Below are 144,179 nucleotides of genomic sequence, written 5' to 3' on the forward strand. Positions count from 1 at the left end.
CTAGAGGCCGTAATTGTAATTGGCGTCTAGCAAGTTGATCAGACTTCGAGTACAAATAATCCATACGTGTCAACGGAAATAGACACCATAATATAGAGTCTAATATGCCGTAGAGCGAATCGATAATTGATTGAATTATAAAGAAATCGACGAACCACAAATAATGATTCCTCCCATCACTGTAAAAAACGATTTAAACAAATTTTTCTCACGTCAGCAGTGTTTTCCGCACGTCCGTCGCACTGCCGATCTCTCCCTGCTATACACACCTTCTCGCGCGTCTTATAAACACACTTCTCTCGAGATCAGGCATCGGGATACGACGCTTGGGAACAGCTCAAATCCATTAAAAAGGATTTGCGAAACGGCGAGCGTGCGATTTTTCTTATTTTCTCGAGGATCTACAGCTCGAGCAATTAGTCGGGCTGCAGCGCGCAGTTTGTCCCGTTCGATTTATTGGACGATCGATCGGTATCGCTGTGCGCTGATCGCCGGGACTTATTCGCAAGGGAGCGACTGTGTGCGAAGAGAAAGAAGAGGAGAAAAGATGCGACGACGACGCAAAGACGAAGGTGAGAGGGGAATAAAGTCGGACTGAGGGAGGACTGTGCACTGCAGTGCAGAGTCGAGAGATCGAGTCTAGCGCGGAAACGAGAGAGTCGCACGAGAACTGCTGCCGTTGTTTATGCCGCGTCTTTTCTGCTGGATCGAGGATGGAGTTAGAGAAATTTTTGTTTTTTTTTTAATTTGGGCAAATTTTGCTAGAAATGATTCCAAATTTGTCGCTCTCGTTCGGCAACCAAACTGCGTACTGGATACAAATTGAAACATCTGTCGACGTAGAAAAGCCATGCGGGTCTGGTCGTTATCGCGCACAGAACCAGCACAGAAAACAAAAATTGGCACCAGTACTCGAAGCTCGAAACGAAAAAGCCCCTTTCTCACTCTTAGCCAGCACGAAATTCTTCCTCTCATTCACTCCTTCCTCCTCTTCTTCCATTCATTCTCTATTTCGCTCCGATATACCATCGGAGCTCGTACGCGATCTCCAAGCGCGCACACTCTGCTTCTCGCTGTAACCCAGCAGTACCATCCATCTCTCTCTCTCTCTCTCTCTCTCTCTCTCTCTCTCTCTCTCTCTCGCTCGTTCGCTCGCTTCAACACACTTACACAGGCAGAGAGCAGGGAGGGAAAGAGGGCAGGTATTGGCGCCACCTCCAGCCGGCTGCGACTAGGGCAGCCTCGGCGAGCCCCACCACTTCCACAACGCTCTCTCCGTCTCTCTCGCTCCGAGGCAGCAAAGCGAATCCTCTTCTCTCCCTCTCGCGCCTCCCTTCCTACGCCACTCGCTCACTCGCGCACCCACACGCGTGCACGCATGTGCACACTCACTGCACGTCCCTCTCTTTCTCTCTCTCCCTCGCTCTAGCGATGCTGCACAACTCCGCGGCTCGTCGACGATAGGAAGCCTCGTACGCTCGTCGCTCTCTCTCTCTCTCTCTCTCTCTCTCTCTCTCTCTCTCTCTCTCTATCGCGCGTATGTGCTTCGAGAGAGCGAGCGAGATATAGCCACCTAGCCTAACCCCGCCGGCCGAACTTCATTCCACGCCGACTGACCATCACCGACGGGCCGTCTGTCTCTCTACTCTCGTCGGCGTAGTCTGCAGTACTCCGACGGCGCGAGTATATCGAGAGCTCCGACAGACGTTATCCCCGATAGTGACGGATATAGCTGTACCTTCGGAGGGGAGTGAGTGAGAGAGCCAGAGGAAAAAAGGAGGGAGAGTGCGACTGGAGGGTTGAACCGAGCCCTCGAGACAGAGAGATCGGTCGGGATAAGCGATCGGTCGACCAGCTGGACTCGCCAATTTTCCGCGGAGCTTCGATCATCCTGCCTTTGGTGAACAGTCGAGACACTTTTGCAGGCTATACTCTAATGTGCTGTGTTCATTTCGTTGTATAATCCAGTGACAAAGTGCGATCGCAGCCCTCCGATGGACACGGGAACTAGCGAGTAGATAGTGACGGAAGTGTGCGCCGATTTTTGGTACCGGATCTTGAAAACTTGATGACAGCGTCGTTTTCTCAACCCGCGAGACAGAGTGACAGTTTGTGAGAGAACTCGTCGATCGTCGCAGCGTACCGATTTCGAAAAATTAACCACACAAGTCATGGACATGTCCGAGGACTGCTGGGCCGAGCACGTGGGACTGTTGCAGGACGTACCGGGAGCCACAGATCAGCAACAACACCATCCCCAGCCGCCGCCTCCTGTACCTGATTTTCTCATGCTGCCGCACAGCCATCATCACGAGGTTGGTTCTCTCATTCATATGAACGTCTCGCGCTTGGGCTGAGATGGATTCGATGTCGTTTCAATAATAGAACGTCGAAACTTTTTTTGCCGTGAAATGAGATTGATGCGAAAGCTTGTAGTCGGCAATTTGCGTAAATAGTCGATAATGCGGGACGTGCAGTATTACCGATATCAAGTCTGACCCCATCTTTCTAATCAGCAAAAAACCGAAGTGCCGCGGACGCGCGAGAGACTTATTCAAAGCTCGGGTATAATTGAAGCTACAGCGAATCTCCATCGATACATGGAAAATCAATCCGCGCACAGTCTATTGTTTTTATCCGACTGATTATTCAAAAGTATAAAGCCGTGTCCTTCCCTCAATAATACAACACACATCGGAGCAAAGTTATTCCTCGTAGACTCGTAACCGATTCTAAAAATTAACGATTATTCAATCGTATCAACCTGCACCTTTCCTCATTAAACGATCACCTCGGTGTATATCCAACCCCGCAATCCGCCACCCGCGTGTCATTATCCGCCAAAAAAACCAGAACCGAACGTATAAGAAAAGTGCAGAGAGACACGCGATAATTCTCGGCTTTTAGAAAGGAGAGCAGCTGTCGAAATAAAGAAGCGTAATAACAAGGCGAGAGGAAGAACGAGAGAGAGAGAGAGAGAGAGAGAGAGAGAGAGAGAGAGAGAGAGAGAGAAAAAGAGATCGGGGGTATTATAGCTGCTCCGGGTCCGATTGTTTGTTTGCACTGCGCGAGGCAAACCGGCAATAAGGGCTAATCGTCGAGGGCGATCTCCGCGCGGCTGCAGGGATTTAGATGTCATTATACCGGGGTCAGCTCTCGCCTTCGAGGCTCTCCTTCTAGAGAGTCGAGAAGTGTAATTTTTACGGCTACGCTTCGCCATAAAAAGTGCGAAACTTATTCTATAAATAATAAAAGCCAAAGATCGTGAGAAAATAATCAATCCGCAGGCCATCCGGAAGTCCCCCCTAAAAAACCAGCGCAAACTCTCTCGGGAGTCATCGTCCCGAGGAGAGCGATTGTTTCCCCCGAAAAGCCAATCATAATATAACCCCCGCGCAAAACGCTCTTACCTCTTCAACTCGCTCCTTGCGCGAAATTACGCCGCCGCGAGAGTCTTCCGTAATTCCGGCTCGATTTTGCGAGCGAGACCTCGCGTAACGAGGCCTTATACGCGCTTCTCCTCTTTCTTTTTGGCGCTGCGCGCAGCGGGCACGCGAACGCGCGCAGCAGCCATCAGCCTGTAATCATCATCCGGAAATTATAGGCATTTAGGCCTCGAACGCCGAAACGATGCGAGATATACACACGCGCTCTTTTGAGATAGGGACGCGTGCGTTGCTGCTGCACCTTTTTTACGATATGTTTTGTTCTTCTCTATATTTTTGCGTTTGTTTTGGTTGGCCGGCGAATAGGAGAAATTTTAGAGCGAATGTATTGGGTATATTCGAGTTGCGAAATTGATAAAAAGCGCGGCTCCTTAAAATATACTCACTTATATACTGTATAACGACGCTTCAATTTCAATTTCCTGCCATCAGTTTTTACAAGCTGATTTAACGGGGGCTCGGGTTTAGAAGCTGGGAAAGAGCGTCTCTTCTCGGCGCATGTGATAAAATGAGAGGAGGAATATTGGTATTATAGAGAGAGAAAGAGAGAATGAAAAAAAATTGGCCGACGATGTTGCGCCGGAATTACACTGGTTCCCACATTACACTCGGCGTTTTTCACTGCGTATAGTGTGTGATACACTCTCTGGGACGTGTTTCGCTCTCGGGTGTATTCATTTTTAATTTCGCGTATATAAATTTTGCGACAAAGCCTTCGCTTTGTATACAATAGAACGACCGCAGTGCGCGCGACTCGTAATAAGGAGCCGTGTACCGGCGGCGTTAATAAGTTAAATCAGCAGGTGCGTTTCATGATTTCGCCGCGCGCGTATTTTTGGAATCATCCCATTGTGTGTACGTTTCGCTGGAAATGATTTTGATTTAAAAAAGTATGCAAACATGCTACGCGTTTTATAAGTGTAAGCGTGTATTAATATCCGTATAAAAGGAATACCGTTATAAATGGGATAATCGCAGGGCGTGGGGCAAATTTAATTTTTCCATCCGATCAAACGAAGCTCGTAATACTGCACCAGCAGTGTATGTTTTCAATGAAATTTCTCCGCCGAATCCCGACCCAAAATTGAATTCAGAAGTAATTTCGATGTGGTTTAATTATACTCATAGCAGCATTACATCTTGGAAAGTGCGTACAATTTCGTAAAGTGCAAACTTCGGCGTAATAACCCGAACCCTTACAATCCTCCTCCTTACAACACTCTCACAGAAGAATTACATCCTTACATCCCGCCAAAAACAAATTCGATACTCCAGAACACGCAAAAAAGAAAGAAGCAAAAAAAAAGTCCAACGACTGTCAGCACACATCGATTCCAACTGCTCGCATCCTTATTAATTCGCCCCCTCTCCGAAAGGGGGATGCGGGTGTTTCTTATGCGAGCGACGCACGAAGGAGCAACGTGGCCCGGCTGAGCAAGCGGGAATATGCAAAGTACCCGCGACGACGTTATTTTCGTCACCCTTTCGCGGCGGCGGCGGCGAGCGCGCCTTTTACAAATTCCGCTCTTCTCCGCATAATTGCCGGCTTCGCGGCCTGCGGGACGGACGGCTTCTTCCTTCTCACGTGCGCGCGCTCGCTGTGTTTTGGACGGACTCGTGTGAGCGCCGAGAGGAGAGAGCGTGTAATGATGACGCGGGTAGTTCTCTTTCGTCGCGTTTTTTATTTATTCTTCGGAGGAAATCGAGTGATACAAAATCGACGAAAAAAAAAAGAGAGAGAGAGAGAGAGAGACCTTTCCATCGCCGCATTAATTTAATAAACCGTATCGAAGCTCTATACACGACGTCGTCCCCCCGAAAATCCATTAAAAGCGTCTGCTCTAATATACACCCGCGCGTTCAAAAACACTTCCCGCCGCCGAACAATCGTCGCCCGGAGCCGCAATTAGCGTACACGTGTCCGCGAAATTCGCGTCGCGCCTGCAGCGGCGGCGAACCGATATAAATTTCCCTTGCGTATGTATAATACGTACACGGCTACCGACATTAATTTTTTCTCTCATTTCGTTAAATAATACGAAGAGGCGTTAATTTGAATATATAGCTGCGAGAGAGTATACGACTGGGATATAACGGAGAAGAAGGTGGTGTGTGGCAACACCTGCGCGAGCAATTTTGCGAAGATTCGGCCGCGTTTTCTTGGCTTATGCTTTGTATACTGTCACGGCGATTTATGGTTTGCATACGAGCTTGATTCAATTAAGAAATTTCGAAATCACTCGTCGCTTTTAATCCGAAGAAAATCACTCGAACTCATCAGCCAACAGCAAATCGATAGTCACACTCATTAATCACAAACATCACGCATCCGAGAAAATCGAAAAGCAGTTACAAAACTGTAAGAAAAAAAAACTTTCGCAACGTCAACGCCGAATCTCTCAGCTTCTCAATATACACAACAATACCTATATGAAGGCAAAATATAGCATATAAGCGACTATATGGGCGCGGAAAGTGCACAGCGTGCGTGCGCGAGCACACGTGGGCGTCTAAGACACACGCTGCGAGAGAGAGTTGCGCGAGTGTGTATAATACACGCCATACAGTCGAGCTTCGATGTCGACGTGTCGTTCGTCATCGTTCGTTTGAAGCGCGATTAATCAGACTTGATAGGCGCGCGCCAGCGCCACGGCGACTTTATCTGAGCTGTTCATCGGGATTATATGGCTCTTTGTTGAGCTCATGATACAGTCTCTCGATCGTCGTCGCGGTGCGCGCGCGCGCGTGTGTGTGTGTGTCTGTAGATGTACAATGGGCCGAAGGAAAGGAGAGGCGAACGAAAAAGTCTACGGAGAGAGAAAAGGCGCTTGTACTGTCGCGCGAGTAATTGTTTCGTCATTTTATTGTCGAGAGTTTAGGAGGGACAAATCGAGCCTCTTTTCACGCGGCACTGTTATGAGTAAATAGGAGATTGGAGCCTGTACGACATCAATCTTCCGCGCACCCGATCGTTCTATTATCATTTCCAAAACGTCTTCTATCCACGACTTCCTCTAAAAAAAAACTTGCCGAATTCCAAGCTCTCCCAAATCGAAGGCGCGAATCAAATCGAACCGAGCGATCGGTATTTAACGGACGCGCCAGCTCCTCTCTCCTTCGTCGCGGGCGCGTGACTCACGTATGAGTTTCCCACGGAGGACATGGTGTGGGAACGCGCGCCGATTATTAGGCGCGCATACGAATTTTCGTATTCGCCCGGCGTAGCTGCTCCTCGCGCGCGCAGATGGACTAATTCCGCACCTTCTCGCGCGCGCACTTCTTTCTCTCTTCGTTTCTAAGTCCGTTTGACACGGCGGTGAACGTTCTTTTTCCTCTTCGATTTTTACGATACAGTCTCGAGACGCACACTGTATAAACGCGCCGAATTCCTCGGGCATTACGCAAATAGCGACTAATAAAGCCTCTGCGGTAATCAAGCCGAGAATATATCCTATTTACTTTCCCGGCCCGAGAGATCCGCCCGGCTAATGACACAACAGTAATCAATTCATAAAATACCTAATTTCCCTGGCTGCAATATATATCCACGCGGTCCCTTTACAACGGGGCCGCCGCGGCGCGCTGGCAAAAACTCGAGAAAAGACGGTGTCGTAAATAGCTTCCTCTCGGCGCCTTCTCTCTTCTCCGTGTCGTAAATAATGCGAGTATACAGTCCGAGGCACCCGTTATTTTTCGAAGGTTTATGGGGGGTATCGCTTTCCGCTCTCGTCGCCGCGTTATTGTCTCGCGGACAATACCTGCGTGTGTAGAACGTCGCTGAGGTACACAGCTTTTTAGCCGATTGCGTTTGTCGTGTTAGAGAAAGAAGGAGATGCGGAATATTATCAGGTTTGATTATAATAAATTTAGTATTAGATTGCGTATAATAATAACGTGTCTGTCACGACAAAAGAGAACGAAAACCTCTGCGCCGACGACCATACAGCTCGTCAAGCAAACTCAAAGAGACATAAATTTGGTAAAAAGCTCGTTAATCGCCTTCGAGATTAATTCGACGATCAGTTTCTCGAGCGCTTCGATAAATAACGACAGCGGCCGTCGCGCAGCGAGGGATAAGAGAAAAAAGGCGCGAGAGCTGGAGGACGCGATTAAAAGAGAAAAGTTGGCCCAACGAAAATTTATTATCCGGTCTATAATTAAAGGGCGGCGTGCACCTGCCTCGACGCGAGCGACGTGTCGCGCGACTGCGAGAGCTGCCCTCTTCGGCTCTATGCTCGGTGGGACGAGACAGACAACGCACTCGACGAGCTTCCGGTTTACGAGTATTGTTGTTGATGATACTCGGCGTTTGATTTCACGAATAAATTCTTTATGGTGTTAATACATCGAGTTCATAAATTTCGGAGCAGGTGATAGCCGGATGTTTTCGGTATTCTTTCCAGGGAGTAAGAAAGATCGGAGATAAGGCGTTAGTGCGAACGCATAAAAGACGCCTCAAAATTTCGCGATCGAGCTCGTGATTTTGAAACAGTTATCCTCCGACGTCATATAACGTACACGAGGTGTATCATTAACGTTTTAATCAAGCTTCAATATTTCAGCGACGCCGCGTAAAACTGTCTTTTTTATAACTCAATTTCGCAAACCCGAGGATATACTGCAAATTAAATCGCGCGAGAAGCGCACAAGTATATTTACCAGTTTATCCGCGTAATCGCGTATGACGAACGCGGAATTCCCGCCATTTTATTTAGACTAATTTATTCCATTCTTTCGTCACTTTTGCCGCCGACGACACTATGCGTTCGTCATTAGCACATTGCCAAATACCGGTTAGACACGCAATCACTTTCCGTTTTGCCAAAAGCAATGTCCGCGCGCGGCGACGACAACATAATATTATAAAGCGAGCGAGAGAATTATCGCCTTACAAATTTCGGAGATAAATATAACAATTCCGAATATATTTTGTGTAGAACATCTAAAATTGTAACGCGATGCGATTTCACATCGCTAATTTCGACGCTATGCCAAAGTTAGAGAGACACACGCGATAAAGCATTTATAGGATACAACGTCGGACGATTACCCGACGATTATTTTATTTATGGCAGTTATTTATGCGCCTCGCTCGCTGTACATTCTTGCGGACTGCCAACTTATTTATCGCGCACTTCCACTATCTTTTGTTCTACTTTGGTTAATATACTGATGAAGTTATATATAGTAATCGTCATGTTACGTCATCAGATAACGTCACGCAATTCATCGCATTTCTGTCTTCGATCATCAGTCCGAAAATCAGGTTTACACACGCCGCATTAAAATCCATTAAATCCCGAAGAAAAGCCCTTATCTCGCTCTCAAGCGATCACTGCAATCAAGCTGTATAAGCAAGAGCGAGGGAGAGAGGGAAGGAAAAAACAAACGCCGCGGTAGCCCATTAAAAGCCACTCGTGCACTTTTCTCCGCTGTATACGGCGTGAAGTCCACTACAAGGTGTCAGCGGCGTATCTCCACCCCTGGAACATTAAGTCGCCACGATGGCCATTAAACGCTGCGCACTTATATGCTGCGGCCCCCGACGGATTTCTGCCGGATTCCCGTGGCTCTGGAAATATATATAAGTGTGTGGAGAGGATATTATAAGGGGGGTTGACGCTTGAGGGGGTGATTGATTTTGTTGGAAAACGACGTGCAGTAGTATGGAATATTCGGTGATCGATCTGTTTATTATATGCCACTGCCTACTTTATAGATAAAAAAAGGAGAAACTTAAAAGTCTCTTTAGATTCCCATAGGTATGTAGTCCTGGAAGAATATGCAAAGCCAAAAAATGACACCTTTGTTCACTTAGAGCCACTTTCCGGCACACGTCTTCGCTCTTTTTTCCCTTCCCGGGTGGACCCACTTGCCGCCACGGGTTCACACGGTCAGGATGTGTCGCTGTACACGCACTTTTCCTTCGTATAATACCTTAGCCTCTCTCTCACTCTCCCACACGTATGTGTCTTTTTTCCTTTCCGCACACGCACTTGTCGCCCCTCGTACGGGCGCGCGACGGCGCCTTTTTTTCTCAGCCTGATGTGAGTATCGGACTCGAGTGGCCCTGGAGCGACGCTATTTTTCACGGGATTTCGTTGTAAATTTCGTAGCTGTTATTTTACAAAAAATTAAAACACTCGCACACAGGTGTCCCACCGCGCGCATTTCAAACAACCGAAAAGCACACGTGCGCAGTAGAGGCTCACTCCATCAGCAAAGTCGTTCTCTCTCCCTCGCGGTTTCCTTGATCGCGCACTTCAGCCGCAGTAACGTTTCGCTCGTCCTTTTCATCCTCCACTCGCGCGCACGTGACACGTGCATTAGTACTTATACCTACTCGCGGCGCCGATCGTGAGAGCGCAAGTCTCCGCGACGTTCCATCGTCGCGTATGTATACACTCGCGCAGGCATATATGACACGTGCGAGCGTAAAGCGTCGCGTAAACCGAGGAGCAAGTGCATGCGCCTGGAATTATAAGCGTGAAGAGTGTATACAAACGGTCAACGCGTGCGACTGCACTTGTCTCGGCGATCCCAAAAGTCACGGAGGTGTGAGGTGTAGGTATACGGTATACACTAATGCTGGGGGGTGTGTGTGTTTTGAATTTTACAATTTCGACGCGTGCGGGAGTGTATACACTTTGGATATGATGCGCCGTGGGATGAGGATATCGATTTTTGTGTTTGCTGGGTAAATATTGACCTGCTTTGCATTTTTCAACGATATTCAGCTTCGGACTGGATGGGATAACGGGAGAGAGCTGGTGTATATGGACAGGATATGTAGATGATTTCGGCTGGGATGTAAGTGCACTTCGTATATTTTTGGTGGGTCGAAGCTGTCACTCGTTGGTGGCTTTTTCAAAACAGTCATGTGCGATGAACGGAATCAATTTTAAGCTTCCAGTCTCGCGCCAGTAACTTTAAAAAGAAAGCACAAAAACTCCCTACACTCGTGTCCCCGCGACATCATAACAGCCATGACTTCTGTATACAATCGTCACGCCAACTGCGTATACGTATTCTATATACACTGGGGGTACGTCTGTTCTGCGTCGCAAGGGGATGATGCACGTCTCGCGTCGCGTTGCGCATTATAAATTTGGCAGTGGTGTAGCGCACTTGATTGGCGTATAATGCGGGGTGCGATTTTAGAATCGGCGTGTACAATACTATAGTAGGGGCTTGATTTCTTCTTTATTACATTCGAAGCGCTGTCGGGGTGATCTGGATTTTTTTCAAGTTTTGACGCGAAGGGAGCACGCAAAGATTGATATTACTTTATAGTTTCTTCTTTTGGATCTGAGTTCGAGTAAAAAACATGATTTATGAGAACAGCCTGGCGAAATTGACGAACGTTTCGATCAATTAAACACTGCACACACACAAAGTATAAAAAACCAAGGAGAAAAACTCTCAACAAAGTATATATCCATCGAAACAAGTGTCAGCAGCATTAACCGAAACGAGCGCTCGGCGCTCAGCTACAAAAGTCACCATTAACTCAGCACACGCCGCGGCACATCCCCGCAGGGTGTACACGTATTCATCTCTCTCCGGCGCACTTAGCGCTCGCTCTCGCTAGCGCCCTTGCAGCAGTAGTTTAGCCCTGCGGCCCAACTCCGTCTAGCCCGCGTATATGTGTGTACAGCATATATGTATAGCTTCGTTCGTGTGCCGAGCAGCTCTAATTGAACGCGCGCGCGACCCTGTGCGCGCTCGTGTACACAGGTTTCGAGTCTGCTAGACTCGAGGCTGGAGAGAGAGAGAGAGAGAGAGCTGTGTGTAGTGAGCGCGAGGTCTGGGAGAAACTCGGGGACAAAGAAAGAAGGGCTGTGGGTATGGAGCTGCAGAAGGAGGAGGAGGATTTTATGGGATTTGCTTGGGATTTCGAGTGAATGAACGAGAGTTTAACATTCCTCTTTTCGATCTTACTTCGAAAACTCAAAATCAATTGATAAACTCTCCAACTGTAGACGCTAAAGCTCTCTCTCTCTCTCTCTCTCTCTCTCTCTCTCTCTCTCTCTCTCTCTCTCTCTCCACGGCGTAAACACACACAAAACAGCTCTGAGACGTATGAAGACGCAAAGCTCCGACGTATCCTCCCCTCGCGGTATACTATACTGCGCAGCACTGAGAGCAACTCGTCGCTTCATTAGTCGGCTGCTCCTTGAACGTAGAGCAACAGTTTGCGGCCTCGGGCTCTCTCTCTCTCTCTCTCTCTCTCTCTCTTCGCTGCGCTAATTCGACGGAGCAACTATATTCTGCCTGGGAAAACACCGGCTTGTTATATCGCGAGAGAGTTCAAAAGACCGGCTCCACGGCGCGCAGGTATACAGAGACGAAAATTTTAACGAGAGACCGCCGTGGTACAGCTGTGTGGATTTTCCGAGACGAAGCTTTTGTTTTTAGCGGAATATGTTTCTCCTTTTTTTAGTGGGATTCGTTGGGAGGATGAAGTTTGCTTCGCGTTGTTGTTCGTCGAGAGTTGGTGTAGCGATGAAAAGTACAAACTTTCTCGTATTTATGATTAAACTCCGGCGTACCAGTGTGTGTGTGTGGGCTATGTAAATTGGGAGAACGAAAGGCTGACAGCGTTATTTTTTCGGATCTTTCGCTAGTAGCATGGCGAAGCTGTGTCTCTAAAACTGTGCTCTCTAGTGTCCGGCTGGCGCAGATAGATGGCGCATACGCTCTTTCCAACTATCCTCATCACAATCGGCGAGGTACACTGTTTATCTAGCGGTGTGCCGCACCTATGCCAAAATAGCCTTGTTTGGCCTGCTGCTTGAGCCGCTCAGGCTTTAATTCACCATTAAACTCTGCGCGAAAGCACAGTCCTATACCTATATCTATCCATTTTGTCGAAAGAGAGAGAGAGAGAGAGAGTGAGAGAGAGAGAGAGAGAGAGAGAGAGAGAGAGAGAGCAAGAGAAAAAAAACCGAACCTTCTCTCTTCCCCAAGCTGTCGGCACTTTCCCGCTTATTCAGCAATGATTCAATTCGGATGTGCTCTTTTTACGCCAGCTCTCTCGCCGCCGCCGCCGCCGCCGCCGCAGGGGTGTCTGCTCCACTACCGAAAAGGGGAGGTTTACCCCCCTACACGTACACACAGACACTCACACGAAGACGCTCATCGTCGGTGATGCGAATAGCCGGGAAACAGATTGTCGGCTTCTTTCCTCCCTTTTTCTTTCGCCGCGCGCACACAAGAGAGCATTATACGGGGTGTGCGAGGAAAGTGCCGGGCCGCGCGCACGGGGGAGAGAGCGGAGTCAACTAACCAACAAGTCGTTCTTTTAATTCCGCCGCAGCCGCACACCGAGGTGCTGCGAAAACGCTGCGCGAGCGGAGATTCGATTCGGGCTCCACCTACCAATCGGCCTCGCCGCAAAGCGCGATCTACTCCTGTGATTTACTGCGAGGTCTAACCGAATGAGACTGCTACTGGCGTCCGGGAAATCACTCGAGGATTTTTGCACCTTTTCTTCGCTGATCTCAACGACTTATTCGGTTAGCCGAGATTTATTTCACTACAAAGTCTTTGTTATTGAAAAAAAAAAAAAATTCAAATCTTCGGGTTACCTTTGTCCACACACCGCCCGCTCATTATCCCAACGCCTGGCTGTCTCAGCTATACCAACCCCCGAATAAGCGTACATACACAGCAGCCGCCGAAGAAGAGGCTCACGGTAGCCCGAGGCATCTTCCTTTCCACCTAATAACCGTTTTTTCCCTTCAGAGCTGAGATCATTGTTACCGATCTCCACGTATTATACGGACGACCGGTCGTTACGTACGCGACTTTAGCGCTGCGGAGGACAGTCATTCGATTTCATTAGCTGTATGGAGGCTGATTTTCGATGCTCGTATATTTATGAGGCTTACTTTTTTGTTATCCGCCGGTGTAAGTGTCGGGTGCGAGGTGAATCTCTTTCGGAACGAATTGCCGGGTATCGGGCGCATTCGGGGGTAGGATGAGAGACGCTTCTTCGGAACGGATTGTAATTGCCTCGTTTTATCAAAATTCTTAATTAGCTTTTGATTAATCGCTTTAATTATCGCCGTATAGCAGTCTCGCGGCAGCTATTTCTCAAGCTTGCTTACATTGTGTGTAGTGATTATCGCAAAAATTGAGCTATTTTTCACCTCGCTCGTGTATACTGCGTATGCAACATTTACTTAAACGCCGCGGTGTATAGCACAGCAGATAGAAATCGCCGGTCAAAACAAACGCACCTGCGCGTTTGCGAAATTTGCTCCTCTTGCGAGAGTTAACAAAAATCGACTAGACGAAACTAATTAGATATCGAATTATACTTTTCCTCTACGAAAATACCTCGTATCCACCAATTATCAAACTCCGATGAAAAACTCGTGATAAGACTCAGCTCTCATCATGACATAACACAACGTTTCAACGAAAATCGAGTTTATAATAATGTGTATAACGCGTTGCTATAACACGGCTGCGCATATTATAGAAGAAAGAGAGAAGAGCCCAGCTGCTCGTTTGCAGCGCACGCGAGCTGCTCTCTCACCTGCGACGACGACTGCGTCGCGCGAGCGGAGCTTCGTTCTTTTTTTCTCCGTGCACGATCGCCGAGAGCCGGTGTATAAAGGGAGAGAAAGAGCCAGCGAGTGCAACGGCGAGCCTTAATTGCTTTCTGATACACCGTGCGAGCCGCGGCGGATTTTTTCTCTCGTTTCTCCTTTCGGCAGTTATATAGAGGACGTATACACGCTTGTGCTATGAGACTTTTTTGTTTTGAATAATTTATGTGGATTTGTTTTTCCTACTGCAGAGTCGGCCATTTTAATGGATGAATTATGCATTCGTCTAATTATTACACGCGTTAATTGGATTTGGCCATTATTATACCTGTTCTTTGGAAGCGGGAATTAGCTTGGAGTATTATACTTTATTTTTCGATGTTTTCTACGTTTTTGCGATGCGAGAGATATTCGATATGACAAAAACGTAAACGTCTTCATTATCGGCATTATCATAGATTTGCACGACGTACAGGTATTGAATTACCTTCTCTCCCGATGATTGAACATTCAAAAGCAGATAGAAACAACCTTACACAGAACTTTCAAAAGAAAAATCAGCTTTCGTGCTGCTAAACTACCTGTAATGAGCAACACAATATCGAAGAAAGTTGGAATTAGTCCACAGCTCTTCGCTATCGATCTCACCTTTTCCACTGAAATCTCGACTCCGATACTCATTCATCCTCTACGAAGCAAACCCGCAGATGAATCCAAGCAGCTGACGCGCATTCGTTCGTCTTTTCAACGCCAATTAATTCTCCATGGTCTCCGCGGCACGTGATCTCGCAACGCTCCGGAGCATAACGGAAGTCGCCGGGATAAAAACGTAAATCGCGCGCTAACGTTTTTCCTCTGCGATGATGGATCGCGACTCTCCGCGTATCAATCGGCCGACTCGGGAATGTCGACAAGAAGAGGCGCTAGAGTGACATCGTTTGATATGCGTGTATGCGTCGATATTTGTCAGGCTGTGCTCGAAACGTTCACTTATATTCTCGTCTTAGAAAGATTGATCGTCCGCGACAGGCCAAAAGGGTGTCTCTCCATAATATCGCGATATTTCGAGAATTACACAAGCTTGCGGAGCGATTAGCGCGGGAATTAATTCGAGTCTCGATCGACGCCGATTCGAAATTAGCTTCGGAAACACGTTCGCGCGGAAAAAGTGGCCTAGTCGCTATTGAAAAAGTCGCGCGCGCGCATCGGGAACGAGGCGATGAAAAGAGAAGAACGCGAGAGAGGCCATCATCAGCGGTGCAGGAATGTCGCGGAGTATGTCATCCATCAATGAGCCTGTCTTCGTCGGCGCACGCGATTGAAATAATGACCTCGTCAAGAGGTTCGCCCTGCCGAAGTCGTGGCCCCGCGCAAGCTGTAAAAGGGTACGCGCGTGATTGATAAGACTCGACTGTATTAATAGATTTCTTTCTTTTGACTTTTGTCCCTCGAACCAAGTTCACCGCCGCCGCGGAGCTGACAAAGAGAGGCGCGAGAAGGAAACGCTACGCACCTCCCAGTTTGGAAACTAAGCTGTACAGGAGCGAGAGACCAGTTCTGCGGCAGCCGCGTTTTATCATTCATGAGTGCCTGCATCAATTGATCGTTGCATATTCATGGCGCATAAGTACAAGGGAATACATTAACCCGCTCTCGAAGCGAGAAACAAGTATAAAGTTTTATTGATATATACGAGAGTAGGGGATTACGTACGGCTGTATACTTATACTTACGATCGAAAATTTCTCGTCGAATTAACGATTCGTGAAAATGATAATTGTGACCGCGCTGCACGCGAGTATTATATTGTTGGGACTGCTGCAGCGATATCATTAAATTTCTTTTCTGCGAATCGGGAGAGAGAAAATTAATTTCGCTTTACTGCCTCAGTAAAGGCAGCACTATCTTATCGCTATAATTTGCTACAGCTATGCTCCGATAGAGCTTTTTTTATATACTCCCGCTCACCGCGCGAACTCTCGCATTATAGACCGAGTCGAATCCGCGAGTGAACTGCGTGATATTATTGCCGTGAGAAAAACGGACTTTCGATCGCGAAAGCTCATCTCTCGGAAGAGTTTTTTAATTTTTATACGATTAATAAGTGTAGCCGTCCGCGAAACAGGCAAAAGCACTCGGCGGGGCTTAATAGAGTCGAGGTTTCATCTCTTAGCCGAAATCTAAAGAGAATAAACGACGCTTCTATACTTTCTGGCATATGCAATCGCGCGAGTAGAGAGAAGAGCCAAACCCCCACGTAGACGCATCAATCCGCACACCGAAATAGCGCCTGGTCATTTTGCTCTGTCTCGAGCTAGAGTAGCGCGCGCATCTCGTCATCGTCCTGCGCGCTGCACACCAGAGAACGACGAATGATTAATCCGAGCGAAGTTTTTTTGCCTGTCTCATACTCGGGATTAATCATTTCCTAACTTCGTTGTTTTTTCGATCGCAAGTATTTACTCCAAGTACCCGTGTACCCATTACAAAGCTCCTTCACAGTCACAAATCGGCTTCTCAAGCAGCTCTCGTACGCTTGCACATATTGACACACGTCGCGTGTAAGTATATAACGTCTCCTCTCCTCGATTTTCACGTTTGCGGCGGCGGCGGAGGCTCTTCGTGAGGCGAATTTACATGTCCATTGTTTATACACGAGAATTTTCCTGCGGTCACCCGCCGCGGCGGTAATGGCGATTTCTTGTAAAGAACTTAATGATTTCCTGCGCGACGCGCACAAAGCATTCCCAGAATATCCGGCTTCGAGAGCGGTGAACGCCGTTATTAGAGTGGCTTCTGCAGTGAGTGTATTGGTTGAATAACGAAAAAGCTTGTTGTTTCTAAACTCTAGCGTGCTTTTTGTGGAAATTCAAGCGAAAATCCAGCGACGGACAGAAGCGATGATTGCTCAAGGTGTATATAGCGCAGGAAATGTTCGCTGTATTTGCATCTGTTCTTCGGCTGCGCACTGTCGTAACAATGGGGTTGAGTGTGTGTGTGTGTGTGTGTGTGTGTGTGTAGATTGGTTGCCGATAGCGGCTTAAATGGCGATAATTAGCGCGACCTCGAGGATGAAAAATATATAAATATTGAAAAATATATAATGCGAGGGAAAGAAAAAATATGCACAGGTGAATTATAAACGTGTCGCACGGATAATTAATAGAGCTGTAAATATACACGTACATGATCCAATAATTTACGCCGATGAAGCATAAATTCAAACTTTTGAGGTGTTACGCGTATCGACGCCGTGAGCTGAGAGACAGCGTTTTACATTCCGGTGTCACGCCACACACATACAACAGTTTTTTTCACAGCAGCAGCAGGCGCAATTGAAAGATCGATGTATCGGAAAATGTGAAAAATGAGCGCGCGCGGTGTGTACGTAAACAGGGCGTCTCTGTCTCGAGCTGATTGAGATTGATTATCTTACTAATCGCGACGTTAATTAAGTCAATCAACATTTACCGCTTATAAAAAAAAATCCTCGATCGACAACTCCCTCGTGTCTCATATACACGATAAGCAGCTCGAAGATAAAGTTATAAAAATTTTTTGTCCCATCGAGGACGATGCTCGCGTATACAGCACATATATAACACACATAACGCTGTAATTACCGCAGGCGCTCACGCTCGACTTAACGACGCGGCGCGTCTCTGTATGAATGCCGGAGGCTCGACACTTCTCGCGCGTGCAGCCTCGTATATAATAGCCGGGCGGGCAAAAGTGCGCGCGATTCCTTCGATGCGTTGTATATAGTGTACGCGCTGCTGCTGTGTTCCGAGGGCGAAATCGCAGGAAATCATTAGTTTTAACGAGCGACTTTAGTACGACTAAAACGCGGCCAATTTCCAATGATGCGACAGTATGCGTTATAGGAAAGGGGGGAAATTTGAGCGAGGATGACTGTTTGGACGGTTATATGTTGTGATGAGACTAGGGAGAGTATCGGGTATAATATTGCGATACACTCGCACTATCGTATTATTCAGTCATTAACCTTGCACACAATAACCATGCATATAAAGCGCGGCGTAACTATGTAAGGCGCTTAACGCGTGTTTCGCGCAAGACATGTTAATTACAAAATATTTTAATGAGCCCCGCGCCAATAACCATAGCTATTCTTCCCAAGTTACAACGTGTAACTTTATTACATTGCAGAGCTACACTATCGCTCAATAAAGCTCCTCGAATCATGGTGCAACTTTCGTTAAAATTAACGACATCAAAAACTCGAAATTTCCCCATAAATCATCCCAACGCCATCAAAAAATCGACACCTTCCATACAGCCCTATACTCGTCCCCCACCTCTCTAGGGCTTGCATATACATAGAGGTGCCGGTGGGTAATTTAACCTGCCTCCCTCATCCCGTACTCTCTCTCTCTCTCTCTCTCTCTCTCTCTCTTCGCGGTGGATCTGCATATTTTAGCACGAACACTTCCGTCGATCATTATCCTCTCTCTCTTTGGCTCGCGCTAAGGTGCACATATAGACGACGCTGACTCTCCGCACTCGCTCGCGCGCCGGCTTTTTGCGGCCGGCGCGCGCGTTAATCGGCCAGATGGAGTATCATTATACACCGAATTCTTAATTCGCGCGCCGCCGCGCCATTCGTCTTCATTAGGGCTGCTATAAGGGAGAGAGAGAGAGAGAGAGAGAGAGAGAGAGAGACTCTCAGAGCTGCATGTGTGCGCGCAGGTATATCGAGGAGCGATATGTATACAGGGGAGAGCTTCGATCTGTTCGATTTCGATTGTTATGCAGCAGGCCCGGCTTTTTAATGGCTCGGATTTATTCTGAATTTTTTGTCGCTGTGCGCGTGCACGACTTTATTATACAGCTATAGATGTTGTAATTTCAAAACTGATTATCGCGTCGAAACGAAATTCAGATCTGGCTTCTGTATACGTGCGGCTATTTAGACGAAGAGGAAGAGGGCGAGTGAGAGAGTGCATATCGCAAGGTGTATAATTTCGGGCTGCAACGCGCGCGCGAATGTAGGCATCGCGTGCACATTGTATTATAATACTCCTTTTCAAGCGGTTAATTAAATTCGAGCGGCGTTACATCGGCTTTTATTTAAGAATCAGGGAATGTGCGCGTTATGTTTTGGGAAATTTCGGCAATTAAACTTTCGTCGCTATTATTATACTCCGCGAACCTTATCTCTCTTTGTGTAATATATTCTTACAGTCTGTAATAATAAGAGATCGGATGGATATTAATCATTAACAAAACAATATTCTTTTAACGAAAGCGTATATTTATACAGGAGCTCTCGACGTCCCAGATTACAAAATTTCATCCCGTTGAATTATTCAGCCGAGAGAGAAAAATATCAGTCTGGATTGTCACGCTAAATATTTGATTAAGTAGTACACGATTCCAGCATTCGTCAGTCAATAATAGAACTCCTGAATTAGTCCCGACGTCTCTAATAATAATTTCCCAACGTGTACGCGCGCCGTCATTCTAAATCAAGCCTCTCTCCGAACACATCGTGCATTTTCAATCCCCTACTCACGAACCTACTGTATCTCACTATAAAAATTAAAAAAAAATCTCCCACACAAAGCTATCGATTCCCAGTACGAAATCCTTCGTCGAAGCATCGATTATGCCAGCGTATTCGTCGACTCACCTCCTCCGATATCGAGCCACGCAACCGATAACCAGCGCATCTCAGATTCTCTCTTTCTCTCTCAGCCGCATCAATTCATTTTCATTTCCTTATCGCGCTTATAATACCTTCCGAGAAAGTCAGCCGCTTTATCTCTCGGCTCACCGCAGCTCTAGCCGTTCGTTTTAATGATCGTGTGTGTGTGTGTACAATATGCAACTGCAGTGCAGTGTCGTCGTATAAGTGTACAAGCACATGCGACGCCTCGAGTATGCACCGAGCGACTTTGCACCTGATTGCACGCGCGCTGGCTTCTCCGATGCATACGACTACAACGACGCTTGTGCTAAAAATCTTTGGCTGTATGTACTCACCGATGCTGCTGTATGAATATTCTTCGGTACTTAGAGTTCGGAGAACCACGCGGTGTTATAATTTTAGATTAGCTGGAGGTTCCTGGAAAATTTAAGATTTTATGCATCGGTTTTTTTATTTAATCGAGTTTCTTAGCGCAACTGATTGCGGAAACGTCGCTTGTTTTAGAAAGGCTTTGTATAAATTGTTGCGTACCAACGACAAAGAAAAAAGCAAATCGTCTCGACATCGTAAAGCTCGAGTCGCAAAACGAAGCAAGTCTAATCCTCTTGTTCGCAACCCTTATATCATAAACCCCTCGCGCAAATTTCCCTCTCCTCCAGCTACGGAATAACAGCCTCGCGAAAGTTGATACGTTGTTCAACAGTAGAGCTTTTCACGACGACAACAGAATGTAGCGCAAAAAAGCTGCTACGGAAGTTTACAACCAGAAGTGGGAGGAAAAGACCTCGGCTGCATACTCGGGGCTTCGAAACATAACTACGTATAGCGCACATAGAGATATACGAAGTAGTGCGCGGGTATGTACTCACCGAATGGTAGCTTCGGCGGCAATTTTTGTCGTCGCGGGGTTTCATCGATCACGTAGTGTAATTCGTATCGAAAGCAATGGCTGCTGTTGCTTCGTGTATCATTGCTTTTCTACGGATAAGATTATTAGATTATTCATGTCGTGGCTAGTCAATAGCCTGAACTATTCCCTAACGCATCAACTCCAGACCCAAAAATGCGAAGAAGAAATTACACAACTCTTCTCTGTTCTTTCACGCTCACCTTTTCCAACAAAGTCCACACTATTAATCGTCGATTCTATTCGATAATCTATGATTTTGACCTTTGAAAAACGTGTGAAAGAAATCCTTTTTCGCCGTCCTTATTTGCAAAGACTCTCTTTCTCTCTCTCTCTCTCTCTCTCTCTCGCACACACGCATAACACACTCTCCGTGGCGTCAGGCATTTAAATACACGTCATCTGAGCCCGGGAAACAGGTTCCACCGAAAAATTTACAAGTATCCGAGAGATAAAGCCTGGGAGGCGCGCACGCAGCATTGATAAATTTAAACGATCGACTCGCCGCGATCATGGGAACCGCCTGCTGCATAGATTTACATTAATTCCCGATCAAAAATCAATAGCTTAATAACGCGGCTGACTCCCGAAAAATCCTGAATTTCTGCCGCCGCCGACGGTAAACACGTATACACAGCGAAGCTGAGCGAAGACCAAAGAGAGGGAAGGAGATCGAAAAAAGAAAAACGAAACCCCCGAGAGAAGGCAGTTTATTTCGGTCGGGTTAATTAGTGTTGCCTCGCGAGTTTTACGGTTGACATTTCGCTGCGCTCGTTCCTCCGGACAAGAAAGCTCGCGTATGCGGCTTCTTTTTTTCTCTCCCTCTTCGTCGGGGTGTATAATGCTGCGACGCTGTACTGCACTCGAGAGGAAGATTTTTAATTCGAAAATCAGCATAAACATCGAGCGTTAAAGTGCTTACATACAGAGTTTTAATAACCGGCGGGAGAGAGGTGTAGCGCTGGACGACTTTTCGAGAGGCAACGAGATTACTTCGATAGGTTTATAATTACTCTCGTTAGCCTGCGCAAGATCGTTGACAGGTCTCTTCTGCGCGACGCCGCGGTCGAGATTTATGATATATGCAGGATATCGAACGTTCGCTCGCTGTGGTGTGACGGATTTTACAAAGTGTGTAATCATCATTATTTTGTAGAAATTTCTATTAATGAATTAGTTATACACTCGCTAATCGACTGCAGACGAATAAAAAATCCAACGACCCGATATTCGAGACCCACCAGAAGTCCCAACGAATCAGAAATGCAAAGCGCGAAGACCGAAAAACCGCGCCATTGAAACAAGAAGGCCGAAACTCCGCTTCAAAGTTAGAAAAAGGGCGCCGCTTCAAAAAAAAAAGAACCTTATACAAGCCTCGTTCTCCTCCTCGAGAGACGAGAAGGGCCTCGGTGAGACCGACACTCAATAAAATTCCGCGGCCGAAGTAGGCGCCATCGCAGGTCGCCTATTAGTTTTTTTTCCGTCGTCCATAAAAATTTTTCATGCCGCGCGCCTTTGTCTTAATGTACGTGTCCGAGAGAGCGAGTTTTGTATTGTGAGCGCGTGCGTCGCTCGGCGCGTGAATATAACACTTTTTACTGCGTGCGTGTCGTCGGTAGACTTCTTTTATCCGCGGAGGATGGCTGTGTATGATTTTTCACTCGACGGTCTTAATTGCCGAATAAACAGCTTATTAGGGAGGCGAGGGAGAGAGAGAAGAGGTGTAAAAGTTTCGTTCATTTGGCTTTTATTGTCGTAGCTGTGTGGAGAAGAATGGGACGGCTTTGTTTTTTGGATTGGGAGCCTTGAGCTTGGCTAGCTCTTGTGTGGGAGAAATTCCTGTGATTAGCTTCTTGGCATACCGACGGATCGCTACGTACGAAAAGTGAAAACGAAGCTACGAAAAAATGATAGCTATCGGCAAAGCTGTCGAGTACGTACTTCGTTTTCTGTTCTACATGTTTTTCTCCTTCCAGCTCTTGCTTATAGGTATCTGGGGCGCACGAGGGAATCAATACCGAGCAAACGCGAATGCGTGCACGATTTTCATGTTAACCCGCAGTGTCATTCGATATACGCGCGTCGTCGAAATAAAATATCGCTTCAGAATGAAGACGTTTCACTCGATTAGCAGTGATTTTTTCACTCGACAGTTTCACCAAAGCTATACCTCGAACGCTGTATCCCCTGTAAAATATACAACTCACCTCTCAAACTTTCTCAAACCTTCAACCCGAAGCGCTACCGTCATGCCCTGTGTTTTTTCCTCGGGCCGCTCTTTTTTTCCTTCGCTCCGCTATTCGTGCCTGACCTCCTTATCTTCATTCCGTCAAAGTCCGGGGGACCGCGCGGCGTTCTCTGACGCAGGGCCCGGAATATGGGATGATTTACAAGGGGGGCGCGCAAACCTGGTGACCGAGAGCCACTGCTATCTGTTTTTGAGGGAAACTCCGACCCCAGTGCGCGCCTCTCTTCGGGACTACGATCTTGTCTGCCGATTATTATTATGGGCCCGTAAAAGGCTGGATAGCGAGCTGTTATGTTTTTTCACTGTGCTCTTGGATTGGATTCGGTCGAGGTATCCATAGCAGGCTGAAATTGACACTTTTATTGGCTATTTGTTGAGGATCGGTCAGAAGAGAGAGAGAGAGAGAGAGAGAGAGAGAGAGAGAGAGAGAGAGAGAGAGAGAGAGAGAGAGAGAGACTGCTCGCTGGGACCGTTGTCACGCTTTTCCGAGTGGTGCGAGAAAAAATTGCGTCTCGGAGCGTAGAAAGTTTGTGGTGCGAGTTGTTCTTTCATGGTTTACGTATTTGGAATAAACGAAATGCGGCGTTCGGTACTACTCGACTCTTGTTACGAGAAAACACTCGAGATTATAGAATCTCGATTATTTCTACAGTCGACTGTCGTTCACACAAACAAAAGCCTTGTATTATTAACGTAAAGATTAGCATTTGACATTATACGTATACGAAAAAAGTGCGACAGCGAACGTGCGAGCATATCAGAGTCATAAGATTGACGGGTATAAGGGATTGTCGTATGTAAACTCGGATACTAAATCTCGTTTGCTTTAGGATTTACGAGCTTCGTTATCTTAATATGTGTAAATATGACTGCGAGTGCTCGGAAAATGTGATTTTCTGTAAAGAGAGATTTGATAATACTAATAAAGATAAGCCGGAATGATTTTGCACCGCAATGCACACTTTAAAATCGTTCGAGATATCAGCGCAAGATAAGCTCGAAATTAAAATAATTCAGCGTGAAAGTATCGCAAACTTTCACGAAAATCTAAGCCCCGTCGGCAAATCCTCACAGTAGTCTCCAGTCCACACACGGCCGGCCGACTTCCGCCGCAGCGGAAGAGAGAAGAAGACGCTCCGGGGCCTCTTTTTTCCCAGATAAGCGACCTTGACCGCCGAGTCTCTCCCCCGAGTTTTTCCTGGGCCTAATAGGCTGTGAAATTATATTTGGCCGACTGTTGGACGAGCGCAGCTATATGGTGGCGCTTGTAGAGGACCGACTGCAGAGGGAGAGCCTCTAATGAGCCGCGAGGACACAAATCCGAGCGCCGCCGGCCGTCGGACGCGTAGGTATGCGTCGCCGTCGTCGTGCGAGTATTATATAGTGTACGTGACGGTAGCTGTGGAGGGAATTTTTTTTCGAAGGTTTTTCTGGGATGGGAAAATTTTGAGATTTTGGAGACAGACGAAGCTCTAAGTATCTACAATTGGTGCAATTTTACTTGAAACGTTCGCTTGTTTTTTTTTCTGAGCGAATTTAGTCGCTGCTCGTCACTGAACATCCTCAAACGCAATTAGCTGAAAACAGAGCGGATCGAGATGAGCTGTTAAAACTTCGGGATAACCTCTGCCCGTAATACTTTGTTTCATTGTTCGAAAGTAAGGTATAAGAGGAGACAAATTTAACGAGCTTACGAGGGTTTTCGCATATTTTGCATACAGCCCGCTGTCAAACGGCCGCACGAGGTATGCGGAGCACTCGGGATTATCTAAGTATCCATGACGCTCAAGATATTAGTCGAGTTTATCCCCGAGAACAGAAGAGTTAATCAGGCATTAGATAAGTCCATTAGACCTGTATACAGATGAGCATTAACTTCAATTTGCCTCATTGTACGGCTTGAATGTCGAGTAACGCCCTCGAAAAATAGGGAAAGTAGTATGAGTTTGCAATGTTAGTAATTTGCAATACTATATTTTATTAATAGTAGAACAGTCGAGTTATGCAACTCTAATTTTGATATATCCTCTTTCTGTTCCAGGTGAGTTACAGAGACGACTGGTTTGCCGAGTTCTTAGAATGCGTAAGTTCTATCCAAAGTTAATTGTCTAATTTTACAAACTTATTCGAGGAAAAAAAATTTCTCGCGCATGATCCTTATACCTAAAACAGCCAAGGTCGACTTCTCTCGAGCCGAAGGCAATCTCGTCGAACAGCAATACCCCATCGCAAAGCAGAAACAAAAAAGAATCCGAATCATACTTTCCAAACAGTACGAAGAAGCGCCTCGAAGTCTCCCAAAAGAGCGCGCACAACTTGCAGTGCAAGGGAGAGCTCCCGCGTCGCAGAGAAATCCAGCCGGGGCGGGTGGCATACATGCATAAAAACTCGCGCAGCAGATTTATTTAAGTCCCTCGGCCTCTCTCTCTCTCTCTCTCTCTCTCTCTCTCTCTCTCTCTCTCTCGCTACGACTACGACGCGCGCAAGAGCTAGTTGACAAGAGTTCTACTCGCGTAAACACACTCGTTTCTCCGTTGTTCCGTCGCAGGGCTGTTTGTAGCGACACTCGCTCTTCTCTTGGCCGACTCCGTCTCTCTTTCTCCCTTTCTCCTGTACGTACACTCGATGCAACAGACGAAGACAGCGAGATTTACAACGCACTTACACAAGCAGCCCAGCTACCCCTTCGCGAAGGGGTTGCTCGGCGAAAGGGTTGCCATATCTCCGTCTCCCTCGCGCTTTCCTCTCTATCTAGCCGAAAGAGAGAGAATGACGAGAGAAGGGAGCTCGCAAGCCGCTACCTCCCAGTAGGCGTGCGAAGGAGGCTCCGCCCCTACCACCTCCCGAACCGACCAATCGGAGCGCTCGGAGCCGCCCACGTGGCGAGCTCCCGCTTTACCATTGGTCGGCGCGTCGTCTGCTGGGCGATGGTAGGGGCAGCCAAAACTTCGCGATTTCGCCGCCAGAGGGTTCGCCTGCTCGCGGCGCTCTCGCGCTAGAGCGAGACGGAGCTAGGGAGAGCGGAGCTCGCTGAAGTGGTGTGAGTGGAGAGAAGTCAGTCGCAGACTGGAGCGCAGGGGACGGACACCGCCGCCGCGCGCTCCGTGTGTTGTTTGTTGCACAGCTGTGGCCTCCTCGCACGGACGGATTCGGCGCCGCCACCGCTGTTGTTGTTATTGTTGTTGTTTTACTTCGCGCGTTCGATTTCGAGACTCGATCGCGCGTTGTGCGGTGCAGCCTGCTGCCGAGAGTGCTAAGTGGACGGACCATGAGGCAGAGGAAGAGAAACTCGTAGCTGCTCCGCAGGGCTGGCGAGATAGGAGTTTTCGAATCCCTGCGCGCCGCGAATTGTCTGCGAGATCGACTGCACGCGCGGGGCTGTACATCTACGAGCAGAGTGTGTTGCAGTGTTTTTTCAGTGCGGCTTATTTTTTCCTTTCCTTTATTTTTGGTTGTTGCTCGTTTGCTGCTCCCACTGGACAGACCGCTGCTGCTGCTGCCGCTGGACTGAGAGTAGGCAGCAGCTAGTGCGCGTAGGGATTAAGGACGCGAAAGGACAGAGAGATAAGTGCGAGCGAAACGGTGGAAGCGGAGGAGAAGAAGAATATGTCGGCGTACGCGCAATTCGGATACTATCCGACGGCTTCGCAGGTAAGCTTGCCGATGGGGTTTCCCTGCGATCGATTGCCCCTTTTACGTATGTGTAACGCCGCCCTTGCATGTCACGTTAGCTCGTTGTTCTAGAGACAGTGGAGTATAGAGTAGTTGGTTTTATACGAGGAAGTTTATCTTGATAATTGCTGAATTAAAGAACGTATTTTGTTGTGTAGCATAACTGTCGTTCGGTGTGTACAGTATTAAAAGTAGTCGACGATAAGTGTTAGATGTATTTATCAATCTTATGTAACGATCAAACTCGTTCCAAGTGCGACAGCATTGAGAGTAGCGGAATAATGTTATTTTGACAGGTTCTTCTTCTGCGCTCGATACGCCAGTTATCATCAGGAATGCAGATGATCGAAACTAGTTTCAGTCCTCGTGATTTCTTTCCGGATTATAAAAAGCCCGTGTGCGCGTATCAAGCTCGCCGACGTTAATTGGTATAAATATTTATAGAGGATTCCGTTTTTGAAGTGCCTTCGGCACGTTATGTAGGGTAATGCTGATGGCTGTTAATTTATGTGCTGCTTGTTGAAAAAAATTTGTTTGTCCGAGCATTACGCTTCTCTTTCAGGAAATATACACTGTCGTTGATAATGTTGATATGCATTTTCAAATCCAGGCTGTACAGCCTTCAAGTGGTTGATAATACAACGTGAAAAGTAGCTTATAGGTTAGGGTATCTATGGAGTAATTTAGCGTAGAACCGTTTTATCAAAGTATTCAAATACATCTCTCTCACCTCGACACCAATTCGTCCAATTACCTAAATTGATATCATCCATACAAAAGTTCAATCTCGGAACAGCTGACTCACACGTCCCCATCCTCCACACCTCTATCTCCCTCCCCCACACACCACCATCCCACCCAACCGACCGAATCTCGTCGATCTCGCAAAAATGCACTCATAAAGAACAACTCGCGAAAAGCCTTCTGACCGAAAGAGAAAGAGGAATCGAGTCGGACACGCGATACATCCCAACGCGCAGGTGCGCGCACTCCGTCGGCCGTCGCGCCTAATGCGGCCCGACAACAGGCTGTTCTGCAGTGTACACGCTCCGGTCGCGAGACTGTCCCTTCGCGGGGCCCGGCGAAGCGCGAAAATATACGGGCCCGTCTCTGTTTTGTAAGCCGATACGCCGCCGGTCTATTATTTATTTTCATACCGCGCGGCCTTATTAATATTTCGCACCTCGGAATAGAAGAGTCGCCGAGGCGCGAAATCGCCGGGGCGTGAGGAGTCAATCGCGGCAGAGAGATGAGGGTCTTGAATGAGCGCTTTCGGAGAAATTCACTCGGGGGAGTTGAGAGCCAGAGAGATGCTGAGAGATATGCCGGATTCTGAATGAATAGGCGGATGCTGTTCGTTATTTTCGACGATCGAGTGTGTCGTACCTGTAGATTTTACATACCGATCCCTAATCGGCTGTTCTAAAGCTAATCGCTCATCGAACGACTCAGCGATAATCATCCGCACACGCGAGATGAGCAAATGCAGAATAAAATTGCGCAATAATGTGTGCGCGTTTGAAAAAGCGAGAGAACGCTAAAATAAACTGGATACACGTCGAATTAAAGTCCAGCCGCTATAGTTACAAGCGAGATAGAAAACGGCCGATTCAACATTAAAAACGAATGTATTGCAATAAAGATAAAACTTACACGTGTCAGTGCGACTAATATTTATTCATGTGTAGGTCACACACTGCTACATTCCATTTGAATATATGTAAAATCATTTCAGCTATACAAACGCGCGAATTCGCGATTGTAAGGCAATCCGCAAACGTGCACGCATTTCCTCGTCTGCGCGCATGTATATCCGCGGAAAAAAAGAAAGGAAGAAACAGCCGATAGGGAAAAAGCCAATAATTATCCGCGAGATAGCGTAAACACGTAAATACCGTATGTTGCTAATTGTCCCTGTATGTGTGCGTGTGTATGTAGATGTAGCCGTTGAGAGGAACATTTCAAATCGGTTAATATGGGGGAAAATAAAATCGTTGTAAAGATAAGAAAATAACACACAAAAATGACAGCTCAGAGCGACAAATGGCTCCGAAAAAAAGCAAACAATGCTTTTTAAGGAGGTTTACCTGGTATATCGCTAGACCTAACCTCAAACCGCAAGTCACTTGAGAAGTCCGGCGGATATCGTAACGATTTCTCTAAGATCGAAAAATCGTTATGCCATAACACACGGCATCTCGCATATCGGTCTTTTAGATCTCGCATAAACACTCGCTAAAGGCATTACATGTAATTGACCCGAGGAAATCGAATAAATTAATATCCCTCTTTCCGAGCACTTAGCAAACAAATCGCACTCGGCCGAAAACAAACCATGACCACCACACACACTGACACACGGTATGTACACGCGGACAAAAGCTTGCGACAAAAATTTGCCGCACTCCAACGATGCATGAATAATGTAGTAACATGCGACGATTGTCTTGATGCGAGACAATACATTGTATGCCTCGGGTTCATACGCCAGCACCAGTGCGGAATTGCAAATCCGATTGTTTCCCATCGGAGTCGTGCGAAATTTTCGAATTTCCATTCCGAACTCGCGATATAGCTTCGCTTTTTTTTTCCTCCTCTTCGATCCCGAGCAAAACAGCACAAATTGTCGTCGTAGCAATTATATTCGCCGCGATAAACCTCGTGCATTACGCAACGCGTAGTTTTGATTCACTACTACAATACACGCGTGCGGCAATTCGACGCGCAAGGACTATCGCGAATTAGGTAAATGGTCCCTCCCGATTTATAATGCGATACGCGCATCGCATACATTTGCGTGTATTTATTTAAACACATCAGAATGGAATTGAACGAGACATGAGGATGCGATGGCGTCGCGGGGGAGGTTAATTGGATTCGATAATGATCATATCTGCGCGAAGTGACAAAATATTTGAATATGCTTGAATTGCCAGCCGGCGGCCGTTCTCGTATAATTGGCCTGTCATTTATTCGAGCCAAGCGCGATTTCGCCTCAGCGGGATTATAAGAGCTCGCGCGCGTGCTCGACTTTTGTTCGGAGCAAGAGGGAGACTATTTCTGACGCGCGTGTATTCGTATATCAAGGAACGTCATTTATCCTATAAAAATTTCATACACAGTTTCGGTTATCTCCTTACCGGTCCATAAACCATATTCCCATTCCCCAGAGCGCGAAAATTCTCGATAAAAAATTATATTCTCCGGCGCGGAGGAGAAGCATCGATCAGCTGTTTCTTTCTCTCAGCTCGCTTGCAAGGGCTTACGTGTATACACACCGGCTACACACTATAGAGTGACGAGCTGAGAAAGGAAGGGGAATACAAGTCGCTCTCGGTGCTAAAGTGCAGTGCGAAATGTGGCGCATGCGCCGCTAACGCCTCGTGTTCGCTTATAGAGAGACCAATACCTGCACGCGAGGAAGTCTTACATCGGTGTGCGAGATGCGGTACACTGCTCTTTTACGTAAATAGTGTATACATTTTTTCCCTCTTAGCTAGGATTTCTACGATGGTGCACAAGTACTTGCCCCTCGTGATGAAATTCCTCGTTGAGAGGACAAGAATCGTATGACGCCGGCGCGACGATAAAAACCGAGAGGCCGTGCAGGTGCAGCGCGTTTTCGCTGACGTATCCATGCAAACGTGTCACGGCATTTTTTTTCTCTCTATTCAACCGGACAGACACTTATCCGCACTCGAATGTTCGAATTTTTATCCCCGATGTAGATGTTTTTTTTTTTTGTTTGACACACAGGGACGTTATTTATATCCGCGGGCGCGCACGTCCATTTGCATTTTCGACGCCGGGATTTCGGGAAATTTATACGCGGACGGTGTACGGCGTCGTTGATTTTTTCCGATTAATGCCCAGAGTCGGCCGAGGATTTATGCGTATAGTCGATCGCGCAAAATTGCAAATTTACCGGCTGACGCGTGCGAAAGCGTTTCGATGCAAAGTATAGTGTAGTTTTTCGTTGTTTTAGAAAATTTTAGACGCAAGGCGTGAAGCTAGCGTCACTCGAGAATACAGCGCACACGTGTGAGGAGGAAGAGGAAGGGCTGTATGCAACGCGTATGTATGCATGTGTGCACAAATCGAATCCGAGACCCCGTGCTTGGCGTCGGGTTTCAATTTGTTATTAACCTTCATGCCGCTCGTTACGTTTCATTGTCGTAGTAGAGGTTTCTTGGCGTTTTATTCTCCACGTTATTATATTAAACGATATTTTGCTATTTATCTTTGTAATCGTTATCTTATCGGAGCAGGTGCGGCGAGGCACTTTTAAGAAACATCGAGCGATTTTTAATCCGGCTAATGTACGAATTTCCAAACAACGAAAGGTAATTTTTCGATATCTCTCTCGAACCATTAACCGAGCGGCTCGAATAACACTGCGCGCGAGAGATAAGCATGAATCCAGATCAGGAAGTTCCAATCGCTCGCGACGTCTATCCGAAGATGAATGAACGGAGCTCTGCGAGAGATCGACTCGTCAACGAGACTCCGTACTCGCGCATTCGATCTTTGTGGGTAACAAATTGAATATCTACCGCTCACGCACAGATCAGACAAACATCTGTAGCGCAATCTTTACGTGCGATCGAAAGGAGAGAGAGAGACTATGATACATACGATCAGTCCGGAGAGGAAAAATGCAGACTCTAAGCTACTTCCTTTTGATTAATCGTCGAGTCGCGTTTTGCGCATGCGCTTGTCTCCCGGTGAAAATTTTTCTTGGACGTTGTTTAAATACGCAAATTAGTGACGATGGTAGTTCTGCGTAATTACTGTACTATATTTTCTACAGTACAAATGTATGCTAATGTTCACGAGTTTTACACTTTAGCGAGAGGGATTTCGCGAAACGCTATGGAAGCTATTTGCTCCGATAGCGTTATGTGTTTATAAAATGCGAAGCATGTGTGTAAGGTAGTAAAAGCTCGAGTATACGCTTATTCCAGTGGAAAACGGGCCTCGAGCACGCGAAATCATCGAGCGCCGATATTCCCTCCGTTGTACACATTCGCAGTGAAATTTATACATTGTCGCGCGCGGGCGCGATGTAAAAGCACTTATTATTAAAAAGGTTTTATGTACTTAAAAAATGTCTGTATACGCCGTAGTCGAATTTGAATAAAACGCTCTTGCAGCTTGAACTGCAGCTGGACACGCGAAACATCGATGATGCCTGAACTTGCTGCTCACAATATTCTCTCCATAAAATTTAATTTTCTCCCTAAAATCAGCCTTATCGCCTCGCAAGCAAAATCTCCTGAGATGATCATCCGCTTATCGACAAACGAATGTCTGTGTACAGCTATAGCTGCACAGCTGAGAAAGTGTCATCGTCGCGCAACAACCGGTTTTTCGTTCACCCGCGCGCGCGCGTAAGTAAACCAGTTTGCTCGTCTCTTTTTCTCAGCTCGCAGCGAGACAGCACTTCACCCGCTCTTTTTCGTCCAGGCAAAAGTGAAGTCAAGGAGGCGCTTGATTAATTGCTGAAGTTGAGCGGCTAATGGAGCTTTTATGAGCGCTTGTTTTGGACGAGAGAGAGGAAAAGCGGTTCAGATGAGGCGCGCGAGAGAGACTCGGAATTAAAGTGTCGCTGTAATTGAGCGACGCGCGTTCATCTTGCTAACGTTTCCAATATCTTCTATTTGGATACGACTGTGTGTATATAAGGGTAATTTGTTCGATTATCCTTTTTCGTTGATCGAAGCGTGATTAAACGAAATCGAAATAACTCAAAAGACGATCGTGACCAATCTCAATACTCGCGTGCAGTCGTGTCCCGTGACAAAAAGCTCTCGGAACGAAAATTGATTCTCCCTCTCTTCCCTCAACGTCTCGTTATCGTCGTGGCGCGCTTTAACGCGGCGTCTCTGCCCCCTTTTTTCTCGATTTCTCGCGCGTTCTCGCCTTAATCGCCCTCTTTCTCCGTCTTTTTCCGCCGCTCGCGAGTTACTGCCACTTTAACGGGCTCTTTAACGCCTCAAATAGATCTTTCTCTCTCTCTCTCTCTCTCTCTCTCTCACTCCGTCTGCCGACACACAAAAAGCTCGCGAGCTATGCTCGTTTCACGCCGCTATAAGTGCGTATAAGCGGAGGGCTGCGCTCTCCGGGAGGAAGCTCGGGAAATTTTCAGCGATTTTCAACTTTTATGAAGGGAAGGATACGCGCGCTCGTGTGTATATCTTTAACGAGGATCGGAAGGAAGTAGGAGTTTAGTGCTATAAGGGACGAGAGATGGGCTTTTAATTAAAGACAGATGTCGCAGTGCTGCAGTGTCGCGTCTTGTACGTATCGACGATAAAAGGCGAAATTTAAACGTACCGGTTGTTCCCCTGAAATTGTCGAAAATAATCTGCTTCGATATCTAAAGTTGCGTTGGTAAAACACGCGCCGAGTTCACACGGCGGGAGAGAGAGAGAGAGAGAGAGAGAGAGAGAGAGAGAGAGAGAGAAAAACGTCTTTCCGACCGGCCGAATATCTATATATCCTTAACAAGGCCTCGCCTCTAGACGCGCAGATAAGCTTTTCGACGAAAAGGTGCTGTACACACACATACACACGGACTGAGGAGAGAAAGACACGAGTCACGACACACTGCCTAGTTCTCGGGGACGATAGCTTATCGGCCATTTCAAAAGTCTTACCGACATGACACACGCTCGCCGCGCGCGTTCGAGAATAACGTCGTCGACGGCTCAATTAGCGGAGTCGCGTCGACTTTTTTTCATTAATATTTCTCTGTCAGCGCAGTGTACGTTATGACTCTTCGCGCTTTGATTAACGGAGCGCCGTAATTCGATTATATCTTCGCCTCGAAGCCAGCGCAGTAAATCCTATAAAAGTAGTGTACGTTTATACAATCGATTAGTATCGCAATCGTCGCTGAAGCATAAGCGCAAAATCCAATCCTCGAACTCCTGAGAGAATTTCGTCAGTCCCTCCCATATTTCACTCACTCGGGCGTCTGTGGTAATCCTCTCCGGGACGTCTCTCTCCGCCGCTGCCGTCGGATGTGCACTTTACCGCTCCTCTATACACGTTACTGGAGACAGATTAGCCGTGCGATCGTAGATACATACACAATCTGTTTTGTAACCGTAATTTTATCGCGTGCCCATATAACTATTTCAAAATCAGCCGTATAATTGCGGAGCTCATTGCGCAAGACAATTTTTAATAATCGGCCTCTTAACTCTCCTGTATACGAGTGTATGCCTCGAGAGCGTTTGTAAACAAAGAGCGCTGCAGCTGCGTGTGTACAGCCCTTGAGCGTTGCAGTGTAAGCGAGTATACGATGTTTTATATGGAATAAAAGGCGCAAGCGCGCGGTTCGAAGGAAAGGAGTCGATAGATCATTTCTCCACTTTGCGTCGCTGCGCGTGGCTCCGGCTCAGTGTGTATCCTTGGCAATTCGCCGACTGCACGCTCTTCTCTTTTATTTTTGTGTACGACGTGTGCACTTCGTCGTCGTTTTATGCGGTCTTTTGTCTGTGGGAGACTAAAAGTCGTTATTTTGCTATTTGCTCGTCGCCTATATTTTCATAATTACTAGTAGATTTATTTGTACTTGTTTCAACGCTATTGTTGCGTGAAATATTCGACTCGTCAACGGGTCCCTATAGCGCAAGTAAAAAAGGTCCGATTGAAATGCACGTCACCGCAATCGGGAAGAGCTTTCAAGGCGTTACCCTCGTTTCGGCACCGCGAAATCCCGTATGATCGCGTGAAAGGTCCTCTCTCTCCCCTCCGCCGACGGATAAATCTTCCGAGAGTGCTGAGAGACAGTTTTTTTACGCCTCGACGTGACCATTTTTTCTCTCATAAACTCTTGCAAGTGCAATATACTTACGTATAAAAATTTGATCGCAATAATTTCTCAAAAATCAACCGTGACCTACAGCGCTTAGAAAGCATCAAGTTACCAGCTCCATTGTGTCTCCCTGATTCCGAATTTATCAATCAGCCAGCAGTCGCACGTCCCAACACCCTTTACTCCGCACACCTGAAAGCCGAAGCTCAAAGCGCCGGAGCTGCCGTTTTGAGAAACGTCGCGCGTGAAATCAATATTTTCGAGCGAAGGAAAAATAAAGGAATAGCAGCTATATATCGAGGACAAAAGACTAGAAAAGGAGAGCCAAGGACACGAGGAGCGAGGCGGCGACGAGGTGTCTGGAGCGACGATGAAGGGTTCGCGTCGCCGCGTGAAATCCTAGCCTCGATCAAAGGCCATCGTGGTCGCGCACAAAAGCCCGGTGACGACAAGCCCAAAAGCTACGGTCGCAAGATCTTCGCGAGGTTTAGCCCGGGATTTGCCGAGTATACGCGCTGAACGATGAGACGGATGTTTCGTAACTTTTATACCATTTTTATTTCAACGAAAAGTTGCAAGCTTATTATTTTAAATTCATCGCGGGCAATGAATTCCCAATCGACTCGTTCAAGCACAGAAGCCATCAACGGGTTGAGAAAGTATAGGAGCCGACAAAACCGCGCATGAATAAGAGCCTTGGCCCTTCGACGAGGATTAAGCTCCTCTCTCTTCCTCGAAGCTCTCTAGCGCGCGAGTATTTTCTTCTTCGCCTCTGATGTTTCAGTCGGTCGGGCAAAAAACTCAATTAAGAGCGAGAGAGTAGAGCCCAAGGGCTGAAGTGCGATTCCGCTAATGCCTCTGTTGGCCTTTCATGAGTCGGTAGGTGGGCTTTGATTGTTTGGGGAGAGCTGCGGCGCTCTTAATTCTAATCGTTCCTCAAGTGCCCTGATTTATGCGCGGCACTGTTTGCGTTTTCGAGCTTGTTTGATGTGCTCCATTTCAGCGTCTTCTTCTTTAATTAATAAGAAGCGAATTTTAAAAGACAAAGCCAGCCACATATTTTCGCTTCTCCTCGAGGAAGGAGAAGCTTACATGTGCTTGCTGTTTGAACTGCATATTATAGAACGTCCTCCAGTCTAGCCATTAATACGGCTGCGCAGGCTGTATCAATGCGCAAAAGTTAATTAAAAGCGATTTAACGAATAAGAGGGTCGGCTTTTCGCTTTCTCCCGAAGAGAGCAGGCCAATGGAGACTCGAGACTCCGACACTCGACGAGGCGGAATGTGACCGCCCTGTGAAACTCGAGAGCGCCTGCTCTCGTTCTTTCCTTCCCGCTCTTGTTCACCTCCGTCGTCGTCTGTCGGGGTCTTCTTCTTCTTCTTTCGGCTGTTCAAATAGGCTCGACCATGATATTAATTAGGCGGGAATCGTTCGACTTCGAGTGTCTCTCTCTTCCGTCGATCCTCGATGATGTATGCAGTCGTTGCTTTGATGTGTGTTTGCTCGAGATGATGTGATTTTAGGTTATGTTCGAAGGATTCCGATTTCGTAGACACTCGTGCTAACTTTGATAGTCTAGTTCACTCGGAAAAGAAGCTCAAAATAGAATCCGAATTGCTTAACAAACCAAACATAACCTTAAAACCGTATCGCGTCGTGACAACTTTCGTATCACATCTCAAACAACGTGTTATACCAGTATATTTATACGCAGAAACAGCAGAAATACACGAATTCCAGAAGACTCTCATTTCAGCACCAGAGTGACGTGACTCTACACGTCCATAAGGGCGAAACCGCGTTCGCGCGTCTTCTCGACTCTTTCACGTATATACAACACGGAGAGTCGAGAGCTCTGTCGTCCCCGAGCGCATAAATTTCCGCGACCGCGGGGGTGGAAAGGAAAACAATGGCGGCTGAAAAATAGAGCCACAGAGCGCGCGCGCGCGATGCTATTATTGTAGTCGTCGTCGTCGAGCATCTTTTTTTCCGCGTCGACGCTCTTCTCTCTCTCTCTCTCTCTCTCTCTCTCTCTCTCTCTCTCTCTCTCTTTCTGTTCTTGTCGTTCGCTTTTACGGATTTTCATTGCTAGGCTGTCTTTCACATTTTTTTTTTTCATAGCGTGGCTCGCGTTTTATGAGCGACATCGACGCCATGCATTGGGTTGAGGGATTTCGTAATGCGCACAGGGATGTATATAGGCGGGACGTGACCGTAGCGCGCGTTCGGTTGTTAACATTGCGTTTTACATTGTATTTTCACGCGAACGCGCGAGACGAGCGTTATTTGTGTGTCTTGAAGGAGATTAACGAGCGCGCGGGGGTTCGTTGTTTTATTAGCGCGGGACATCGGTTGTAAAACAATGGAACTCGCGTATGCGTGCGCTCTGTCTCTATATATCGTGCGGTTTTAAATTTAGTCAAGCGCGAGAGCGGAAAATTTGGGAGAACTGCGTCGCCTCGTTGACTCATTTTTACGTGTTAAATACGTTCAAAGTTTGGTGGCTTATTCCACTTGAACAGACCCTTACCACTAATTAGTAAAAAATCATTATTAACTAAGTAAATGATCACACTTTTTAAAAACACAACAATTTTCTGTTCCAGCTCCTGGTGAGCGGCGGCCAGCCGACAACAGCGACCTCACCGTCGATGTCGTCAGCGGGCGCGTTGAGTCCCGGGGCGTTATCGCCCTCGTCGACAGCGACGACGGCCACGACGACCGGAGGTGGCAGCAGCACGACGACCGGCGGTGCGAGTACCCCGGTGGGCGCCGCGGGTGGCGGCACAACGACGGCCGCGGCGTCGGCGACGAGCAGTGGGCCAGGCTGCTGCGAAAACGGCCGACCCATGATGACCGACCCCGTGACAGGGCAAACCGTCTGCTCCTGTCAGTACGACAGCGCCGCGAGGCTGGCCCTCGGCGCGTACCCCAGACTAGGACCCGGAGCAACGTCCTACTCGTCGTACCCCACGCCGACGCCGTCGGGCAGCGACCAGGGACCTTACCCCAGTATCGGCATGGATAGTTCGGCCTTCTATTCGCCACTGGTGAGTTTGCGCTTGGTTCGCTAATTTTAAACACGTCCGACCGTAAACCGACACCTCCACTCAGAGAAAGCTCTTGCGTAACCCTTCCCCACCCCGCGAACCCTCTCTAGCCCTCCGGAGAATCAGCCCAAGCCGCATTCCGAATCGGCCGTAACTTTTCGTCAACTCGGCCCACCGTCAGCAGTCGAAGTGAAAAAAAAAAACAACAGAGAAGAACCGCCCAACAGAGTCATCATTCACGCGTGTGGCGTCGCTCGTGGCCTAATAATTTTTCTCTCCGCCGCGTCCCTCGCGTCTGCCGCGCGCATTATACATTTGCAGGGCGTGTCACGCGCCGTAAATTCCTTTTGTATTTTTAGAGACTCTCTGCTGCTGAGACACTATACGCTGCGCGGGTCTAATCGGGCGCCTGAGTCGCGCCGAATAAATCTCGAGAGCGACGAGGTTTCGCTGAAGCATTAATTAGACTTAGCGAACAATTGGCTGCTTCGCTTGCGAGAAGAGACTTCGAGCAATAACGAGAGGATAATGGCTCTATATATACTTAATAATTCTCCAAAAGCGAAATAAGAGTAAAACGATCTATCAAGTCAGCACAGCAAAGCGGGAAAAGTAAATAAAGTATACACAGCGCTATACGCCGACGCTAAACAATCAAGCATAGAGCGCACTCAGCAGCGCTACTGGAATCCGAGTCGCCGCAGGTTTCGTCACGATATTTTCGTCAGCCTCGAGAGAGACAGAGGAGAGTCAAGCTCGCGGGAGATTGATCGGTTCGTCGCTCGCGGCGCGCGAAATAATTATTTCTCCGTCTCTAGCTCCTTTCGCCCTCTCTCCCTCTCTCTGCGAATTAGCTCGGAATCCCGACGAAACGATCCACATAGGTCTCGGGCAAAACCCGCGGGATTATTCGGGGTATGCGCCAGAAAGGGAGCAGATAGAAGTTTTTCGGAGGCTTCACGGCGCGGTATGATAACGAAGTGCGAACTTTCCAACACGTGATCAGAGGTCGATGCTTCGGAGTGTGTATTTTTTAAAGAAAAAAATAAGCTTTCTATTAATAGAAGCGCTGATTAATTTTCGCTAATGGAGCGGAATCACGATATTGTGTATACATACGGGAGAGAAAAATCGGACGCGGTGTAGGAGATTGACGTAGCGAAAGGAGATAAAAAAATTGCCGCGATAATCCCGAAGAAGAAGCTTCGTGGAACGAAGACGCGAGTGTATAGGAGAGGCGTCGGCATAGACTGCGAGGAGGAGGCATTAACGAGGAAGGCCGTGATGGATTCCCTCGGCATTTTTCAACGCTTGTCAAGCGCAGCCGGAGATTCTTCGGGGAGGAGATGGGAAAAAATCGTCGTCGACGATTTTGGCTGCCGAGAGGTTCAGCGTGTAAAGTGTGCTTTGCGTGTGTAATATTAGGAAAACCTGTTATAATTGAAAAATTAATCGATAAAGGTAGCTTTGACCGCCAACTATAAACAAAGAAGACTACCAATCCAAATATAAAACGAAGAGCGCGCAAGCTCTCTCGCGAATAACTCAGCGCGCCGCGGCAGAGCTGAACAAATGTCGAACGCTCTGTGCGATTTTCGCGTGACACATGTAACACCCGCGGCTATTTCGGGCAGTCTATAATATAGTCCCCGGGACGACGCTTTTGCGTAAGCAGCCGCGTCATTAGCGAACAATGAAACCCAATTTGACGAGAGATTTGTTTGACAAGAACGAATTCTGCTTCGCTCTCGTATTTATCGTCTCGTTTACCCGCGCACGCGCGAGGAATTTTCGGTTATTTTTGTGGAATAAACGCGTGTATAAAGTTCGCTTGTTTATAGCGCTGATCGCTGCTGAGAAAACATTCGTTCGCGTGTACGGTTATTTTATACTCTCAGTGTTTGCTTTAACGTATTTCCGTTCGGGAATATATCGATCTTTCCTCGACTCGCTAAAATTGAACGAGGAAAAAGCTCGGCTTGTGAATTATTTTGCATAGGATACAATAACCGATTCGAATTCGTCACTCGCGCGACTCACTGCATCAATCGTGTGAAATAAAATTTCCTGTATGTGTACGGGCCGATATATACTTTATTCATCGCTCGATTCGACCACCTACTATACACCGTATACAGAGCGTCGATCGACGCTTTTATTGACTGGGCGTCGCTTATACGCCGGCAATATCGTTCGGCCATGGCGCAAAAGTGCCGCCCGTAACGCATCTCTCTCTCTCTCTCTCTCTCTCTCTCTCTCTCTCTCTCTCTCTTTCTCACGAGCGAGCAGCTATTTTCCCCGCCCCGAATATTTATACGCTCCGAATGCGTATAAACATTTTCGCGATCAGCTCTCGATTTATGGAAAACGGCCAATTAGAGTCGCGCGTATGATTTCTGCTAATTGCGCTCGACTTTGGTTTACGTGTGTATATATGTTTTTTTAGATTAGTTAATGACGAAGAAGGCGTGCATTTTTTAGTTTTCCAAGTCTTAATTGCGCGTGTACGCGTGTGTAATTACGGCTGCTTATGAGAACGTTAAGGTTTCGGAAAAAGTGGATTAGCTCGCGAACAAAAAGAAGAACGCGGAGACTCGATTAACCCATTTCGAGAGAGTATTGTATTATCGCGTGACCTTCGTATGTGGCGATTGGACGATTGGGCGGCGGCGGCGGCGCGGGCCGATAACTCGATAAACGAATAAGCGCTGATGAAAAACCGATATTCCGCGTGATTTGCGTACATTGAGCTGTCCGATATACGTATGTGCAGCACACAGGGCGCTAGAGTTATCGGCAATTTATTTTTCGTCCCGATTTAATCGATTACCTTCGTTAATATGTATACGAGACGAAAAAATCGCGCGCTTTTGGATTTATTTTTATCGTTAGGGTCCAAGCTGACGAATTTGCATATTGGCGACACGAGAGCTGCGAGAAAAAAAACTTGTTCCGGCGTTTTGTCAAATTAAGTTTCGATACTTTTCGTAATCACCTTGATGTACATATAGATGTACGTATAGATGTCAGACATGTGTCACATTTTTTTATCGAAATGGTATTCTTTATTAGCTAGTACACATAATTGTTATTTATTCTCCTGTTATGCCGCACTTACAGTGCAATAAAATATCTAATTTGTTGACGGAAGGCCGCTCCTATCGGTATATTATAATTGCAAACGGGAAAGTTTTAAACGCAGTCTCTATGCACACATTATGCTATCCATTACTAATGACACGTGCGCGTCGGAACAATTGATCGGTCGCGGCGCCGCGCGAGTGTTTGCGCACAAGTGGCCAATAATGCACTCGATACCCCGTAGAGTATAATAATGGCTATGCGTATACACAACTGCGTCGTTTGTGTCACGACAATCGCAATTATCGTACACGGCTCTCACGAGCGGCGCCGTGTGTAATCGTCGCGACGAGATTATGTACGAGTATACTCCCGCAGTTTGAAAAGCGCGCGTATTTTGAACCCACGATTTTTTCAAGATTTTTAATAATTATAAAAGAAAATATTTGTATAACATAGATCAAAGATAAGAGTCGTTTCATAAGTCGAGCCGCAATAGTGGAAACGACGTAATCGCCGTCCAGTCCCTCATTTGCCACGTGTAACAGCGGATAATCACTGAAAAATTAGCTCCGTAATAGCCAAGTGTGTTCGAGGCAGTGTATACAAAAAATAACTAGCTACCGGCGTTACTCAAAGAAAAACAATTCGTCCATCTATACGCTCGAAAGTTCAAACAACGACAACGAAAGCCCGACTCGACACGATCCCTCGCTTAACTTGCAATAGACAAATAAAGCGCATTATTGTCGTGTCGAGAGCGACCACGTACACCAACTCCGCGATGGCTATCTGCGGACACCCAACACACGAGAACGCACCCACGCCGGCATTTTTTCTTCCTGAGCGAGATAGTTCCAGCTCTCGGAATTATATTTCGGAATCGCGCACAATTTTCAGCACGCGACGATTATCGCCGACGACAACGACGAGCGCCGGGAACATTTTCGCGAAAATACACTTTTTTCTACTTCTTTGTCTCCGCGTAATATATAGAATATAACGATACGAATCAAGATGCATTACATAAATGCAGGTATTATTTCAACGCGGCCGGGATTATACACTATTCATAATCTAATAAAGCATCGCGGTCGTGTCCACTTTTGATCAATTAAGGCGACAAAATCGCGAGATACACATCATTCGTCATGATATATACCGCGCAGTTTGTGCCGGATAGCTGTAATATGCGAGAGCTACTGGTATAATTAAATACACATTAATTATCGTACTCGCTTAGCGTCGCGCGCTGCAGAAGCTTTATATCCTCTGATATGCTGCTGGTTAATGAAACAATCGATCAAAATCTGCATTCTCTCTCTCTCTCTCTCTCTCTCTCTCTCTCTCTCTCTCGGGTATATTATACGATCTCGTCGCGATTTATAAACTTTGATATAATTGAATTAACCGGCTGTGAATGAGTGACGGGGGTAATAATACGAGCGACGCTTCTTTTGCGCGTGAATAAATAACGCGATACTATATACACTAACATGAAAAAAATAAAACACGCAGAGCAGTAGCGACGAAAGATCCGTTATCTCTCGGTAATATTCTATTATTATGACAATGCGCCTCTCCTCCCTCGTGTGCGCACTCGCGTATACGTATTATACAGCTTTTTCCCTCTCGGACAGATAAAGAGTAATGTCTAGCTCGGCTATAGGCTCGCTTATCTGATGGAAACTCGCGCGCTACGCTCGCGCATACACGGTACATATCTCGCGAAAATCATAATAATGCTCGCTCGCTCGGATGACCTTTTTTCGCGCACGAGCGAGTTGTGTGCTCACGATCTTGATATTTAATCGGTTTCTAATAAATACCCCTTTGCGCAAGCTTATGATACATTCATTTGAATAAGCGCCGACGAAATTGTATACTGGTGTACAGGTATGTGTGTTTATTCGATTTAACGCTACTTTTTGTTGGTGTGCGCACGGCGTTTTCGAAACGCGCTCGGGGAATTGCTTCATCGCGTGGGTTAACGCTCGTGTTCGCCGGCTTGTAAACGCCGCCACCGTGTGATTTTCGAACTTCCAGATTGGTTTTGAATTATACGCTCTCGATTTTCCCGCCAGTTTTTCAAACAAACTCTCTCGTGTGTGCATTACGCTCGTATAAGATACGAGCCGACCGTCTCGATCCCCGCGCGGACAATCGCCGGTAGCAATTAATAAAAATTGAAATTCCGGGCATAAATCCAGCGCAACACCCCTTACATACACAGTAGTCTCTCGTATCGAACAACAACAGCAGCAGCAGCAGACACAGTAGTGCTGCAGAAGAAGCCTTACAGTGGAGGCGAGGCGTCGATCGCCGAGAAAGCGCCGCCGCTGCCACAGCGTCGTCGTAACGACTCTTCGCGACTGCGCATTATAATATAATAAGAATCGGATTAGCATTGAATGAAAATGGGCGGCGCGCCGCGGGAGGCTACCGCATGTGCTCGCCTGCTCTCTCCGCCTTTTACTACTTGCCCGGTGGTCTCGGGCATCGCCAGCCGGAGTATTATATGAAGGTACGTACAGCGAGAGAGCTAAGGCAAAAGGAGGAGTATCGCGTGCGGGTACTTGAATCGCGTACAGTATACGCGCACGACTTCTCGGACGCTGGCGCCGAGACGGGCGACATCTGCTGGCGAAGGATGGATCGTGTCGCTCGCCAAAGGGATATTCCGAACAATGGGGCTACGTAACGAAGAGCAATTTGTTCTGCCGAATTAAATCGACGCCGAGGAATAAAGAGTGTATAACGCATAAATTACAACGCCATTACACTCAGCGGTGTATCACGCACACTTGAACTTTTTTATCTCACGCGGCTCCAAGAAAAATTAAGCCGAAAAAGAGAGCCGCTAACAACAACAACAACACGCTACTCGCGCGCGCTTTATATTAAGGCATCAGGTGCAGCAGCAGCAGCAGCGCGTGCGGAAGCTCCGCAAAAAAGCCGCCGGCGCGGCTATCAAAGCCTCCTATCACCGCGCGCATACGCACAAACGCACCGCCATAACTCTTACAGAGGGCTGACATTAATCAAACTGATACTCTTTCGCTTCCCTCGCACGCTTATACGAGCTGCTTTTTTCGCCTCTTTTAATTAGAGCGCACAGCCTTCTCTAAGCGCGGGACGCTTGAGAGGAAGAAAAAAAGTAACGCCGGTTATAATCGTTTACCGGCATCGTCCGCTTAATCGCGAGACACGCCGCAGCTGAGCGTTTATGCGCGGAGGGAAATGTCGCGCGAGCGCGAAGGAAAGGGAGCGGGAGAGATATGTGTGTATAGGCAAAAAATACGAGAGACGACCGCCGGACTTATACTCTGAGGAAGATGTACGGGGAGATACGTGTGTGTCGAGAGGGGACGCGTGTATAGTGTATTCTATTTTCGAAGAGTCGGGAGAGACTTTTTTTCGAAAGAGCTACTTGGGATACGATGATCCGGCCAATTAGTGCGCTTTGCTTTCTTGCGTATGCACTGTAATGTAGCAGGGTAATTAAGTTTGTCGAGGAAGAAAAAAAGCAGCGCAGCGAGGTATTGAAATACACATGAGGAAACGCGGCATTAGATTATTAATCTAACGCTTGTAACTCGCTTTATAATCCATGTATATGAGAGCTAGGAGGAGATGTACGGCTGCGAAAAACACGCGGCGAGCGTACAGATATTTAATTCGATTTCCAACACGCCTCCAGTTAGTATTTTGACGTTCGCTTTTTTCACCAGCGGCTTATATTAACGACCGCGGCACTCGACAATCTCGTCTGACCTTAAAGCCTGCGTATATACGACACGCGTTAGAAATACATGCACACTGCGCAGAATGCAAATTCGATTTTGACTCTCTCTCTCTCTCTCTCTCTCTCTCTCTCTCTCTCTCTCTCTTTCGACGATAAAAGACAGGTGCATTAAGCGCTGCAAAAACGCATTTGCATAAGCGCCGAGTTCGAATACACACACGTGCGCTTGTCGCCGCCGACGGATCGAATTCGTGATCCAGAGCGTGAATTAGACTCTCTGTCGCGGTGGTGGCCAACGCGAATAATTCCCCCGAAACTTTTATCTCCGAACAGTTTGCATGGAAATGACGGCTCTCTCGGATCGCGTAATGGCTTTTCTTTCCCACGACACGCGCGGTCGTCCCTTCTTTTACGCCTACACGTATGTGGCGGAACGAAAACAATTCGCGCGCGAAAAAAGAGGCTCGACATCCGATTTGAAAATACAATGAGCTGTGCGCGCGGGCGCAAAAGAAGAAAATTGTTACAAGTCTCAATTACGAGAGTCGCAGAGCCCCAATGGCGCAAGTCTCGACGAAAAAACGAAGATAAGAGCGGCCACTTACAAATTGATTTATGCGAGGGAGAGAGACAATCGGAGCCGCTCTCTTGACTCCGCAAAAATGAAGACGGCCAAGAGCGAATCATAAGGATTTTAATCGAGCGAGAGCCGCATATACTGCACACGTGACTAGCATAATGCACACGAGCATTTTTCCCTCGCTCGCGAGCGACACATTCGCGTGCAGCATTTCCAGTCGCGTATAACAATAGTTGAGCTCTGAACCACCCGCGGCTCGCCATTAAAGGAGACGATGCCCTCTTATTCGCATACGCGTATACCCGCGCTCGAGATGCAAAGCAGTCGCATGAATAATTTCGCCGAGTCGCGCAAGTTTGTTTAATTGGAAAATGAAGCTCGCTCGCTCTATATTTATGATTATCATCGTCGCTGAAAATATCAGAGCGATATCCCCATTAAAAGCGCCGGCGGGCTATCGGATGCACATACCTTTAATACGTAACAAGGACACGGCGGCTCAATTTTTTGTCGTCCTCTCTCTCCCCGAAAGCGGTAGTCGTAAAAAGAGAACGGCAAAAAAGCGCCACGGGAGTGGGTTTATAAGTCCGGGAGCTGGGCGCGCGGAGAGAGCGAATGGAATTAAGAAGTAAGGCGACGTCGGAGAGAGCCGAAATACGAAACTCCCTGGCGCCAGTGCAGCAGCGGCTTTCTATAAGCCCTCCGAGGACTAATAATATCCTATTGTGCTACCATTAGCCGTGTGTCGGCTTGCCGTTTCTACTGTACGCGTATAAGAGTTTGTAGGTTTTAATTTTATGCCGAGCGATCCTCGAGACGAGAGTCGCGTGTATTTGAATAATCATGCACGAGGAGGTTCGAAGTTGGCGATACAGTGAAGGGCAGCCTACGGTTTGAAAAGTTAAAAAAAAAAGTATATCGAGAGCTTCTCTCGGAGGAGCACAATAGCAGTGCAGAGCTACGAGTGAATGGCCCTAACGCAGCTCTTTCCTCTGTGTTCCAGGGAAATCCGTACGGACTGAAGGACGCGACGGGGATGGGAATGACGGCGGACATGGGCGCTGCCTGGGGAACGGCGGCGCTTCAGCCTGCGGCAACCGGCTACTACCCTTACGATCCGACGCTCGCCGCCTATGGGTACGTATTTCCTTGCTTTCTATTTTCTTCTTTCTCTCCTACATTTTTGTTACACACTATATTCCACGAGACTACAATAGGCGAAAACTTGGAGCTCGATTAAATTTCGAGTATAACCAACTGCTTTATTTCGAGATCGATCTTAAATAGTCACGCAAACCCGCTATAAGCAGCTTTATAATTTGTCTCGTAATTCACCGGGCGTCGGCGACGAGATCGGAGGAAAAAAATTTTGGAAATTTATCGAGGCCTCTATCCACGCGCTCGCGCTTATAATATACGAGCGCGTCTAATCCCGCAGAAGTATACGTGACGAAACGAAGAGGAGAGGATCTGTCAAGAGGCAGAAGTAGTCGTTCCTCTTCCGGAAAGTGGGATTAACGCGGTCGACTGCATATGGGGTGAGACGACACACACACACACGCACACATCGGAGAGGGAACGAGAGGAAGGAGTCGGAGTAGGCGATGGGATTGATTAACGGATTGTTTTATTTTGGGTTTTGTGTGCCGGGCTATTTACAAATGTCGCTTCTTCTTTTTTCTCTCACTGGGACGCGTTCTGGGAATAATGCTGAGGGAGATTCGTCGGTGATTTCGATCTTTTTTTTATTGCACGATAAAAGTTAATTTTTGACCGAGCAAAGCTTAAAATTATCTGTAGTAAAATGAAGGAAGTCTCACAATAAAACAGTTTTGGACTGGCCTTTCTCCCACTACTTAAACTCATCGGTACAGTTACTGGTCGGTGAATATAGGTGGCGCAAAAGCACTTTACGATATCCCTCAACAAAACCTGGTTTAAACAGCGCAGTAGTACCAGACGTAATAGCCAGACCATCGCCGTCACCATAAACGCTCCGATTACAAATCACCGGCGATCCATCAGTCCCCGCATTCAAGCCCGTTAATTCCCATCAAACACTCAGCCCGTCGCTAAATCATTCAGACTACTAGTCTTTGATCCAAAGCCGACGGATATAACCTTGTAGCTCATGAAAAATCCAAAATAATCCGTCTAAGCGCTCCGGCGCCTCCGCTTCTAATGCAGATCCCGCCTTAAAACCCCTTCTGCTCACAACAGTCGAAGCTACGGGTATGGCACACCATCAATCCGTGTGTGCGAATTCCGCCGCGTTCATATCGCCGCGAAAAGCTCGTCCATTAAATCGTCACAAGCACACCGCGCGAGCAATCGAATGAAATCTCGGCGGAAAAAAGAAAGGAAATACGTAATAGACAAAAAGCACAGCCGCGTATTCGTCCCCCTTTCGACGAGCAAAACGAAAAAGCCAGCGGTATATGCATACTCGACACGCGGCCGTCTCTATACACGCGCGAGAGTGGGCGTGCATAATATGGAGGCTCTAGTCTAGGCAGGCGAAATTTAGTAGTTGTAGCGTAGGCAACGACGGCCGATAGTGCCACACCGCCACCGGTATTAGATGTCTTCCTCTGTGTATATGTATATACGTATACGTATATATATGTATAGAGTGAGAGAGAGAGAGAGAGAGAGAGAGAGAGAGAGAGAGAGAGAGAGAGAGAGACACGAAGCGGGTTTATTGATTGGCTTCCTCCTCGCACGCCTACTCTCGCTCCCACAGGTGCCGCGCGCGTCTGCGCGCGAATTTTCGTACTGCGCCTGTACACTCGCTTTTTCGGAGGGGGATCCAGAGATTTATGAAAGCGGAGGGATGTGCGCGCGCGCGCGCGCCTGAGTATAAGGGGGTTTATTAGGTGGGGTCGAGAGGGAAAGTTTCGGGTTTGTTTTTAGCCTCATTGGTTTATTTATTCGCTCTTTCTCTCCGCGCTGCCGTGGAGTGGGATGTATATGCGGACTATATAATACAGTCCGAGAGAATAGGCTCCGGATTTGAATGGAGTGAAGGAGGAATGCTCCTGAGCGCGCCCTCGCTGAAGTTTATTTTCGGGGGGAATTAATGGTCAGTCGCTCGCGGTTTTCAATGGATGAGCTTTTTTACAGCAGAGTGTCGTGCGTTGAAAATTCGTTAAATATACCGTTTTCGTTAAATTACCGCGTCGAAGAAGTCAAACGATAAAAAATAGCCGAATGTATAGACTTGACTCAGCCACCCTCTACGCGTTTGGACCCCCCGCAGCCTCTGGTGCAAGTGCATCGGGTTCCGCGCTCTCCCCATCAGTCCGCGTAGGCATTGTTTATCACTGGATATATACCTACTCAGAGCCGACGTCCCCCTGCAGCGGAGCGTCTCCGTGAGAGCCGCTATTAATTTACTCGTTTAATACTACGAGAAGCCGCCGGAGCTCTCGGAGTATGCGCGGGATATACTTCGACCCCGCTATGCATGAGCTTCTCCCCCACATACAGTCAGTCGTCTACTGCCCACGAGGTGGCGACCTCTCTCTATTCGCGTGTCTTTTTCACGCAATATTCCATGAAGGTATACATCGATTCGATACAGACACCAACTCCGTATCTCTGGCTCACATCCATAAGGGGATCGGGTAGCAAATTCTAGCATAAAGTTAATAACAGAAGATACGACGCGCATAGAGAGTATCGTCGCAAGAATAAATGTATGCAGCGACGGAAGAAGCTTACAAGCGCGCGTGCATATAATAGTTTAGTGTATTATAGAAAGTTATCCGTGCCCGGCATGATGTAAGCGCGCGAAGTACAAAATGCGAAAGCGATGTTCCGAGTTGCATATAACCGGGAACACTTTCGACGTCGAAATAACTCATCTAATTCCACTGCGACAAACTGCTCGCCCGATATATAACGCTCGCGCTCGACTAGCTTTAGAGTCTGTATACAGCGGAGCAGTAGCGTAACTCGCTCTACTTCAGCAACTACGCTTAAGCCCCTGTAGTTAAAAGAAGACTTCGAAATTCGCTCTTTCTCGTAAAAGTGTGTCGAGCTTTAATTAGCCCCTGTTTTGATACCGACTTATCACTGATAAATTATACGGGGGCATCTCTCTCCGGATAATTTACGTACTATTTGATCGGCCACAGAGCTGAGTGCGTCGACACCCCAAAAACCGCGTTATGAATCTCGGCGCAACTATTCTTCTTCGTTCTCGTTCCCCTCTGACTCAACTGCCAACCAGCCAATAAACTCGCCATCGCTCAGAGCGGCCGAAAAAAGGGAAACTCTCTCGCTCTCTCCGTGCTTTTGCACTCGCGTCTCTATCCCGAGCGGCGACCCCCTCGCTTTTCCGAATAGCCCACATCTCTCCCTCTCTCTTTTATTCCTATCGCTATATTTCTTTCCGTAGTTATATTTTCGCTTTCTTTTTAATACGACGCGTGCGGCCGAGTGTGACGCGGTGCTTTGGTTTGTCCAACCTCTTGCAATGTGTCATACAGCAATCTTTCATTTCTTTTATCATATAAAAAATCGAATAAAATCCGAAATAATTTTTTAAAATATCTCACCGCCTCTTTCCCTCCCTCCATATTTTACCGCAGCACTCAAGCTCTCACTCGGCCGTGACGTTCTCTCCCCTACGTTTTTCCAGCCCAAGAAAGTCGTGCGTGCGACCCTCCGTCACGCGTTTTCTCTTTCTCTCTCTCTCACCTAGGTATATATGGAAACATACGAGCTGCCGCGCGTTGAATTCCCAAAAAGTCTCGGCGCTACTTCTGCCTCGCCGCATATACTGCGGGCGGGTGTGCAAAAAAAATAATGCAACTTTTCTTTTTTTCCCGCACGTTATATGCACGGGAGCCTGAAAAACTGTTTGCGCTGCGCCGAGACTTTTCGCGAGCTTTGTTTTTTCGCGCGCGGAGGTATACCTACATATACGCGCTCTCGTGTGTTTCTTCCCTTTGTCGCGCGACTCTTGGCTCGTTTATTTATTTTCCCTGCTTCTTTTTTGCCAGAGCTGGCTCTGCGAGTTTCTGCGCTGCGCCCACGCATAGTATGTATAATACGCGCGCGGACGCGTTGTAAAAGGTCGGTGAAATTACGGCGTATTACGAGCCGCGACGAGAGGAGAATGCAAAGTTTTTGGTTTTATTTCAGAGCCGAGTTCACTGTCGAGCCCGTGAGTTTTGGGCTTGGACGGGTGTATACTCTTGGAATTAGCTGACGGTCGGGGTTGTGATAATGTGGTTTGTTATATGATGTGGTAGTTTTTTCACAATACGATTATAATCATTTTATCATTGATCGAATAACCAGACATAAATCCCAAATTGAAATTGATTAAATCTACTTCCGCAGCACTGCGAAAAATTTCTCACAACGGGATTCCTCACTCGCGACAACCGACGACGTCTCTCTACCGACTCAATATTTCGGGCCCGCACAGGGCGCTTACAAAGGACGCCGGCCTCCGCTTTCGTCGCATCCTTTTGTATTTTTTCCCTCCGCGCTGCCTTATACCATACCTCCCGGTCAGTCAGTCCGCGGTAATAGAGTCAGACGGTCCCGCCCGGCAACCGGTTTCCACGCCGTTTTTCTTTCCGCGCGTATGACGAATAAATACACCGCGCCGCTCACTCGTATGTATATATGTATATCGAGAGGAGGACCTCCGCGGCGGCGGCGGCCGTTTAGTCGCTATTACACAAAGGGCCCGTGGATATACACCCGTGCGACGACTCTGTACTACGTATGTAATTGGTCGGGAAGATCGAGCGAGACGAAGAGAGAAAAATCGCTTATTGCCAATGCTTTATGCGCCGCTCATTATACGCCACGTGGAAAAAGCTGGATGATTTCGTTTTATGGGATATATTATACGGGTGGATGTGTACACAGTAGTTTGTAAGTCGTTCGTTCCAGTAACGAGAGAAAAAAAGGAGACGTCTGTTACTACTGATCGATACGCAGAAAATGAAATTCCAGATATCCGCAATAATACCCCGCCCAATAAGCACTTTACCGTACAGCATCTCATTTTGCCGGTGAAACTTTCATCCCTGCAGTGTACGAAACGTTCAATTCCGCGCTGCAAGCTCTCGCCGAGCTCTATTTTTCAATAAAAGCTCGCCCCCGAAACAGTAGCCGCGAGGAGGCAAAAAATGTATCCGAGGGACGACGCGCAGAAAAAAGTCATTACACGCGAGAGACCTCACGGAGTGGTCTAGGAGAGAGTATACGCGGCGACGCGCCGGTGAAAATTATATGACGCACTGCCGCAGCCTCGATGGGACTTGTCTCGCGGAAAATGAGCGTTCGGTCATATGAACGTCGAGACTGGAATATATAGCAGGCGAATATCAAAGGGACGCTTATATATACCGTATACGAGCGGAAAGTTATTAGTCGCGCGCATTTCGGTGGTGTACAGAGTCAAAGCCTGATGCGCTTCCTCGTGTCTACACGCATTATCAGTCTGAGCACTCAGGTACAGCGCGCAATTACGCGTCTTCTGCTAATATTGGCTAACCTTTCAAGGTTGCACAGCCGCGCGCGTCACGTATGCATACGAGCTGAGCCTTTGTCGCGTCGTCGACATTCCGTTACGAGATTGCACGCGGCTATATTCACGATTGAATTACTTCTAACGACTCGCTTAATCATCGCCGGCAATTAGCCGCGCGATCGTCGAGCCTCATGCCCTGGACTCTTCAAACAATAATATAATTCCCGGGAGAGAGAGAGAGAGAGAGAGAGAGAGAGAGAGGGACAATGACAGAGCAGCATCGCCGAGAGAAATAGTATCGATTCCGCGGGGCGCATTACAGCGCTCGGGGCACTTTTCGAGGAAAGAAATCCGCGAAGTATACCGCCTTTCCCTTGTCTGAAGGGAGTTTAATAGAGGGTGAAAACCACCGGCGCGACGTAACCGCACTCCACCTTTTTTCCGTTACTTTTCCGCGAGTAGCACTTCCGCGAGAGCTTTTTTCTCTCTCTCTCTCTCTCTCTTTCACTCGATTTTCCGGTATATACTTCTTCTTCTTCTTCTTCGGAGCTACTTTCGTTCCCGGTCATCTCGCCCCGGCGGAAAGCGAGCGAGATCGATCGACTCACGTTCGAGCTGTGCTCTTGATTAATTTCCGTAATAGTTTCAACCCTATACGACGCAGCGCCTTTTGCACCGAATATCCGCAATCAGCGTCGCGCAGGACTAAACGTCGGAAAGAAAAGAGAGGTCTCGTTCGATTTGCAGTATTTGTAGCCGGCGGCGGCTCGCCCTTCGAATCTCTCGAGAGGCCTATTGACTCGCTCTCTTTCTCCTTTTTTCCCTCTTTCTCTGTTTCCCCTTTCGCTGTCCAAATATGCCGCTCGCGCGCTGTTGTCTTTTTTTCTTATTGCCGCCGTCGCTGAATGATGCGCTGCGCGCAAGACACAAAGGACCTCCGCGAGTTTGTGTTTGCCCGCGCTAATTGAGAAAACGAGATGAACGCGGGGCGCGAGTATACAGTCGTCACTTTTAGCCAGTGTAAATATGGACGCGCGCGGATGTGTGTGTCTGTACGTGGTTCTGAGAGTTGCTTTCAATATCAATATGTGACGACGTGTTTTGCTCTGCTTCTTCCTTTTTTTCCCCTGAGGGAGAGAGGAGAGCTTTAATTGACTTCGACTCCGCTGCGCTCGCGAGTTTGTCGATATCGCGCTGGTGATTCGTCCGTCGAAATAGCGAGAGAGCGAGGAGTTTATTGGGTAATTAAATGTAGTTCGATCTCAATTACGAGCGGTTCTTCTCTCGTTGATCAAAGTGATGGATGAAAAGACTTATCCATCTTCGAAAGCTGCGCCTCTCGGAAAAAAAGTAAACTGCAGCTGTACGCGAAAAATGGCTCACGCAGGACTCGAGATAGGCAAAAAAGTACGGCTATATATACTCTCGCGGAGAGAGGGGGTGAGAATCGATCGGATCGCCATTACGGTGAGTGAGCGAGAGAGAGAGCCGGCGATGCGAATCACGCCGCTCTCGGGGCTTTATTCGCCGCGCTGTGTGTATACGTGCGCGCGCGCGCGCGTGTGTATACGTTTGCCGGGGCAACCCTCTTTCGCTTCTGCGTCGTCGAGTGCGTCGGCCAGGGGATATAAACAAAGGGAGAGGAGAGAGAGAGAGTCTCGCTGCGACAGAGAGATGGTGCGAGGGAGCCGAGTGATAGATGCTGCTTTGAATATTCGATTCGAACGCGGAGGATTTTAGCTGTATTGTGGCTGCTATTCCGGTCGGAACCGAGATTTCCTATATAAATTCGAAATCTCCGCGATTAATTTATGGACTACAATGACCGAAATTTCGACTCTCCGTAGGATTCAATTACGCCGCACTAAAAGTTCCATCAGTCACGCCGCATTGACTCGATCCGACCGCGTCTCTCTGTCTCCCGCGTGTAATAATCATAAAGAAGGACGAGCGGCGAATCAAAGCGCACGTGAAACGAGCGAAAAATCCAGAGAGAGAGAGAGAGAGAGAGAGAGAGGCAAAAAGACTCGTGCATACGCGAGGGGAACGGGCCCGTATAATCGAAGCCCATCCCGTCGAAAAAAAAGGAAAACAGACGCCGAGTTTAAGAGCCAAGGATACAGCCAGTGTACAGAGTCGAAATCTCGAGGGGGGTTATTCGACTTTTTTTCCTCTCTGTCTTTCTCTCGTAATATTTGGGGGACGCGAGGACGGGAGAAATATGGGAGGGAAATGACCGAGGGTGAGAGAAAGAGAGTATCTCTATTTATACGCGCGAGGCGATAAAGCATTGATTGATCTCGACGAAGATTGATCGATCCTTTCTCTTAGCGGAGCTTCGCGGTCAACATCGATATTTTCATCTCCCCCGCGACTACGCAGTGACTATACTTCTCTATATTATCGTCGGTATACTAGAGAGACCCACCACTAACCAAATTTTTCATTCCCTTGCAGATACGGCGCGGGCTACGACCTGGCGGCGAGGCGGAAAAACGCGACGAGGGAGTCGACGGCGACCCTCAAGGCCTGGCTGAACGAGCACAAGAAGAATCCCTACCCCACCAAGGGCGAGAAGATCATGCTGGCGATCATCACGAAGATGACGCTGACGCAGGTATCCACGTGGTTCGCCAACGCCAGGAGACGACTGAAGAAGGAGAACAAGATGACCTGGGAGCCCAAGAACAAGACGGACGACGACGACGACGCGGTGCTCACGGACTCTGAGGACAACAAGGACAAGGACGACATGGGCAGTGATAACAGGCAGGACAGGGTCGGCGACGACGCCAGGCGGGGACTCGACGATAACGGTGAGGAGGATTTCTCTTCCGTTGTATATTCGATCATAACGAAAAGTGACGCGATACACTGAGTTGAACTCGATTTATTTATAAATCGGCGGTGGAAGCGTTTTCTTGCGCGCTCGCACGTCAATCTCGCCGGTGTTTCCCTCATTACCCCACAAATCCTTGATTAAAAAGTCGTTAGCTCGAAAATAAACACACGCGCGCCATTTACAAGAATATAATCGCCGCTAATTGGCTTCGCTCATATACATCAGACGTTGAGGATTCATAATTAAAAGCCATTCGTTTCTCATCCGCTCGAATTCATCAGAGATGCCACTTGTTTATTCCGCGAAAGCTTTTATCAATTCGAGTATTAACTTATACATAACCCAATAATCATAGAGCAAACACGGACGAGATTCTTCCCGTCGTATAACCAAGTCGAGTATAAGCCGACGATACGTCGAAAGCCATCTGCCACGCGGCCAATCGCGCAGAGTCGTCGTCCCCTCTCCCTAATGAAATAATCGATCCGTCAGCCGTAACCATCCTACCCAGCCGCATACGTATCACACTCGATGCCTCTCTCTCTCTCTCTCTCTCTCTCTCTCTCTCTCTCTCTCTCTCTCTCTCACTTTCTCTCTATACACATTCGGGGTGATGCTCCACGAAGAGTGTAATTGAATCGATTCAATCTGCCCGTGATAATTATTACGCCGGGTGTGTAATCGAGCGAGTGCGGTGATTCCAAATATTTTCCTGGGGCTGAACGGCTCGTTTATTCAGCGCTAGCTAGCCTATCCCAAAAACCTCTCTGAAAACTGATGTGGCAGGATAAAAGCGATCGAGCGAAAAAATTAGCATTTCCAATTTTCCCTCACTCGCCGGCCGATGAATATCCAGTAGGTCCTCTATATCGCGGGGGCGGACATAATGCTTCACATGTGGGTAAACACAGTGACGGGCTGCGGCTTGCCGGTCCTCTCGCACGCTGCCTCCTATACAGAGCGCAAGAGATTAATGGCCTTGGGCTGTATACGCTCGTCCCCCGGTGGCGCAATAGGACGCGTGCGTGAATTCGTGCCGTACTTTTTCTTCCACCGAGGATTGAATATTTCGCGCGATCTAGCTCGAGTGGAGGGAGGATTTTCGGAAAATTTCCAAGAGAATCGGCCGTGATATTAACGATATCGTGTACGTTGCTGCAGCCTCTCGTATACGAGGCAGCCTCCCGTGGATATACCCACACACGTGAAAAGTGAGAGAGAGAGAGGGTGCGATCGACTCCGGCCAATACGGTACCAAGCTCTCCCCTCTTGCACTTTGCACTCCTCTCTCTTCCGTCGGCTATCCACGTGTAAGTGCACTCTAGCTCTGTGTGCAACGCGGATACAGAGTGTATGTATGGAATAGACGTGATGTATCGGCGCCTACGGTGAGACCTACTATACTCACTCTCTCCTATGGCCACCATTAGTCCCGGCGGCGCATTGGCCGCAATATCGCGAGCGGCTGTCTTTCTCTCCGCCGCCGCGGAGATAGCTCGTCGTACAGCAGTTTCCAGCCGGCTGCGCGGATCGCAGGGAAAGAGGAGGCGGCCGCAGTGAAACGAGCTGCGAACACGAGTGTCGTCGGCTGATACGAGCTTCGATCGACGGTCTGCATGCGGTGCTTGTATACTCCGCCGGCTTTGATTGCGAATGTGGCTACGGGAAAGAAGAAGTTGATACAGAAATTAACCGGTCGTTTCGTTCGGATCCGCGCAGGGCTGCATAAACGGTCGCGTTATCGGGACGCCTGACGCGCGAGTGTATAGAGCGAAGAACGTCTGTCGGTCCGGGGATGATTCGATTAACGGCCGATAGCGGAGGGTCAAAAGTTAAAGAGCCACTTGTGGACTCGGCGCAGCTCGCTGCGGCAGTATCTATTTAGGTGGCCCATAAGCTTCTCTTTATAAGGGTTGCTGGCTACCCTAAACCAAAATTCGCCGTCTCTCTCTCTCACTCTTCTCTGCTGTCTTTATCCGCAGGCGGTAGCTCTCTCGCCATTCCGTCGCGTCTTCGACCCTCTGCTGCTGCTGCCGCCGCCGTTGCTGCTCATCTCCAGCCTGGGAATTATCGCTTGACGAGCCATCAAGTAAACCCCTCGGCCTCGGCTCATTCGAACCTCTTAATGAAATTCTCACCCCTGGCAGAGGCGCGCCGGGGCTATCCTCGAGTGCCCCAGGAGAGTCTATAACCCCGCGTTAAGAAAAGACCGAGAGAGAGAGAGAGAGAGAGAGAGAGAGAGAGAGAGAGAGAGAGAGAGAGAGAGAGAGAGCAGAATAGAGACCACTCAAGGGAAGCTAAAATCTCTTGCACCCCAAAGTGCCGCTCACTCCCCCTTTTTTCGCAGCATCCCTCGCACGAGCGCGCTGTGGATTAGATCCGAGAGAGCGTCCCGGGAATTCCGTCGAAGCGCATAGCTGCGTAACTATTTCAATGGTGGTGAGGCTCCCCCTCGATGCGGAGAGCCCAAACAATGACACGCATCTCGCTTTCGCACCACCGGGGACCGGGCGAGCCATTAACGCCGATACACCCACTGCCCCCTATGTCTGTCTCTATGTGCCACACCGACGCTCTTGCCAATTAAGATGGACCGGCAGACCCAGAGGCCCTAATGTTCTTTCGCTGTTAACTAAGTGGACGTTTCCGCGGATTCCCGAGCGCGAGTTTTCTCCCTGTTTTTTGTTTGCCGTCATAACATGGCCATTTTTCCAACTTTTCCAATGCAATCGATCATAACACATCTTCTGGTTCTAATCGCGCTCGTTACCTCTGACGATGTTCACAGAACCGATGCGTCACGTCAAAGCCGAGCACATGCAGCACGACAAGGACCTCGACGACGAGGACGACCTGGACCTCGAGGACGACCCTCGCCGAGTCGGTGAGCATCCCTACCACCATTCGATGCACCACCACCATCATCACCACCACCACCAGGGCTACGGGCCCGACGACCACCTCAAGGACGAGAGCCTCAAGTCGGACTGCAACGCTGCCGGCGTCCCGATCCCCGCTACGAAGCCCAAGATCTGGTCCCTAGCCGACACGGCCGCCTGCAAGACCCCACCACCACCTTCTCATCCTCACCACCATCAGTACCAGCTGCACCACCAGCATCAGCAACAGCAGCAGCACTACGCGCAGCAGCAACACCATCAGCAGCACCAGCAGCAGCAACAACAGCAGCAGCACCATCACCTCGCGGCCAGCCAGCCCCACCACCACTCGCAGCAGCCCTGGCTGGGAGGTGGTGGGGGTAGTGGAGCCGACGTGGGCGCCACCAGCGGTGGGGGCCTCAGCGGCTTCGCGCTGCCCTCGTCCGCCTCGATGAGTCCCTCATCGGCGGCGACGGCGCCCTACAGCAGCACCGGCGCCCGCTACGGCGGCTTCCTCTCCTCGTCCTCCGGTGGTCAGCTCCACTACAACCCAAACTCGTCGTCGAGCAGCAGCGCCTCCTCTTCGGCGGCGGCGGGGTTTCCCGAGGTTGGCACGGATACCCCGCCACAGACGCCGCCCAACATGAAGGTCACCACGGCTACGCCGAACGGCGTGATCCAGGGCCCGCCGGCAGGGTACTGCCCTGGTGGCAACAGCAATACCCCCAGTAATGGGCCCGTGGGCTCCGCGAACACCGGACATTACGTGGCGGCAGCCACGGCGCCGAGTCACGCGGCGGCGACCGTCGGCGGCTACATGCAGCAGAGCCAGGCCAACGGGGGAGTCGGGGCTGGCGCGGGAGGCTTCAGCACCAGGTTGCAGAACTCGCCCCACAAGGACTTTGCCCCGGCGTCGGCGCAGAATTCGATACTCCACCAGCACCAGACCACTGCCAGCCTGCCGCCCACGGAGGCCACTACCGCCTTCAAACCGTTCTACAAGGGGTGAGTCTCATTCGATGACCTTTCGAATTAATAAATGTTCGTACACGACGGCTTTTTCCTAATCGAAGAAAACTCACGTCTCGTTGCAGCACTCAAAGCATGGGCAGTGGATTCGTGTCGCCGGTGTAAGTCGAGCATTGGCTACAGAGTCAGCTCATCGTTTGAAGGTACGTACTCCCATCACTTAGTTCATTCACACACAGCCTCACCGTTCCTTTTCGCCTCGTTATACGCTTCCCCCTCGTCGAGCACACAGCCCCGTCGCGACGCAAAGGAATAAAGAAAGCAAAGCAATGAAGAGAGTCATAACAGTCGAGCGAAGGTAGGTCGTTCGAAGCAACGGTATTGTACACATGCGCGCGCGCACAGGAAGCTCTTATCCCCGATCGTGATCGGTCACGCGGTCGAAACTCACTTCTCTCTAGTCGTCTCCAAGTTAAATTTCTCTCTCTCTCTCTCTCTCTCTCTCTCTCTCTCTCTCTCTCTCTCGAGACGGGCACCTCTCTTATTCTCAGGGACAATCGATAAGGAATTAATATCCCGGGCTCGGTTGATTGGTCGTTAGCCAGAGGAGACTCGTCGACGTCGACGAAAATAATAGTGGCGGCGCGGTGGGTTGCCCCGCTATTGAGTAGCGTGTGGGCAGCCACAGCAGCAGCCTCCGAAGAGAGAGAAAGGCTATCGCCACCTTCTTGACAGTAACAAATGGACGGAGATTTCAATCAGTGAATGGAATCGGCCCGTGTGTGTATAAAGCCCCGGCGAGTGTGTGAGTGTATGAGAGAGAGCGGTCCCTGCGCATATACTCGCTCGCGTTTGTCGTTCGTGCCGGTAATTTTCTCCTCGTCCCGCTCGCACTCATTCAGCTTCTCGAGACACACCTCTCTCGCGCTCTCTGATCGACTTCGTGCGCCGTATGCTCTCTCACGTGAGGTTAAAATTAAACGATGCCAAAGAGGAATAACAAGAGGGGGGTGCACAGCGTCTAGCAGCTTGCTCGATGCACGAAATCGGTTTTAGTGACTACGCTCTCCTCGTCGGGTATGTAGGGGGATATAACGGCGACGGCTTTTATTGTCCTATAAATTCTTTAGTCCTTAAAACTCGCGCGAGACGAGGTATATTAAACGTGTTTTGCGCTCGCGATCGACGGAAAAGAAGAGGCCGATCTTTATTATACGCTCTCGAGCGAGCTATTTATTCTATTCGAGTGTGTTCGCGAGCTATTAAATAAATCACGCCGAGAGACGTACGCATGACGCACGCGAGCGATGGTCACTTATTATCGCTCGGAATTATTAATACAATCGCTTTCCAATTAGCTACTTCCTGCGCAAACAGGCTCTCGCGGCCGCATTGTCGAGACGCGCGAGAGGAGTTTTTGGGCGGAATCCCGCGGTTTCAGGTGCGAGAACGAGAAGCGAAGGAGGAGACATAGAGTCGAAATAAAAGAAAAAAGCGGCGGCGAGAGGGATACAGTCTCGAGTATAAAAGGAAGGGCTTTCAGGTGGCCGGGTGTTAGTGGGACATCCTTATCCGGTGGCGATCTGATTCTAATTTATAGCCGAGTCCGAAATAAACTAGTTTTCACTGTCGGCACCTCCGCTCGTTTCTTCTCCTCTCGAAAAAGCGAGACTCTCTCTCTCAAGCTCATAACACCGCCTCTCTCTCTCTCTCTCTCTCTCTCTCTTTCTCTCTCTCGAATAGGCACGTAACAGCGGCTGCTGCTACCTGGTGGCTCTCGAGAAGAAAAAAAGGGACGAGCTCTCCCGCGGTAATTGCCAATTAGCTGCGCGGATATTTAATTGCTATTAGGGTGCAGCGGTGGGCCCCGATCCTAAATCCGCGCTGCTGCGGCGACCTGTGTGTGTATGTGTGTGTGTGTGTTTGTGTAATGCTGGGCTAAGAGACTCCGGCTGCTTAATAAATTTTATCAACGAGCTGCTGCTAGGCTTTTATTTTTAGCTCCTTATTGTACGTGTGCACAAGCAAGGGATACGTGTATAAGCGTAGTCCTTCTTTTTGGCACTTTGCGAGGCCGAGTTTATGGATCTTTTTATTGAGAAGAGAGAGAGAGGTCCAATGCCTTCGACTATTCTCGCGCGCGTCCGCTGTAAATTCCGGGCTTTAGGAACTTATAAGTGACTCATTAACGAGTTTTTAACCGCGCCTGATGGGGAGGAGACGAGGCCGATTGAATTTTAATACGCGCTGGCTTTGTCAGAGGTGTGGCTTATGGCTCGCCGTTTATTCGGATTTTAATAAACTGACCGCGAGTATAATATAATACAGTGTGTTGAGAGGCTCCTCTTGCTTTTATATCCCCGATACACCGGATTTTATATCATCGAATTTTTCAGCTCTATTTCTCCCGAGTCGAGATAAAAAGGAAACCAAATCTCATGCCGAAAGTATCGCAACGAGTTTCGGCTCGTTATCGCGCACTCGTGTGCATAATATACACCGCACGCACCGCGCACACGACCCCATATCGAGGGAGAGAGAGAGAGAGAGAGAGAGAGAGAGAGAGAGCCCGGCACTCTTGCGTTTGATTTAATGAGACAAACGCGCCGAGTCTCTGCCCCCTCCTCTTATTTATGAATATCCGCGACAAAATGTTCGAGCCACCGCGGGGGGTTACTGACGGCATAATTCCCCGTGGCGACGCGAACGTGACCCCGTATAAATAACCGCACGCGCGAGCTCCTTCGATACTTTTCGATACATCGACGCGATTCTCGCGTGAGCTCGAGAGAGTCCCGCTCGATTTTCATCTTTGCGTAAATTATGGCCGGGGATTAAATTGTTTATGTGTATACGCGGAGTTATGCCGCCGCGGCTTGCACTGCACGTGTGTATGAATGGCTGCACTGCGAGATGTTTGAAAACGATATAATAATTAAGATTTTTTCCGCTTGTCAGAGTCAGACTCTTTCGCGGGTTATAGAATCGCTCGTTCATTACAGGCGATGCGTCGATAATTTCGACACGCTCGCGACGTAAAGATGCGTCGAAGCTTGGAGATAGCGCGATGAAAAATTGCGAAACGTTCGAAGAAAAAAAGAATAAATATAAACAACGAAACCGCGCAATAAAAGTCCACAGCTGCAATCAGCGCGCGGTAGCTATCTTAAAATGCAAATTTCCGAGGAACAACAGCTCTCTCGCTATACATACAGTATATACAGCGCAGTATAATAAACCAAACGCGTCGCGCGAGCGATCTCTAATTAAACGCAACGCTCGCGGCGCTTTAACGGTATACGTATGCAGCGGCCGCTACAGCTGAGACCCCCGCGATAAATCGATTCGGGAGCGGAGAGGGAGAGAGCTTCCTACCGCGAAAAAAAGAGGAAAAAAAGCCGAGCGTTGATGGATGAGGCGTGTATATATGAATGGAATCGGCGACGGATTTTTTTGCGCGAGAGATGATTGGTTGATATGGGGAAGAATATCGAGTGTTTGCTGAGAGGTGCTTTTTTCGAGCTTGCGATTTGGGTTACTGGGCTGTGAATAATGAAAAGTCGGAAACACTTTATATTGCAAATACACGTATAAGTAGTTGAAATTTCGCAAGCGCTATTTATTATCTTCTCTCGATATTCGCTACGCGATGCAGCAGCTAATTTACAAGCGCGTCAGCGTCGCTAATCGGGTATAGCGCAAAGCAAATTTGCCGTCTCTTCTACCGTATTAACGAGCCGTTCGAATGAGAGATCGAGAAGCGCTGCAGACTTTCAATATTTACCGAGAGCAAGATAATTGACGTAACGCTCGGCGATTATTCCGCAAATCGATGCGAGGACGGATTCCAAAGGCTCATACCAATTAGTCTCTCGCTAACGCGACGATCATTCCATTGTATTCGCTATAATAACGTTTTTTTTCTCGAGTATCTCGACTTTCGCCTCCGAAAATTAAAAATCAAAAACAATTTCGCGCTCCCGAGAATCGCCGGGAGATAAAGCGGGCTATGCATTTTCAAGCGCGGCCGCGCATTGTAATTCCGAAATGGGGGATCGAGGTATGCGCGATCGAGAAACCACAGCGCTCTCGCCTTTTATATACACAAACACACACACACACACACACACACGGCGTGTGTGTATATAGACAGCCTCCGCAAACGAGATTCCAGCGATTCCGCGATCCAAAAGATTAATCCCTATTGCGTCGCACATCGCGCTCACACTTTCACGGGCTTTATACGCGCGCGTGTGACTTTTATCCTCGCTGGTGTATGTCGCCGAGTATTAGTTTCCCTCTCTGTATCGAGCTCGCGTAACTTTTGTACGTGTGCGTATAAATTATAGAATTTTGTATACGAGCTTTGAATTATTTATTGGTGAAGTGATACTGTGCGAAGGTACGTTGCGTAAAACCCACTATTTAGGCATAACGTCAAAAAGCTTATACCGCAGCTAGCACAAAGGCCTGTTCAGTAGCCGAGCCGACGACCATCTTAGCGCTGCACAGCACGCGTCTTTCTGCCGCGAAAATCGCCAATTAGCCGCTTCTCTCGGGATCCGCAATAGGAAAGCATACGCAGAGCTCGCTCGGCGCGAGGTGCGAGAATCGAAGGAGGAAACCGGTTGCCCCCCCGAAGAAGTCACACACACACGCACACACGCACACACACACCGAGCGTGCATGTGTTGTACAAGCCGGCAGCAGCCTGTCAACGCCGTAACACTTCGTTATAAAACCCCCGAGAGCTCGTCGCCTTAAAAAGAAAATGCCCGTGTGTTCGTGTGTGTGAGTCTGTGTAACTATACGTCGAACACGAGTTATTTGTGGTGTACGTGTTTTAATACGAACGCAGCGTAAACGAACTTTGAGGTTTGGGGGTTATCGCGAAATTAGCGGTACACATCAGCAGCGATGAAGATCGATTGTGCGGTCAGTAGCTGTGCTCGTGGTCTAATTTCGAGTCCATGATCTATACAAAACGCATTGCGATCAAAACCAAGTGATTATTATAAACCGGACGGTCCCACTACTGGTCTTGCCGTACCCGACTCGTTCTACTTAACGGTACTCACTCGATAGAGTAAACTAGTTGCATAAAGTTTATACACGCATATCCGCAACAAAAGTCAGCATCGCAGGGACAAATCCGGTCGCCGTATAACGTGCCCGCATAAAACGCTCGCGTCGGCAGCGTATAGGAGCTTGCAACGATCAACACGGCCGATAATCGCGCGCGCCCTAACGAGCTCGTCGCGGTCCTTTTAATCCCGCGGGAACATCGAGATCTCGCGCCCGCGCCGGTTGCCGAGGGTATACGTGTAAATGGCTGTAATAGTCGAGGCGCGCGCATCGCGCATTCTTCTCGAGCCACGAGCAGAAAGAGATATGTGTTTACGCACACCTGCGTGAGAGTACACAGTGTATTGGACATGCGAGGGCGCTTAGATGAGGCGTGAGATACCGGGAGGTTTTCAAAGCGAAAATATTCAGCTGCGCTCGCGATCGCGAAAACGAGGCGTATCGAAATATCTGACCTTATCGTTCGCCAGCTAATTGTCACTAGCAATATATTTCTCTCCGTTTCTTTCTCGCGCGGCTCTCCGCTGCCGTGTTGCTCAATCTAATCGTCGGGGCAGTTAAAGGCCGGTTATGCAATCGAATAACTTGGGTATAATCGCGCGGGAGTCCCGCCAGCCCACGGATAACTCAATCAATTTATCCTATCGAATAATTAGTCTTACAAGAATATTATTGCCTTTTCCACGATAAAGCTCGCATATAAAATGGATTGACGCGCGCACGCGTGTTATGTAGGTATACCGAAAAGGATGGCGATTTTTTTGCTTAGTCGCGAGATCTTTATGATTGCTTTTTAGCATAAACGTCGTGGTTTATGGCGGATCGATCGACGAAGTGTCGAATGAATCACTGTCGTGCGGTTGTTCGCGGCGTCGATGTCAGATAAGAAGGAATGAGTGTCGGCGAGAGAATCATGTTACGCGAGCGGATTGTCTAGGCTTTTAATTTTATGGTACAAAGTATTCACTTTGTATAAGCAATTTATACTCTCACTGTAGACGAGAGCTTGGATGATTCAACTTCAAATGAAAGAAGAGATATATTCACTCGCGCCTAACCAATGCCAGCATTTTCTACTTAACCATACACTCGCAAATTTAAATGAAATTCTATTAATTCGCAATGGTTATTTCACTTCGCTTCATACTTTGATCGCATTTCGCTCAATTTGTACTGCTCGATTCACGAAACTCTCAACGTGTCCCGACAAAAAACACTACAAAACAAGCTTCGCCCTCAGCAACGGCCACATCCCTCTCGCACAAGGGGTGTCTAATCCAATCGAATTCAGCCATCCCTCCATACGCTCACTTCTCTCGTATACGGCCGAATACAACGCGTTCGAAGGGTGAAGGGACGAATCGCGGGATGTGTAGTGACGCTTTCCGCTTGTCCTGTACGCCGCGCAAGCGTATCAGCCGTCGGCGGCGAATAATGTCCGACCGATGCGATTGGCTGAAGGCCTTTCGGGATGTCTCTCTCTCTCTCTCTCTCTCTCCCTCTCTCTCTCTCTCTCTCTCTCTCTCTCTCTCTCTCTCTCTCTCTCTCTCTCTGTGCTCGACGAAGAAACTAATTTTCCAATACCAACGTTTCACCTTCTGTCCATAATCTAACAAAGCGTCCTTCCGTTTCTCTGTTACAGTTCAGCGACAACGAGCCTGCAGGCAGTAACCTCTCGACCGTAGCAGCAAGCCAACAGTCTCAAACCAGAGCCGCGTTGTCTCGAGATTTACGCCGTCTGCTGCAGCAGCAGCGGCGGCGGGCCATCGGACGCATAAATCGCGAACGAGAGTAAGCCCTGCCGCCGCGAGGATTACGCCCGGGGATTAGGGAATCAACCTGGCTGATCTACAGCGCCGGAGAAAACTCGCCCCAGTGAAGCTGCTGCTACTGCTGCTGCCACTTTTTCCGGCGGCGCCACTCATACACGCCTCCCTCCCCGGTACAAGTGTTTTAATCTCGTTTAGGGCCCTGATTTCGGATTCCCTTTCGATTTTTATTTCTCGTACACACTACGCGACATTTTTCTCACATACACCCACATACACACACACACACACGGGCAACGTGCAAGGCAAACACAGCGGCACCTCGTAAATATATTATAAATATATACATAAGTTTTAACGAAATGGCAGAACTGTTGTTACTATGAATTTATTATTATTATTATTATATTATTTTGATCATTATTAATTTTATTATCATTATTATAATATTATTACTATCGTTTAAAGTCACAACCACGTACGCGGTACAAACGCACGACCGCGCGGCGCGAGGAGAGTCTTTTTTGTAAATATGTCACATACTACTGCGGAGAGAATATATGCAAAACTATTATACATAGCGGAGAGAGCTCGAGTGCACGACAGGAGTGAGGCGCTGCGTATATGAAATATAGATATATATATACATATATACATACACAAAGTGAAATATGTATCCAGATTAACGGGCGACGACCGATCGGACGAGCTATATTATATGCTTCGACGCGCGTCTCCTATATAATACTTTTATTTCCCCGGATCGAGGCGCATATAAGATTAATGACACGTGGTTCAGACACGCGAAAGAGGGGGGCGGTTTTATCATCATATCGAAAAGCTTGATCACAACATCTTTGCGCGCACACAGGTTTGCTTTGTTTCTTTGGAATTTCACCACAGCGTTGGAATGATCGAGTGTTGAATTAAAGATACTGTATAACTTCTGCACCGATCGCTCACGTTCAGTATTCAACTATTTAAAGAGAAACTATGATAAAAACGAATCTACAATAGCTTATTACCTTGTAAGGCAGAGACGCGCAGAATCTGTCGACTTTGAATACGAAGATATAACATAACACAGTTGTAATAATAGCATCATCGATATGTGCGCGGTGTAATAACTTTTACCAGATACCGACGTTCAACGAAATCTCCAACTACCTATACTGTATACACGTATTATCATTATTATAATATTCAAATGTGTTTCTAACAGAATCGAAAAGCTGACGTTTTCTCTAACAGCTAAGATAATTATATATATATATATATATATATATATATATATATATATATATATATATATATATATATATATATATATATATATATATATATATAATATTATTGTAAATAAACTGACAGCGCATCATAGTCATTAAGATTTAATTGCTGAAGTGTAAAGAAACAAACAACCCTATACCTATAAAACTAACACGTATTATTGTATCTTATATAATTTAAAAAAAAACTAAGATCGGCAATCTCTCACCGCATGTATGCGCGCTCGATAATAAGCTCTCTCGCTTATGGGCGAGAGCGAAACGTGTCACGTCGTATATATTCGCGTTTCAATCTGCACAGCAGCAGCGCAGGAGCCGAGAGAGAATATAAGGAGATTTCGCATTGTAAATCGAGAGCCGGGCTCGCGCATGAACTCGAACTCGCTTGTACAAGTCAATCAAGCGACGCTCGATAAATCACTTAATTTTCATCGCCCCCCGTACACCATACCCTTTCGCGTATAATACCCAGAGAGTATATGAGCCAATCTAATCAGGCGGGTTGGCTGCTGCCTCGCGATCGATGCGGTGTCGGATGCACTCTGCGCACGACGAAAAGCTAACGCCGAGAGAGAGAGAGAGAGAGAGAGAGAGAGAGAGAGAGAGAGAGAGAGAGAGAGAGAGAGAGAGAGAGAGGTGAGCCTGCCCGGCCGATAACGATCGTGCTGGCTTTTACTGGCAATAATAATTATCGTCGCGAGAGAAGGGCACTTCCACTGTGGTTTTTCTTCGTGTTTTCAATGCTTTTTTTGAGTGGATCGAGAATTGGAAGAACAATCCGGTGGAAGGGCTCGAGTAGGCATATAAGTGTCACAGCTAATAAACAGTATATTACCGCTCTTTAAGCTCACGTATATTATACTCTCACGCAGATGATACATGTGTTGTACCGGAAGCTTGCAGTAGCGATTATTAAACACAGGATGAACATAGCCGTCGCACATAGTGAAATAAATATCTGTATATTGCAGTTAATTAAACTAAAGACGAAACTTCACGTAGCTATTCACACGTTTATTAATTATAACATATAAAATAGTCTCGAGATCGAATATAGGGAAAATGGTGCAATAAATGGTATACACACACGAGACACACTAAGTAATCGTACGCATTTGTCACTAGAAGCCAGCGCGCCTCGATGTACGTGTACAAGAGAAGGTTTTGCAATTCTATTGTAAACTTATCGTGTGATTATGACTTTCTTTCAAGAATAGAAGATACATATCATCGGTATACAGATGTGAAATTATACGATAAAAATTGTCGAACTCGAAAACAAGTTCCTTCGAAGACAAACGGAAAGTTGCGTGTCGATTTTAGAATACGTTGGAAAAAAAAGGACAAAGGCTTGCGTCGACGTTTTGTAAATAAAACTTTGGTAAATAAATTCTCGACTAAATTGCGTAGATTTTTCAGATTCGGAAGAGGTATACTAAAATCGATGTGAAACGGAATCAGCGAGTCAAGAAAAAACGAGAACCGGCTCTAAGGGGTCCTGGAAAAAGAAGGCAAATGTACATTTTATGTAAAGATACATTTATTTATATCTGTGATAAAAGAAGGAGAGAAAAAAAGGCACGAGGCGATATAAAAAGAGGTCTGAAGAGAAAAATCGACGAAATCATACGACACAATACAATATTCGTTGTGAGAACACGCGAAAATCCAAACGATGATATCTGACGCGAGTAATATAGGAGACGCGCGTCACTCGACCGTCAAGTATACACAGTTGTATCTCCCGCAAAGGCGATTAATTATCAAACCAGTAATACGTTCTTTTGTAAATATTAGGCAAACGATTTTGCGCGTCCGCCCGTCGCATATAACATACACACAGCCGCCGGCGCGTCGCTCTTCGATTTGATTATATCTAATACGTGTACTTATACTCGTTACTGCGCTCCGACGAGAAAAGATGCGGAGGAGAGCGAAGTATGGGGGATGAATAAAAGGAAAATATTTGTTGTGAATATGCATAGCGCAGGTATACATTACACACATAGGTATTTCGTAATAGTTGATAACTATGAATATATATATATATATATATATATATATATAATTATTGCGAAGCTATACATATAAGTTCTATTCGGTCGTTCGTACGGTTTCAACTTGTAAATTATGAAGTGAAAAAAAAATAAAGTGTGTACATAGCTATGAATGTGAATATATAGATAAAAGTATATATCTATTATTATTATTATTACGAATATCGACATGCATAACATATTATATTATTATATTATTGTCTACTTCAATTATGAATTCATATTATATATTAAAAAGAAGACTATTACGTTGTAACCTTCATTGTACTTTATTTTTCACAAACCACCATACCAAAAACCAATCCCAACCAAACCGCAGAAGCTCTTCCACACCACAATATCATAGCGTACCGTACTACTTCTCCTCTCTCCAGTGTGTAACAAATCAAATTCGGAAGTCGGCGCACGTACGACATAAACATCGAAAACACATTGAGTTCCTGACACCCTACAAAGGACTGCTCGTTTTGAATACATCGCGAACAATGGCCGCACGCGTTCGCACCTATATATACGGACGTGCCACCGAGACAGAGAGAGTAGGGGCGAAAATAAGCGCGCGCAGAAAAAGAACAATGGGCGATCCCCTGCCTCCCGCGCTTATAGTGTGTATCCGCTTTCTCTGCCGCTCTATAAGAGCGAATTTCGGTTCCGCGCCGCGCCGCCTCATCGTCGTTATTTTGGTTTTGGTCTATCGGGACGTGACTTATATGGTCATATTCGCAAAACAGCCATCGCACCCGATTACACGACGATTAACAGTCACTTTTGCCGTAACTCGCGGCGCGTAAACTCCCAGCGAAGTATGCGACGTACATTACGGCTTTAACCGTCTCGCGGCATAAACTGCAGAGGCTAACCGCTCTCTGCGGTCGCGTCCCGCAAGCCGGCGAAGAGTCTATACCTTCGCTGTGGAATATCCTCGAGAGGGTCCCGAGGAGCCCACTTTATGTCCACGCCCGGGCATTAAAATCAATTGCGGCACCATTATGGATCGGACCCACTCACACACGCGCCCACGCGATGCGCTCCAGGAAATGGCCGCCGCGACGCGTCTCTTTAGAGCTTCGTGTATATGCGTGGATTATAGAGTCGAGAGCTTAATGGGTCGTTTATAGAGGAGACGAATTTTAGATGGATGTTTGATTGCTGATCAGGTATACGCAGACGGCAAGTCGTTATTTATTATTCTTTTTATACGTCCGTAAATATAGCTTCGCGTTGAAATGGATATGTTTGAGCGGAGAGACGGGATGTGTTTTGAGAGGTACATAACGATTCGAGAGGAGTTTAATACACGAGGTTATGCGGATGCGTTTTCGGAGTTTACGAGACTTTAAAGGAGAGACGCGGATCTTGTAACAGGTTGATTAGTTCAGACGCGGGGACGTATAAGTCGCGTCGTAAAGTCTAGTTTCTTCTTTTCCTTCGTTTTTTTATTAATGGCAGTGATTTAGTATTGTGCTTTTATGGATCAATGACGGAGTCATACTTTATCGGTTTTTGATGCTTCTCACAAAACCCCAACGTTTGTACCAAACAGACGGCGCTATTTACAACGCGAGCTAAATCATTCCGAACATCAAAAGTGTATAAGGAGGCTCGTGAAAAACAGTCGAACAAGTTTGCCTAACGGAACGCTACGCTGTAATAATCAACGCAACTTTCCCGATCCCGGAGCACTCGGATGTACTTCCCCCCGGTACAATACCTGTCCCAGAGCGTTATACAGCCCGGCAACAGTAAATTAGGCAACTACGCAAGAAGTCCCGCGGCGGCGAGTCTACTCTCCGTGTACAGCACCAAGACAAAGGCGAAGGGTGCCATATCCTGACAGCGCTTGTAAAGTTATAACTACACGAAGGCGCGCGCATCGCATAGTACACAGCCGCCTTGTTCTTCCTTACGACTAGCTCTGACGAGAACCGAACGGAAAAGTTGGTCGCGTGTTCTTGTCTATACGGGAGAGTTTCACTTTTTACCAACGAAATTCAGGCGATCTCGTGCGATATCTGTCTGACGGCTGGGATTGACACTATTTGCTGGCGTGAGACTTTGCCTGTTTCAGTTGAAAAGTTTTCTATAGATGCCTACTCTTGATTTTTATATATTCGCGCAGTACACGGAAAAAATAAACTAGCTAACGTTAAAACATGACCATCAGCAGTGCATGACTCATTGTGTGTAGTTACACGTGTATTCAAATTTCGCGCATATGATAATACGCGTAGGAGTACGCGGATAGAGAGAGAAGCGTGGGCGGTGACGCGGTGTTACAAATTTTTTATACAGCCTGAATAAAACATGAAATTTCACGACGTTTTGCTTTCCGCGCGGCCGACACGTGTTCCGCGGCTTATTTACACAGCGTTTTTACACCCGATCGAGCACACACACACACACACACACACACACACACACAGACGTGGATCTCACGCAATATAAGTGATCTCCTAATTATAAAGCGTCGCGCGACACGAATCTCTGTGGCGCTCGATATATTGTCTAAACGCTCACACAGCCTCCGAATGTATGGTGAGAACTGCTTCGTGTGTAAAAAACCGACGAATTCTGTTAACACGTGCTCGAATATTCAATTGACCCGACTATATTCTAAATTTATGTAACGTGAATAACATATAGAAAAGCCGTCGGATGAAATGCTCTTTTTGTCCGCTCGCGCGTGTGTATTCGCGATATGCTCGATCATATGCGAGGGAGGGAGATCGCAATCTGAGCGTCGACTCCCACGAGCTCAGCGCCCGAATGCCTAACACGCTAGAGAAACGGCGAACGTATAGTAGGTTAATATTTTTTTGAACAAATTTGGTTAACACATTCGTCAACCGAAATTTCTACCAAAGAACACTAATCCGACGCCCTCTAACCATTCCTTCTCCCGCAATAATATTCGAGAAGATAAGCTCGTCGCGATACACAAACAAACTTATTCGATGCAATAAAATCGCAGCTCCTGGGCAGCTCTCCTCCTGCGCGATTCTCGAGCATATCACATACATTAGCTCGTATAATGCACGGCTCGCATAAACCCTTAATCGCGCGCGCAGGCGACCGCTTTGCTAATATAATCGCGACAACGCGCGCTACTCTACTACCAGTACCTATGGCTCTGCAGTATACGTGTCCGGGGATTATCGGTATACGCGTCGGCAAATTTATGAATAAGCGCCGTTTGAGAATCGAGTGCGCCTCGTACCTCTGAATTGCTCAAGATCTTGAGATACAGCCGATGAGGTTTTGTGCCGCTCGCGAGTGTGTGTAAGAATTCAAAAACAGGGCTGCTTTCGTAAAAGCCAGTTTTTGAGATTTTTTACACGAGTGTATTAGTTTATCCTCTGCTATAATTTTAACGCTGAACGCGATACATATTCGTACGATCTAACGCACATAAGTCTTCATTAACTGATCTAAATTTAATTACCCTTCAGACCCATTAATTAAGTCGAAATTAAACTATTCGTGTATCCTCCTTTCGCGCTGCGAAAACATCGACCCAGATCAACCAACCCGAAGAAGAAAAAAATATCTCAGCAAGTACAGCAGCACAGGTCGAGGATCTAAACTCACACGTATAATGTACTCACACACAGTCGGGTGTGATATCAGCGGAGCTGAATTCGAAACGGGAGTCCATAGCAGCGCCATCGAGCGGAGCGCTTACACGCTTTCGTAAAATATGTTTCGCTCCTTATAAATTGATAGCCGCGCTGCAGCAGCAGCACAGCCGCGCGCGAGAATTAACCGAGCTTCTATCGCTTATCTGCGCGCGCTGGGATAAGTGCGAGAGCGCGACTACCGGTAAACGGCTGCGCTTTCTGATGCTGTGTGTGTATGCGACTGCTGCGTTGTATATTTCGCTGGGAAATGTTCGCAGACTTGATGCTTGTATTTTTTATCTTCTTCCTTGGTGTAGAAGGAGATATTGGAGGCCGTTTTGGCTGTTTATCCTTTACACTTTATAGTTTTACGGCCTTCGTATCCGGTCAGCGGATAAAAAATTTTATTTACGAGCTAATACGAATTCCGCTGGAGCTTGACGATGTTGAGAGAGCTGATTAAGTGATCGTTTGGAAGCAATGGATATCGAGAGCAGAGAGACGGTTGGGAAAGTTCGGATTTCATTCGCGCGCGCAGCCACAATTAAAGTATTTCGCGTTCGAGTGTCGACCACAAAATAAAATTGAAAAGCCACATCTAAGCGAGGTATAACATGAAGTAGCTTAACGGCCTTTGCAAAGCTACCTGATACCGCGGAAGTATCTTAAAATAGAAATTTGCGGCAATCGTTTGAAGTAGCGTGAAATTATAACTCGTTGAATTGTGACAGAGCAAGATAAGTAAGAAAAAGTTCGAAACAAGGCAGCTGAACTTGTCCTCGCATATTTTATCTCAGGCTCTTCTACGTACATAAACGCACTCGCAGAAACACACGAAGCCAGCACGACACCTCTCCGTTGAAATTATTTACACCTTCACACACTGCACAGTGCACACCCTCCGGAGAAAAAAACAGCCCTTTCCATACACAAACCTCTCTCACTCCTCCGTATAGCCTTCGGATACAGCGCAAATACATTAATAACAAAAATATAATAATATTAACGGCGATATTGATAACCCCGTGCGGGGCAACTCGACATTACCATAAATTTGAATGTCCGCGCGAGCTCCGACCCTTTACGGCTTACTTTATGGCGAGCGACTCAATTTGGTCGTCTCTCCGAGCAGTGTATACAGTCCTCGCGACTTGACTAATACTCGCAAAGAGCAGCAGCTCACGTGATGAATCGTCATATATAGATGTGTATACGCCTCGGAGAAAGACAGAGCTCTCGGGAAAGAGGAACATAAAAGGACGGCAGTATAAAGTAGACGAGAGAGAGAGAGAGAGAGAGAGAGAGAGAGAGAGAGAGAGAGAGAGAGAGAGAGAGAGAGAGAGAGAGATGCCATCTTACACTTGTGGAATATGAGGCAGAGAAGAAGAAGGAGCCGAACGAGAGGAGAATGAGAAAAAGTGTACGCACGTATAGCGCCATGGGATATCCGGCGAATGTTCAGTTGTAGCTATACGTGCGTCCATGGGTGTACAGTGCAGTGTGCTGGATTATACCGATCTCTCTCGAGTGTGTACGCGCGTGTCTCTCTCGCGCCTACGGGAGGAAGAAACGCGCTGTGTGATTTATATAATTTTCGCAGGGCTGTACGTGTCGGAGTGCGCGAGCCTTATCTGCTTTGTAAGTCTAAACATGATGATTCGAAAATTTCTTGCATTTTTCTTGTGATTTAAAAGAATGATAATTTAATAAAAAATTTCACCGTTACAAAGCTTCCTCTATGTAATTTCGTTCTGGCCTATGTGTAGGCATACCGAAAACGATAATATAATTCAATTTGGAAATCCGCACGAGGAATGTAAATGACTGCAACGAACGAGCTACCGCAGTGCACGTATGTCAAATGACGTAAGTAGGGTATTGTTTTCATAAGGTTTCGGAGAGAGAAAGAGCGACGCGATATACCGACTTGCCGTCGCTGCTGCTTCATGCTTCTCAATATTTGAAGACCCAGCAAGTTTACTCCCGGTAAAAGCTCGACTAAATGTTATAGTACACGAGCATGGAGTGTGTACTTTGACTCGTTGTATTTACACGACCGACAACGACTTATTGTACGCGGATTATATTGCTTATTTGTCTATGCAGCAGATACGTGCTTTCAAGAGGTTATGTACGGATCAATTATCAAAAATAAGCCCGTTACAAGTAGGCATTACAGCAGTGGAATCGCTTGTAGCGTTTTCCACATATATATGCATGCATATGTAGGCGGTTATCGGACAGTAAAGATATTTACTGGCGACGGTCGCTACTCGCTCCTATCAGCTCTGCAAGCTGCATATATGGGAGTAGAAGCTGGAAGCTGCAGCGGCAGCGACGCTGTAATTGATTTGTGGCGCTGGAGCTATCACATATACGGCTCGTAACTTAAATTAAATCGCGCAAGCTCGCACGGTAATCGCCGAGCTTCGCACTGTGTGCATTATTGCGATGGACTGGGTGTATGAGCTTTATATTTTGACATCCTTTTGAGTGGCGTTTAATTGAAGATTTCGTATTTTGAGGCAATTCTTTGATTGAGATTCGTGTGTTGGATAGTGCTTATAGCGATAAAGAGAGGATCTAGCAGCAGCTGAAAAAAGCCAAAATCCTCCTGTAGAATCCCATACATAAACTGTCGAAAAGCTGTTAACGAAACAAACCCGTGTCGAAGATGCGGACCCCATGATGACCGTGACGTCCCTGAAATCTCTGCCTTCGATGCCTTATCTTATCTATACACGGGCGGCCAAGTTGGCGTATACTTAAGCTTCGTGCGGGCGACATGATTTTTCTTTGCTTTGGAATTTTGTTTTCTTTGTTTTTTCCATGTTTGACTTTTGGGGATAAAGATTATTTTTATATGTTTACGATCACACGCAAACAGTGATAAACGATTGACTTTGATTCTTTTATGGTGATGGTATGTATGTAGAATAAAAATCGACATTATTATTCTCGTGCCGATATATTATCGTTATTCAGAGCCAACGACTCTCACGGGTCGATCCATCGATGACGATCATCGACAGAACGGCGCCAGCGATGTGGTTCGTCGCGACTCAAATGACACGAGTTGAGACGGTTTCGATGATTTAGGTGAGGGTCGACGGATTTTTTGAAGGTTTTCGGGTTTATTGCGTGCACGTGTACAGACGCAGAGGACATCTTGAGGAATTCGGTCGGACAAGGAAATGGCTCTTTAATGGCTGGTTTAAATTTTACGAGGCTGAGATATCGATCAGAACTGCTACGATATTTCAGCCGACAATAAAAGATTCAACCTTTCTGACGTTCGGTGTCGTCGGCGAGTATACTTTCCGAACGGCAATAAATAAAAACGCAGCTAGTCGTATCCTGGTTGCATATTTTAATCCAACAGGTGAGTTTAGAGTAGTAACGCTCAAACTTAACCCAAATCACACGCCAACCTCTCGACAGTCCACATACCCCATACACAGCATATTATGCAGTCGGAAGGTCCTCTGCGGGGGTATACATCGAAGTTATCGTCTCTTTGTGAACACTCGGCGATAACTCGAAGCCGCACGCGCTCGCGACCGACTAACCAGCCGAGGCAAAGACACAAGAAGAAGAAGAAGAAGAAGAAGAAGAACAGGGAACCGTGAGAGCGGTATTCCTCGTGTCGGCGATAGCCGCTCTCTCTCGCGAGAGGCTTTGTGTACCCCGCGTGTCGGTTCATTCACGCGATTCTTCCCATTGATGGTCGCCGGGAGTCTCTTTCTCGTGTCTGTGTACGTGTATCTGTAGCTGTGTACGTGTAGAGGTGTGAGATAGAGAGAGAGAGAGAGAGAGAGAGAGAGAGAGAGAGAGAAAGGTAGGGAGAGGGTGGAGGAGGAGAAGATTTAAGATTAGCGGGAGATAAGGAATGTGGGAGAGGGCAGCAGCAGTGCAGAGCGGCTATGGAGGCTGATGCCACGATGCAGTGGTGGGTGGAAGAGCGGGTATATATAACAGTAAAGAGGAAAAAACCAGCGACGTGCAGGATTTCGGAATTGAAAATTAGTTTTTTGGCTTTTGCGGAATTCGAAGGATACTCGCTGGAACTGCGCTCCTTAATTATTTTCGTTTCAGAAAGAGAGAGAGAGAGAGAGAGAGAGAGAGAGAGAGAGAGAGAGAGAGAGAGAGAGAGAGTACACTTTTAACTGCTTATTTAATAATTTTTTTTTAGAGAGCCGCGAGAGATCCATACGCACGGAAAAACTCGCCGCATCAGCGAATACAAACGCGCGCGATTAAAAAAGGACAAGGCGAGCCTTAAAAAGCGCGCGAGAGATAGAAGGAGGAGTATGCGAAAAAAACAGAAGCAAGAAGCAGCAGCGGTAAAGGAAGAAGATGCGGTCCACGTCCTAAAGGAGCTATGCGCGGCAACGGCTATGCGTAACGAGGGGGGCTCGCGCATAAATATGCGCGTGCTTCACATCTCCTCCCGCCTTTCTCACCTCGGGACTCTCAGCCGCGTGTGTATGTGTGCTACCTTTCTCTCTCTCTCCCGCTGTACTAAAAAAGCCGGATCCTCGATCCCACCGAGTAAGCGCAAGAGAGATAGAAAAGGAGAGTGCGGCAGCTCTCGACGAAATTCGGAGCGAGAGAAAGAGAGGATGCAAAAAGAAGAGGAGGAGGACGACGAGAGAGACAAAGAGGAGACGTTCCGGAGATATCCCAGTCACACCTGTGCGCGCGATTTCTCTTTGTGCGTAGTGGCCTATTTCGCTCTGCGCGCGCGGCGAGAGGAGCTTGAGATACGGCCAGAGAGACTTTTTTGCGAAAACGACACTCCACAAATCAGCCCGGCGAGCGAGCGAGGACCCGACGTATCGGCCGAGAGCCGCTACTCGCGTTACTTCCATCGGCGAGCTCTGACGAGGACTGATCGAGGGGGTACACATCGATTCTCCGTGTATGGGGCTTTTGCGTCGACTTTCATTTATAGCAGAGGTGGTTCGAAGTATTGGGAAATAAACGTTTTATAATTGAAACTTCAAATCTAAAATCAGTGTTTGGACATGCCCGAGCCGACGAATCGAATCTTTCTTTCATAGACCGCGAGATCAAAACAGCCGATTCGTATCACAGAAGCGTCGAATCTATAATAAGCGTCTGATTCGAGACCACCTGATTTGCATTATAATAAGCGCTAATTTTCGAACTTCCTGTATCCCGCCGCCGTGGGCACAAAAGGCGTCAGGTATACGCGTATAACGGGTCGCCGTTGGATCGGCAGAGGAAGAAAGCACCTACGCACTAGTGGACTGTGTCGCGGGGAGAGATGTTCGGCTTCGATCGGCTTCCACGAAAGGAATACGGAATCTCTGGAAGGTTCGCAGTACTTCGGCAGAACGACGATGGGACCAGACTTGAGGACGACTGGCGACGAGGGAGACCGGATGGATCAAGGAATGGCAGGACGTGCCAGGGATGTGTCGCGATTATTCGGCTGTAGCTTCTTGGTCTATTTTTAGGTTTGTGGGGCTTTGATCGGCGTGAGATATCGACTCGCTATCTTTTTGCTAAAATTATTAAAATAACTCACGATACTGCAGAGATCGCCACGAAAGATCTCGCGCGACCCAGAAGCAAATAAATTTGAATTTAAAATCGATCCCGATCGCGAAAAAGTGCCGAACGCGCGTGCGGCGCGATACGTCGAGTAAAAACTCATTCATTCACACTCTTCCGCTCTTTCGTCACCTCGCTCTCCTTCTCCTGTTCTCTTATATACAGCCTCCATCTCTCGGAGACAGCGCGCCGGGGAAAGAAGAGAATAAAAACGCTCGGCCCGGTCTTCCCAATGAAATTCGAAACTGAAAGAATTCTACCGTCGCACACGCGATTCCCGGTCCCAGAGAGTTAAAATTCGAAAAGTGGAAACCGTAGGTGCCCGCACGTATAGGCGGCCGACTTGACGAGAGCGAGAGGGATAGGCCGACCAACGGAGGAGAGAAAAAAAGCAGATTTTTTTTATTACGGTATAGGTCACCGCGAGAGAGAGAGAGAGAGAGAGAGAGAGAGAGAGAGAGAGAGAGAGAGAGAGAGAGAGAGAGGAGAGATCCTTTTGAGAGGGCCGCCAGATAAGGAGTGCCCGTAAAAAAGTGTCTTATGCAGATCGGCTGGCCGTGTGTCGATTAATAAACTGAGCTCGGTGTATGACTTTTTTATTTAGTAGTGTTGTACGATTGTTGATTTGAAAATATTGTATACAGAGATCGTCTAAAACACCCGCTTAAAAGCCGGAAGCGAGCCGCACACGACTATCAATCCCGCGACTCTCGCTATTTGCGCTGATGATGGATGGTCGCAGGAGTCCCTGCACAGTTGCCGAATCTCCGCGGCGCGTCGATGGGAAAACGCGAGGCGCAGGTGACGCGCTGCAACACTAATCACCATCGGTTTCAGATTATTCTCAAATGATGACCTTCCGCACCAGCCACTGGGGGCGATCGAGGGAACCTGAGCTTTGATGAATAGTTGGCTGACTGGTATATAATAATATACACAGGTGAATTTCTATTTGGTTTTAGCTGTATCGTATATCTTCTCGTTCCTGCGTACACACAGTCGGAAACCCAAATCATGAATGAACTCGCGCGAATATCCTGCCGACTACTAAATCGACGAAATCCTCGACCTCGCTGAACACGAGGTGAATAGATGAAAACTACTGCCGCTGCTGCTTCTCTTTTTTCGATCCGCGCGTTATCTCCAACGTCGATCGCGGATCGTTCGAGTGTCTTCGGCTGCTTATGTTGCCTACTGTATAGAGCAGCGAAAGATCACACGTTTTCGTCTCGCATCCTCGTCAATATTTCACGCACTCGAAAAATTACAAACTTTCTGTCCAAAATTTAAATGACCACACAGTCGTCCAAGGGGATAACGCATCGACGTTATCAGCCGACAACGAAGCCACATCCGTGTGAATCTCGCGAGAGGTCCGAGAGAGCCGGGAAAAAAATAAGGGCCGTTGACATTCCTCGGACTCCGAAGGAGTTGCTCCGGACACAGTCGCGCGCGCAGCATCCGGTGATATTTCAAGGAGTGGACAGGCCGCGGCGCGGAACAAACAAATCACCGCAGCGGCGCGTTGTATACGCGCTTCTCTCAGGGGCCGGTCCGTGAAATATCGGATTTTGGCGCGCATCAAGATCGCGTATAATACGCGCCTCAGTTTCTTCAGTGGCTTTTGAGTAGGTCCGCGCGTGTCGGCAGCTACCGGTTCAACGTTCACCTCGAGGAGGTCGCGCGCGCGGAGTTTGTACGTGTATAACGCGTATAATGAGATGGAGGACATAAGAGTCGAGATTTATCGCTACTGGCTCGCGAGAGTTTGATCGCAACTGGTAGCCATACCGGCTCGTAAACTATGCGTAATTACGAGGGAATACATTAGTTCGTTAGAGAGCATCTGTTGACACTCGAATATTCGCGAGATGGTGCGAGGGTCTTTTTTTTTCTTTTTCGAAATGAAACGAAATCCTAGGCTGTTTTACAAATATGGCTAGTACGCGAGAGCGTCAACGCAGTGAATCACTCAATCGCACGCACGCGCACAGGATCCAATAAACATTTCTGCGAAGCAATAAATTCCTACGACTCGACTGGGCTTTCATAGGCGGACCCGCGGTTCAGAGAAACACTCTCCGGTTAACTGATTAACCTTATCTCGAGTCGTTCCGAATCTGTTCTTATTACCGCGGCAGAAGAGCTTGCCGTTTATGGGTGAAATGAAGATTCGGCCGTTGTTACCTCCTAATGAGATACTACTTAACTCGGCGTATATTGTATATAGGAGAGGGAGCGAATACTAGAAAAGGAAGCGTTATCGCAGGTTGTTGGTTTACGAGCTGATAAAAAAGGTGTATTATACATCGATGGAGACCAATCCAGAGGATGTTACCTTCTCGTCTACGCTGTTCTCACACTTTTTTCGGGGAAACACCGAACGTCCTGATAAGCTGTTTGTTACGCAGGTATGGTGACGATTTTTTCTTCAAATCTAATATAGCATCCAAAATATCCAATTCAGCTCTTCCTGTCGAAACCGTACTTGCACTAAACTTTCACCGTATAGCACACGTGCATACAGCCTCCCATGCATCTTCCCTCTTTCTCTCCTCCGAGCTTTCGCGGTGGTCCAGGGCCTTACAGACTCGTGGCAGCGGCACTTCGGCACCGACAATTTATTAGCCATTATTGGAAGACACACAATGCGCGCACGCCACGGACTACCTGTGCGCAGCAGTCCAAGGTGGGGGGAGGAGAGGCTCTTACTTACTCCATTATCGGAATTGCAAGTATTCCGCAGCCTCTGGTTTTTCGTCCGCTTTTTTGCCATCTGAGACTGTCTGGGATTTCGGGAGAAGTTTTTACATTTTGTTGTATAATTAAAGGGGCTTTGCTGATTTCTTCCAAAAGTCCATTATAAAATATATCATATAAAAGGTCCATTTATGGACTGCACAAATCGTCAAAAAAGAAGCTGTCTCATGCAAATTCGGCCACGGCTTCGGGACCGCACTTAATCAACTTCGGACCCGGTGCAGCACATGCAATAATATACACCCGTGCGGAAAGCCCCGCGTATTATGGCACGGTATAGACAGGCGAGATTATCGATTTCAGAAAAATCGTATTCGCCTAGTGTTATACACACAAGGTATATACAGAAAAAGGACGAGCGAGAGAAACTGCAGGAGAAGGAAGGAGCGAGGCGAAGTCAAGTGGAAGAAAAAGTCGCCTAATTGATGCTTCGTCTTTGTTTTGGTTAATTCCAACATGGTTCGGCCATTAAAACGTCCCACTGTATCGGCGGGCCCGATCTCCCGGCCGCTCGCGAGATAAATGATGACACCCTCTCTCTCTCTCTCTCTCTCTCTCTCTCTCTCTCTCTCTCTCTCTTCCTCTTGTGCATAGCGCGCTTATATATACCGCCGCTGCGGTGCAGCGCTTCCTCCGCTGTCTTTTCTTCTTCTCTTCTTCGTCGTCTTCTTCTTCTGCGCTTGCTCTCCCCGTAATACCTGTTCCTTTTTCCGCATCTCGCTTTCTTCACTTGCGCTTCGCCGGGGCTATGAGCTCTGGGCTTTACTTTCCTCTCTATTACGTAAAAGCGATCATTTTTTCACGAGTTAAATTGCAGACGCTGTATCATATCTAGGCCATCAGTTGTGTAAGCTCGTCGTCGTCTCGAGTATTGATCGTCAATAAAGTTTCGGCGCGACGGAAGTTTTGCTTCAGCGGAGCTGCAAAAGGTGTACAACTGAGAGACGTGTCGCCTTGTGCTGCTCCACTTTCCGAGAAATTCGTCGGAACTGCGAAACGGTAAACCTGCAGCCTTCTTTGGCGAAATCAAGCCGAAACTACACGTGCGCGAATTAATATTATTTTACCAATAATTTCACGAGCATATTTATCAGGCTTAACGATCTTTTCGTCAGCGCATCTCGATTTTTTAAGTAGAGGTTTTCGAGCGAAAGTCAATGACTGTCCCCATCAGAAAATTCGAGCCTATATACACGATATGTTCTTTGATACGAAAACGCGTAAACTTTCCTCGAAACATATGGTTACGATATCTAAATTGTCACTTACGAATTACACGAATTCTATATCTACAGCCTGAAGAGGGAGAGAAAGAGAGAGAGAGAGAGAGAGAGAGACTCGCCGAAAACAGTTATTTCACTTATCTCTCTCACGAGCCAAAAAACCCAGAAAAATTTACTGGTTCTCTAATTCGCCGCGTCGATATAGTCGATTTATTTTCCTCGAAGTGGTAATGTATTTTGTAAACAAGATAAAGCGACGCTTCTTTTTCTCCCAAACCGACGTCCAGCTCGCGTATAAATCATTCGCTCGCAACTCACGCACGAGATCTTCTCTTCTCTCTTTCTCTCTCTCTCTCTCTCTCTCTCTCTCTCTCTCTCTCTCTCTCACGAAAAGTGCGTTTCCTAGAAAGCCAAAAAATCGCTGCAGCTTTCACGCGCGACGCGTACACCCAGAAGCCGTGATGTGATCGCCTCTCGGCAAAACGAGAAACTCTCCCGCGCGCGCGTCGTATCTCTATCGGAATGTGTTTTACATTAATACTTTGGTGTTCCCTCGCGGACTGATTGCAGAGAGCGGCTGTTAACGCCACTCACCGAAGGCTCCCCGGCTTTTACAAATTTATACGCTTCTCGCGATTCTCCTGCACCGTCGCCGCCTCCGATATCATATCTGCAGCCTCGAGGAGCTGGTATGCAATGCGTGTGACCGCGCGAGAGAGCAGGTTGGTGTATTTAATTGCGGATATGACAAGCCTCTGCTGCTGAGAAAGCTATTCTGATGTGTTACTCCGCGTTGGAGCTTCTGTGCTGATTTTTTTCTAGAAACAATTTCAGTGCTGGGTATCTATATGCTAGCATGTATGCTCGCTACCGTCCGAATTCCACGTCCTCTACTCGCGCATATTAAAAACCACGATAAATATCCCCGAAAGACTTCGCGCGCTACCGTGGATAAACACTTTAGCCGAAAACTTAGCATCAATAATGCATAAATCCATTTTTATGCGCGCGGGCACGTTGAGGCCCGTCTAGCTCTCTCTCTCTCTCTCTCTCTCTCTCTCTCTCTCTCTCTCTCTCTCTCTCTCTCTCTCTCTCGGCTAGAGCTGCCCTATCTGCCCGAAAAATCTCCGCTTTAAAGTCTCCGAGAGCTTCCTCCATCAATAAACTAGGCGAGCATTCCCCACGACGCGAATACTTGCGCTATGGGCTTATCGCGAACTCGATCGACGAATTGAGAGAGCGAGCGAGAGAAAAAAAACGGATTTTATAAAGTCAGGGAATTCCGCCCGACGCGAATTCCCGCGGAGTTTGCGCGTCTATTTTCGAGCGGACCGGCTAGTAGTCGAGCAGGTAGAACAGACGCGAAAGGTCAAACGGCGTAGACGCGATATGTGCGCAGAGACTACCGCACGGTAGCTCCTAATTAGCGCGGATGGCAGAGATGAGATTCGGTTGCTGTTTTTTTTCTCTCTCATCTCCCTTCTCATCTTTTCTATGAGCAGTCCGTACGATTATCTACATTTATCCGCGACGAGTATGTTTTCGCGCGACATCCTTACGCAAACTTTACATTAATCAATAACTCGAGGACGATGAGCCAACTTTTATTTGTCCAAACGTCACGCCCTATCATTATCTCACTCACCAGTGCATCCCCGCGCGATATTTTTTTCAAGATGCTCGTGAATATTCTTTTTCTCTCAGCTGGTCGTGTATATTTTTTGTCTCCTTCGCGCTCGCTCGATAAACAAGCCTTTCTCCCTCTCTCTCTCTCTCTCTCTCTCTCTCTCTCTCTCTCTCTCTCTCTCTCTCTCTCTCAGCAGCAGCGGAACGAAAGCGGGCGAGAGGAAGCATTTAATTAAATTAACGCTTATAGGCGAGATTAACGGAGGTGCGAGGAGAGATTCGGAGATGCATAATGAGCGTCTCCTCGTCTCTTCCTCTGACCTCGAGTGGTCCCTTTGGGTGGTCCCGCCGTGTCTTTGCTCTTGTGTGTGTGTGCGAGTCCCTTTTTTTTCTTCTCTCAATTTCTCGCTCTTCTCTTTCGGCTTCTGGTCCACGGCCGCGCGCTCGAGCCTCGTTACCGTCGTCCAGAGATATTCAGCCGCTTTATACCGCCGCTTTTTGCGCTCGATTATTTAGCGGTTTATGCGAGTGAGAAAGAGAGGTGCGCGGACGTTCTTTTTCGTGCGCGTGTGTGTGTGTGCGAGAGACACGGAGTTGAAAGTCGAGAGTTTGAATGCGCGTTATCGCCTAATAAAGAGCGAAACGTTATAAAAATATGAGCCTGGTGGCATTTTGGGGATGCCAGGCCGAGATTGCTTTCGAGTTATGGCGCGTGGGACCACACAGGTTTAGCGTTTTCGCCGTGTTTACGTTTTGATTTTGTCATCGAGATTCACTCGCGGCGGTTTTATTGGTTTTTGATTGAACTCGGAGATGATTTATAACGATTTAATTGTATTACACGTTAAAATAGGAAGAAAAAATCCAACAAAATCGCCAGAAGCACTCAACGCACCGAATGACACATATGTTCGTCGTCAGCCACAGCACATCGAGCCAAGTGTCGTTCGATCGTGAGAATGTGAGTCGCAAGAGCATAGAGTGGATTTTCGGCTTAATGGCTCGTGGCCCGTGCCATTCGCTTATCTATCTCTTCATTATTGAGAAATACTCAGCTGCAGCGCGAGCGGCGGCAGGAAAAGGTTTATGATACCGGCGATATTTCGGATTCCTGCGCGCGTCACGCGCCTCGGGTTGCGAAATGTCGCGAGATCACGCGTGCTTTATACGCTCCTCGGATACAACCGCAGAATCTTATATAAATACACCGAAAGACCAGGAGGAAGAGGTTTCGGATTCTTCGGCTATTTTATACTTCAGAGAGACGGTATAGTGCGAGTGCGTTAATTAGCGATATAGGTACTGATGCGAGCTTTGGGTGTTTGCAGAATTTGTGCCGATGGAAGGGGATTCTTGCGATTTGTTATGTTTCTATGATAAGGCACACAAAATAAAAAAATGCTTAGAGTAAGAACAAGAGTAAGTAATTTTGTGATGAAAAATGTTTCCAATAGTTAACTAAACAAGGGACTCAGGTGCAGTTATAGTGTGAGCGGCTTTATAGTATCGAGCCAACCAAACAAGGCAGTTTAATCACAGGTGGCACACTTCTATATATACATTCCGGGCGCCGGTAGTGATGAGGGAAATAGGAATGGACTTGTGCACCACCTATCGCCGCTAACCAGAGTCTGTACCATTAAGTTCAAGCAATGGGGTAAAGGCCAGTTTGAAATTGACACGTTCTCACACGGCTAACGCGGCGAATCCTTCATCTTCTTCTACATAATATATTACAACTCAATCTTCACAGGCCGAACGTTCCGAGAATCAGCAATACTCGAAACAATCAGCCATTAACTCTTTTTAAATACGCCTTAAATAGCCCCATTGATCGAGCGAGCGAGCATCGCATTCATCGCACGCGCTTGGCGCACTGCACCGAGACGGAGAAAGAAAAAAAAGGGAAGCGCATGAGCTGGCTCTCTCTCTCTCCTCTGCACAGTAGTCTCGATGACATATCACGCGCGCGATCCCTATCGCGCGTTTACGACGAATTACAATAATGCGACACGTCGCGCGACTGTACGTGGTCCCGCACAATAGAGGAAGAATAAGGAGGGTAAGAGAAAAAAAGCCCTAACAATCGCTCTCGTACACACGTATATGTATATATGTACAAAGGGCCGGGAAAGGTGCATCTGCGCATCGAGAAAGCTGATCAAAGAGTCGCGTCGCATGTCAATTGCGATGCACACGCGCGCACGCGTCTGTGTATTTATAAACGTGAGCCGGTATTACAACACGCACGCGAAGGAGAAGACGGTGGTGTGGTCGGCTAATAAAGTGATTTTGTCGGTGTTTTATCGAAGCGACGAGTGCACGTGTCACCGTTTCTTAAATAATTATGTTATGAGCTTTTTATTGTTAAATAGTTGCGGCACGGCAAAAAGTAGGCTTAACAAAGCTCCTCTCCACCTCCGCGTAACACACTTCTACACCCGCGAATAATCCCATCAATTTGGCGGGGCGTCGCGCCGTTACAAATCATCCGCGCGGACTCTCGCCCGCGCGTATTATAAAACACACAGCACCGCGGCGAAAATCCGTTTATCAGCGGCCAATCGATAAATAATCGCCGGCAGAAAATATCGCGATAAACGCTCGGTCTCTCGGGCTCACGCACGAGCTCTCCTGTATATATAAGGCCCCCAAGAGCGAGAGGATCTACCTTGCAGAGGGATTTTCGCGCCGAGAGAGAGAGAGAGAGAGAGAGAGAGAGGGGAGAGAACACTGGCGGCGACATAAGTAATGAAAACAATGATTGGTATGTGACGAGGGCCGTTCTTACGCGGGGAGAGAGAAGTATATGACCGCTCACTTTTCGCGGGGTATCTCTTGGATCGCGCAAGAGCTCTTTGTTGTGCGCTTTTCCCGGGGTGTTTTTCATAACTTTACGCGGGAAACGTCAAAATTTAGCGAGGACAAACTGGAGTTTGAGAGATATCTCAATATTGCTATCGGTTCGTCATAAAACACGTCAAACGTTCGCAAACCAAAATACACCGAATATATATCGAACTCATAAATCGTCCAAGTTCGACCAGATCCTTTCCGAAATCTCAATTCTCTCCGCCCGTGTAAATAAACACATCATAATAATCAGGGAACGCAAGCTAACACGGATCCCGCGGTGGCGGCGGCCAAATTGAATTAAGCCAAAAATATTATTTCTCAGCTCGCACTGCCGAGCGACACATTCGCCGAGCGTAAATAATATATTAGCGTAAGATACGAGTGGCAGTATAGCCGCCGCCGCCGGCGGGACACCAGGAGGTAACGGATGCCCGACTCGGCCGGACGTGACGGCCAGCTCGCGGCTCGGAAATTCCACCTGGAGATCGGCGACTACGAGACATGACCCCCTGTGGTACCCAAGACTACCCCCCGCCAAGACACGGCCACGAGGCGGCTGCTTCGGACGATATGAAGTTCCTTTTTGCGAGCAGGTATATGTGGAGAAGGTTGCAGACTTTTTTTGGACTATGTGCGCGAGTGTTGTTGTAGTTTTGGCTTACCTAATGAGTTATCGGCGTCGTTGATACTTACATTATTATTGTGATTCGAAAGTGTTTCAGGATTATCGTAGAGGCGAAATCGTAATTAGTTATGCTGAAAAATTGAAGTTGTTACAGAATACGATCTCTGTAATTAACGATGCTGCTCTAAATAAATAATACGACTGATACACGTGTTCGCCATTATAAAATCGACGAAAAATTTCACGAGCATAAATTACTCGATTCTAGATCAGAGCTGAGCGAAATAGTTCGAATAATTCAGAGATGTCGATCTCGCGATCGCGGCGGCAATTAATAACCGTCGCTCAAAAATTCCGAACGTTATTAATGACGTCGTCGTAGTCGTGGCAGGAGCTTTGTACTTCCTCGTGATTTTTGACGCTGAGTAAAAGCGTATTGACGGCACTTACGACACGTCAGAGTGCTCGGCTATTAGACGCGCGGACGACGAAAAATCGATCAGCTCCCCGAGCTGCCGCGGAGCTCTCGATACGTAATCGTGCATAATTAATGGAAACAGGTAGCCTGGATAAAAATTAATATACGCTCTCGGCTCGGGACCACCCATTTGATTCAATAAATGTCTAACGGCTACGTGACGGATTTTCCGTTCGAAAGATGTCATGCATATTTATGCACAATCTACGCCGTATCGACAGGCGTATCGGTTTGTTCGTTGACTTATTTTTCGCTAACTCGTGAGAGAAGCTCCGTATAATGGTTCAAATTTGCAGCCGACAGAAACACGTTACGAAAATATTCACTCGTGAGATTTAATTTCGAGAAAATTACACTACGCGCGATATTACGTCATCAAGCAGTTGTAATAATCAGCTTACGATCTCAGCCCGCAGCGGTTTTAATTGAGATTTGAACTGACACAATAGAGTCAAAATAAATCGATTGCCATAAAGCCAACAATAAAACCATTTAATCATCGTGTTTCCAAGCTAAGTAACGATTCCGAAAAGCAAAACGAGTCGAACGAATCCAACGCTAGAGCAGGTACGACCTCCTCGCGAATAAAACTCTCCGCAGCGCGCAGTCAAGGTAACGATACACCCGAGGAGTTATAAAAGCCGGAGAGCTGAGACCTGGCCCTCGATATCAAAGCTCGTCATCGGAGCGAGAGAGTATCGAGCGTGCGAGAATAAATCAAAGAGACGAGAGAGCAAGGAAAACAATTATACGCGCAACTTCCGTCGGATAATCAAGAGAGCCCTCTCTCTCTCTCTCTCTCTCTCTCTCTCTCTCTCTCTCTCTCAGGAAGAAGAGAAGGAATAAAAAGTCGAGTCGATGAACAAAGAAGGAAAGAGGAGAAACTCGCGGATTGCGCATTGCCCTTGATTCATTCAGAAAACGGCGGTAGAGCAGCAGCTTTATCTCGGAATTTGTCCCGGAAAGGACGCTGGCTTTCTCGGAACAGCAACGCTACGATCTTTCCTCCGCTCTAACGCTCGGCAGTAGAAGCTAACCTCAACGCGTGTGTGGAGAGTGAAGAAGAGCAAGGTAGAGAGTGAGAGAGGAGAAGCCCATTCAAGTTTCTCGGTGATGCTATCGCGCAACGGTTTTCGGGCCCGAGACATCGATCTTGGTCCTCCTAATTATTTCCAAGATGGAGAGCCTCAATCTCACTCTCTGACTCGTCTCCCCCCCTCTCTCTCTCCCTCTCTCTCTCGCTCACTCACTCTCTGGTCAATGGGATGTCATGCGATTCAGGGTTTGTCGCCGTGCCTCTGAATGAACGCGCGTACGTGTAAAGAGAGAGAGAGAGAGAGAGAGAGAGAGAGAGAGAGAGAGAGAGAGAGAGAGAGAGAAAGAGAGAGGGATCCTGTTTATAAGTGGCTTTATAATGGGGAACCTCTGCTGCTGAAGAGCTGAACAGCTCTCGCCGTCTGTCTTATCCGGTATTATTAGATGCAGCGAGGCTTATCTTCGCGAGGCTGTGCGGTTGCGGTGTCAAGAGTCTGGTATGAGAAATCGAGAAGCTGCCGTGTAAGATGCTTAGCCGATTGTTGAATGCATGTGGGCAAATACGAATGATACACTCGCTACAGTAGGATTATGAAAATTTGCTTGTAAATGAAACTTGCTTGACTTCGTCGTGCTGAATAATCGCAAGCCAGCAATTTTAACGAAGCAAACATTGATACATCGTTCATACAATATTATGTGAATATTGAATATAATAAATTTGTATAAGTAGGACACTTACTTGCACCAAAATCGCCGTAGCTTTTTACTTCCTCCATACGCCTCGAATTCAGATGTTAATTCCAACCGAAAATATTGTTCCTCCATTAAAAATTCAAAGCGGGCAGCGCCAGTCCGTACATCCCAAAATCGTCGAGCTACATATGATTCATTTCCATAGCATCAAAATGCGCGAGTCGCCGCGTGCCGCGTCAAGTGGACGCGTGGCGCTTATACACACAGGACCTGGACGATAATGGAAACGTCCCTCGTGTCGAAAGCTGCTGCTTCTGCGTCTTGACAATAGAGCTGGCTTTTGTGGCTGTAACAGACAAACGATGCGCAGTGGTGAGAGACAAAAAGCTCGAGCGCACGTGTATCGATTGCCAGTTCGTGGCTGATTATAGCTCCGGGCGGTTATTGTTGTTCTTCGAGACACTACAATGGACGAGAGGGAAATGGCCAAAGGAACGAACGGTGTGTGCGTGTGTGTTTGGGGCTTCGTCGCGATGATGCTTTGAATTATAATTGAGCGGGTTGCTGGAGGGAGATTTTCTTTTATGATTGAAATAGGGCTGATTGTTTTCTCTCTAGAATTGTTATAGCGAAAATTTTTCCTTAAACACGCCTTTAATCGGAATGATTGCGACAAACTCACCCCAAAAGAAAGAGCTTACAAAGCGCTTACGATTTCCACTTCCTCGCGAAAGAAAGCCTCGATTGCGCGGAAAATCATTCCAAACGAGGCGTATAAGTAAGCTCGACGCGTACAGAACCGCAGCAGCAACCACCATCAAATTTCCTATTCATTCGTGGCTAACAATCGCGCCCACACACACACACACGTGCGCTGTGGAACCGAACAGTGGAGAAGAAAACAAAAGTGAACACGCAGCGTGCACTCCGAAATCCATCGCTTTTCATTCGCGCGCGAATCCTTTTGTCCCAGCGAGTGCGCGAGCTCGCACTAAACTGCAATTAATGTCCCTGTCACACTTCGTCGCGAGATACGCCGAAGGTATACTGGCTTTTCATCCCGTCTGTGGAGATGTGTACTCTATTTACATCTTTGCGCTGGCTTTTATGGGACGCGATCACCTTTTCATTTAATTGTTGAGTGTTTGATTATTATTAAACGAATATGTCATTATTTCGAATTCAATTTGCTACAAGCCATCATCGCGTAAGAAAACACATCTCGCATAATACACAACACAGCCGGCACAAGAGAGAGCAAGGAACAACGTATAAAATGCAAAGCTGCGCTCTGCAGCGTCCTGCGCGCTCGTAATTCACAATAAAGCATTATGTGCTTTCTCATTCGCTAATCATTCCCACCTTTTTCCGCCGCAACGCGCAGTCCTCGTTCTCACAACGGCTCTATACACCACACGACTCCACACTTTTTCTTCCCCTTTTACACGCACGTCCACACACGCACGTCCACACACGCACACACACTCGTGGGTTATACGACGAGATGCACATACACGCATCTCGGCTTTATGCTGGTGTATATAGGCGCAGGAAGAACAGGTGAGGGAGAGCTTCGACTACTCGTATTCATTTCCATACGCGCGAGCAGACCTCGTAAAGCCGACTTAATTTAATGTGCGCGCGCGCACGGCTCTCGGCCGCTCGCGGTAATAAAATCATAACGCGAGCGCCGGAGGCGAGCGAGTCTCTCTCCGGATTATCCGGCGAACACATAAATATACTGCTGCCGAGCTGCAGTACCTGTATGTGCTGGAGGAGCTGGCCTTAGGCCCCGAAAACCGGGATGTGTATTCGCGAACGAGGAGATCGGTTTGTTTGATGTGCGGTATTCCATGCGTAGATTAGGGAAAGTCTATGCAGTGTGGGTAAGGAGTTATTGATTGGAAATTCTTACTGGTGCTTCTTCGCGAAGCTTCGTGAACCGGGAAAGTAATGACCGCGATAAAATCGTGCCGGTAAATTGATTAAACGTTGATTTCAGATGTTGTGGGACTAGTTTTCAGAATAACCCGCGCCTGAATAAACATCCAAGTTTTACTTCGGCAATAAACTTGGCTGCTTTCGAAGATAGGTGTCGCTGTAAAGAAACCTCGACCGTTCAAAAAGGAAAAAATAAAATTTTTTTTATCTTCGACTATACGATCCAAAAGTCGCTTCATTAGCACATAAGGAAATTAACGCCGTAATCAGATACAATATATAATTTAATTTGTAAATAACGCTGAATTTATGCGCGTCAGGTAATAATAAAACGCCGGCGGTGCGCGAAACCGAATACAAGCGCGACTTTTTCCGCGCCGCCGCGCGCTACGATGACATCAGCATCATCGTCGTCGGAGCCCCCTGTAACTCAAGAAGAATTTTATCAAATTCCCTCGATCCTCTCTCCCTCACGGGGCCGGAACGAGCAAAAATAAAAAGAACAGGCGAATCGACCGCATATGAATGAAGCTTTTAAGCTCATTAATGAATGAAACCGAGTGAAAGAAACGGATAGGCACATTGAATCCCTGACTCATTCAGTCTCTCTCGGTCCATTCATACCGATGGCACGACGTCCGTCGTTCTCTCGTGGAGAATTTTTCGAACCGGCAGAAACCGCAGTAAAATCGCGACGGATGGAAGTGTCTAGTTGCCCGTTGACTCGCCTGGAGAGGGAGAGAGAGATGGGAGGACAGAGATAAGGCAGAGAAAGTGCAAATAGAAAGGACCTTGAGCTGATGCTGCTGCTGCGGCGGCGGATCGAGTGCGCGCAGGTAAGGAGAAACGGAAATGGATGGATGAGTCGGGACAGATAAGAGAGTGACATTTTTAGGAGATACGCTCTGCGCAGATGTTGCGCAATAAGTTGCGGATTTTAGTGGAATGCCGCGCGGGTTTTTACTCGAAATTGATCTGTAAGGATTTGAAATTATAGAATTGAGATCTGTTATAAGCGCGGTCGGGTGTAATCCTCTGATCCAATTCTCCAAAGCCCCGAAGAAACGCAAAGCGGAAGACGTCGAGGACAAAAGATCGTCGAAACCTCGAGGAATTCAGCCATCCTCTCATCCCAGCGGAAACTGGCGACCGTATACACACATCAGCATACGCGCAGGAGGAAGAGGTGTCAATGTCTGGCTATTAATCCGAGCGCGAGCGGACAGGTAAGACGAGTCCTGTACTTTGCCGCGAGCGATAAAGCCGCGCCGCCGGATGGATTGACCATAGCGGCCATTTAGAATCCGCCGCATAAAAGTGTCCCGCATTCCGCGCGATCATCAAACTGACGACGAGAGGGAGAGAGCTAGAGCGTATTATACGCGTAGGCAAATGCAGGACGACGGATGCGGGAGAGGATGATGTAAGAGACTGATGGGAAGAAGCATCGAGGATGTCGATTTTCTCCCGCTTTGATGATGCGGCGCGCGGCGCTTTGGTATGCTGCTCGGAGGGATTCGAGCGCCATGCTACGGACATTTAGAGTGCAAGGGGATTATAATTAATCGTGCGCTGATGATCAGGTGATGGGAGATATCGCTGTGCTGCTGCGATGAACAGAAATAATCTGTACTCGGGCAGTTATGTGGTGGCACATCGCTAGATCCGCACTCAGCGCACCGATAATGATACGAGAAAACCAAAGTTGTTTTAAAAATTTTATTCATTAAAAATGAGGCAAGTATACGTGTATCATATACTCATATAAACCACTTGCTTACACTCCTCCATCTCGAAAGAAAGCTGCACAGGTATAGCGTATACGTACACTCCCGACTAATGAATTCCCTAATTTCTAACGCGAGCTTACGCTCTCGCACACCTTCCGAGCGAGTATTAATAAAGCCCCGGACATTACTTAAGAGCTTTCGAGCGCGTGTGGCGCGTAATAACGATGAAGCCGCAGCCTCTCTCTCTCTCTCTCTCTCTCTCTCTCTCTCTCTCTTTCTCCCTTGGATTTTAATGCAGACTCGCACAGCACAGCGGCCGCGAGCGGCGTGTTCTGCATCTCGGCGGGCTTGTTTCGGCCGGCTTATGAATTTATTGGGGGCTATTCGTTAGACATTACGCGGCCGGACGCTTGCGGGGTAAACGAGCTGAGCGTGGGAGTCGCCGCAGCCGCCGCGAAAAAAGGACCTGCCTTATAGCGTCCCTGCGGGGGTCTCTGATGCTAAGCAGAGCAAGAGATAGCTGGAACGAGCGCGCGGTTTTACGATAATATGCGCTTTGCGTTGGTATATTACAGATGTACGCTATATGATCGGCGAGTTGAAAACGTCGGAATAAGATGTAGTGTCGTGGAACTTATGGGCACGTGATAGTAGCTGTGGTAACGTGAACGTCTTTTATAATAAGGAAAAAAAATTATATAGTCAAATTACTGAGGAAAGAATGACAAAGCGTACAAGACGTTTGAATTCTTAGGAAATGTGTACTTGATGACGATTATATTGTCAACACGATGTGCAAACAGAATCTCAAGGTAAAAACCAACTACATCTATACCCGCGACCTCTTTGTACATCCATATACCACTCAATTTTTTCTCCGCTCAAACTTCTCGTTCCATCCTCTCCCTCTCCCTATACACGCAATATGCGAAGCCCCCGGCTCGCGAAAACTTTTGCTCGCCCCCGACGCACGATACTGTCGTATAATACACGCGAACACTCGCCCGCGATATTTCCTCCGCAGCGCGTGTTTTTTAAAAGTTCTCGGCACTTGTACAAACTGTATAGGCACAGGCCGTTTTTCTGTGCATATCTAAGTGTATACTGACAGACGACGCGAAGAGCGCAAAGTTTTTTCGAGAGCACGAGGATTCCGCGATTCGGAGGTGTACTGCGCGCAGAAATCTACATTGACTTATGCGCGACGGAGACGAGAGAGAGAGAGAGAGAGAGAGAGAGAGAGAGAGAGAGAGAGAGAGAGAGAGAGAGAGAGAGAGAGCGAGGAAGCTCTCGCTCGGCTGGGCGTACAAAGTGGCTTGTGTTTGAAAGTTGGATTGTGTAAGCTCGTGATGAGGTATCGTTCTATCTCTCCTTTTTTTCGAGCTTTCGAGTGGTAGCTGCTCTGCCGTGTTTTTTTTGGCGGAAGTTCAAGAAGCTATTGTATAATCGCGCTCGTTTGAAGTGTAGCTTGATGAACAGCGGCAATAGATATATAATTGGCTTTTCGTACTCGAAACTCTCGCTTATTTCAGTACACGCATAATAATTGCTCATTACTCCTGCATGTTTACGTTGTAAAATTTGAAAGGTACAGACACTCGCGTCAATTTTTATTACTACAACCCAGCGATCGATCAATCTCTATTTATACCGACGTCCCATTCCAAGCCTGCGAAATGCACACGCGGCGATAGGCGTTCGTTGCAAAAGAAAACCACAACTACCTTCTAACGCAGCATACATACGTGGTACAGCGAGCGACACTGGCGCGCAGACTGTAGTGTATCGGAATTCGTGATCTGTCTCTCCGTGCACGGGCTCACCTATAGCTCCTCCGCGCCCGGCGATACGGGTTCTCTAGCTTCTATACTCTCTCTCCCTCGGGACAAGCGGTTCAGTTCGTGGCGCGCATTAACGCTCGAGTTATACGCGCTACAAGCTTGCGCTATCTACATCGGAATAATTATTGCCGGCTGAGAGAGCTGCTGCTGCTGCATGCGAGATTCTGGCGCTTGTGTACAGTGCTGGCGTAGTTTTACACTTTGTTTTCGAGTTGGCATTCTTTTGCTATTTGAGATGATGCATTTGTGAATGGTTGTGTGGTTTTGGAAATCGATGTGGTTTTGTTGTTGGTATAGTGACGTGGTGGGTGTGTTGTTTGGGAACTGGTACGTGACCTCTAAAGATTTAACGTTGACGTTGATTTATTGGCATTGAGATACATAGCGTTCTAGTTCTGCTGTATGCATTTAGCGACGGGTAATGAATTTTGAGCAGGATTTGTTTTCACTGGAACTTTGATGTTGTGGTTATACGGTTTTATATATACAGGTGATAAATAATTAAATAGCAGTTCATATTTCATAAGTTTAACGTCCAAATCTGTACTTGTATCTGCAGCCACAATAACCTCCTTCGCACACTGTTCTCAAGTTGTGTTGACATTGCTTGCAATCGGCAGGTGCGCGACACTCGTCTGAAAAAAAAATTATTGCTTATCTACCAAAAGTTTTACTTGACGTAATCTGAATATTTTTACAATGATGGAAAAAATTGTTGATTTGGAAATGTGTGAATCATCATAAATGCATCATTATGATGACCATTATTAATGTCAGTAGGTACAATTTATTAGTTACTTACTTCCTGAGTTTCCACCGAGTTTTTCAGAAACTATGACATTGTTGTGATGGTATGCATAGGCAAATCCACAAATTAACACTAATAAAAGACAAACCCTTAAGGTTGAATTAAACATTTTTATTTTGAATCTGTCGTAAGGAATTGTAGTTCAGACGTTCAGTTGTAGCTATTTTCAGTGAGACTGTTTAGGTTTTTAGCTGGAACAGCATATTTATACGTCTTTCCTTATCTTCGCGTTATCAATCTTTCTTTTATCATAACACAATAAAGCTGTTTTACATTTAGTTTTCAATGAATTCGGTGAACTTGAATAGTTATGCGTAATTTTGATGTTGACATTTTCTCAGTTGTATCAATATTTGAACTTACTTGATGATCGTAATACTGAGGAGTCTGACGAAAATAATATAACAGGAACGATGAATCAAACGTAAATATTACGCAAGTGAATATTTCTTGTATTATTCATAGAAATGTTAAAAATAGTGTAACCGTGGCTAAATTAGATAGTAAGCAAGTTATGAATTTGTAAGAAACAGAAATTGTTGTTCAAATTCAGTAGAATTTCATTTATATCCTTTTTATTTATAAAGATTACTCGCTTACGTTTCGTGATGCTTTAAAAATTCAAGAATAATGTGAAAATTTATGATTTTTCACTTGAAACTGTTCTACAACTCTCATCGCCGTCGGCTCGACTCTTGGAGGGAGAAACAGGAATAGAAATTTTTTTGAATGTTGGTTACCGAGACGAAGAGGAGAGAAAAAAGCTCGCGTTCGCACTTCCAGGGCACTGAATCATGCTCAACACGCGTAAATGGACTTGCCAGTGCGCTCTCCTTTTTTTTTTAATTCAACGCCGAGTATAAACACGGGCCTCGTTCAACACCTCTCAAGGGCTCTCTTGCAGCAGTGCTTTTCATTAGGCTGCCGCAGGTCGTACAATGCACGATTGCGGATGTGTACGAGGGTACCATATTGTATGTTTATTTAGAAATGCGAAATATATTTGTTAACATCTTTATAATTCATAAAAAAAATTATAAGTTATATCAAAATATAGAAGACATCCCAACACTCAGAGTAGACTTACACATCAGGCACGTTCTCATTCTCGATCTCACATCAGCACTTCAGCTGTTTTATTCCGCTGAAGTTCGAGCATATAGCAGATGGCAGCACCGTGCACGCGTACGGCTCGCTGTACTGAAAAAGGTATACAGAGAAATATACGCGCAGGGAGAGCAGGTGTGTGCAGCGGCGAACGAGAAGAGATAGAGGAGGGAAGGAATGGCGCGACTGACTCGATGAGGGTCATTTTTTCCTCCTGGCCTTATATTCGCTCGCAAGGCAGTTTCTGGATATTAATTTATTATGCTCGATAGTCGCGATATTAATGTATCGCATATACGTTAACGCGAGGCATGTGCAAGGCTTAAATATTTTATCGGCTTCAGTCGAAAGAATCGCGCGCAGGGCATCGTTATTTTCCGTTATTTTACGTGATATGAATAAAACAAACACGAGCTGCGCGTGCAAGGAAATGAATTTTAATTTTTTCGTTATTGCACCCGTTCGATATATACTTATAGTTTGTCCGCAGTTGAATTCCTCGTGCAAAGTCTTAATTAAATCGAGGCTCTCGTTATTTCTTTCAATTAAATCGAGAACCGAAAGAGTATATTTTTTGGAGTAAATTGGATGAGAAATTTAGCGACTGGATTTCTCAACGGTGATCAACGTCGGCGAAAACAAAATCCCCCCTCGAAGCCGTAATTTGTATAGGTTCATCCTTCATCGGCGCGAACGAAAGAAATAAGCAAAAAACGCTCAGCATCCACCGTAGATATACTTTAAATAGGCAGGCTGACTAACAATATCAGAAAAAAACATCATAAAGAAATCTATCGTGGCGCTGTCGAATAAATTATGCGGCCAAATGAGCGAGTCGTGGCCAACCGGATCATCCAAAAAAGGTCAACGGGATGGCGTCTGTGTGTGTGCATGTATATATATACACACACACAAAAAGAGACACATCATTAATAAGAGTAAGAGAGACACGAGCATCGTTTAGATAAGAAAAAAGGACCTATGGTACATACACACTCGCTGCTCATAAAGAGACAAAGAGGCAACGAGCTCTCCAGGCACTGCCGAGTCCGGCCAATCAAGAAAAGGAAAACCTCGACTCCGAGAGAGAGAGAGAGAGAGAGAGAGAGAGAGAGAGAGAGAGAGAGAGAGAGATGCAGCTAAGGCACAGTATAAGCACAAAGAGTCAGGGAAGAAGAAGATGGTAGGCTCTAAAGGAGGCGGAGCGGGAGGAGGATGACTGGCTTAATGATCAGCCCGCGGAATAATGAAGCATGACCGCAAGCTTCTCTCTCCCTTTCTTCCTCTCACACGCGGATCGCTGAGAGCAAAGAGATAGCCGAGAGCTGAGAAAGAGAGAGCGAGAGAGAGAGAGAGGCGACTAAAAGGGGGCGTTCTCGCACAGGACCGCGAGAGAGCCTTTCACACACGCGTAATAAGATCGGCCCCGGTAGGTGGGCACTAATGAGGCTGCCCTCGAGAGAAGGATGCAGAGCCCGTGAGAGCGAGAGAGAGAGAGAGAGATAGAGAGTAGGATGAGAGCAGCTGCTTGCGGGATTGGTCGGAGGATCGTAGCTGAGCAGTCGTGCAGGAAGCGAGACCTGAAAAACCGGCACGGGAAAGCCGTGTGTGCCCCGTACGCGGACGCAGCGGGGAGAGGGAACCTGACGAGAGCGAGCCGCGAGTCGAGATCAGAAGAGATTCAGCGGGCTGAGAAGTCGGGCGCAGGTGAGAATTATCGTGGCGTGATTTTTCGACGGTTTAATAACCATAGTTTAATTTTCAAATATGCACACCCACTGTACTCGTCATAATTAAAAGACGCGAATGAAAACATCGAAGCCGGCGCGAAATGATATCCCCGCGAGCGCGGTAACCGAGCACTGTGAAATTACACGCTACGCGATCTCGGCGGCCGCAATAACACTTATACGCCCCGCGCAGCAGAAAGCGGGCGTCGGCTTTGCGGAAAATTTTAATTGTCTGCTCGAATTAAGCTTTTCGATGCCTCGCTTTATCGATGCTCCGCCTAGCGTGAAATTAACGCGCCGAGACGACTGCTCTCGATCGCGCGCAAAAATGAAAAAGTCATGAGAATTCTCGACGGCCGCCGATCTCGCGCGATACGAAATCGCGGTTAATATTCCGACTGCGTGTTATCCTCCTATCGATACGCCATCGCGGATCCGACGATCATCATCATCGCACGCGCGCATGAGAATACATCGTACAAAGGGAGCTGCCGATTATCTTTTGCGCGATACGTGTATAACCTTCGACATGTAAGTACAGGTATATAGGTGTGCGCGGTCATGCAAAATTATTTAATGAGCTTTTTAATGGGAGTTGAATCGGATAGCCGAGTCGTGATTTCGTGTTCAAAGGAGGATGCGCCGCGATGCGATTCGAGATTTCCAGGGAAATCCGTATTGTGTGTGACTAATGTATGCCATTGTTTTGGAGCGCGCACGGAATTATGAGATCGTTGAAAACATCTCAATCTGGTGCTTATTATTACGATGAAATGCAAATTCATTGGTTATACACGCGGAGTTTTTTTCCCTTTTTCAGCCTGCATTGATTATCGGGAATAATAGCGCACACATTCGAGAAAATCATCGTTCATTCCCCAACCCAGTCCCAATAAAAAACTCAAAGACAACAACGCCGGCGCGCAATCTCTCGCCGACAAGACTTACATCCTTCGCGCACACGAGGAAGAAAGTCACCTAAAACACATCGTCGTTACCTCGCCCATCACTCCAACGCGCGTGCATATCACCTACACATACTCGAGCATTTCCCTCCGCTGCTGCAGTCCTCACCTTCTCCCTCACTCTCGCGACGACGACGCGATAAAGTACTCTCGCCGCTATCTAGCCGCGGATATCGTAATAGTCGCGGCGCATGAAACGTGTATGTATACAAGCTCCCTCTCGGGGCATCGCAAATACACACGTGGCACTACGAGAGGGGCTAACGAGGCCTTTTTCATGGGTATCGGACACGCGCGCGAGCCTTTATGATGAGGGACGCCGGCCGATAACAGAAGGTCTATAGCCCGGAGCGGCTGCCTTTTAAAAGCTACAAGTGCACGTAATGCGAGTATATACGCTAATTGCGCTGCAATGCAGACTCGTTATCGCGCCTTATGCTCCTATGGTTTGTACGATCTTGCGATGCTTATATTTTTAATCGCGAGCATAGTCGCGCTAGGGGCGGCTACCGAGTGCTTTGTACGGGTAAGGACTGCCGATGGAAGTTTTCCGTAATTCGACGTTTAGGCCTTTAATTTGCTGTCGTTCGCTGTACAGAGGTACTTGGAGCATGTCGAACATGTGTTTGCAAGGGTTTTTTCCAGATGTGTTATTACGTGGATACGACGGCGAGTCGATGCTCGTGGCTTTTTTTTAACGAATTAAGATACAACATTCCTATTCGACTAGTATTGTCACTTGTAATCGTGCAATCGATTAATTCATTACATGGACTGATTTGTTAAATAGTCGTCTGTACAAGAAATTATCGGAAATCCAAATTTAATTGCGCAACCGCCGGTCGACTTGGCGATTCATGGCATTTAACGAAAAATAACAGGGAATTACAATGTAAAGCTATCATCGTCGTATATCGTTGATCGACTGATAATCATCTACAATTATACACCAATACATTGACGCGTTACTTCAAACTATTATTTACAATTTAAAAAAAAAAAAAGATTTCATCTCGTTACTCTGGGTCAACTTAAAATTACCGTCAAGTTTATAGATAAGTTCGGCGATTCCCAAGGTCTTAGTGAACTCGTAAATTCCATAAAAGCAAAGAGGATAACCCAAAAAAGTGGAAGCTCATTCCATTGCTCGTAAAATTAGCCATTAACGCTGCGGAACACTGAGAGTAAACTTTTAATCACGCGCTCCGCGAAGGGTAAAACATTTTACGAGCCTCGAAAAATTCCTCCCAAGATCCTACGCTACCTCACTTGTATCTTCTTAGTTTTTATATTTTTCTCCTCGCCAAGATATTTCAAAAGGAAATCTAAAAATAATTTTACGTAGAATTATTTTTAATGGGCTCGTAATTCTTTCGAAACGCGCGTGAAATTTCGGAACCGAAAATAAGTTCTTTACTCTTTGATGATGTTCCGGTACTAATTATTCAGAAGGCGCAGCAGACAGAGCGGTATTTTATATTCCTTGATCTGAAACACGAATTCACGAGCTATTCCTAGAGACAGGGCAGGGCTTAAGCTTTCGATAATGGAAGTAGATCGTAAGTTTTCACGACCCAGATAACATAAACGGCTTTGAATCATCATGTCTTTAATTACATCAAGAGAAAGACTGCCGATACCTAAAAGGTGATTGTTTGACGTCAGTCTGCTTAGTCGAACGAACTGCTTTGTTGTAAACTCGCTCTTGATTAGATGTATTTCCAGAAAGAAACTCCGATAGCTATGAGCAAGTTTTAAAAATTTATGTTACACGATTTCTACATCTAAAAATGTATACGCGATTAGAGTACGCAATCGTACCACGATGTAGAAGATAAACCTATCGAGAAAGAATTCTTGTCATTGATTCACAATCTGCCTATTTTAACACTATTTCTGTATCGTTTATACGAATAGAATATTCTACGTTTAATCATCCGAGAAAAAAAACACACGAGACGACTCTCCCACAACCTTCACGAGTCTCAAAGCCATACATTAACAGATCCCAATTTGCATGCGCTTGAGCGGTCATCTTAAAAATCTCTCGCGCGCTTTCTCGTGTCCGATTTCGACGCATTTCTGAATTGCCACTCATTCACGAGTCTCGATCGACTTTCCGCCTTCTATATAGTCTCCTTCCGAGTCTAGACACAAAGGCTTCCGCCGCCCAGAAAATCTCACGCTTCGCTTAATTAACGATAGCGGTGCTCTTCTTTTCGTCTCTGTTTTCCGTTCGCGCGCGCACGCGCAGCTTGTGAATCTCGAATGTTATACGCGCTGAGCCTTTTGATGTCACCGCTTCTGCCGGATTCGATATGACGCCTTCGCTATGAATCATGATTGTCGGTTGGCGATTTTTGCTTTTTATTGGGAGAAAGAGATTAAGCTGATTGGGATATAGTTTTACGAGTTTGTGCGGCGGTGAAAAGGAGATTTGCATAACGAGACGTGGCGGCCGACGGACTTAATTGAAAGATACCGATTATAATTATATTGATCGAGCGGCCGATGATTCAATTATCGGTACAATTCGACGGAATAACGCTCGGCGTCTGACCAATGATCGATATAATCTACTTAATTTCATTTAAGAAAATAATTTATTCTCCGCGTACGTACAGTCGTCGTATCAATCGTACAGCATCAAAATCCTGGTCACCACGAAAAAAAAACACGCGTGTCTCACGCCGACCGAGAATTATCTTGAGGAAGACAAACACAGAAAAAGCCGACAGACAAGCCGAGATTGCGTCAGTCTATATCTCTGGCGATCGAGTGCAAAATTGACTCGTATCGCCGTCATATCGCGTCGTCCATACGCGCACGAGTCAATTATTATATCTCGTATCGTCGTCCTCCAATAGGCAGAGCCACGTCCACAGATGCGTATGTCTCTTCCTCTCTCTCTCTCTCTCTCTCTCTCTCTCTCTCTCTCTCTCTCTCTCTCTCTCTCTCACTTGCGCGCGCGCGCGGCATCGGCCCACAGAGAAATAAAAGAGGGACACACTTTATCGTCGTGTGTATATACATATACGCAGACACACAGCGGCGAAGAAGTGCCCGAACGTGTTAGCGCGCGGCAAATCAAATAGCGATCGAGTCCGATAATCGGTGGCGATAATGCGCCTTCAAAGACTTTAGGCCGCTGACTTTTCGGTTATCGGCTCTTGCTTATCGCCACGAGGTGGGTATATAGAGCTACGATCATCCGGGGACGAGGAGAGGAGGAAAAAACGGCCTGTCAACGCCGTCTGTCGGATACGTTTATTATTAGCTTTCGGAGGAGCTTCGAGTGTGTTTACCTGCGCGTATATATGCGACGGCGGGCATGGTTTGGCTATGGCTTCCTATTTTTCGAGATGAAGGAGGGGACGAACGCGATGTCGATGTTATTATAGCGTCGGAGATTGGCTGGACGGAATCGAAATGTGATTCTGCTTACACGGAGCTTTTCGGCTTACATATTTGCTTTGCTTTGAAAGTTGCGGATTTTCTTAGATATTTTACTAAACTAACTTTTTACATACCAGTTTATTGTATCAATTAATAGCAGTGCCAATGTTTTTCCAAAACTATACTTTGTCAAGCGTTGCGTTGAAAATTAAGCTTATTCTTCTTCTTGGCAGAAGCTATAGTAGTATAGTATACAGCAACCCTTGTATAGCCCATTCCCGGTTCTGTACGCACGAAAATATATCTTTCAACGATCCCCGAGGCTAACTTTGCCAGTTCGCACAGTGAATCCACTTTCCTCTCTCTCTCTCTCTCTCTCTCTCTCTCTCTCTCTCTCTCTCTCTCTCTCTCTCTCTCTCTCTCTCTCTCTCCTTTCAGTTTTCGTTCGTCCCTCTCTCTCTCTCTCGAAATGCACAGCCAGGAAAACTTCTTCCTACGGCTCGAAAGGGTTGCGAAGTTGATGCCTCGACCCTTTCTCCTTTCGAGTGCAGTAAACCCTTTGGCTTGGTGGGCATGCCAACTGTTTGACTCGAACTATAAAGCGAATTGTGATTTGTGATTTCGACTGAAATGCAAAAAGCCCCGGTCGAAAGTTATGCTTCCGTCAAGATCTGAACGAAGATCAATGTTCAGCTATATCCATTGTTTCACTCGCGATTGTCATCGTCGATTATCGGTTCAAAATCATCGCTAAAAATAACGATTTATCCATTGGAGAAAAACAGGTAGATATCGAATGTATGAGGCGAGGAAGACGAGTGCGCGCACATCAAATTATAGTAGCTACTGCTCGACACGAACTTACGCAATTAATTACCGTAGATCGATACAGTGTATAATATATACGCGTGTCTGTGTATTCGCGCGTGCGTCCATAAATTATGCCGTAAGGAGGCTCGGGCTCTGTAATTAATATGCCGCGTAGCGAGCGCGCGCGCGAGGGCCTGCCGTTGTCTCCTGGAAATCGATGCGATGCCGTCGTCGTTGACGCGCTGCAATCACGCCTCGTGCTGGTATAGCCACGGCTATATGTTCGGTTATCGATGGCCTTTCAATTGCCGCTGGGATCTTGATTATTTTTAAGCGTGATCACCCTGGTAGAACATTAATGGTTGAAATTCGTTAAAAAGTTGAGTTTAATTGGCCAGTTTTATCAAATTTTAATGTAAAAAAATTAATTAAAATATTGCTAATATTTTAGTGATGCGTATCTATAATACCACATCAGTATTATTATTATCAGTAGTATATATGTATGTATATATATGTCTTATTACGAATATTTGGATTTTTTACGATTGTAACGTATTTTTCTACAATTTTTGGATTGTAACAGTCATTTGACAAATTTCAAGCAAAAGTTTCGTTTTATCATGAGTTAATGCGTCATATCTATGCATTTATAACGGTTAAACGCTTATTTAGTTAAATCGTTAACCACAACTTAGCTAAGTGTCTTAAAATTTAGCTTATTAATCGTTAACATTTCTACCAGGGCATTTTATAAATAGAAATTTCGTTAAGAAAATTGATGCAAGACGATTCTTTTTATTTTGTGTGAGTGTACACCTCCTTAGAATTCTACAAATCCACTTGTCATTACGTAGATATCTCACGACAGCATTATACACGTGAGGCACTACATTAACACATCGAGGCTCAGGGTATTACACCGGCGTCGTAAATAAGCTTTAGCACTTACAAACATGTGTACTCGCTTGCCAAAATCAACGTGGGAACTCGCGTCTCTCCACCTACACACATATCTCCCCCCCCCCTCCCCTCCCTCTCAGCGCATATACTGCAGAGCAAACATGCTAATAAGACCCGACGTCGAAATATCCGAAATCCAATCAGTCAACAAACGAATCGACACCCAGGATAAAACGCGCGCGCCTTATTCGCACTTGCTTCATTCATAACTCCGTACGTCGTCCCCCTTATATAGCATTAAAACTGGATCCCTCGCGCTGCAGCTAAGCTTCTTTCATCCGCAAGGGGGATACGTATTATGCACAAGGGTTGCGTATACCGTATAATGCGAGCTGATGTGCACGGGACGGATTCTGGATGGATAATAAAATATCAGCTCTGCAAGTGGTGGGCCGGCGAGCGACGGCGAGTTAGCTGTGTCGCAGCGCTCTCTGTTGCATTTTTGAGGAACCTACCTTTTCGAGTTTCAACCCCCGAAGGGACGGCAACCACCTGCGCAGCTCTGTAATGTATGCGCTTTTGATTGAGGCCTTCGTTCGTTTGCTCATGTTAGTATTGCTCTTTTTGCAACTGACAAAGTGTTGTCAGTCAAGATCATCGAGAGAAAAAGGTAGATAATTTATCGATAAACATTCGTTTTGAACATGTCAATTCGATTCTGTTTTGAAGTAAATATTGTTGCTACATTAATGAAATACCCACAGTACGTTTGTTTGCTGATTTTACATCGGATAAAATCACTATCTTCAAATCTGTTATCAAAAATAGTTTCTTAGAATCGTACATCGAGAATTATACCAAATCGTGCGATAAAACCTCGCACCAACTCGTCTTTACATTCATACGCTTATACACACCTTCCTACACATTTCCACGCCCGAAACACACGTATGCTCACACTCCCACCCACACACGCACTGAGCACTCTCCTTGAGCTGCGAGAAGAGAAAAAAAGAACGACAAGCGCGGAATTGCCGTGGCTTCCACCCCCCGAGAACCACCGCGTAGTTTCACTCGCGTCACGCTCTACACACCCCTGTATCCCGGTGCCCCTCGCTCGGTGGGGGTAATCCGTCCACTGGTGGATAAGAGGGGGGTACTTCTCCTCTACCCGTCATCCCTCTCCTTACTCGTTTCCCCTCTTTCCTGAGAAGCTTATACACGCGAGCTTCCCTCTCCCGCGGATCGAGTTCGCGAAGAGCCGTAATAGGCGTTCTCTCTCTCTCTCCCTACCTTGACACGGAGTACGTTCAACCATTGAATCTTGTGCTGCCACCTGAACGCCGGTTTTGGCCGTTCTCTCGACCTTGCCTCGAAGCGACGGCAGCTGGCGAGCAGTTTTTTCTTTTCGTCTTGTATATAGGTACTGATCTGCTTTTTTTAAAGCAGCCTTTTCGAGAGGTTACACACAAGCGGGAGCGGCGGCACGGCGGTGCTTCGCAAAGAGAAATTTATCGTCGATCGTTGAGGTGGATACGAGCGAGAGGAAATTTTGCAGTGCGGATGGGTACGATGGCTTCGTTTATTATTAACACTTTTGGCGGCTACGTGAGTGAGTGGAATTTATATGGATTATATCTTGATGGCTGATATTGTTTACAATTTTGAATTTGTTCAGTAGAGTAGAGTTGAAAATATTGCGGGACTCAGAGGAAACAAGAGGACGTAAAAAGTATGCGATTACAACGTATAAATCTGTTCGATCAGCCTTACTTTGTCATATACTTCTCCTGTTTGCTTATTTTATTGTCACTTGTGCAAAATTATCATAGGTTTTGCTTTAAATGAATGAAGACTTGATAACTAATTCATAATTCATAAACGTTAAGGTGACAGGAATGGACATGTAGGTTACGTATCTAGCAAAACGTAGAACATGTAATATATACAGTATAGTACATTTGCAACGATTACTTATTTACAAGAGAAAGATATACATACATTTTTTGCTTAAACTTGCACCTTAATAATGTCAATAAGTGTAATTAAGAGTTTTATACACACTACATTTGTATATTAGTATACAAATATATATAATTTTTTATGTTTCCTTGAGTTACAGTTTAGATCGGCAGTTTACTTTAGCAAGACATTTCTTTCATACAGCCATACATTTGCACTGTTAATTGATTTAGTACTAAACACAATGTAATCCTTTAGTATCAACCGTCCATCGAGAAATGCTATTTAAACTTAGAAACGTAAAATTGTCGCGCATCAAATATAAATGTCGTGAATCGACGGTCCCGTCGCGACGGAACGAAGTGAATAAGAATACTGTCACTCGATCAAATAGAATTCTGTTACTGTAAATTATAATTATAGCTTGCCACTCTCCGATGTTTCAAAATAACACGAGTTGACGAGCCTACACGATTTATTTTGCAATTATTTTTTAAAAATCTTATAACAATCGAATTCAAACGTTTTACTAACTGAAATATTTTCACAGCTCTTAGAAAACTATAAAAAGATTTACCGGTAAGAAGTTCATAAACTGCAATAAAACACTCGCGCCTATACCGTACATGAAACACGCGTGAACTTATAAGGCTGCGATGGATCGAGTGAAAAACTTCCACGAAAAACCGGCGCATCCGCGTAACAAGATCGGAAAAAGCTAGACAACGCAGAGCACGCGAAGCTACACTCACAAAGCTCTTTTTCCCATTATCTTCTCTTCATGCAAGACGACGTCGACTCACGTAACATCTACTCACCCTCGTATCACACAGTAGCGCGATATCCAATTCTCTCGCGTGCACTCGATTTCCGCGAAATTTCCGCGAAAACACACACACACATCCTGTTTTCTATCGTGCATTACTCCGCTCTCCCTTGCCTACAAATAATTCAATCCTCTCACTCGATGTCGCGCCCTCTATCCGACGCTGTTACAACAATCGGCTTGTCTATATACACACTATGCTCCTTTCTCTCTCCCTTTCTCTCGCTCTCTCGCTCTATCCCCGGCTATTTAATATCCACGAGTTCTTCTCTCCTGCAGTCCCGTCCTTCCCGCGGCGGCAGCTTCGAAGGAAAGAAGAGCGGAGCTCGCTCGCTGCGCCGTCGACCCCCTTTTTCCCTGCACTGCAACGCGTCTCGGAGTAGGAGAGCGGAGCGAGAGAAAGAGAAAGAGAGACGCGATTCTAGTGGGGAGAGCGAGACGGAGAGAGTATCGGCGAGAAGTGGGGGGGGGGATATCGGGAGGTGGGAGGCGTGGCGCGGACCCACCGCGCCCACCGTCGCGAGAGGCGGAGGGGAAAAAATGCCGATCCAACGAGTGCTCTGACTTTTCTGAAGGAGGAGGGCGGATCAGGGAGGAGTGGGGCTCAGTCGATTTTTGTCCAGGGGGAGAGGATATTTTTTTCATTCCCCTCCGTCGCTTTTCGGGACTGTCTCGCTTTGTGGAAAGCTTGGCGAATTTTCCGCTCTCGCGCGCGGGAGCTCTGCTGATGCTACTGCTGGCAGAGGCTGATTGCCGTGCTGGGCATTTGAATAAATTTTTCTGTAGGTTGCTGGAGCGCTGAGCTTGCTCCCGTAAAACTCGGAATGGTTTATCGAGGTTTCAAAAGGTTTCGCGATTTCCTGTGCAATATCAATTGTTGCTTATGAGATAGATATACTAAGGATAGATTATAACTTTCTATCTTTAGTAATTTTGTACTCAGTCAATCGAAAATTCGATGCTGCTTCGAATGTACATTATCATAGCCGTACAAAATGCCAAGAAAACAGTAAAGAACCTTTATTGATAATATCGATCAAACTTGTCGAAATTTCAAAAAGAGCTCAACAAATAAAATCCGTCCCCACGGTTCGTATACCTAACCCATATATCCCTAGCAGCGCTCTTGACTCAAGTTCACGAAAGTTTACCATAGCGTATACGCTTCAGGCTTGTTCGCACATATGTATACGCGTGTACGCGTATCCCGACCCCCTCGCACCGTTTTACCATGCAGCCCACCCACGCACACTCAAGTCTACATGCACGTGAGAATAAGGAATTCCGAAAAAAAGACAGCGGCGCACGTTGCACCGCTGACTTTTGGCGCTGCTGCCGCAGCTCCCCACCGTTAGGAACTTTTGAAGGGGCGCGCGTCTCGCTGCTCCTCCTTCGCGGCCCGTCCCCCTAAACCGCCCCCTACGAGCGCGCGCGCAACTCTCTCTCTCTCTCTCCCTCTCTCTCTTTATACTCGCACGACGACAAACGCCGAGAAAAAAGCCACTCGCTCGATCTGTACACGCTTATGATACTCGTGTTGAGACTGCGGCTGCAGTATATAGTGCATAAGCTCTCTATCTCTCTCGCTCTCGGCAGGGCTCGTGCGTTTTGCTGCCCTCTGTACGGCGTGTCGGGAAAGTATTGTAGAGAGATTTCGCTGCGGGAAGGGTGACTCGACTGGGGCTTGAGGTGTCGGCGTGGATGAATTTTTCCGTCGGATAGATTCGACGGAGACGCTGTTGGTTGGAAAGTTTCTGTGCATGATGTGAATTGATTGTTGTCGATGTTGGAGGAATCAGTTATGAAGCTGGTGGGCGCAGTCTGGGATTTTGAAGTTGTGTAAGTATAAGACACTTGTTTTTGTGAATGATGCAATTTTTTTATGTTAGAGAATAAAATATACATGATGTTTGGAAAGCGTGAATTCATTTCATAGTGCTATTATTTCAGTTAAAACTATCGCGTTGTGTAGGATACATGACTGACCGCTATTATCATATCTGTTACTGTATTGTTCAAAACGATAACATAATCTACTTCGAAGAAATTACGTGCACCATAGTACATTTAAATTCAAATTATATGCATTAAGTTTACAATTATACCTGCACTATCTGTTTTACGAACCGGGCAACATAGCTCAGAATTTCATTATGTCGTATCATTATTTTATGCGACATTAACTTCTTTTAAATACGTGTCCAACGCTTTGAAAACAAGTATCGATACGCATAATTATTATCATAACAAATTAGAGATAAGTTGAGCATCGGTCAACTTGTTAATAACGTGAAATACTTTGTGCCATCGCAATGATTAGAGAGCCTTCTCACAAGCGAATAAATGCCCGAGTATATAATTATTTCAGTCCAATAAAATTAAATGACTTTTTGTAAAGTTTTCCTAAGTACATAAAACTATATGATAAATCATTCTCACTCACCGATGCTAAATTATTTAGAAAGCTTCACGCTGGCTTGATTTCCAAGAAGCCTGATTAATAGCGACTTCAAACGCTATCTTAATTACATGTAAATTCGCGTTCAAGTTCCACATTAAATGAAATTCTATATTTAGCTAGTAAAAAGTTAATCTGAAAGCGTATATCCTCAAAGCATGAGCGAAAGACAGTACAGAGGGATCGAAGAAACCGCAACCGCAGTCCAGCATGAAAAACGAGAACGTCGACTCTTCCCACAAAAATTTTCAACTCGAGAGCTGTGTGTATACTCTAAAAACCAACGTAGGCATTAATGTAAAAGTATCTGGAGGGTCGGTAGCCGAAGATACAACGGCTTCTTACACTCGCGTCAAAGTGTGTATACATATAGCAGCGGCAGCCCCGCTGTTGCAGTACAGAGCCAAGCTGGGGTAGAGGAGGAGGCGACGGTAGGGGGGTAGCAGCAGCAGCAGCAGCAAGAAAAAGAGAGAACATGCGGTTATGTAGAAGAAAGTGCTGAACACAGTGGAGAAGGAGACGGAGCAGTGGTAGTAGGTAGAAGGGGTGGCTGAAGGCGCAAGGAGGGAGGCACTGAACAAACTACCGGCGAAGAAGTCAGCGATGCAAGTAAAGCAGAGCAGCGGCAGCAGCTCCGTCGGCGGCTAAACTTCGGGATCTATCGAACTAAAATTGTCGTGTAGTTTTCTCCCCGTTCGCCTCCCCCCCCCCCCCCCGGAGAGCGATAACGGAGATCGCGCGCGCCAATGAGTGCGAGCGAGATAAAGCGAGCGGTACCACTCCCCTCGAGTAGTCCCCCCACCGTAGTCTCCGGGAAAAGCGCTTGGGAAGAAACTCGGCGGGAGGGGGGGAGGCGAGAAAAAGTCACTCTCGCGTAGAGGGGATGCCCAGAGCGAGACGGTATTTTATTGTCGCGTTTGCCGGTGCTAACCGCCTCGTTCGCGATATCTCTCGGCGCAACGAGACGACGAGGAGCCGCCGCTGCTGCTACACACAACTTGTGACAGAGAGAAAGAACGCGAGAAGAGAGGTGGCGCCAAACGGCGGCCTTCTCCCCCACTATGTCTCCCGCTGGTACCTCCCTCTTGCGGGGCGGGAGGCGCGGGGAAGGGAGCGCGACAAACCGCCTCGCAAAAATCAGCCCCCTTTTCCCAGGCGGCGAGGAAAAGAACCACGGCGACAATTGCCACCACTACCACCACCACCAGCAGCGACGAAGACGGATTTCTCCTCTCTCGCTCTCTCTTTCTCTCTCTTCCCCTCGCTACCTTCGATCTGTCGCATCTCGTTCAAGAGAGAGACTATCAACGGTCATCCTATGTGCGCGCCTGCAGGGAGTACGCGGTAGGGGGAGGCGCGGGCGATAGAACAAGAAGGAAAAGAGCCTGCTGGAACATACCGCGGCTCTCACGCACGCACACGGAGCAGCAGTCGGGCTATTACCTCTATATAGCCTGTACCGCCCCTTGGCACGTTTGAGGAAAAAAGAGAGAGAATCCAGCGTGGGGTGGGGGAACACGGCAAGTTTCTCTCTCGCGCGCGCGCGATCAGGGGGCGAGGAAAGAAAAGGACGGAGCGAGAGAACGGCTACCGCGGACAGAGAAAGAAGAGAGCGAGATAGAGAGAGAGAGGGAAAAGGAGCGAGTGCCACCGCGCTACGCCGAGCTGTGTGCCACGCCAGTTTGTACTTGGCGCCCGACACACCGAGAGTGCCGCGTGTGTCTCTCCACCCGAGCGCGGCTCCCTGCGTCGCGAGTCCGCGCAGTAGCGTGCTGCTCTGTGCAACACATACGCCCGAAATCATCGCGTGCACCGAAACGCGTCTTCTGCTACATCCAGCACACGTGTCCAGCAGCGGACTGCGCTCCACTTTCATTGACTGTTACTACTGGCCTGGCTCTACGCGTCGATGGTTCCAGCGAAGGATCGCCAGCGTCGTCGGTAAAGCATCCGCTATCGTCGTCATCCGCGCACACAGCAGGTCGGAAGCAAGAGCGAAGCACGTTTTTAGCGGCTGTCGTCTGCATCGGAGACAGTCTCGCGCACGCACACAGCCGCAGCGCCGAGCGAGAGTCATCCCCCCACCAGGAGAAACGGGCGCCACTCGTCCCCCGCCGCTTTTTGCTCGGTGCCCCCACTCTTCCAGCTCGCCGCCGTCGCCGCCGCCGCCGCCGCTCGGCGGCGACACACTCACACGCGCGCGCGCAGCTGTGTGCGCCGCAGTACAGAAAGAAGAACGGGGGACAGGGAGAGAGAGAGAAAGAGAGAGAGAGCGCGCGTATACGAGCTGTGCAAGAGTGCGAGAGAGAGAGAGAGAGAGAGAGAGAGAGAGAGAGAGGCCGGACTGGATTCCGTCGAAAAGAAACGACGTTTCGGAGGACGATAGTCGTGACCGATCATAGCTGGCGCGCCGATCGGAGATCTGGCTGCTCTGCGCTCCGCCGGCTCTTCTCGCTGCTGCATCTGTGTGTCGTCTCTTCGTGCCACGCGCCCGCGCTCAAGTTTTACCGTGTATCCTCGTACTCGACGTCGTCGCTACGAGCTGTAATACACGCGCGCTGTGTTTTACTCATCAGAGACTGACTCCACCCGAGTACTCGTGCACTGCACCCAACGCAGCCCCGAGTTCTCGCGCGCTGTGCATCGCCGTCGGCCAAGTGACTCGCGTGTGTTGCCTCTACATGATTGTATTTTTTTGTTCGGAGTTCGGATACCGTGTAACAGTGACTATCTGACGCATCGCAGGATTCAAGGTCGCGAGCCTGCGTGGGATAATCGCGAGAGGTACGATCAAAACAAGCTACTCTACTGATGGTGATGTGAACAGAATATTACACGCGTGTGAGATACTAAAGAAAGTATACGTAATATATAAGTGAGTTCGTCGTTCGGACAGGCTCGATATTTAAGTACTTGGCGCGTCGTCGAAATTTAAGCGTGACTAGATAGAGAGGGCGAGAGCGAGCGAGAGAGGAGTGCGTACGCCCACGCAGGCGTACGACTGGAGGAGTATATATACGTACACGCACACGTGTATTAGGCACATACGCATGTGGACGGGAAGGACGAAACGATGATAGCGTAGCCGGTGCCACCGAGCATCGCGGCCTACTCGCGGCCGACGCATCATGTCACAGTTCTCCTTCAGAGGATCGCCAAGTTTACAGGTGAGTCGTCGCGGCCGCGAGCGGTGCACCTTTCAATTGTTTTTTTTCTTCGGATTTTTGCTCAGTTTAGACGACTGGGAAATTTGGAGTTTCGTGACTGTCTTAATACTTTGATTGTGTTTATTCGTAAAAACCAACTGCAACTCAGTAGTTCTCGAAGAAAACAAGAAAACTCCAAAACTCATCGGCAAACTTTAACCAGACACTTCTCGCATACAAATATCTATATACCGATACACATACCCCGCGGCATATAAGCCCCCGCGAATTTCCAAGCTCGCGCGACACTCCACGCACGTCGTCGCGACTGTTCAGCAGCGGCAAATTTATACCGCGAACGTTTTCAACGAGAGAATCCCGCAGGTTACACACGAAACGTGCTGCACCATATACATGTGTATGTGTGTGTGTGCGCGTGTGTGTGTGTGTGTGTGTGTTGCTCAATCCTCGGAGCCCCCGAGGTGAAAGTACACGAGCACAGCAGCAGCAGCAGAAGACACGCGCTGCTGCTGTGCACAGCTCGAGAAAAGAACGAGGGATGGCATACTGTGCGAGAGAAAGAAAAAATTTATGGGGAACTTTGCCTTCTCGTTCCTTACGAGTTTGTGGGAAAATCGCGCTCGATCGAGATCTCAATTTTTCCTTTTTTTTTCAAGCGAAATTTTTATCGCTTCAACCACACATAACGCGCTAAATCACACGGCGGCGACAAGTAGTGGTAAAAGCAGGCGACTCGTAAATTATAATCGTCGATCTTTGCGTGTGTATTATAAATCAAATCGGAGAAGGAACGAAAATAGAACGCGTGTATGACAATCGCGTCGTTGCAACAGACGAGAGAGAGAGTGCATGCGGCCGAATTATATATTAAGCGGGAGCAGATTTTTGTCGGCTGTAAATCAAGGGTATAGCCTAATGACACGAATGTCGAGAGCTGCTCTCCCGAAGGCTCCGTATACGAGTTGCGCAAATATCTCTCGCTCACTATCGCATTGGCAGACCTTAAAAAGATGTTCGGGCTATTTCTCTCTACTCTTGTGTATGTGCGCGCTGCACTGCACACGTGTTGCGCCGCCGCTGCCGTCGCCGCGCTAAGATCCGTTGAGTAACTCATTATAACCAGTTGGATTTATTATATCGATCTCTCTCGCGGCACCCATTTTCGCCGCGCGCGCGTAGACGAGCCAAGATCGAGAGAGAGAAATATGGACGAGTTGTCGGGCGTCGTTTGTTAATGTATTTTCGGAGTTAAAGGCTATTAGTTGTCGTTGGCTGCAGACTGAAATCGTCGTTGCGCATGTACATATCTTAAGTGCGTTCGAATTATCGGCTTTGTTTTACCGCTGAAGTATGCATTGTATTCTATCGAGTCGGGAATTGAAACGAGAATCGATTCTCTCTAATTATAATTCGAAGCTCGCGCTCGCTGCGACGTTCGATTAATGCAAAAGTCGAGTAAATAAGTGAAATCGCTCTCTCGGACTATGTTATATCATTGATCACATTTTCTATACATACAAACTCGAGCGTCGATACGTATGTGTCTCCGCGTTTCAATATATACATACGCGCGGAGCATAAACAAGCACTAAAAATAACAATTATACCCCGGACAATCGAGCATTTATCACCCGCTCGGCGAAAAAATACATACGGGAAACAAAGAACTTTATCACCTTGTCAATTTTAACGCGACAAAGTACACGAGAGAGAGAGAGAGAGAGAAATACGCGCATAATCGTTCTCCGCTGTAAAACGCGAATCCCGGGCGCTCGATATAAAAAAGCCCATACATCGCTCGCAGATTAAACGATCGACAGCTCGAAATTCGGCGCAGCAGCGTGTGTGTATAATTAATGAAAATCGCGAGGTAGAGAGAACGCGCGCATCTCTCGTCGCGATTATAAAAAAAGCCTCTCTCTCTCTCGCCTCGTAAATCAACGAGTCGCGCGTCTATCTGCATTTCGTTTTCGTGTCTCGCTATTACGCCCCGATACTCGTGTAATAGACACTGCGCAAATTGATATTTTGAAAGGCGACAATAATTTACGCGCGATAAACCGGTCTTGCGTGCAGCTCCGCTGCATCGCTGACGCAACTACGGGAGAGAAAGAGAGAGAGAGAGAGTAGTGTGCATGTGTGTGTGTGCGTGTGTGTCTGTGGGGGTATATCGATACTCGCCGCTGCGATATCGACTGCACTTGGACCAATCGAATATTTTCATGCGTGCGTGTGCGGCCTTTAATGCAGTTAGAGGGGAAAAATTCGACGTTGCACTGCTTTGTTTTCGACAAATCGCTCGCTGCTATGTAAACGATATGAATCCGGGAGAAAAAGAACAAACGAACTAGTAGGTGCCGCCGCGCGATATTTGTCAAAGTAAAATATGACGATGAAGGGTTCCGCTGCGAGCGCTTTGTGTATTTTTAGATTTTTATGAATAAATGCCGTGTGTCGACGCTCGTAAATTTAGACGCGCCGCGCTATCCATCGAGTTAATCCAAGCGGCCGCTTGTCAACGCATCTTAATCGAGACTGACGCGCCGTTGCTTCTTCTCTTTTTTTCCTGCTTTGCGTCATATATAATCCCGAAGAATTGTCGTAAAGAAAAAGGGGTTTGAACAATACCACGCGCGCGTGTGTGTATATAAATACAAAAGTGCATACCGCATCCGTTCGTGGAAAAAGCCGGTCTATTTCCAAAGTATCGTAACTCCCGCTAAATTTAATTCTTTCTCGTCACGAGAGACATATACTTTGATCCGTATACGATTATATGTAAACATTTAAACGTCCGATCGTACACAAATCCGAGCGTGCAATTTTCAGAGCGCCGGCTCAATTATACAGGGGCCTGTTTACACGCTAACGGGCTTATTAATTCGTCAGCTGCAGACGAAAATAGAGCCGCGAAAGAATCGGGCGCGCAGCGTCGTGAAATTTTCAACGCCGGAGAGCATCAGTCACGAATTACACGGACGATTATAGTATAGGTGATCCGAACCGCGACGAGGTATATACTCGATTAATTATATAGAGAGAGCGACTGGTCGAGATCGATTTGCTCGTGCCGCAAGTGTGTGTGTGTGTTTCGGACTTCCGTTGTCGCGGATCGGTTTTCGGTACTTCATATGGTTATCGACTTCCGGTTACACAGCAGCGCGATCGTTTAAGCCGAATTAGACTATACGGCTTACTCGGAAAATTCTGTTCGGTATACCACGATATTTTTACTGTACAGCAGCTCTCTCGCTCGTATCCTGCTGTTAATGGACTGTATAAATATGATAAGGTTTCCATTCATCCGTGCGGTTATCGCGCTTTTAATGCATCCCTTTCATTCATCCGCGAAAGACGAGAGAAATACGTCAATTAAAAGTCCGACGTATATATCGGACGTTTTTAAACCCGATCGATCACACACAGCGCAAAACGCCTATTACGCGTCGTCGCTGTTCGACAGAGTCGTAAAGTGCGATATATTTTTTTTACCTCAAAAAGATGTCAGCCGCGTATACACTTTACAGCGACGACGACGAAGGTGTATGAATCTAGGACAGTTCGTTCCACGTTTTGGTCTAATGGGCTTCCCAATTAATTCGCGACTGGCTTAAGCACGCAAGAGAGCGAGACCAAAGCGGCGGAACGTTGTGTTATACAGGCCGTGGAAACGCTCGATTTATTGCGATTGACGCGCGTCTCAAGGATCCCGCAGTTTCTCTATGGTTTTCAGAACGCTGGAAATTCTATGTACCATAGTAGAAAGACACCTCGGTTATAATGATACTTAGCGAAGAAGAAAAATCGCTTTGAAATTTCACCAACGCTCACGGTTTCAAAACAATGCTCGAAAAGTGGAGAAAAAAGCGTTTTTCCATCCGCCCGAAGTAGGCTAGCTATCCTTAACTGCCTCGGCGATCTCACTCTTATCTCCGCGCAGCCCGGAGAGTTTTGCGCAAGAGCGGCTCTCAGCGAGGGGGCCGGCTCCTTTTTTCCTCTCGGGGATGAGAATTTCGTACATCGCGCGCAAGTGCCAGACAGAGAGAGAGAGAGAGAGAGAGAGAGAGAGAGAGTCGGATTTGTCGTTGCGATCCATTCAGTACAGTTTTACGAGTGGATTATTTGAAATTTTAAAACGTTTCTTGCATTTTTCCCCCTTTGAAAAGAAATTGAATGGCTGTTTTTTCCTTCGCTCGCGTAAGTAGATTCGTGTTCTACACCGCAATTAGCGTAGGAGAAGCCGACGCGTGTTTTTTTCTCCGTATCAGCAGCCGTACTCGGTCATATGCATATAGCGCTAATTGTTGCTTATACGAGCCCGCCGCGCGATGCGAGGGAGAAAAAAGTGCTTGTAAAGTGTGTTCGAATCCGAGATAATGAAAGCGCTAAGGCGAGAGAGAAAGAGAGATTTGCATCGGGAAAATCCGATCGAGCACTGCGCAGGACTTTGTAATAATATACTAAACTAAGTTGTGAAACTGTAATCGAGGAGAGATAAGTTCGGACAATAATTTACATACTATCCCAATAAAGCGCCTATCTAAATGCTATTAGAAACCGAACTCCGTATAAGCGATATCTCGTCGCGCATATAGAGATACCGTACAGGCGTTAGAAAATTCTGTATCAGTTAATATATTAACAAACTAATGTTATCTTCATGCGCACCGTGTGTGTGTGAGAATGATTTGATCGGCCGAGTTAACTGAATTTTAATTTTAATATCATAATCAGTGCGCGGCGATTTTCCGCGCATAATCTTCGAAAAATCCAGTAGAAGGTGTGGTACACGTGTTCGCGCGCTTTATGACCGTCGGCTAGTAACTCATTGAGAGAAAAATCATGAATGACTTTGCGTCTGGACTTTGACTTCTTGTAATTGGATACACCGTCTATGCTTGCATAAGTCGTTTTCCAGAAACTAACTCTGGCGAGGCGTGAAATTCAAGATATTTTATATACTTACGATATCGATGTGTGTGTGTGCGTGTGTGTGTGCGATTATGATTTAGAAAAATTCAGTCAGGCTTTTTCATATGTGAATGAAATTTCTCTTCGAGTAACAGAATCGCGCAACCTGTGCCGCTCTCTGCTTATTCGCTGAATGGACGCTAGCTGCCACCCGATATAACGCTGACTCGGATCCGCCCTCGCGCGCGCGACGATATCTACCTGTCGTCGCGCTATTATATTAATAATCCGAACCTCGACTCTGTGTACCAGGAATGCTAAACGTTTGTACAATAATTTCAAAATATTTATGGTTAAACGAACTCTTTCACTATACTCTCCCGTACAGAAAAAAGCTGCCAAGTGTACGATATATATATATATATATATATATATATATATACATATATATAAGCGAACGTTACACCGAACAATCGCCGCGAGATAATATAATACCCGGAGTCGCGCCACACACACGCAGACACACACGTACACGTGCAAACTTATATATACTTCAAAGCCTGCAGAGTCGCAGAGTCGGGCGGAGAACAATGTCGCGATTGTTGACAATACCGTTGAGCTAAGCCCGTCTCGAGACTTCCGGCACTCGGGTTTCACTTTAACATCATCCATTCAGCCGTATTATACTCGTCACTTGCGCGACGCCATTTTGCGTTCAGCTCACTCACTCTCGACTCTCCTGCGCGCACTTATCGCTTTTCTCTCTATATGTGTGTAATCGAGACACCAAGAGAGAAGCTGCAGAACAACAAGTGGCATTATGACCGTCTTTATTAATAGTCTTATTTGTAAGCTAATCGCGGCAGAGTCTCTGCCTCCCTATATGCTCATATGCGGAGAAAAGTGCAGCAACGGTCGCCAGGCGCGTCGTTATCAACGAGGAAGTGTCGGTGTCGGATTATAGTGCACTTTGTGTTTAATATCGCCGCTCGAAACTTTGTATTCGATATTTTTGTAAACAATATTATAACGTAGTGTATAACGTTGCCGAGAGCTGAAAACGTGTCCGGTAACTCGTTATCGACGACGGCCACAGCTGCTCTTACAATAAAGAGTTTCTTTTTCCCATATGTATACGCGAGAGCAGACGCTGTTTATTAAACACGAGACTATTATATACAGTGTGCTTCGAGAATTCGGCCTTACTCTAAACACGACGACGAAAGTCTTATAATCTTATACTCTCTCGCATCCGCGCAATAAAGCCGAACAAAAGCACGCGGCTCGTAAAATCGCCGATCAAACATACACACGCACGAAATCGACATACCGCGCGCATTAACGATCGTGAAAAGCAAGTCAAACAACTCGTGAAACCGCAACCGAAAATCCACTGCTGCGGACGCATAAATTCGTATGCGCGCGCGCGCGGCTCTGGCCGGGGATTATAACGGCCGCCGCCGCCGCCGCGATGCTAAGTGAGCGGAACATAGGTCCATCAATCTGGGCCCCGAGAGAGAGGAGCAGCAGTCAATATTGACCCTGTGTCGGGGGCCCTATTTTTCGCCTTTCAGTCGACACGCGTGACAAATGCCCCGAGCGCAAACACGGAGCATCTGTGTCTATACGAGAGTGTCTCTGGGAAATGGCAGCCCTGCGCGTTTTTCGAGGATTACGAGGATGTATAATATGCTTATACTTCGCTTTTAATGCGATAAGGATTGTGTGTGTGTGTTGCGCTTTTGTTCGCGGCGTTGCAGGAAAACCAGTATTTTTTCTGTACTTTTTATTATCACTCGCGAAAAAGGCACTGCGCGTAAAATTTTATGCATTTGTCGCTAAGCAGTTCGTCGGAAAAGACAGTACTAGAATGGCAATTGTGTAGCACATTAATACCGTACTTAGGCGCTATTAACCCAGGCATTTGAAGCTAATTTAACAAGTTGAGCGCCTTTTTAAAGTCACCTATAATAATACGGCCAACGATATGCGGCGGCCCGATAGGTTATAGGAAAAATAATGAAGCGTCGATAAAAAACAAGTGTAAAATGTGCACACAGAAATAATAATGTTTAATATATCGTCAGGTGGCATTAAATAATGCATCGTTGAAAAAATTAATATTTCATAACTCGCGCGACAGCTCGACGATAATAACTTTCAACAATCCAGTAGTAATGAAGCGATTTCTCACGAATTCTGATGCAAAATGAGAGAAAGAAAGACGGACAAATCTCAGTGTAAAACTCAAAAGTCTAACGAGAGCGAGCCATCAGCGATAAATCAACGAGGTCCTCGCGACAAAGGCGCGATATCGACAATGTCTCCGTACACGCGTGTACACACGTATATAGACGACGTCACAGACAGGTGGTGCACACATCTCGTTTCTTGCTTCAACCCTTTCCTCATCATCGATTCGTCTCGTAGCCGGCTATGCTTTTTCCCGATGATCGATGCCCCATCGATCATCCGCCGCTACTTACTCGGGCGCGCGCGCGCGCGATATAAGTTTTTTGAACGACGACAGTAGCGGCAGCAGCTCGTATCCTTAAATAGGTAGCGCGCCCGCGTGTGTATGCGAGCGCAGTGGCCTTATTACGTATGTGCGAGGCGAGCCGATGGCAAAACCGAGCCGACTAATTATACGCGTATATGCTTATACTTACGCGCTGTATGCGAAGCTTGTGTAAAAAAGAATTTCTGAGATCGATGTGTGCAAGGTCGGATCGTAAATCGTGAAAAATTATATGAGAATCGTATTGTATTACGGGAATCACATCTACGGCTCAATCCGTCGATTATAGCTGATTCCGGATGTAGAGCGAGCCGCAGCTTGGCTCGTTTCGAAAATATAACTTTGCGAAAATCGAAGCCGCCTTTATACGTGCATTATTAACGAAACACGTGTCGCTCTTTCGCTCGCGCATGACAGTCTCTAAAAAACGTGATCTTCTCTCTTATAATCTACATTCGATGTATAAAAATGCTCCGTGTCATCGGGTCACTTTATATTCGGTGACAGCTGCGAGAAAATCGACGAAATAGGAGTTAATAAAAAAGGAGTTAATAAAGCCTTCCCCGAAAAAAAGCGCGGAGAGGATGTATAAAAGCGTATAAGCGCAACAACGGTGCAGTATTAATCCGCGACCTGAAATTAAAAGTCCGCGCGCAGGATCGCGTTAATAAATCTAAGCGAGTCAGCGGACTGTCAGAAATAGAAGGGGTTAATGCGGTATTGATGCGCAAGAACAAAAAAACTCGGTCAATACGCGCCGCCGCTGATAAATTGACGATATAGGCGGCGCGCATCGAGTCGAAAGTTTTTGAAAACGTAATGAGCTGGCTCCTGCTCGACTTATCGGAGTAGGTGTGTATAGCATCTATTACGTTTTCACCGAGACATGTATCGGTTTTTGTCGGTAAACGCGTAGACACCTATGCTTTTTGCTCGTTTAGAGCTTTTTTCCTTAATAGTCAAACGCATTTGCGTTAAGTGTTCTTGCGTAGCTGCAGCAAAAAGCCGCCGCTCATAGACTATAAAAAGACCGCGAATCTGCATAAAAGCACGTGTAAATTAATGAAGCAGCGCATTAGATCGTCGTGTCTGTACTAATCATCCTGGGAATGTAACGAAACCGATCCGACGATGTTGTTCACCAACAAACGAAAAATAGCGTGTTTCCCGTAACACGGAGCGACAGGAGTGGAAAATGGACTCTTCCGGTCTCCTAATAACGGAACGAGCCTAAACATTTTCCCAACAGTACTCTAGATGCATCTCCTCGATTATTTATACTTTCCACTTTCGCTCGTACACGTCAGTTCAGGAAGCGTCGGAATAGAAGAAGCGGTTTACATTTTCATTTTTTGTATGCAGGCTCTCCTAAGAGATCATCACGAGTCTCTCGGGATTATTGCGTTGCTCGGCTGTTGGCTCCCTGGAGATGGTTATTTTTGTGTAGACGGAAGAGATGATGCTTCGTGAGAGTGTGAGAGCAAAGCGCCGAAAGAATAAAGTTCGACTCTGCGCTGTTTATCGATGATCGACGGTTTTATTTGTAGGGAATTTGCATTATTGGAGAGACACAGAACGGCTTCGAAGAAAAAAGCGAACGTAATTATGCATTCATCTCGCCTCGACAAAGTATAACTAACGCGCCTTGTAGATACTCAATATTTCCGATATATTGGACTTTAGTCGCTCGCCTTTGCTCCATATTCTCCTCTGCATCAATCTGAATAACAAGCACGCGTTTATTAATACGAGGTACGCGTAATAAATTTTCGCAGAAAAGGGCGCCTCCATCATCGCATGCATCGATTATTTTACATTATACGAAAATTACATTCGGCCATGTGCGATCGGTAAAAACATGAACAGCCGATTTTCCTGGGACCCGCATGTGTACGTAAATGATATAATACTCTTCGCGAGAGAGAGAGAAAAAGAGACGTGTCGCGCAGCTGCATTCCGGTTTTACGCGCGGAGGGGCAATTAGCCGGTGCGCGAAACAAACAAGCCCGCGACGTATAAGTACGTATATATAGCGAGACTAATGCGCGGCGATCTCTCTGCTCGGTTTTGAATATCGCGTGCGCGCAGTGCGTCGATCCCGAAAACTCCCTCGTAGTGGAAAATCCGCGGAGTGTGGAGAGGACAATATTCTCTCTTAAGTTCTATACATGCATAACAAAACTGGTTTCTCCTATCGTCCGCGCCAGCGAGAGTAAGGTGTCCGCGAGAGCAATTGGCATCTCTCTCTCTCTCTCTCTCTTTCTCTCTCTCGTGTGATATAGTTGCAGTCTTCGCTACCGTCCGATCCGATCGCTAGGCGTTCTTTTTCTCTCTCTCCCTGCCGATTCTCCATACAACTACCGTAGCAGCAGCAGGCGCACTTTTTCTTCTCCTTCCGCCGCCGCGGAGGCTTGAGTTATGGCCCACGGGTCACTCGCAACACGCTTCGTCGTTTAACCCTCATACCGATCTTCCTTTCTCTCTCTTTCTCTTACTCCGTGTATATATGCGGAGAGAAGGTATTCCCTCGCGTTGGCTTTTGTATTTCCGCGATGGGGGCGCGAGAGGAGAGCTACCGCTCAGAGTGTGTGTGCTGTTCGGACTTTTTATCGGGATCGCGCGATCGACGTGTTGGGCTCGCCGCCGCCGCACAGGAAATAGTTATTCCGTCGATCCTCGCTCTCTGATTCCTTTTCTCTCTCTCGCGCTCTCTCTCTCTTGGCGAGCTTTTTTTGGCCGATTTTTGATGCCGAGGTGCTCGCTCGTGTGGCGGCGTGTGATTGTTGGGGCTTCTTTTCTTCCTTTTCGAACGCGGAGATGCACGATCGGTGTAGCTGCCGATTTCTTCTCTTTTTCTCTGAATTCCTTCGCACCGGCGGGCTTTTTCTTCGCCGGTGTGCACCGACTTTGAGGGAACGAACGGCCCGAGGTGTCGATTTTCGATGCAGCCTTTTTTTTTAATTAACCTCGCGCGCGTCGGGGAACAAATGAATGCGCGTATTGCGGCATTGTATGCAAATCGTTGGGGAAAATTAGACTGTATACCGGTTTTAACGAAAAATCGGTATAAGAGAAAAGCGCACCCGCTCGAAATAAGCGTCACAGCGTTGTGCAACGATCCAATTTCGTCTAGCTGTTAATTGTGTGTATATCGGGTATTTTGGCGCGCGAGCGCGCTCGGCCTTGACAATGAGAAAACGAGGAACTAATCGGCATATTATGCCTCGCATTTGTTAGCCGTGTTCGCCGATTATACTTGCTGATCGTGAGAAAGGCCGAACAATGATTTCGACACTTTTATACACCGCGCACGGCTACTACTCGCGCAACGGAAACAGCTCGAGCGGGCGCTAGTAAACGAAGAAAACCCTCTCTCGCAGCTCATTAATCGGCCGTGGCACTCTCACATCAATTATTTAATCGTGTAATTTTCCGTGTCTCCCAGAACTGATTTAAAAGTCGAAAACCACACAGAGAGGCCCGCAATATGTATACACGGAAACCGATTTCGTTCCGCCGCGCTTTGCAGAGAATCCATAAATCTGGTCCGGCAGCGTGACAATCGCTCACGCGGCCAACATAGCAAATATCATAAATATTTGAGCTTCGAAGCGTTGCGTTCTCGGGGCTGTTTACAGGGCCGCGTACCATAGACACACACATCGCGTTACAACGTGTGCCATCAGCCGTAGCCGAGCGCAAACACACACGAGCTGCACTCGAGCCGCTCGTCCTAATCTATTTAGCCCCGAGTCGAGCTCTGCTGCAGCAGTGTGTTTGATGTGGAATTAATGAGGGGGATGCTGCTGCTGCCTTCGTACGGAAAAAGAAAGAAAAGCGCGAGAACCTTTTAGAACCGCCGGCAGCTGTGCTGCGTTCCATGGGGCGAGTGTGTTTCTGTGTGACTGGGCTGTATAAAACGTTGGCCTTTGCTCGGCCGACGGTTGGTTGGTTCAACCCTTTTATTGCTGCTTTTTTCGCGCTTGAAACACGCTGTACCACACGGACTAGGAACATCGGATTAACGCGCGGATTAAATTAATGTCCGTTCTATATCGATCCTTCTCGAGATTATTTATATAATATATTGTGATGGAAATTGAAAATATGGATTTACGACACTCGGCGCCTCTGAATATGCATGCGGGTTTCGTAATGCACGTTTAAAGAAAAATGACGGAGACTTCTCTCGGCATTAGTATGTTATTATTATTAAAATCGTTGTGACACACAGCGAGTGTTTATCGTAGAAGAAAAGCGAAGAGATTCTTTCAATTAAACGTATATTTGTTATAATTAATTATTCCGACGCTGATATGTTACAACTCGGGCGTCAAGCGGGCGTCGAGACGTCGTTCGATGAAAAATTAATTGTGGCTCAAAAAATAATAATTAATGTAAACAATTTTATTAGCCGATAAAACACAACATTGTTTTGCTTTCAAAGTGACGTTATTTTGATAAGATACTAGTTCTCTCTCTCTTGACGTCTTGCGAGTTTTATAATTCGCTCTCTTCTCGATTCATTCGCTTATCGCCGCGCGCGAATACCCTATATAGCAGTAGCGTACATCGCAGCGTTCGCTCGAAAAATCGAACCTTGTAGAACCTACTCGTACCGTCTGATCTCTAGGAACGGTATCAATTCGCAGATGATGCAAATCGCTCGTATTTACTTATCTCGCGTCCGCTGCCCAACGATACACCCCTACATGAATATTAATACGCGTGAAATTTAGCTCTCTTTTCTAAATAAAGAAAAAAATCAACGACGTACACGCATTCATATTTTCACGTTTCTCGATCCTCTTTTTTTCCCGCTACAATCTCGGACCAAAAGTGTGCGTTCGGTGCGTGCCCGGCTGCGTAATATCTAATCGGCGTGTCTTATAATAAATACAGATGGAAAATTTGTAAGCTTACGCAACATCTCGTCGGCAAATTGAATACACACTTATATGCGCGCAAAAAAAGAGCGGGAGCGACAAGCGAGCGAAAAAATACTCGCACTCGCACGCGGAGAGCCGTCTTATCTCAATCACAACAATGTACGCACGAACATTCAATCGACGCATGTTTCGGAATCTCAAAGTGAGAGAGACGAGGTTTCGACAGCCTCGCGCGCGTGTGCGTGTGCTCGAACGACCAAACAAGCGCATACTATATCCGGAGATTATTTGTGGGCTCGCGCGCCAAAAATTGATTTATTCGCCGAGGAGCTTGTTAGCAGAGCGACGTTATCGCTATATCCTCGTGACTCGATGTAACACATTTTTCGAGAGCCGCGCTCGTATAATTATAATTCTCGTATACGTTCGCGGAAACGCGTCTCGCGTGCGAGCTAATCGCTATTTTCAGACGAGAGTGTGAAGGTATATCGCTTTTGGCTGCGAGACTCGCGCTTGCGTTATAGAAGCAATTATAATCGAAAGAAGCGCAGTAGGCTATTATCGAAAGCGCAAGCAAATTCCACCGCGTCAGATGAACAATCGCACGAGCGCAAGTGTTCCTAACATCGCAGAAACAAAGTTCGCCGCCGCCTCCCTTATACAGCCGAACAATGCGCGCGTCGAACTTCTCGCCGCACCTACACGCACTCACACACACGCGTTCATACGTATCGGCGAGTCGAAAGAGGCCCGCGCGCGGGTTATTGTCTCGTCTGAATAAACATCATTAGTCGTCGCGAACGGAAAGACATAGAGAGAGAGAGAGAGAGAGAGAGAGAGAGAGAGAGAGAGAGAGAGAGAGAGAGAGAGAGAGAGAGAGAGAGAGAGAGAGAGAGAGAGAGAGAGGATAAGAAAGAGAACCGCACACGGGCCGACTCGTTTCCATATTTAGTCACATTAGTCCCCCCTGTACTCTTCGCCCGATGTATAAACCCGCGAGCCGAGAGGCCCACGAAGATTACCTCGTCCACGTTTCGTTTATTAAACGCGCGCGCGAGCGAGCGATGAATATTCACCGGACGAGAGACACGAGCGCGCATTTTACGCCGCGCGTCCGTCGTGTTGAATTACCGGATATGCGCGGCTGTCTATAATACGAAGCAGATATGTTGCGCCGCCGCCGCCACCGGCAAATGTCAAGTAGGATATGTGTTATAAATACGTTGACTCCATCTGTACCGAATATTCCATGTATAACGAGTTTGAATTTCCCGCCATTTCTAACCTCAAAATCCGTTTTCCCGTATGTTTCAGTGTCCTGTAACCGTGAGCTCGTCTCTGACGTCGTCCTCTGCCTCGCCGGTCTCCGGTCTGCTGAGCAGCGCCTCCGCGACCCCCGGCAGTACGACCTCGGGCGGCACCACGACAGCCCACCACCAAGCCCCACAGCAGCCGCACCATCCGCTCGGTGTGAGAATGGCTGTGACCAGCGCAGTGGTGCGACCACCAGGTGGCAGTCCGACGGCCGTCGCCTCGGTCAGCCCGGCCTCGCAGACTTCGGGTGGACCACCGACGGCACCGCAACCCGCCAGTTCCGGACCCACACCCGGACGATGCTGTGATACCGGCAGACCCATATTCACCGATCCCATAACCGGACAGACCGTCTGCTCCTGCCAGTACGAGCTGCTCGGAGGTTACCAGAGGCTCGGTGCTCTGCCGACCGCAGCGCTATCAATGTACAGCGCCCCCTATGCAGCGGCTGCGGCTGCCGCTGCGAGCGAGGGTATGGCGGCGTACTTTCCCGGTTTGGGTGCGGAGCAGGCGCCGTTTTACACGCCTACGGTGAGTTTGACTCTTAATAACTTATAATAACGATTTTCAAGAACGGAACAATAATCGATTAATATCAGTACAATCGACGTTATGCATTAAACTTTCTTCAATCTCGGAAGTAATAGACGCGTAAAAAGCACATCCCACGCCGGGAAATTCACTCGCGCATCAAAGCCCACGTTATACCCGCGTCGATCGGGTAAAAAAACACTTCGCGTTAATAACGCGAGATTATCGCCGGGACCACACAAAGTGCTCATAATACGTATATGCAGCACACATAGAAAAGCCTCTCTCTCTCTCGCGCGCGCGCAACGATCTCACGACGTCCTCGTAAATTCATTATGAATCCCGGTCCGATTTTTTGCCTCCTCCGAGCTCGTTGCCTCGAATTTACGAGATATTCTCCGATGCTTCTTTTTCTTTCCCATAAGAGCGCGCGTGGGGACAGTAGCAGATGCGCCGCGTTCGACGCAGATGCACATGCGCGAGGAGTTTCGGGCGCGGAATTGAATTGAATTTCATATCGATAAAAGAGAGGAGAGACGAATTTCGATTTATGGGTAGTTGCGTAATAAGGAAGGACCTACTGCACCGCCTGGGAATCCTGCGACGAATTGCGCGGCTTTTTCGGAACCGGCCCGCTCTCGTTAATTAAGACGGAATATCAAATAATTGCCATTTTTTCTACGGAGAGCTGATTGAGTCATAAGTCACGTGTCCCTCGAAAACAAATAAATTTACGATGACTCTCCTGTTGCAGGCTGCTGGTCTAGATCTTAAGGAAAACCTCGGTGCTGGAGCGGCCGCGGCATGGCCCTATCCATCGGTTTACCACCCCTACGACGCTGCGTTTGCGAGCTATCCGTTCAATGGGTGAGTCTTCTATGCACAATATACAACAACATGTACAGACACAAACGAGTATAATAATCATCGAGTCGTCGAGGGAAAAAAAGAAGCAAGCATCTCCTCGTGCGCACTTTATCGAGGCTACAGCGACTTTTATTTCGGTCCTTATCTCCATGCGCGCGCAGAGAAAATAATTAACTCGTTGTAAATCACTTAGCGAGCTGCTTCTTATATGTAGACGAGTGTACGGGGTGAGAGAGAAAAAGAAACGGGAGATTCGCGGGAAGGAGAAACAATAAACGTCTCTAGCATGCGTCGTTTGCGTTCTCGATAAGGGCGCGCTTGTCGCTATACGTTTATAATTGAAACATTTAACAAAAGTGAGAGAGAGAGAGAGAGAGAGAGAGAGAGTCAGCAATTGCGTTTTAAATTCGTTTTATTGAATACACTCGCTGAGATGGTTCTGAATCAATCAATTTGGACTCTTTGATCGGAGCGTCGTCGTCGTACACACACTTTCTCTCTCTCTCTCTCTCTCTCTCTCTCTCTCTCTCTCTCTCTCTCTCTCTCTCTCTCTCTCTCTCTCTCTCTCTCGGATTGAAGATAATCCGACTATGTAATCCGTGTATCGTTTTACTGCTAAGAAGCCGCAGATAAACGATAGCATCGTGTTTGTCTAAATTATGTTTTATGGAAAATTAAAAGCACATAACAGGCGACTGATAAAGCGAGAGCTGCTCAGTGACAAGTCGTAAAACCTCGGCGATGAGGCGTTTTTTCGGCGCTTCGGGTCGAGTCTACAGAGAGAGAACATTGAAAATGTCGCGGGTCACTGAATCGATAATTCCGAGTGTCCCGATTAAAGATGCGAGCAAACGACGTCGGGCCGTATTTAGACAAAACACGAGTTTTCGTAACGCTCTTGCATGATGTATCGATTTGTCGTCGGGTTGCTCGATCTCTTTATTTTTTTTTATTCAACTCGCTCTCGACGCCGAGTATATCTAAAACGTCGCTAATAAGCCTTATCGCGCATTACAAGTTCGCGTGTTGACGGAGAGACGTCTTTTCAGAATTTTTATCGAATTGATTTGTTCGTATGACGTCATCCCACGCTTTTAAGCGATAATTGCGAGCGATAGGTCGACTTTATTGTATATTTTCGTAACAACAAGATTTCGTTTGCGCCCTGTGTAGTACGAGAGTTCGAGTTACATCGTAAAAAATTTAATTACCCACCGATCGACGCTTTCACTTATACGGCGCGATTTCGTCGAATCGAATATATATAAGAAATTGAAAAAAGTCGCGCGAACATGCGTAAGTAAATAATCTCGCGCAAGTACAAGCGGCAATAATCGCTGGTCTCGCATGAAAAAGGCGGATGTCAGGCGAGCGATAGAGAAAGCCCGCGACACATAAACATTCCAATAAATTAGCGCTGTCGCTTTTGACCCGCGACTGTCATCATCTCGGCAGTCTTTTTTTTCTTTTGCGTCGCTTCGCGAAAGACGGCGACTCTACCGATAAGCACACATACGCCTGTGATGATTCGACGGAGTACAGAGAGAGAGAGAGAGAGAGAGAGAGAGAGAGAGAGAGAGAGAGAGAGAGAGAGAGAGAGTATATCAATTTATAGTAGGAGGCGCTTGGATAGCTCACGTCGTTAGAGGCGATGGAAAACTTGCTGTTTACAAGAAGATTCGAACAAACAAATCGGACATAGACACGTGGTAGGTCCGAAAGCACTGCTTCCACACATATATACCGCTCGGATGCTACCGAGCAAGCTGTACTACCCGAGTCGCTTCCTTGCATACGTAAGGCAATGTTATACTGCTCAGGACAGAGCGGAAGTGCGTCAGCTCTCGCTAGTGTGTGTATACCACTGTGGATTTCACCGGCGCGTGCCCTTATACAGGAGGGGGATATCGAATCATATAGCACTCGGATGCACGTACGTGACTCGGAACTGCGTGTCCTTTATTCACCGCGCCGCGACTCCGCGCCGTGAATATGAAGTGGCCGCAAGCGCGCTGTGTGCAGATAATATACTGTTTGTCGAACTCGTTGCTCATGATGTGTGCGTGTATGCTCGCAATTGGGAAATAATCGAAGCGTGCCGATAGCGAAGCACGTGCGTGCGCTGATTTTTTATACGCGTAAGGATTTTCTTTATTACAACTCTCTCTCTTCACTCGCTCACGCGACTCCGGTCGTTAAATTTCAATTTCGAGTAATCTCGAAGGACTTCCGGAAAGGATCGTAATTTTGCAACTCTGCCGACTAAGCATCGCCGGAATATAAGCTCTCTCTCTCTCTCTCTCTCTCTCTCTCTCTCTCTCTGCAATCGAACTCGGCGAGATATGACATTCGGCTCTCGAGTGTATGCGCCGTTTATCGGATCCCGCGCAGCTGCTGCTCTCGATATCTCTTAGCCTCTCTCTCTCTCTCCTTTTCTTTCTCCACCTTATCCGCAGCAGCCCCTCTTATGTTTGCAGTAATTTTCTCGTGTTATACGCGGCCGGAGCAGCGAGAGCGTTAATTAAAAAGCCGAAGAATGCGCGCGGTTTATTAATTCTTAATCGGAGCGCAATTAATAAGACTCGGAGATTATTGTTCGTATACATGGCGCTTTTCTATCTGCTGCTACACTCCGCGTACAGCGATATGTCTCTGGAATTAACGGAATAATATATTCGCACATTCCGCTTTTACACCGAACGCGCGGAGAGAAAAATGTCTACACGGCTCTCGTATTTTCCTTATCGTTGTCACAGCCTTGTCATGTGGCAGCAGCAGCCTCGAGAGTGTAGCCAGCGGAGACTTGTACGACGCGAATATCGTCTTACTGGCCTCGCGAGAGGCATCATCATCATCTCGCCTTTGTGTCAAGTTCTCCGCGCTCTTTCGCGTTCGAGTGAAAAGCCGCCGCTGTGGCGACGATTATGAAACGTAGTATATAATTCAAAACGCGTGTACGCTGAAGAGGCACATATAAAATGCCGATAATGCCGTCGTCGGGTTGGGTTAACGGTCTGCTCTTTCCGGCGGACTTGGCCCTGCTTCCGGGGACATATAGGGTATGAGAGACAATGCTATACCTATATCATAGCTCGATTCTCGATGATCGAGCGCGACACGTATTAATAAGCGTGTCCGTACATCGACACCGAAAGAGAGACAGAGAGAGAGAGAGAGAGAGAGAGGGAAGGAGCGATGTATGTCGCCGCTTCGTGTATTAACGATTGTCCGACGTGCTGGGACTCGTCGATGAGCGAGTATTAGTCATCGGAGGGAAGTGACGAGGTGTCGTCGTCGTCGTGGACAGTTGAAAATGTGTTATAAATGTACAAGTTTTTTATTCTTAGGAGCTGAGCGAGGGCAGATTACGCCTATCTACGCTTGTTTCTCATCCCTGTGTGGAGATAAAAATTAATTCCAAACTCGAACCCAAAGCCGTTTACCTCTCGGATCTTTCGTTCGCGAAGGCTTAGTCTTATCGAACCTCCCAGAAACTATTAACTATATATGATGGATTGTTTTCTCGCTGCAACAAACGTCGTAACTCGCTCTAATTAGTCCGGCAATTAATATATCCTCGTCTTCGGGGAAACCGCGTCGACGTTTTTCGATGCACGTGTCGCTTATTTACATAGCCATACGGTAAAAAACGCGCGAGACAAAGTCTTTCCTTTTTTTTATCACCGAGAGGTCTAGGGGAGCCGGTTTTTGCGCGACGAAGCTTATTGAGAAGTGCATGTGTGTGTCCGTCTCCCGGAACGCCTCTGTTTACGAGAGTGTGTCTCCGCGCGCGTACAGCTCGATTAGAAATCGCACGTGAAAGTCATTTGTTGTTCGTTCGCTCACGAGTTGCGTAAAAAAATTTTAACGCCGTTTATGCAAGTAAGAGTAGAGGGAGAGACACTTACGCTGATGGATACATAAGTGAATAAATTTTACGACCGCGGACTAAGTATAGTTCGAGTGGAGGAGGAGGAGTATATACGCGGCTTATCGCTAGTGTTACTTACAACAAATCGCCTCGTGTTTACAACGATGAATCACGCTCGTTATTATTCTAATGTACTTCTATGAACGTATTATCGGTGTTTCTGCGCTCGAATAAAATTTTCATTTTCTAATACATGCGCGCGCTGCGTTTTAAACGTTCGCGTAGTATAAAGCTCGTAAAATGTATAACGTGTCTTTATTTCGCGCAATCGCGGAATTCGCCGTAAAAGAGAGGAAGGAAAAGCTCTTTCACTCGTCGAGGCGCGCACACGTTGTTCGAAATGTCTTGTGTAAACGTGGAAAATGTGAGGTCGAACACGATTCTTCGATTAAAGACTAGGCACGGCTGTGTGTTTTATTATTATAGGTACGTAGCTCGAGAGAATGATCGGTTTATTAATCTGGGATTCGTGGGAGGAAGCGCTTGCGCAAATAGAAATTGATTTCGATTCGGACCGCGCTCGACGTTCGCAATTTCGCGGCTGCTTTATCATTGCTGACTCATCAGTTTATTGCGACCGAAAGTCTCGATTTCCTCCTAATTAGTGAATTATTCATCCCGAAAAGCATATCCTTAAAAAAAGAAATCAAGTATATCTCCGACGGTTTATTTTTACTCTCACCGCGCTCCTCCGCATTAACGATCGCGCGGTCGATAAGCCGCCTCCTAAAACCATACAACCATCATCTTTTACACTCGCGCCGCTGCACAAAAAACTATTCACAAGCCAATAGTCGCGCGCGTAGCGTAGAAAAAAAGGAAGAGCGTTTTCAAAAAGTCGTTAAGCAAGATTAAGGAACACGAGACGGCTACGACGACGGGAAAAAAGTGAGTGTGTGCGTATGTCCCTTGAGCCTGAACGAACGAGGCTTGTTACGACGGTAATGTGTTAGAAACGCCCCATGGGCACACCGTGTGCTTATATATATACACTAGACGGAGACGCTGAACAGATACGGGGAGGAGATAGCAAGAGCGGCTGCAGCGGGATAAAGACGCGCGCACTAATGTGACATACGCAGGTCTTTTGAATAATGTCTGCCCTGAGAGAGAGAGAGAGAGAGAGAGAGAGAGAGAGAGAGGAATTTCGAGTTTTTTTTTTCGAAATCGATTTTCGAGAATATAAATATTCGACTGTAACACGTGCGCGACGATATGCTGTGTGTCATTCTCATGCAGATGCGAACGGTAGCATCCGAGAAAAAAAAGGAAGAGGAAGAGACGGACAATATCTTGCATCTGGGCCGTAGTATGTCCCACGAGCGACGCGTCGAATATTTGTGGCTAATGACGAGAAAGAGAGAGACAGTGAGAGTAGTGGGGTATCGCTGTGTATAACTAGGAGATGATGTACGGCCGTTTAATGACCCAACCTCGGCGGGGGTTGTTGGATGGATGGATGGATACGCGCATGCTGGCCCCTTTTTGTCCCCGCGGCGAAGGGTTACAGAGGCGCGAGCGCAGACGAACAACGGCCGAAAAGCTGCGAGTCTCGCTCGGAGACACGTCCCGGAAGTCTGAGAACTTTTACACAAAACGAACAGCCGAAACGTGAATTTTTTTACGACTCGCGTGCGCATTTTCGGAAAAACAAGTGTCGGGCCGAAAAAAAATCGAATTTCTCCTCCCGACAATACGATGCAAATCCGCGCGCGGTGTCAGAGGCGTCGAAATATCCCATATACAATTATTAACGATCACGGCAGCAGCAGCGAGTTATTTCACGCGCGATGACTGTATATTGACACTTGGAATCCGTTGGCGCGTTATACACACGTATACAGAGCGCGGAGAGAAAGGCTGCGCGATATCCGCGCCTTGATTTGCATGGATTACACATACACGCGTCGATCCTAATGATAAACGAGTCGTATAACCGACGGCGATAAAAGCGACGCTATACGTGTGTGTGTGTGTGTGTGTGTGTGTGTGTGTGTGTGATACAAATCCGATCGGTTTTACGAACGTCGAAAATAATAATACACCTACTCGGAGCGAATGCGTATGTTGGACGCGCTTTATTTATACACACATAGCGTCGCGGTCGCGATCCTCCGGAGAGTCGACGCGAGTCTCTCTCGGAAGTGCTTAGAACTGTTTAGACTTTTATCGAGCGGAGGAGAGAAGGAGAATTAATGGCTGCGCGCTCGCGGTCTTCCTCCTCAACACTCCCGGGGGAGTCCGATGAATGGAGGCACAGAAATTTGTCGAGCTCGATGTTCCTATAGCATATCTTTCATTATCGTTATACGAGCGAACAGCGTAACGCAATCAACCACTCGACTGTCGTATCCCCCATGTATTTATAAACTTTTCGGTACAGTGTATATCGCGCGGCGCTGATTAGATTCATACACCGAATCGAATAATGCAAAACACACACAGACACACAGGTCAGCATAACAAAAAGTCGTGAAAATAATCGCAAAAGAGCGAGAGGAATTCTTGTGCGCGCGAGGGGCGGTGCGCGCATTCACGGCTGATTAGCCTCGAGAGCCTCGCCCATAGCCGAAAGATGATAAAAGCGAACCTGCGAAAGAGAGAGGATGCGTCGATCGGCGCGCATGCTCGTCCTGAAAAAGAGAGACGACGCGCTGCGTGCTATTATATATATATATATATATATATATATATATATACACACACACACACACACACACACACACACACACACACACACACGCGCGCGCGCGCGCGTATACGTACGCGTATACACGTGTAGACAAGATGGCGCTTGTGTACGCGAGTAAAAGTCGACGCGGGAGAGAAAGCCTGGCGGAGCGAGACGGACGTGTTTTTGCTCGGTCATACCTTTTACGCGCGCGAACGTTTAATTAATCCCGAGTAATTGGATAATTGAGTGATTTACGAATAGTGCGATATTTTTTCTCGCCTTCAACCATTATTGCGACGTTGCGCGTTACAATAATACGCTGTGGATACATTTCGGTTTACAGAGCCCTACCCCCCGGGAGAGAAGCGAGAGAGACTGCAGGCGCAGTCGAAAAGGGAGGGCCGCACGCATTATAAGCGAGAGAGCTAGGTCAGATATCAGCCCTAATGAGGGGCGGAGTTGAGACCACGCCGCACACCTGCCTGCGCTCAAGCGCCCCACCACGCGCGCTCTTATTCATATACACCTCTATGAACACGCATCTAATAGGGTCTATGGCGGAGCGAGTTTCTCGTATTCTTTTTCGAGATGGTGCGTGCTTGCTTTGACGCGCGCGCGCGCGCGCTCGCGTGTATATATATACCTAATCGAATCTAATGCTGCGGCGGCGGTTGTAGCAGGCAGCTCTTAATTCAGTTATAATGTGTACATAGGGTTTCTCCTCCCCGTGTGTGTACGTACGTCGTTTCGTGGCAAACGGCCGTATTTATACCGCGACTCTCGTTTTTCCCATTGTTCGACAAGGTATTTTTCTTCTCCTCCGCGCAGCGCTTTTATCTCCGCGGCGGTATTTTTAGAAGGAAAAAAATGGCCACGGGTTAATGGATTCGCCGCGATAAAATCGCCCGCGGTTATCGCGACCGATATGACGTCGACGCCGCCGACGGTAGTTTCTCTTTCCTTCCTTTTTTTTTCGAAAAAAGAAAAAAAATAGGTATGGCGTACACATGATCGCGCCGGCACGAAATAAATGTGCTGCAGGGGGTTTTTCTCTCAGCGCGTTATCGACGAGCGCGAGTGAATTGTGTTTTGGCGTGTTTCGGCTTTATGAGCATAAATAATACACAGCTAAGCAGATATAAATTCCATCGGCTCTCCTTTTCCACACTACTTCTACGACGTATACATACACGAGGAATAAATTTCTGCTGACACACTTTGATAGTCGCCGTACACACTTTTCCGCCTTTACAATATCCCTCATCGGCGATTGTACATACGCGCGCATTAAAGTTATTACACGCGGATACCTGTCGACGCGAGCTCTCGGGGATATTATTTATCGAGCTGCACAGCTCTCGAAAAAAAGAGTGACGCGGGTAGAGTTTGTGTATAATACACAAAGGCAAGAATCCATTTTCGTATCGTCGGCTCGTTTTGATCTCTCTCTCCCGGTGGAAAGAGCAAAGAGCGAAACGAGGATAATCGCGCTTATCAGTTTCCCACAGTCGGCCGCCGGTAATTGTCTGAATCACGTCGAACAGCGTTCATCGATTAACGATACAAATTATGGTCGGGAGAGAGCGGTGTTGAGAAATCGAGAGCCGCGAACGTCCTTCGCTGCCGAGTATATGGTTACGCTCTCTCTCTCTCTCTCTCTCTCTCTCTCTCTCTCCCTCTCTATGCGCGTTATAACGTGTACTGCACGCAGGGAATCAATTATATCCAAAGCGGAGTGCGGCGTGCTCCATTGTCTCGATGTTAGAGGGCAGGTGAATTGCTGGAATACCTGATACTTTACGACTCGAGTATTACGATCATCATCGAACGAACCAACGCGAAACTCTCGCGCACAAATATGCCGAAACGAAAGCTCGTCCAGACAGCACGGTCCGATTAGCAATCGCCATGGAAACAAGCGGCGGCGGCAGTTGATGCGATCAGTTCGCGCATGAGAGGCCCCCGCGTCTATATACATCTCTCTCTCTCTCTCTCTCTCTCTCTCTCTCTCTCTCTCTCTCTCTCTCTCTCTCTCTCACTCGCTCGCCGCTTATATAACGCTCTAGTCTCCGAGGGCTGCTGCTGCTGTGCATCAGAATTTAGAGTGGGATTCGCGGCGAAAGAGAGATAAAGAGGAGAGAAAGCCCGGCGGTAACAGCAGTTCCTCTCTGCAGCCGGCTCTCCGCTGTTATCATGAGAAACAAGCTTCCACTCTGATTTTTTAATCCGATCCCCGCCGCCGCCGCCGCCGAGTCGCGGTAGTCCCTTCTCTGGCGCTCGCTTGAATTTGAAAATAACTGCAGAACGCCATTTGCCAGAGGGAGAATTAAGCCTCTGCTTTTTCAACTCGCCGGAGAGCCTCAGCTTTTCTGTGTGATGCTTTTGTCTCATGCGCATCTCACACCAAGAGTTGTGTATGTGAGAAATTTATTAGTACGTACATTGTGCGATATCCGCGAGACACTCAAATAGTATACAGTAGTCAATTTCAAATGATATTCAAACGAACGAAGGAAACGTCCAAGAAAGCCGCCGACGGACGTTTCCGGTGCCAGCATCAACCCCTCTCGCGCGATTGAAACGTCCATATCGCGCAGCCAGTCCTCGTGTAATATAAATAAGTCCACCGAATCACGCACAGCTACCTGCGACGAGAGTGACAGTTTTATTAATTTTCCGTATCTCCGTCCGTCCTCTCCTATACTCCTGTGTATATGCTCGCGAGGGTGGGTGACATAAAGCTCAATAATGGCCGCCGCTGTCTTCTCTCCCCTGCATACACGTGTGTGTACGCGTCGCGTTTTACGGCTCGACGGATAAGATCGACGTGATGGATAGTTTTTCCTTCCGAATGCGTGAATTATTATACGTTATAACACGGCAGACGGCTGACGTCTCTCGTATAACTTGTAGTCTTCGGGAAAAACACGAGGTAAAGGGGGGAACGCGTCGCGTACGGCGGTGGAAAATTTAATTTCGATCCCGTCGATTCAGCAGTTATACTCGAGTTTAATCTTTGATAAGGGTTAGTCTTTTAGTAATCGGATCCCGGAGGAGAGAGAGAGAGAGAGAGAGAGAGAGAGAGAGAGAGAGAGAGAGAGAGAGAGCTGGTTCTCCTCTCCGGGTCGCCAGCTCGGATGGGACGACTCGAGTGTACCGACGAGCGTCAGGAAAAGGGAGTCCATCCCTCCCCGTAGCCGCGCCAACGAGGAGGAAGCTTAAACCGTTAGATAAGAGATCTGCCTCAGGACGAAAGTAATACCCACCGCTTATACCTCGGCTCGCGCTCCAACTCGACTTTTATACGGTAGAGGCGTAACGAGCCTCGCGATTGGATAACTTTCCCGGCGAGAACTTTCTTTACCTGGCTCCCCCCTTGCCTCCGCTGCGCTCACTCTCTCTCCGTTGCACTACTGGCTGGTTCAACCTTTTTCTTAGATCTCCCAGGCTTTTTTCTGTCTCTCGACTCTTTTGCTCTCTCACACGCGTCTTGTTCCCGCGCGAGGAGATGTGTCTATTGCGCGTATGAATATGCATGCCTTTTTTCGATCGACAACTCAATGATTCCGCGCGAAAGATTCCGAGTGCATACGAACGCTTGGCTAACTTGGCGATTCCGCCTTCTTGCGATGTTACAGCTACGGCATGGACCTGAACGGAGCGAGGCGAAAAAACGCTACGCGCGAGACGACGAGCACGCTCAAGGCCTGGCTGAACGAGCACAAGAAGAATCCCTACCCCACCAAAGGCGAGAAGATCATGCTGGCGATCATCACGAAGATGACGCTGACGCAGGTCTCCACGTGGTTCGCCAACGCGAGGCGACGACTGAAAAAGGAGAACAAAATGACCTGGGAGCCGAGGAATAGGGTAGAGGACGAGGACAACAACAACGACGACGACGATAGCGGCAGGAAGAGCGTCGACGAGAAAGACCGTTTGGGTGAGTTTCGCTTCTTTTGAATTTCTAACCTGTAAAAAACGACACCAAGTTACTAAACGTGAAATCTCCTTGTTTTCTCATTACAGACTCGAAAGACTCCGGTACTGGCTCGAGCGAAGACGGTGACCGAGGCACGTCAGATCGGCACCGTCTGGATCTCCTGCACGGCGGAGGTGTCGGCGGACCAGGTGGCGCTGGACGCGCGGAGAGCGAGTGGAGCGAGTCCCGGGCGGACAGCGGCCCCGACAGTCCCGAGTGCTTGTACGACCAGCGGGAACCGCCGAGCAGGCACCACCATCCGACGCTTCAGCTGCAGCACCACCCGGCGTTCATGGCCGCCGCCGCGGCTGCCTCCCCCCACCACCACGCCCGGCTCATGCAGCGCCACCCCTCGCCGGAGAACACGTCGCCCGGTGCCCACCATCTGCACCACCCGGGCGTGATACCCTCAAGCACGAGCACCTCCGCGACGACGGCCAGCGCCACCACCAAGCCTCGAATTTGGTCCCTCGCGGACATGGCCAGCAAGGACGGTGACCAGCCGAGCCCGAACTCCAACATCCTCGGCTCGCCGTACAACTCCAACAGCGGTGGAAACGGTGGCGGTAAGATCGTGAGTCCGCTGGCAAGCAGACTGCCGCCGCATCACCCTCTTCACCCTGCCATGCATCCAGGCAGCCAGTTCGTCAGGCCCCACCCGGACTTTTACCGAAACTTCTACGGTGGACCCCATCTCGGCAGCGGCGACATGTCCCTGCTCGAGACGTATCAGAGGACTCTGGGAGGACTCGGAGGAGTGATGCCACCCACGAGCGCACCCGGAATCCTGGCCTCCTCTTCGGCCTCGTCGACGTCGGCAAACTTGAAGTCACACTTCTCCATCAACGGCTCGGGAGCCGGCGCTGGTCCCGGAGGGCCATCCGTACTGCTGACGACGGCGTCCTCCGGCGTCTCACCGTCCGCCTCGTCCACGGCGTCGTCGAACGGCTCGGATCAGTCGCCCGGCGGTGGACTAGCGCCGTCGGAACTCAAGTCTCCCGGACGCGTCTGATCGGGATCGTAGGCCAAGACGGTAAGGAGGCGTCGCTGACGCGTAGCGGATTGCGTGGCTGACAATAAACACAATTGAGTAAATAAGGAAACAAAGACTTGTAATTAGTGTACAAAGCGATGTAACGAGATACACAGATACACACCCACACACACGTATGCGTGATCGTTGAGAATGGGTCGAGCGAGTTATCATCTATCTCACGCTCCACCTGACGCGGATCTTTTCGTGTATACTGATTGATTGTTCGTTTGACGTGCTATGTCTCTCTGCAAGAGGGGGGAGTGTTGCTAGAAATGGTTTCGGGGCGGTTGGTCGTTTCGTTAGTTAATTATCCCTTATGTTCTGGCTTGAGAGGTTGCACGACCTGTCAAAATTCTTCTTTTGTCCTTCTGTCGAGTTTCCCGTAGTCGAAATTGTCGGATGTTTTCGAGTTTAAATATTCAGTATTAACTGCTCGTGCAACTTCTCAAGCGGCGTCCAAGGCGTCCGAGGCTGACGCCGCTGGCGCACCAACCGAATCCTCCCCGAATCTAGCCCTGTACTGTTCGAGTCTTCGCCGCTTTTGAAGAAACTCGAGACGGTTTTTTCGAATACGCGTTGGAATCAGCTCGTGCGCGCGTATGGATCAACGGAAATCGTTTCATAGAGGCCGTTGATAAGTTGCGCAACAGGGAAAACGAAGGTGGGGCCAGATGATAACGAATATGATGATGGAATATCTGATTATCCGTAGCTACAGTTAAATCACGATAAATATTCTCTATAGGTGAAACCATATAAATATTATAAATAAATAAATATATAATAATTATTGATATTATTTATGCGTTTGTAAATAGTAGTCAAAGAATGGAATAAAAGAAAAACACACGATGAAAAACTCTCGGTCCGGCTCGTGCGCCCGGACGCGGTGTATGTATTGTATGTAGAGTAGGCACATTATGAACGATTATAACAATTATTATGATATCCGATGATGATGATGAAAACGAAATACAAGAAAAAAAATTCATAATTCATACTAACGACGATCAAGGCGATGATTATTATGATGACGACAGCGACTCGTATATACACACGGACACACGCGCGACACATTACGATTGCAAAGAGCGTCTTTATTATTACCTTTATTATTATTAATATATTATTATATTATTGTTATTGCGATGTTTATACGATGTAATTAACCGATTAGTGAGACACGATGTATATGCGCTTGCGAAAGAACGAAAACATACACACACATGCGTACACATTCGACACGACGAATTGCGAGCCGCGCGAATCCAAAACAGCAACAATCAATCTCCAAATTCCACCTCCATTCTTCCACACGTAACATCCTAAACTCCACCCTCCATCACAAACGCAAGCTCTACTCTCTCTTTCTCCTAGCCAGTCGTTTTATCGCGATCGCTCGCGATAGCTGAAATAATCGCGTCTTTCCGTTCCGATAGAGAAGCGCTTGCGCTCTCGCAATCTGTCCCAATTAATCGTACTTCCCGTTGCGTCCCGCCTTCCTAACGTTTCTATATATATACACACGCACACGCACACACACACACACACACAGCCATAGCCATTGCGGCGAACTACTCTCCGACTGGATTTCGCGCTCTCTCGGCGGCCTTTTGTACTTGGCAAGGAAGCCGTGACGCAACGGACACACACTTACACACGTATACTCGGTACATATCATCGGTCATGTCGTCGTGGTGAATAATCGCCATCACCTTATAGTCATTCGTGTCCAAAACTTCATCGTGCGCCCGGCGGCTGCGGATGTACGCAGTGTGTATGGATGAGACTGAGTGTGAGCGAGAGAGAGAGAGAGAGAGAGAGAGAGAGAGAGAGAGAGAGAGAGAGAGAGAGAGAGAGAGTTGCGGGTAGCTGCGAGTCTGCGTGCTGCCACATTGGCAGGGACCTGCTACTACCGCGACGTGTAGTATTTATGTTGCGATGCTGGGAAGAAACGAGCGTACGTCGGGCGGCGGGCCCATGTGTCCTTTTCGCAATAAACGAAATCATTACGAAATCTATATTGGTCACCATTATTTACTTTTTCTTACCTCCTCGTCCTCAAACTTTTATTTTTTTCAATTAAAAAAAAAAAGAACGACATGAATTAATTCCGAAGAAGAAGGCTGTTGGAATAAATCAGCCGAAATCTGGCCAACGAATCACAACGCAACAGCAACAATATAATCCGCATATCTAGAGAATCACCTGCCGTTCAGTGTATGGAGCCCCTCCTCACCCTCATAATTCATCGAAAAAAATCTCGGAGATATATTCCACGATTTGACCGAGTTTCCGAGGCAGACCCGCAGCAGGCTAACGACTAATCGAATCAGACTTCCAAGCGTTTTCGAACAATAGCATAGCTGCAGCAGTCGGGGGACGCGGCCATACGACGGATGAATATGAAACGCTCGGCTGCGGGCTCTTATTCTCGGAAGCTCGATCGCGTTTGTCTTCTTTCTCTGTCTCTCGGGATGTACTTATAAAAATGCAAAACGACGCTGCAGCCGGCTTCTGGGTGGCTGCCGGACAAGCCTGGTTATTAGTAAACATTTAAATCGACAATCGACTGCGGCGTGTATGTATGAGGGAAGCGATGCGAGACGAGAGACGAGGACGTGTCTCCGAGGGGGAATATGCAAGTCACTTTATACCTTCGCGATGTCTTCTTTCTATCCGTTGTCGTTTTAATGGAACTTCTTTTCCTATCTATTACGTAATTTTGAGCTAAATTTATCCACAAAAAATGCGCTTTACTAGCAAGCAAAAACCAAAAGCTATACCGTGCTTGAATCGAAGTCTCCGCAACAAACGCAGGCGTACACAGCATACTGCATCCGTATGGCGAAAAAGAAACGCGAGTCTCTGCGATCGGCTGCTCTCCGCAGAGCAGAGGAAGAAACAAGAAATCAACCTGCGAGACCACCCGTCGGGGAGCAGCAGCCGATCCCAAGGAGGTCCACCGCGTCTTCATGAATCAACTCTCCGCGAGCTGGCCTCTCTTCGGTATAATATAAAAGCCAAGAGAGAAAGAGATCGGGATAAAAGGGAAAGGGAAAAGGAGATCAAGAGCCGCAGCGCTATATAGGTCCGAGCGCGAGTTATGCCGCGATCCTCGAGGAATTTGCAATTTGTGCGTGCTGGCGACTTCATTCATAGAATCTCCCATCCCCCTTTCTTTCCTTCCTCGAGAGGGGGATTGAGTCGTTGCTTTCGCTGCGCAATTTTTTACATACGAACTTTGACGATCGAGCCGTTATAAACAAAATCGTAAAGCCGCAATACCCATCAGCGATAATCATCGAAATATCTTCAGCAAACACATCGTTAACGTCCGCTCTCTCCTCCCAGCTTCCAAGACATCGAAAGCTTATCCGATAATCAATCTCCCTCCGCGAGCGTTAATGGACCGAGGCAAAAGCGAGCATTCAAGTAAACCTTCCACACATACACACACACACACACACCGATTTAATATACAGGGTCGCAGCAGCGGCGGCAGCAGCAGGTTCGATAAATAATACGCATTAAGCTGAGCGCTCTGGCTGAGCTCTCGCGCGCGACCGAGAGATGCTTTATTGGCTTTTATCGAGTTTTAACGCGACTGCGCTGCTCGCATGGGACGCCTTTATGGAAACGCCGTTAATTTTACGAGGCGGGCATATTTAGCCCGCGGCCGATCGTAAAGTCATATACGCGCTCCCTTCCTCTCTCGCTCACTCGCGATAAAGTTAAAACACCATCGGGCCCCGAGCTTAACGCAAAGTTCTGCTGCCGCTGCCTCGTAAATACGAGAGCGGCGAGCTTTGCTGCTGTGTTCGAGTCGCGTGTACATTGAAAAAAAAACACAGCCATTTTAACTGATCTCGCACCAGTAATCCGTCATTTTACGAAGACTCGCCAAAATTACCGTAGAGTTCAGCAGTTTTAAAGAATCAGTTCGGTCGTTTTTGCTGGTGTCCCGCGTAACCGACCAATTTTACGAGTCGCGACTCGCCAAAACTACCAGTGGCACACCGTTGTTCTTACTGAACAGTCGTTACGGTGGCAGAACGGTTAAAACTACCGGACTTTACAGCAGAAACGACTGTGTTTTTTTTTCAGTGTAGGACCGATGCGCGTAGGCAGGTATGTTCGCAATAACGATCAGCTGTGCGTACTCGGCGGCAGATTGCGCGCGTCGACCTGGTCGGAGATTAATCTCGATTTCACGCTTTTTACTTTCCGAAGAATTCGTGATCAATTCGAACTTATACCTATACACGCGAAACAAAATCGGTGAAAAAAATGGAAGGAGAAGCGTCAGCTAATCAGCGCGCGCTAAAAATGCGCCACGAACTCTCCTAATTACACAAGTTCCGAAAACTTAATCATCAGCGCGAGCAAGGGGCATCAATATTTCATCGCGCTACTGCGCAGCAGTGGTAGGCAAGAAAATAATTAATGGACAACGCGGGGCCTCGTCATATCCGCGCACACAAAATTTTTCATCGCAGCCAGAGGCTGCAGCAGCAGCAGCTCGGAGAGTTTCTAATTTCAGCGATGTCCCTCTACGTGTCGCGCGCGACAATTTTAAAGGCAAGCGCGCGCGCTCTCTCATGTACACGTTGAATAATGAATGTATAACGTCAGAACAAGTTGCCGGACTCGCGGCGATATGCACACGGGAAAAAAGGGAGGGAGTGAGAGCTGGTGTGTGTAACAATGTATAAAATTAACGCGGTAGCTCGTCAAACTCGCGCTGTTTGTTTGGTTTTTTTTTTAGATGTGTGATGAATCGCTCGGTATACGTAGATGCATGTTTTAGCGAGTTTTGACATCTGTATATACGAGTGAGACAGAGAGAAATAGAATTTTGCGAGCTTGTCGTGCATTTCCGAGGGAGGAAGTTGAATGGGGAATGACGTTTAGTTTATTCGCGTATCCGAATTTTTAAATATTCAGCGAGAGGAAACTCGTGTACATTTTAATTGTTTCAAAAAATGTTTCACTGTACATTGGTCGACTCAAATATTGACCGAAAATAGTCCCTTAGCTCGATACCGAGATTTCCGTGTTTAGACATGCGAACACACGCAAGGCGATAAGTGTCGCAACTAAGACACACCACAGGCGTTTATCTCGGCAAATATGTGCCAATGGATACCGCGTACAAGGAACATACACCGGTACTTAGCACGCAGCTGCGCGTCGTTTCTCAACAATGACC

At 47.4% G+C, this 144,179-nt stretch overlaps 2 protein-coding genes across 4 annotated transcripts; both read left to right on the forward strand.

The window, feature by feature from the left end:
* Positions 1–1,531: 1,531 nt before the first annotated feature.
* Positions 1,532–66,102, forward strand: LOC100121348 (homeobox protein caupolican). 2 transcript variants are annotated; one of them, XM_031926307.2, is made up of 7 exons: positions 1,532–2,315; positions 36,936–37,379; positions 45,789–45,922; positions 53,742–54,100; positions 56,915–58,010; positions 58,100–58,177; positions 64,702–66,102. In XM_031926307.2, the coding sequence occupies exons 1-6, from the start codon at positions 2,172–2,174 to the stop codon at positions 58,137–58,139; spliced, it is 2,217 nt and encodes a 738-aa protein (XP_031782167.1). In that variant the 5' UTR covers positions 1,532–2,171; the 3' UTR covers positions 58,140–58,177; positions 64,702–66,102. The 2 variants fall into 2 exon arrangements, with proteins under 2 accessions (XP_031782167.1, XP_008216675.2); XM_008218453.4 differs by lacking the exon at positions 1,532–2,315 and adding an exon at positions 25,869–26,482.
* Positions 66,103–110,846: 44,744 nt separating this feature from the next.
* Positions 110,847–140,988, forward strand: LOC100121331 (iroquois-class homeodomain protein IRX-3). Of its 2 annotated transcripts, none has more exons than XM_031926317.1 (5): positions 110,847–111,931; positions 125,947–126,477; positions 127,232–127,344; positions 137,588–137,892; positions 137,979–140,988. In XM_031926317.1, the coding sequence occupies exons 2-5, from the start codon at positions 126,109–126,111 to the stop codon at positions 138,941–138,943; spliced, it is 1,752 nt and encodes a 583-aa protein (XP_031782177.1). In that variant the 5' UTR covers positions 110,847–111,931; positions 125,947–126,108; the 3' UTR covers positions 138,944–140,988. The 2 variants fall into 2 exon arrangements, with proteins under 2 accessions (XP_031782177.1, XP_001604937.1); XM_001604887.5 differs by having other exon boundaries at positions 111,345–112,314.
* The last annotated feature ends 3,191 nt before the right edge of the window (positions 140,989–144,179 follow it).

The sequence above is a fragment of the Nasonia vitripennis genome, chromosome 1 (genome assembly GCF_009193385.2).
Source record: "Nasonia vitripennis strain AsymCx chromosome 1, Nvit_psr_1.1, whole genome shotgun sequence".
NCBI lineage: Eukaryota > Metazoa > Arthropoda > Insecta > Hymenoptera > Pteromalidae > Nasonia > Nasonia vitripennis.

Bases quoted from the DNA above. Each gene is read 5' to 3' on its own strand.
- LOC100121348 (XM_031926307.2), top strand. From the start codon at position 2,172: ATGGACATGTCCGAGGACTGCTGGGCCGAGCACGTGGGACTGTTGCAG. The intron at 2,316-36,935 runs GTTGGTTCTCTC...TTTCTGTTCCAG, and splicing joins CGCACAGCCATCATCACGAG to CTCCTGGTGAGCGGCGGCCA. The intron at 45,923-53,741 runs GTACGTATTTCC...ATTCCCTTGCAG, and splicing joins CCGACGCTCGCCGCCTATGG to ATACGGCGCGGGCTACGACC.
- LOC100121331 (XM_001604887.5), top strand. From the start codon at position 112,276: ATGTCACAGTTCTCCTTCAGAGGATCGCCAAGTTTACAG. The intron at 112,315-125,946 runs GTGAGTCGTCGC...CGTATGTTTCAG, and splicing joins GAGGATCGCCAAGTTTACAG to TGTCCTGTAACCGTGAGCTC. The intron at 126,478-127,231 runs GTGAGTTTGACT...CTCCTGTTGCAG, and splicing joins CGCCGTTTTACACGCCTACG to GCTGCTGGTCTAGATCTTAA.